General features: G+C 42.1%; 3 protein-coding genes across 3 annotated transcripts in view; 1 reads left to right on the forward strand and 2 right to left on the reverse strand.

Moving 5' to 3' along the window:
* Positions 1-9,500: 9,500 nt before the first annotated feature.
* On the reverse strand, positions 9,501-21,551 carry CUNH10orf82 (chromosome unknown C10orf82 homolog). Its single transcript, XM_044441336.1, has 5 exons — positions 21,494-21,551; positions 18,381-18,602; positions 12,571-12,757; positions 10,217-10,311; positions 9,501-9,661 (listed from the first exon to the last, which is right to left on the reverse strand). Exons 1-5 carry the CDS (start codon positions 21,549-21,551, stop codon positions 9,501-9,503), a joined length of 723 nt encoding a protein of 240 aa, XP_044297271.1.
* Positions 21,552-30,988: 9,437 nt separating this feature from the next.
* Positions 30,989-89,991, reverse strand: HSPA12A (heat shock protein family A (Hsp70) member 12A). The gene is made up of 12 exons (XM_044431499.1): positions 89,763-89,991; positions 78,315-78,400; positions 74,423-74,550; positions 65,932-66,118; positions 64,847-64,951; positions 62,019-62,135; positions 41,844-42,015; positions 38,367-38,453; positions 36,982-37,086; positions 35,023-35,281; positions 34,034-34,137; positions 30,989-31,640 (listed from the first exon to the last, which is right to left on the reverse strand). Exons 1-12 carry the CDS (start codon positions 89,989-89,991, stop codon positions 31,006-31,008), a joined length of 2,214 nt encoding a protein of 737 aa, XP_044287434.1. The 3' UTR covers positions 30,989-31,005.
* Positions 89,992-143,024: 53,033 nt separating this feature from the next.
* ENO4 (enolase 4) overlaps positions 143,025-144,179 on the forward strand; it is a 25,448-nt gene continuing 24,293 nt past the window's right edge. Inside the window, exon 1 of the mRNA XM_044431509.1 lies at positions 143,025-143,198. Coding sequence (XP_044287444.1) covers positions 143,025-143,198 — 174 coding nt within the window. The remainder of the gene's footprint in view (positions 143,199-144,179) is intronic.

The raw sequence follows: 144,179 nt of genomic DNA on the forward strand, positions 1-144,179 counted from the left end.
AGGAGTCAAAGTCATTGAAAACTGTATTGCCTTACATAATTTTTAATTAAAATACTATATTGAAATAATTATTTAAAAAAGCAATAAAGGTTTTCCTTTGCTTATTCAATTAGCCACATTTATGTTTTTGTTTATTGAATTACCTACAGTCTCCTAGAGCAACTAAAACACAAAGGAACAGTTGCAAAAAGAGTCTGATTTGAGTTATAGGCTTTCTTGAGCACGTGTGATGCCATTTTCATGGCAATGGATAATGTCGTTCTCTATGCAAAAAATGTGTTTCACCTGCTTCCAGCAATGCAATGAATAGGGGCCCCTTTTCAAGTAGGGGACCGGTATATGTAGTACTCGCTGTCAGCCCAACATGTCCTGCTTTGCCTTGCTGGAGTGGCAGATTTAATACCCCTCAGCAGTGTGCAGCAGATCACTGGCACTAATTCAGGTCTACGCATGTGTAGCTATGCATGACTAGTTGCACCAGAAGAAGTGCAGTACACATTGGCAACCTCTGTATTCAGATGCACCTCGAGGAATCCATTGGGATGGGATGCCAGTCATCCCCCTGCATCACATTACAGATGCAACATTGACATAGAAGAGGCTGAGAGGTGTGAAGGGTGGCAGATACAAAGAAGAGATTACAAGGAACGAAGGAGGCAAGGAGAAACGTGCGCTCACGAGAGAGAGAGAGCTCAGGAGGAAACTGAGGAATATTAAGTTCACACAGCATAAGTCACGGTTGCTTATAGGACACCATAGCTTGTCATGTAGTCTGAACCCAGCCAGAATGATTAGCAGGCCATATTGCTGGGTTCAAATACCTTGGCAAGCTACTATCATGCTTACTGTGTTGTGTGAGCCCAGTCACTGTAAAAATATACTTACTGTGCAATCCTGTGCATGTTTGGACAAGAATAAGTGCTCCAGCACCCAGCCTTCTCCAGTCAGCCATAGCTGGTTAAGGCATGCTGGGAACAGTGTGTAAATCAGTAGTTCCAACCACTGATCCGGGGACCAGTGCTGGTTCATGGGAGATTTTCTGCCAGTCCGTGTGGCACCACATCCTGCTTGTCACAGACTGACATGGGGGCTGGCTGTGCTCCACAACCTCTTCCTTGGTTGCCATCACAATCAAGTGGGGGAGGGATGCCTTCTGCAAACCACGCCATGCGGATTTTGGTATTTTGTCCTTTTGTTAGCATTTTTGTTAGCTCAGTTTCTGGTTGTTTTGAAAATTTATTTATTTATTTTGGTATTGTGTTTGGAAACTAATACACAGAATTTGTATTATGTGTATGGTGCTTTTTGTTTCTGCCTCAGCTTTTTCTGTTTTCACTGGTCACCAGTTGTTGAAAACCGCTGCTCTAAACAAGCATAGGATTGTGCCCAAAGGCAGCCAATTTCCAGCCACAACCCAAAATTTGCATTAACCTCCCCTTTAAAAACCTGTCCAAAAATAAATGTGGCTAGGAATCTATTTATTGTTGTTTCTGGCCAATTTCTAGGTTTTGTGTCTACTAGGATATTCTGCCTGCCCTTTGAGAGCAATTGCCATTCTCTATTTATGGAATATATGGTTGCAAGTAAATTTGGAGACTGTTTCTACTTGTGTCTGAAAATTTAGTACAGAGTATAGTGGCTCATTTATTAATATGCAAAACAAAAGATGTTCTCTATTAAATGGCTGAGTTTTTGCTCACTTTCTCTCATCTCAGCAAAGACTAGAACATTAGCAAGAACTCCCTTAATAGAAATGTAATTATATGTCTTCACTTGAAAGTGGACTTTTAATATCCCATGATGCATAGATTATTTGCACAAGGGAAAACTGCTTAATTTAGTCAATTTTCCTCAGCAAAGAATGTGATGCAGACAATTTCTTGATGCTTCATAGAAACAGAAGTATCTAAAATGTGTCTGGCAATATATAAAGCGAAAAGGGAAAAGTGGTGACCTCTCTAATCAGAGCAAGGAAAGTTACAAATGCAAACATTTTAAGACTGCAAATTCTACATCCACTTTCCTCAGAGTAAGTCCGATTAAAAATGGATGATGATGATGATATTTTGTGGGACTTACTTTTGAACAGTACATTGTGTTGTTAGTTCATTTAAACAGAAGATTGTGCTTTAGGCAGGTACAGTATGTCCAATTGATATGCTGGTAGTGATGGTCCCAAGCTAAATTGCATGTTTTCCTTTAGTCTCTTGCTTTAGGGTGCATTCTTATGGCTAATAGATGCTGTCTGGCCAGCCATAGGAAAAGGTGGCATCCCATTGAAACCTCAGAGAAGCATTCTGAGGCCACTTTGGGAGGGTCCCCTTTCACTCTCTTGGCCAGTTCTTTCTGTGCCAGCTGAGGCTCTGAAGATGGAAGACCATCCTCAGGTCAGGTGCCAGTGTGGCTTTGTGTGGAGATAGGAGAGGAGGGTTGAGTACAACCAGCTTCTGCCAAATCCAGGCAGTGCCTCAGCCCATCCTCCTCATGAGGAAGGAAAAACATAGTGCAGCTGTCCAAATGTTTTTCTGATTGAGTGGAACAGAGACGCCATCCTTGCCTCTGAGTTCCTCTTGTGCTCAGTTAAATGCCTATAACATTGTGTTTGGAAAGTAGCAGATGCATAGGATTTTGCCCTTAATAGGTTAACCCACCTGATCTGTAGATTTTCTTGGGGAATTTAATAATGCTTTTGAGACTCTCCAGCTAATTACCATCACAGTTATTCATTCATACAAGGAGTTAATCACTTGGAGGACAACCAGCTTAATGCAGAATTGAACCTATTGGCCTACAGAGTGCCAAATGTGGCCTTTAAAATAGGTAGCAAGACAATATGGTGTGGGAATAATTAAATATGCATCCCAATCACTCATTAAATATAACATCAAGAGATGACTTGCTTGTGTGAGTCCACAATCATGGATGATTCACCAGAGATGACTTTTCAGATCATGAAATGTCAATTCTATTTAGTTTCCTTCTTATGAAAATGTGTCTATGAATCAGTCTATAATCAGACCATAACTGGGATTTCCTTAATGTATCTGACACTACACTAAATTCTCAGTGATGGAAATGTATTATTTATCAAGGAAACTGGGGGCAGTGACATCATCTTGCTTTAAATTTACTTATATATCACTAGTCCAGGACACTTGCTATCTGTGATCTATTAAACTTAATTATATTGCTTTGCTAAGAATTAAAGTATGAGTTGATGAAACTGAGAGTAATAAGGAGAAATATACACAGAAATTACTTAATATTGGGAACACACTAGGGCATGTTTAAACCCATGGGGCTTAACCCCATGAGAGAAGTCTGTCATGGTAGCTAAAGAAATAATCCAGGAAACAAAAGAAGAAACCCAGAATACCTGAATGAAATGGCATGGAGAGGAGGGGTTCTGGGGTGCTGTTTGCATACAGAGTCAGCCCCAGCCTCCTCACTCAGCTCCACCAGCACACCCCATGTAAAGGCCCCATGAACTCTGGTGTGTGAGAGACCACAGGAGCATCAAAAATGCTTCGTGAAGAGAAGTGATGAGTTTCTTGCAGATCTAGGTTGGCCTCTTAAATACCCCCCCCACCCACCTCCAAACAAAAGAGGGCAAAAGAGGACATAAGTTGTGTGCATTGGCTGATTAATGTGTAGAGATGCACATTTAGCCATGATTACTATAATTTCAATAGAAATACATCGTGTGAGAGTTGGGACCGGATGACTCCTGGGTCTGTTCTCCAGGTGCTGTTGTTGAGCAACACCGGGGTTGCTGCTTGCCTGTCTTCAGGTTGCAACACTGTAAACTGGACTTAGTCTGGCCAGCCCTTCTAATAAGAGGCTGCCTTCACATAGAGGACTGGTCTTTGTAGAATAGAATACATGCTGTGCTACCTAGACCTCAACCTAGGTGGGCATTGTCTATGTAGACCTTACTAGGCCCACTTAGCAAACTCCATCCACTTTTGGTTCTAGCGTAGTCTACCACTGTCATGTGATTCTGACCTATTAATCCTAAGGTAATGAAGACCTTGATGGGAGAAAAGGTCTTCCCTGCCCTTTGTCTTTAATATACAAGCTGTTCTTATGCATAGGTCCTGGAACCAAAGTGGGGTCAAAAAGCCATGTTCTTCTTTCCTCCCCATATTCAAATTTTCCATAGAAAACAACCATTCCCCACCTCAAATTTCAGCCCTTCAGCTCACAACATCAATGTATTCACATTTAACTATGGGTTACCAAACGACCTCTTTTAATAATGAAGTGGAAAGCAATCACTTGGTTGAGTACTGTTTAAACAAACAACACTTTACAAAGCTATCACATCAAATGCAAAGTTAAATGAACATCAAATTACTGTCCATTTTCCTGGCTTTCAATGCTAATGGAGATATTTTTGTGACCTTTCCAAATGCTTTTCTTTTTTTCAAATAACATAAAAAGAATTGTTTGGAAATGCAAGTGGCTGTAAACCACATATTATTTGTAAATACAGCATGTTCCTGAATCGTTCATTTCAGTGCCTCAGTGAGGCCTAATTGGTACATATTTCAGTTGACATATATTGTTCTCTTGTAAAGGTGTCAAATTCTTCAGCAATGTCAGTGACAAAAGACCACTGCTTGTGATATAGAAATTAGGCTTCTTACTATATAATCAGTCATATCTATTAGAATGCTATTTGCATCAAAACATGCTCAAAATACGTACAAGATTGATTGGCCTTCCCTCCCCCCTCACTTTAATATTGTGCTATTCACAGCAAAGTTTTCCATTTGAACATGAAATGAGGAAATTTCAAGATTTTATCAGCATCATATCAATTAAGAGACATTTCATGTGAAAAGCTGGTATAACCTATTAAATGCACTTCTGGTTTCGAAATGCAGCTTTTGCCACCAACAACACCCTGTCACTGTGGACTATGTAAGGAAAGGTGTGATGGCATGGGAGTTTAAATTGATAATCTGACAGAATTAATTATTATACTGAGCTGCAGTAGCATTCTTGGAAATGTGAATTGTAGAGTCCACCTGGCTTATTCCATTTTCTCCCACGGTATTGCTGTTTACTCCTCAGGCCTTCCTGGGTATCTACAAATTTCATTCTACAAAAGAGACTGCCAAAATATTGTACAATGGGGACACATTTGAATGTAGCTTTCAGTTTGTCAAACTTGGAAGAGGAGTGGGGTACTCATTTCAGTAGCAACTTTCTTTGGCCCAATCTGTATAAAGCCGCAGCTTCTAAAAGTGGACTTAAAAGTACCTTTTGGGACTTTTTGTAAGGGATTGTAAGACCTTTTCCTGTTTAAACACGCGTAGGATTGTGGTTTAAAGCTCTTACTGCCAAAGGGCAGGCATGGCCACAGGTGAATCCCCCAAAAGAAGGCCTGCCTCACCAGAGCATACGAAAGAGGTCACCGACCTGCAAATAACTTGCATGGCTACCTGATATGTTCAGATGCTTTTAAAGATAGTTATGATTTAAGTAGAAATATTGTACATCTCCCCACAGGGTAGAAGATTGTGACCAAGTGCATATTTGACTGCCTGGGTGCTGTTGATGGGCAACTCCTCCTCCTGGTAGTTCTTCAAGCAGAGCCTGCCTTGACTCAGAGGACAGTCCCCTGGTAGGCCATTGAACAAAGGACAGTCTTCTGTATAACAGTCTTTTAGAATAGGGGGAAACTGCACAAAGAATGGAAACTATCAAATGATCAAATTTGGGAGAAGAGGAACCCCAGAGAGCTAGACTGGGACTCAGAAGGGCTAAATGTGGTCCATGGTCTGAAGAGACTCCCCAGCCCTGCTGTACATGGGAGGTTCAGATGGGCCCAGTGGTGTATACCATGTTCCCAGACCAAGTTTCATAAAAGCAGTTCACTTCCAGTAAGAAGCATTTTAAGAGCACATTAATCATGCTAATAATGTTAATAATTATAGTTTGTAATACAGCAGGTGCCATCTAGTCTACCTCCCTCTTCTGATGGCAGACTGTACAAATTATAGGCTGAGGAGAAAAATGAAAGTCTAGAAGTTAGGAGATTACATGAAAGATTTAGAGTGTTAATGTGCCCAACTAGATTCTAAGCAACCAAGTACAATACCCGGTGTTACAAAGGATGCACTCTCATCATTGCCTGCCCTCAATGCACATAAAGCTCCAGATCTGGAGGCTCATGTGCATCCTATGCACTGAACAAGGTACAGCAGGAATCTCTGCACCTGCCACACCTCACATTCTGATTTCTGTCTAGAAGGCTGCTTAGTGCCATCTAGATAAAGTGCTTGGGAAGGAAGGAAGCTAGATGCCATCAGGAAGCAGCAGAAGCCCTTGGGCCCAGCCTCGTCCCCTCCCTACCCTCCAGCATGCCCCCTTTCCTCCTCTCTAAGACATATTTGCAGCCTTGGAGAGGCAGCCAGCACCAGCTCTGTGTGGTGGGGCAGGACAGGGGCTCAGCTTTCCAAGTCCCAACTCTGAAAGTGTAATATGTTGGAACTGAGACTTCAAATAATCCTATGGCCCACCCCAGACAATGCCAGAAGGTCAAAGGATTGTGGCCTAGATTATGCATTTTTTGTTTCAAAAATGTCCCCCAAATGCACACACACCATCACATACATAAACTTTTTAGCATATTGCAGAAATGTATGGAGAGGACTTCAGATTTTGATAAAAGAAATGGTGGCACATTCATCATGTAAACAGAGATATGCACAAGGAGATTCGAGATTATAACGGAAAGACTTGTACCTCAGTTCCCATGGGAAATGTGAAGACTCCCCAAGGTGACATATTTGAGGTAGGCTTGCTTTTTTCTGTTCTATTTTTAAAAACAGAGGCTCAGAACAGCTACGCAGATGCTAAGAAAGCGTTTCATACCTGCTCTAACCACCTGTTCAGATGGTTGCTTCTTGACCCAAAAAGTGGATAGCTGTCTCAGGGCATCCCGATCTTTTCCTTCCAAGCAGCCTTTCTGTTGTGGGAACTCTGCATTTCCAGAACACTCAAACTGCAATAAATGAATTACAGCTGGGAAACTGTCATTTTCCCACAGCTACTCCATCACTGTTCACATATTTGGCATGTTGAAACTGGCTGCCAGAGACATGGGGTAAATTGCAAGGCATGAGATAGCCCTGCACTGCATTGGAAGAGGAACTTGTGAAATTAAACCATTTAGAAGGATTTGAGCTGTTCAAGTGGGCTAGAACTTCCCAACAGGAACTGAAGCACCTTCGATGAAGTCAGAGGTGCTGTTGAAAAGGCAGTGTGGGTGGAGGCAGGCTGCTTCCTTTGGGTCAAAAATGTCTTGAAATTCTTGGGACTTCTAGGAGAATGTCTGGAGACTGGAAACTTCAGCCTTCAAAAAGGAGTTCACTTGTGCAATTAGAGGGTTGATCCATGAAATTTGTTGTGCCCCTTGAGTCTCCTCCTCTTCCTCCTCTCCATCATCATCTTTATATCCCACTTTTCTTCCTCTTGCAAGGGACCCAAGGTAGCTTTAAACTATCTTGTTTCCTGTGAGGTCCTCGGGTGTGCCTCCATCACCATGTGTGACTGGGACAGGATTTCTTACCACGTACTATTCTCTGTGGTCTTGATCTCTGCCCAGCTGATGCCACCCATCAGCCTGGGGAAGAAAGAGTTTTCTGGCAGCATGGAGGCAGGTTCAGAAGGTGGGCACACTTTTGCTAAAGGTCCCTTCTGCTCATGATTGCAACACATTCCTACAGCCCACAGCACCCACATCTACCATTGGACAGCCTGGATGTGATGAAACCCAACTGCATAGGTTCTGGGTTTGAGGGAGGAGGGAAAGGGAGAGGGGGGGAGGGGAGGGGAGGGGAGGCCACTGGCCAGGGAAGAGCATGAGGGCAGTGCTGCAACTTACAGATACCTTGCAGCTGGTTGGTGTGCTTAGACTAGGCTAACTTCAAGCAGAGTTGACTCAAAAGAGCCAGAACCTGGAACTGTTCAGCCCACACTGGTTTATCTAAAATTGTATTATTCAAGCTTTCTAAGGAATTGGTTTCTGAATAAAGGGACTTGTAAGATGGTTCTGATACTGACCACAAATTCCTGGACTAAACATGGGCTCAGAGGCGTCATTTTATTTCATGCTGCATCTATGTGCCTGGGCTGCTATTTTGCTCCTGTTGCCACTTGGTGAACCTCAGTGGTCTAGCTGAAAACAAAGCAGATGCCTGCGGACTGGCACTTGCCCTGTGGACTGGAATTGCCTGGAAAGAAATTCTGAGACAGATTTGTCAGGGTCAGACGTGCAATCATTTATCTTGATTTCTTTAATGTATAACATCATCAGCCACTAAATAGTGAAACCAAACAAGATGTCAGAAATGTATGATATATATAAAACACAGAAGAAATATGTTCAGATATCAGTCAGATATGAACTATGAGAGCTTCAGACTAAATCCTCTGAATATGTAGGGAGAAAAAGGTCCTACAACCTTCAACAACCTCAATTTTGAGGTGCGCATGGGGTGTGGCTGTCTCTACACATGCATAGGATTGTGCCCTTAAACATTTACAGGTTAAGAAGATGTCTAAAAAAAAGCGAAAGTAGTAATTTCACTTGTCAGCAAAAATAGCAATTTTAGTCTTCAGCAAATTTCCTGATCGACAGCAGCTGTACCGCAATGGGTTGCTCTTAATACATTACAGAATGTTTTCCTGAGACCGGAGGAGAAGAATTATGGGGAACCAACACACTTATTCTGAAGTAAGCCCAGATGCAGGTGTGCCTTTGACAAGCCTCTTGCTGAGTCTGTCCTAATGCTTTGTCTTCAGCTCCAGAGTTCCACAGAACCAATTCAGGCTACAACAGGTGGGGCTGTTAAATGCCAGGCAGGCTGGAATGGTTTGACACTTTTAGGTTTTAACTATGCTAGATATTTCCTAGCAATTTTGTTCCTTTCTTACAGCTACTCTGCTGCATATAAAGCATATCAGTATGCTATTGTTTATAACACACCCCTGGCCAGCACCAGGAAATATGCGATGATGTCCTTCTTAAATGGTGAAAATAGCACATTTTTCATAGTATATTTTCATAACATAGTATATTTCACAGCATATATACTGTTTTACTCCAAAGTTTTGACTAATTTCATGGGAAATGAGCAACATCTTCACTTTGAGATTTGTTTGATACATGCAATTTCAGGCAGGCAGTCAACTTTACACACTTATGGGTTGAATTTTCTAAATTTATCCTGTCCCTCTTTCCTTCACTGCAGATGCCCCTGGAATCATTCTTCTCCACCCTTTCATTTGATCCATGAGTTAACAGCTTATAAAGCAAGTTATGGTTCCTGCCACCTTGTATCACACTGCTTTGCAAGTGAAAATGGCAGCATATCTGAAATACTTACAATCTCCCTGCATATGATGATGAACAAATATGGAAGATTTTTAGGCAGGCTAATTTCAGAATTACTGTGTGATTTTAATGGTCTACTGCCATTGAACCATTATGCAGTTAAGTCTTTCTTGTCTTCCTTGATCTGCTCTTGAAGCTTCTCAGCCTTACGTTTCTTGGCAAGATAGGCCCCATAGTTCACATCAGGATGGTTACACACAGAACAGCTTCTGCACACATTGCCAAAGGTCTTTCCAATGCCAGAACGCTCATCTGCAAGACACAAACATTTTTGCTAGTGCTCACATCCATGGGATAAGCACAGTTCATCAAGGAGCCTAAAACTCAGGGACCAGGGATGTAGGGACAGAGACGTCTGCCTGGAACTGCTCCAATCCATATGCACAATAGCTGAAACATTACATCAGGGTGGCTGAATCAGTTGCTATGGGAAGCCATTTTCAGCAACAACCTCCTTGATCAATGTAATGTGTCTTCTGACCTTTAAAAACAGGGGAGACACTGTAATGGCATATTACATAACAGCAAGCAATGGGGAACCCACAACCTGTGGGCAAATATGGCCCACAGAAGTTCCCCACAAAGATTCTTGCCAAGGCTATGGTCCAGCCCAGTGCTAAGAGAGGGGAAATGGCTTATCTTTGCTGCAGAACAGGGACAAGCCCTTTCCTGTGCCCCAACACCAAGAGTCTCTCCCCTCTTATCACTAGGGCCTGGCTTTGCCTTTTTCTGTAGACTGAGACTAGCAAGCATAATCCCGTGAAGTATCCTGCAGTAGTTCCATAGATGAAAATCATGAGCCCTTACGTGGTATATGACCAGTATACTTAGGCAGCATCCCTTCAGGTCTGTAGAATCTCTGGTGTGGGCGTAATTCTTTGGGTTTGGGTACATGCACATCCCTTCAAAAAAGAAAATAAAACAAACGGTATTCAGTGTTTGCGATTTTCCATCATCTATGACTGTCAACAGAAGCCATGTTTGAAAGTCTTGTCATATTCTTCCTGGCCAGTTTTCTTCTCCTGCTAATTGTTGAGCCTTATTTTGGAGGAAGGGCATTTTCACCCAAGAGTGCCATCTTTTCTCCTTGCAAAGCTCTCGTGTCCTTAATTGCTGTGTGACTGACAGAAATGACACTTTCACTCATCCGCAGAGAGGGGCTGGTGGGGAGAGCTGTTGAATATCTCGCTTTCAAAACAGCTAAAAGTCCATAATTTTTGTTAAGAACTTTTGTTGCTTCCTGTTCCAGAGAGGGAAAGCAAGCACACTGCTCTTGGGTCCAGTGACCGGTGAGCTTATTCTCCTGCAGAGAAGCAGCAGACAAGGCACATGTGTGTGTCCGGAGCAACCTCTCCCTTCCAACGTTTGCTGCAAATGTAGCAGCCTGACACATGGCTCAGTGTGGCACCATTTTGACAGAGATGCTCTCTGCTACCCTCCATTGCATTGCCAGTGCTTTGTCTTGCTTTGCTTTTGAACAACCATTAATCTGATGGCGGGTTCTAAATAAAAGCTTTTCCTGCTGTACCACCAAAATAAATTTATGGTTACATCTGGAGAGCTGACATCTGTGTTTGTAGAACCTAGCTATCAATCTCCTCGTGCGGTTTTCTTAGGATAAAGAGCAGCGACCTTACGTTCGCCCTTTTGGTACTGGTATCATCAGCATGATGCGTGACAACAGTCAAACCCAAGCACCCGCTTAAAAACACACAGGAGCTCCTGAGAACTTTGGGAAAGACATTGCAAGGCATCATCGAAACTGGGCTAGGCAACAGGTTGCCTGTGTGCATTATGGTACTCCAGATCACCTTTACTGCACTGAGATGCCGAAGAAGAAGAAGAAGAAGAAGAAGAAGAAGAAGAAGAAGAAGAAGAAACATATTTTCTTTTTGGCAACAGAGTGCTGTAAAACGGATCTCTTTGGTGTTGAAAAGTTTAAGTTGAAAAGTGTTGTGCAGTGTGTTAGGAGTCAGACATCCCCTCTGCCTTGCACTTGAAGGACTTAGGGGGCCGGATCTGGAGCACTTTGCCCAATCAAGCAGCAAGAATGAGAGGCACAAAACTATATTTTATTCTCAAGAACAAAGTCTGATTACAGAGAAATGGTAATTTACCCCAAAAAGTATGATGGAGTCCTCTTTTGCACCTCTGCTGACCAGGTAATGATGGCAGATGCCCAGCTACCTGGAGGCAGGGCTGGAAGGTTTGGTGGGAGAGTGCTCAACCCCTGGCTGTGTGTACTACGCCAATATACATTAACAATGTGTGGGATGTGACCAGCCTGCCCAGGCTTAAGGCAAACCAGGTATGTTCTACATACACTTGGTCTTGTCCTTTGGCACACCTCATGTGGCAGCCATTTTGCAGCAGTGACCAGGAGAGTTTGACAGTAGCTAAATGAACCCACAGCCAAAACAGGTGCCTATCCTCCTCTAAAGTTTGGAAACACAAGACCCTCCCTAGCACTCACGTTCCCTGCAGGATTGGGCTGCCAGTCAAATTCCAGTAGGAAACAGGCTAGGCAAAGAGTGTCTTTCCAGAATGTGCAGCACTACAGCTGGCTCCTTTCGGTCTACTCAAAAGTCAGCTTGGTTGCACAAAGAAAGAGAGTGCACAGGATGCCTCTCCCTGCATGCTCTCCATCCTAGCAGCCATGGCCCCAACAGTGGCATGTGTGAAGGAACAGACGGGGCAGACAATGGGCCACATATAGCCTGAAGTGCCTGATCCTGCCTAATCTTGGAAGCTAAGCAGGGTCAGGCCTGGCTCGAATCTGGATGGGTAAACTGAGTGTATGATTCAATGATTATTGTTGTAAACCACCCAGAGAGTTTCAGCTACAGGTGGTATGGAAATATAGGAGTGTTGGTGGTGGTAATAGTAATGTTTCCAAGGGGTTTCCACCCGTGATCTAAAGCAATGCTTGGAATTTTTAAACAATGATTTTGCATATTTTCTCTCTTTCATTATGTTAACAGTGATAGGACTGTTAAAGGTGATAGTTTTAAAACATACATACTCACACAATGAGAAAAAAGTGTGAAAGCAAGAAAATTGAAAATCTGAATGCCTATGAATGAATGGCACTCTGGAACTTCACATATACACGACCTGTCAAAAGTAGCATACTTCCCTCAAAGATCTTGATAGAAACATACACTGGCTCCTTGGCGGGATGCTCGTGGCTGACTCTGTCCAAACAGTCTTTAAAATCTTTATAACAATTTTCTGCCATCACATGGTAGCGCACTCCATGACCATGTTCTGTGACCTTTGATCGGGGCACAAAGCCCGTCCAACCCGGCATCGGTGGCTCAAGCAGACCTCTTCTTGTTTCCACAGGCCCTGAAAAATGATAAATAGTTATCAGCAGTTGTGCATGGGGGAAGGAAAGTTATATAGATTGGGTCACTGGATTAGCATCGGAAGGGAAATCAGGAAGGGAAATCTGCATCATGCTTGGCTTTGTTTCCTAGAATTTCTGCAAACCTCCCCAAATGTCAAAGTGACCTACTGAAATGTTCACGCTTTTAACGCAGACATCAGTTAGCTGTCAAGATATTGCTCATGGTTTGCTAATTATTTTTAAAAGCTGCAATGTTTTGATAGGGAAAGGGCTGGACACAGGGCAGGGATACTGGCTGTCTGGCCTGTGGGCCAAATCTAGCCTGCCTTGCAGCCTAGTCAAGCTGTTTGGGAGTGTTATAGCAGATACTACACAATCATCCAGATCCTGTTGAACCTTAACTGGAGAAAGAAAGGAATAGTCCCTAAAGTGCTATTTAAAAATAATACAATTTCAAGGGATAGGTAAAGTACAGAACACAATTTAAAATGTTCCATACATCCCATAGGTCTAGTTCAAGAATCCAAATTCCCTGAGAGAAGACAACTTAAGAGGTGAGATGACAGGTCCAAAGCCAGAGGTCTTCTGTGGTCCAATAGTCAATATATTAGCTCTTTGCTTACTGCACTTAAAAGAATTCAAGGGTTGGTTCTGTTCCAGTAAAGTATATTCCACTGCTCTTCAACCTGTATTCACTAAAACTATGAGGATGTTTAGTGCCAACATTAGAGCAAATTTGCTAGATAATCACACACACAGTGATCACAAGTTATGGTCTGTGCCTAACCAAAACCGGTCTACCAACATGCTAGAGGGAAGTAGCAGAAGTCATGGGGAAAACTTAAAGTTTTCAGAAATAGAAAAGATATTTAGAACTGCACCCCCTTCCCATATACAATCATGCAAACACAAGGGGGAACACCCCAAAACAGCCCAATAAAGTCTGGGCATACTAAGTGGCCACTGAAAATGGCCTGACTGTTGAGAGCTGGAATGGAACCTCAGGTGGAAGGAACAATGGGATGGAGTATACTAAGAATAATCACTCTACACAGTATCATTTTGATTCTGGTCCACTTTTTAAAAAAAGTACACATAATAAGTCAGGAGGCTCCCTGTTGGAAAATTTACTCTGAAGATGTATTCCTTTCTGTTCTTCCAGCTGAGTTTTTTGAGGTCATGGAGCAGGTTCATGCAGCTGTAGATAAAATCACAGACAGAAAGCAATTTCTGTTGCTCCTTGTCTGTAAGAGCAAAGCTATTAGAGCCCTTTGTCAAGGCTTAGCACCACTAGTCTCAGAGATGGCTTTTTTTATTTTTTACAAAAGACCTGAGAAAAGCTCCTAGTTCTTCTCCCAAAGAAGGAACTGTCATTACCCCCTTAACCACTGCAATTCATCAAAACAGATGTAATTTCTCTGTGCCTTCTCATGTGGCACCAGGCCACACGCAGGTTGCTGCCATGAATTTCTTCTACAACACAGCAAAAAGGCTTTTGCTACTAGAATTTGGCACTAGTGTGGGAACAAGGGTCAACGTTTTACTTCCTAAGAAAAGCAAAGCTGGCTCAAATTTCTACATTTTCTTACAAGAAAAGAGCAGGAAGCATTTACAGCCATCTTTGCTACATGGCTTACCAAAAATAGGACTTTATGCTGCTATTCAGCCTACTAAAACTACTAATAAAGCAAAACATTGCTCAGCATGAATGAAGACAGGAATGCCTCCTAAACCAGAAAACCAAACACCCAAATGTGTCTCCCTTATGCTCTGCTGGGAAAGAGCCAAGGCCATAGGCTTCCTATGTTCCTAGGACATAGGAAGGAAAGTTCAGCTCTGGAGCAGTAAGAATGAAAGCTTTTACGAGATGGTGATCTGTTCAGTCACAAGAACAAACTGGCATAGCAACCTGGTCTTCTCCTGATATGCTATATGCTACAGGTGGAACATGCACCAATCTAATATAGATTGTTTCAGTTACATGATGCCCAGTTTTGGGTTTGCTTGGCACATCTATGCTAAAGACATCCTAAAGCAGAGGTAGGGAGCTCTTGGTCTTCCAGATGTTTTGTATGGCAACTCCCAAATTTGCTCATCATTGGCCATGTTAGCTGAAGATTCTAGGAATTTAACAAAATATCTCAAGGGCCAAAGGCTCCCCAGCTATGTGCTAAAGCATCTGAAGTTAAGCTTGTACTTGATATTAGGTTAATGGCAGATCCTCACCCCGAGAAGTTTAAGACCTTTCATACAACTGATAGAGAAGGTGTTTGAAGAGGCAAGGGGAAAGGACAGTTTTCAGGTGGACTATATTCCATCTGTCAATCAGTAGTTTTTATATAATATTTTAATGAGTTATCCAAAACCTTAGGTGGAATTATTTCCCTGACAGATCATCTTATTATTTTAGAAATCATTTACTTTTTAAGCCTTTGCCTCAAGTGTTTGGAAATGTTTTACGCCTCAGATTCAGTCCTATATATGTGATTATTCAAATTTTATTAAGCAAATATTGATACTGGCCAAAAGGGTGACCTTCTAATCACTACAGATACCAAACACCTTTGTACCAGTATCTTACAAATAGAGTAGTTAACTAAGGTTATTTGGGAAACATCTAAATGGAAAGGACTGCCACCAGACTCAGAGCTAGGATGCTCCTAGAGCTTACAGCACCATCATTGTGAGGAGAACTGGAAATCTACAAAGTTGGCTTTAGTTTGGAATTCCTTTCTCTTTGGTAGCTAAATATTAACTTTCTCATGACCTTGAACAAATCCCCTATATTTTGAGACTTAAGTCAAAGATTCAGAACTCACTTCATGCCATAATTAACACAATCCAAGCCACTGCAAGATGTTTTCTATATGAACTTTTTCATGTTTCAATGAAAGAAATGCCTTTAAAATTAGTAAAATATGCCATAAAGCTTGTTTAGAAACATACATTCCTGTGTAACTTTTTTACTCCACTAAACTGTAAATCTGATTGTCATGGCTTTCACCTCATCTAGGCACCCATCCTTAGGCAATGTCCCATTTCCTAATATTATACAAGTACTATACTTACCTTGTCACAGTGACACAAGAATGTAAGACTATCATGCTAGCCACTGAGAGCTCAAGAAATGCTCTCCCTGCCCCCACCTTTTTTACTTCTGCATTTCTTTGCTTTTTAGCATTACATTGTCCTAATCTTACCACTTACTGCTTCTCTTAATAGAGGCCTGAAGTGTTCCATTCATAAAATGCAAGTTTAAAGTAGAATACAAAATTCCTATGTAATGTTTTCAGGTGCCATCAGATGATCTCAACACAATTCCATTAAGTGTCTTCTATTTTACACTTTCCTTCCTTTTAGTCTCATTTACTGCCTTTTGGCTTCCTTCCAGCTGCACATTCCAGACTAGCTTGTTCCTATGGCTCCCTTCCCCTTAGACTTCACTCCTCAGGTGCTAATTCCCTCAGAATTATGAGGTCATGGTTCACTTTACTTCCCTAAATAGAATTCTGGCTTGATCCAAAGGCATGTCTGTTCATGAAAGATAAAAACAAACAAACAAAAAAACCCCCCTAGATCCAACACTGTGGCTCTTTAAGGACAACTGTTTTCTGAGTCACTGGGGAGACAGGTATTCACATCAAACTATGAGTTGGGTCCAGTCATAGTCCTTATTAAACAGCTACACAGACTCAATGGGACTTAAAGCAATGGAACCACCTTGAGTCCCACTTCTTTAAATGGTCCTACTGTACAGATAGCAAAAGTCTGGATCTAATCCAATACTTTTATAATTAAAAATGGAATATTCCACCCGAATTGGAATCACTGTAACTAGTCTAGCAAAGTCAACTATTATGTTTGAAACACCCATTCTATCATCTTCTTGTTTATACTATATGTTGTTCTAGAAAGGAACCTATAATCCCCGCTAACACCACCAATAAAACATCGCCTGTGTTTGCACAGAGCCATAACCAAGAATCCTGGCTTATTAAACTACAAAGTGAACAAATGCACAAAGATCGTTTGTTCCTGTTTTGCTTCTCTTTCTGCCACCAGAGTCCCCATTCAGGAAAGTGGTTTGTTTGAAGGGGCCGGAAAGGGAGAGGAAAAAAGCAAGGCAGGGGCTGGCCAAGAAAAAGAAAAAGAAAAAGAAAAAGAAAGAGAGAGAGAGAGAGAGAGAGAGAGAGAGAGAGAGAGAGAGAGAGAGAGAGAGAGAGAGAAAGAAAAGAAAAGAAAAGAAAAGAAAAGAAAAGAAAAGAAAAGAAAAGAAAAGAAAAGAGGGAGTTGAATGAGATAAGACGGAAAGAAGGAACAAGGCTAGGGAGTAGGAGGGAAGGAGAATAATCAAAGAAGGTTAGAAGAAGAGGGAAACAGCAAGGCAAGCAGGTACAGGAAGTGAGAGAGGGGACAAAAGGAAAAGGTCTGTGTGAAAAAGATTAGCAGGAGCAAGAGGCCACTTTTTTCCTCTTTTTGTCTCAACCACTGATCAGCAGTAGGTTTGAGGAGGAGGAGGAGAACTTGGAATCCTAATGTTTTCATGTTTTTTATTTAAAAAAGGAGGAGGAGGGGGAGGAGGAAGAGGAAGAGGAGGAGGAGGCACAGAGTAGAAAGCTTTGCGGGGCACCATCAAGGTCTCCACTGGTGCACTGGCATCTCCAGATGTTGACTTAAGTTGATTTCCAAATGCAAGATTATGGATTTTTGCAGCTTTTCGCAATCTGGGACCTTTCAGATGTTTTGAATTACAATTCCCATCTTTCTTGACCATTGGATTTCTTGGCATGGCTAATAAGAGTTTTAGATTTAAATAACTGGAGGGTACCCAGATGGGAGTGTTAGTTCACCATAACCAAATCAGTCAGCATTAAATCAAGGTTTGTTGGTATCTTATCAATTCTGGTTTGCTTTGGCTGCTGTCCCATGCTGTTCATTTACATGCTGTTCATTTACAATGTGGTTTAATAAAGCAAAATTCCTAGTTTATGGCTATGTGCTGATATGGCTGTTGTCTCTACCCTTAAATAGTCAAGGTCACCAAATATTACTGTGAAGCTGCGGCTTGCCTGTGCAATATGTTTTTATTTTAAATGGAGCAGCTTACTCACAAAGAACCCCATCAGTCTTCGAGGTGATCCACCTCAACTCTGCAACAAGAAAATGGCACAGATCCTGCACACTCCAAAAGCTAAAGCAGATGCTTTGGAATCAAACGGAGCTCTCTTTTAAACATACATACCAGAGCTATACATAATTGGTTTATTAACTTCAGAGAAAACACATGCAGCCCTGGTGCAGATCAAGACTGCAGCACCTTGGGAAGGAGAATTTTAAGCTTCATCCGAACCCAATTCCATCCCAAAGTTCCACTCCCTCATGAGTTTGTGCACTAAAAAACATGGAGTGGGGAGAGCCTCTATTTCAGAGAGCGCTATATTGTTACTGTACTATATACTGTTACTGTACATTCATCTGCCCACCCAAGCTCTGCTGTGTGTAATCAGAACATTTAGTTCTGCCTTTGGAGTCAAGTTGCCTACCTGATAACATTGTCAAAGTGATAATAGTTGCAGTTGACTTTGCTAAATGCAAATTTAGTAGGAATTATGCATACGATACCTAGCACATTGGGATGACGTTTGTAATTATAGTCATCAAGCACATTTATTATATCTTCATTGGAGCAAAGAGGTGGTAGCTGAGGTGCCGTTGCCGCTAGACATCTCAGCTCATTTGCTTGGTCAGTTTTTCTCTGAGTAGCATCACGAAATGCATTCACACACCACACAGAATCATTTCCAAAACTACTTCCAATTCGGTAGAACCTAAAGGGGATATAGCCTAGAAAAAGGAGAAAGTCCCTAAGCGTCACTAAGAAGCCACAGACAGGAGAAGGTCTAGAAGGCCTTCCTCGACAGAGTTCCCCCTGCCCATAGACCCCATCTCACAGGGATAATCCCATTATTTACTCCTGACCTGTATATGTGTATATGGTATATATACGGTGTATATGGTGTATATACCCATAAGGTGTATATGTATAAGGTATAAGGTGTATAAGGTGTATATGGACCTTGCATATGTATAAGGTGTATATGGACCTTGCAGAAGCCACAATGGGAGCCCACTTGATGCCATGTGTGTTCATAGAAAAAAAGATCTGGTGGGTGACGCACATTTTCCCAAATGGTCCTAACCTGGCTATCACCAGCTTTCAATCTGATATGTGTTGCTCAGTGGTTAATTTATATTCACAACATGAAATGCCTTGTTGCAGCCTCTTCCCAACCCACAACCTGTGCTTGGTACCCCCTGCCATCCTAGAGGACACCTTTGGTACAAGCCTCATATTCTATGACCTCTTTGACTGGATTTAACTGAACCCTTCTTGCATGGCATGAAGTTTGTGTCCAGTGATCAGAAGTCTCTGTAGAGGCTCTTTTCATGGAGAGAGAGACAGCTGGGTGCAGGAAACTCCTTAAAATGGAAATGTGGGGGTGAAGGGGACTGAACGGGAAGCTTGATAGGACTTTTCATTTTTGTTCTTTTGTTTAGTCGCAAAGTCGTGCCCGACCCATCACAACCCCATGGACAACATTCCTCCAGGCTCTCCTGTCCTCCACCATCCCCCGGAGTCCACCCAAGCCCACCCCAGTGACTCCATCTAGCCACCTCATCCTCTGCTGTTCCCTTCTCCTTTTGCAATGGACTTTTTATAAGCATACATAAATATGAAACACTTTGGAGAAAAGAGTAAGTTTCTGCTTTAAATTATGTTTAATGGTCCAAGAAAGAAGGCCAAGAGGTAGATTTTATAGAGATGGTCCCCATCTAAGGCCTCTATAACAGAGGTGAGCAGAGGACTCTGGGTCACTTGTGCTCGAGTTAGCTGGCTGAGTGGGTGATGATCTCCTTAGCTACAGAAGGGTACAAGAGAAATATAATTTAGCTAACACTGGGGAAATGAAGAGCTAGAACATGCAGATTCCATAAAGGGCCCCCACAACACTCACCCCACAGTTTGAACAATAATTTAAGCAACTATGGAGGCAGCTTGGAGTGGAAGCACCATCTTAAGTTTCTTGGTATGTAGGCTTATGCATGTTAAACAGAAAAAAATCTAACAACTCCCAGCATTCCCCAAACAGCATGGCTGGCCAGTGTAGGGCTTTTTCTGTCTAAATATTTCACAGGCTCACCCTTAATTCAGCACAGCAAAAATCTGTTCTAATCCAGCCTTACTTGAGCTGGGGCTGGTTTTGAACTACAATTCTCACCAGCCTCAGCTAGCACAGTCAATGATGAAGAATGCGAAGAACTATTCAAAACATCCAGAAGGCACCAGTTTAAAAAAACTGAGAAAAACTGGTCTAGAAAATAATGAGTACAAAAGATACTCATCTATCACCCAATATAGTCCATGACAATTTTCAGGACAATTTTCAAGAAGGTCTGTGTTGGTATCGTATGCCCTCCGGCAATGCAAGGCAAGGCATATCAACTGGATGCTGCTGTAGAAAGAATACATTGATACCCAAGGTTCACATGTTGCTTTGCTTTTGAATATATTCCCTGGAATAAGCACAAGTGTTGTGATATAGATTGCAATTCTAGTGTAGGTAGAATTTAATCTCTTCCCTCTCCTGCTTTCCCACACCTGCAATTTATAATGCCAAACTCTGATCAACTCAAACATTTATTTTCACCATTGGTCAGTATTTTATAGAAATGGGGGTCCTGATCACAACCAGAAGGAAGACTTTAGGATGCAGACTGGGATCCCTGGGCTTACTCCAGAGAAAAGGAGGTATAGGTCCCTCTAAATGAACATCTGATTTGTCTCTTAGAGTGAAAGAATACTACATTCAAAAAATGGTTTTGAGTACCAGAAAAGCACAGAGCTCACAATCCTTCCACACAGTAATCTGTAAGTAGTCACAATAATATTGCTTCATTGCAGCAATGGGAGTGGGGGGGGGGTCCTTTTGCCACTATCGTTAAAGGATGCAGAGAGAGAAATTCTGGCTGATTTAGAGAGCACATGAAATACTAGAAGGGGCAATGTTTGTAACAAGAAACAGAAGTGGATAATAATGGAGGTAAGAGGAGGTTCCAGCCTTGGAAATAGGGATGCTCAGATTGTTCTCTTGACCCTCACTCACAGCCAGCATGGAAAAACTGTGTTGGTTGCTTCTCTGAAAATACACAGGCAAACTCAGAGATGGTGTTTAGGTGTTCCAGGGGCACAGAGAGGAAAGGAGACCAGAAACACCAGGATACAACATATGCTGAAGATGCCTTGGTATCCTTTCCTTTGCTTCTGAAGTTACAGGGTCTTGCAGTGTGAGAGGAGTCACCTTTCTCTCTGTTCTGCACAATATGACCATAATTCTCACTGAACTGCACCCTAAAAAGTTTCTGCAGGCTTATTAAAATTGTAATCTTGTTTACCACTGGGGAAAATCAGTAAGCAGCAATTACAGCAGCTTTCCCAAAGCTGGTGTCCTCTAGATTTTTTGGACCACAACTGCTAGCATTCCTGCGAGTTGGGGCTGATGAAGTCCAAAACATCTGGAGGGCTGAGGAAGACTGAACTGGAATAACAATGTTCTGGCTGAAATTCTGTGTGCTGAAGCCATTCCTTGGCCCATTTTCTAGCACGATATTTTACATTCTGCCATTATCAGCTAAGGAACAGGGTCAAGCCTCAGACTGTGGTGATAGTAATTTACCTGTGTATCCTGGAATCAAAGGGTGGCATTCATCTACTTGTCGCCGAAATGCTTTCATGCTTTTCCAAACTATGATAAAAGAAAGTGAATGTTCACAAAAGAAGTCATACCCTAACATTATTGTGCCTAGTTGAGAAATACACCACTGAAAAAAATATGGCTGTTTCCAAGTGTCACCTTTTTTACTTTTGCATGTGAATACATTACAGAAGTACCATCCCTTTTTTTGGCAGCAAGTTCAATAATGAGTGAGTCTTCCAAGTAGACTTAGAACTCTTTTAAGCCTTTGTTTTTATTGTGCAGGAGAGCGTGTAATTCATACAAGCACACAAAGACCCCCAAGAAGCAAGGGTCTGACATTCCCATCAATAGCCAACCCTTGGGAGGCTCACAAGCCAGCCTTGCCCTCTAGTCTGGCACTCAGAAATATGTGGACATCTTATTTAGCTCTCATGGCAAATACTTATTGATAAGCATATTATCCACAAACTTATCTAAATATTTAAAAACTGATCAGCACTCTTTGCCATCACTGTTGTCACTGCCAGAACTTGTGGCACCAGGTCCAGCAAGTTCTACCACCTTCCACTGTTACTATGAGTTAAAGCACAAATTACTGTAAAGTCATAAGTAGCTGTTGAATCTCCCCTGTCCCTTTTTCATTCTAGAATAGGTACAGGAGTCCCAATGCAAGTTGAAGACTTGTGGGGAGGGGAGGGGCTTTGATCCAGCTTTAATAGATCACTATGTAAGACCAGACCTTGCAGGGGTACCCCCTGGTCCAAATCAGGACTGTAAGAGGCAAAGGTAAAGGCCTCCTACCACCCGAACTAGAGTCCTGTTTGAAATGCAAAGCCCTCAGAATAAAAGAAAAGTGCCTGCTGCTGTTTTGTGAAATCATATGTGCTTTTGGTGTACATATCCTATCTGAATCCTATACAACAGATCTAGCAAATGTGCAGCCCTCCAAATGATGCTGGACTACAAATCCCATTAGCCTTCAACACCATAGCCACTTATGAGGATATATGAGAGCTCCAGTTGAACATCTGGAAAGATGCATGTCATCTAGTCTTGGTGTACAGAATATCAGACTAAAAAAAAAGACCTTGGGTTCAATTCAGATTTAGTATACTTATACTTGATGCCTTCCTGATGTTTTGAAGCACAGAGTCCATATTCCCTGACCAATGCCCATGCTGACTGGGACTTAGGGGAGTTGTAGTCCAGAACATCTGGAGGGCATTGGATCACTCACTCCCACAACAGACCCACTGAATGTAAAGATTTCCATTTCAGTGGGTCCACGCTAAACACGACTGTGCCTTCACTCCCTCAAGAACAGTCATGACAAGTGCAAAAGGAGTGGAGGAAAGGAGCAGAGGAAGAAATACAGGCAACCAGCCACAGCCTGCTGCCACAGAGTGCAGAGTGCAGCAAAGGTGGGACCTCTCCAGGCAAGGCTACGCCACGCCGTGCAGGGCAGCTCCCAAGAGCAGGAGGCGGGAGCGGAGCCGTTCCCACGACAGCCTCTCGGAGCGAGACGATCTCACCCTAAGCAAGCTAGCCCGGCTAGCTTGTTGCCTCCCTGCCCCGCGGCCGGAGAGGTCAGTCGACGCCGCTCCGTCCCGCCCCATCGCTGCATTGTGACCTCAGTGGAGGGGGAGAGGAGGCAGGGTTCCGGAGCAGAGCAGAGCAGAGCAGAGCGGGAAGCCGCTCTAGAGGGCGCCAGCGGGCCGCGCAGGGGCCGCGCGTCCTGCCTTCGCCGCGGACCGTCTTGCCCAGCCCCGATTATTCATGCCAGCAAGAAAATCCCGCCAAGGAGGAAAAGGTAGCATATCCGGATTATTTTCCTCTTTGCACAGATGCTCGTGAGCGAACAGCTGCATTCTGCGTGATTCTTAAGATACGTTTGCCAGCCATGACCTTGGCATCTGTCTTACTTGTATACTCGGATGTTTTCATGCAACTGATGCATTTGACACATGTGTATTCCATCGTACTTCCGGGGCAACGTATGTGGCCCTACTCTCTTAAAACTAAAAGGTTGTGAAGTAAGTAATTCAGGTTTACCCAGTAAAATTCTTGACTAAGCAAGGATTTGAATGCTGGTCTTCCAGGAGCTCGTCTGAAATGCTAGCCACTACATCACACTGCCTCCCAAACTTCTGCACATCTATCCCAAGTCCAGATATCTGGGCTATTCCAAGGTTAGATTTGCTACAGCCCACTATTGGGTTAGGGACATTGGTTTAGGGGACCCAATGATATTTAATCATATTTCTAGTAGATACATTGAAATTAACAGAAAAGTTAGAGCTAAGTTCCGCTGATTTCATTTGGTCTATGGCATAGTCTGTATGCTAAGTATGCATAAATCGGTATCCACCACTTTATTTAATTTTGCATTGCAAGAATAATGTAATTTAACTTTCCTTGTAGATCTCTGCATAATTAAGTTTATCCTAAAACTGGTACTAGGCAGTAGGTCCAACTGAACATAATGGCATTCCTGATTGAACATGGATAGAACTGTGCACAGCAGACCTCAAAAGCTTGTCATGCCTGTGAATTTGGGAGCTCATAGTAAAAAGTGAGAAGCAGGGGAAACAGGGAAACAGGGAAGTTAGCCTGGGGGGCAGTTATCAATGAAAGAACGTGGGCTTTTATTCTGTGATAAGAATTTATTTATGCTAACAGCATTCAGAATTGGAAAAAAAATCATAACTTTTTAATGTACAGAATGAAAATTCTAATATTTACATTCCGTTAGAACAACCAGTTACAACAGAATGCATTATGATTTGCCTCAATGAATATCACCAAATGTGGGGTCAAAGAAGGAAACTGGAGGTTATTTTTGCAAATGACAAGACTAGGAAGGTTCCGCATAAACTCAACTGAAGTAGATTTAAACTGTGCCTAGATTTGGAAATAGCTTTTATACAAGAACCATAAATAATCAGCAAAACACAACTTCCCAAATGATTTACTGTGGTTTATTTGACACTTTTGAAGAACACCATGTATTCAGAAGATGCAAAAATGACAAGCTTGTGATTTTCTCTCCAGCACTTAGTGGGGTCTGGAGACTTGTACAGGAAGGCAACTGAATAGAATCACAATGATGGGTTTGTTTTTTACAATATATTTGAACGGTTACCCAAGCAGAGATGAGTACTGGAGCATATACACAATCTATACACAATGTGCTGTGTATTCTTTTAAAGTGTAAATATGCTGTTTACCGTAGCAATTACTACAGGTTAAGAATTACATTGCTTAATATGTTCAAAAGAAATGCTTGTTTTTTGGAAGTTTTACACAGAGCATTGGTTGAGGTGTCTTTTAACAGCATTGTATCTTGCTGAATTCTGCCATGATTCTTAATTTCCAGACACTGTGAAGTCACTGTGTCTTTCTCATAATTTTGCTCATACAGAAACTTTCATTGAAAGGTAAGAGGATTTTGCTGACAGGATACAAACTTGTGGCTCTTTAATAGGATTTTGAGCTAATTTCCCCCTTGAGTTTCTGTTGATGAAGGTCTGCAAAAAATCTGCAGCTGAACACACTTGAATATCTACTTTATGGAGTCTTTAGCTTCCTACTCATATCTGGATTTCTTCTAGAAATTACAAAATAGGGTAAATACTACTTATAAGGAAACATTCATGTGCCACTTATTTTAAACATAGCATAGAGCTCCATACTAAAGCATGTAGTCACAGCATCACATTCTATTTCTAAGAAGTTCCATTAGACACCTAACCTAGTTCTGGTATTATTTTGGGAGTGAGGATGGATTCTGGAGTGCATGCCCAGCAAAATTATACTCCAGTTAGGACTAAGAAAGCTGAGGTATGGGAACTTTTTTAAAATGTATCTCACAATAATGGCAACAGTGCTACAGCAGCACTTTAAACTGGCTACTGTGGTTTGATTATATTTAAAGGGTTACTACAGGCAGTGAAGCAGTGTTCAGTAGCTATAGTCTACTGACCTATAGCTATAGTTCAGAGAGTACTTCAGCCAACGTATTTGCAATTGCCTTATTTCATGTACTCCATTTTCAGGCTTAGTGGTTTGTCTGTCCGTTGCACAATATACGTCTAAAAAGCTGCAGCCATCCATGAGTCATCTCCTCGCATTGGCTGCAGGCAGACTGAACAAATTGTATCTGGGGAATTAATCGGATCAGACACCTCCATCCAACGGAAGTTTTGTTCATGTAGGCTAATGCACTGCCGGGCAAATGTGGCTTTCACCTCAATTAAGAGGATTGTCACTATCAAAATGGAATAAAACTTCACGCAAAAGTTAAAGAACCATTATCTAAGATAAGATAGAAATCTTAAACTCTTGTATCTTAAACTCATATCTTCATTCCTGCAGAATTAAGAGTGTTTTCAACCTGGAATGATAGCGATTTGGTTAAGTTATTCAAAAGAGCAATGAATGAAGGTAAGTGGACCCATCAAATGTTTTCAAATACTTTTTTGTTCAGATAAGATTATGGGTAATCGGCTTATAGTGTAATTTATCATGTTTTTACATATAGATGGTAGAAACACTTTTAATCAACATTTATGCATTGGAGAAACATCACATCTTTTTTTAAGTAATCGATGAACAAGATGAGGACACTCTCATATGCTAGAAAACAGAAAAATCTATAAATGTATCCACGTGACCAAGCTTTATAGTCCACAACTGGCCTTGATATGTGATCTGAATTGAGGGCTGGTGATTCTGTTCAGACTTTGCCATAAGAAAAAAGGAAAAAGTAAACTAGTAAAGATGGCAACTGGTATCTATTGTAAAGGATCAGAGCTGACTGAGAGTTACAGAAATGCTGGCAAGCACTTCCCCAGTGGAGATATTTCTCCAGTGTCCTTCTGTGGTGGGGTGAGATGAGGTGAGGTAGAGGGAATGAAGAGTCAAGCAGTGGGAACTTTATGGCCCTTGAGGATTATTTAGGTATCTCTTCCTAACAAAGGTGAAACAGATCGGTGGGCAGCCTCACCCAGTCCTTGTGATAACTGATACCTGGGGTCAGTTGTTAAGTCTGCAATCCTGTATGCACTTACCTGGAAATAAGTCCCATTGTAACTTACTTCTGGACACACATATAGGATTGTACTATGCATACTAAAAAAAGCAATCCTCCCCTTTTTCAGCCTTCCCTAACATGGGTGTCTCCAGATGTTTGAACCAGGTCCCATCAGGCAGAACCAGCATGGCCACCAGTTCCAGGAATACTGGGAGTGGCAGTCCAAAACTTCTGGTGACACCAAATTGGAGAAGGTTGCTCTATTCAGTGTATGATGATAGAACAAGTATCGAGGTTAGAAAAGGTCAGAAGCCACACAGTCAAGGAAGCTCTGTCTTATAATACAGTCATGTGGCTAAGCAGCAATTGCATTCCTCAGACTTGGGAAGCAGATTGCACAATATGGTCTGTTGGAAGAGGAGAGGCAGCAGATGAAAATCTGCTGTCGTACTGTACTGGTAGTCAACCTGGCACCAGGGAACATGTCTACCAAATCGCAAAAATAATCTCTCCTTTTTTTTTTTTTAAAGACTTTCGCCTTGGCAGCTAGGATTGCTTCAGTGCTCTTACTGCTACTATTTTATTTCCCCATAGGGTCACAGAACAGTAGAGCTGGAAGGGGCCATAAGGCCATTGGGCCCAACCTCCTGCTCAACAAAGGACTGAGTTAAAGCACCCCTAACAGATGGCTGTCCAGCAGCATCTCAAATTCCTCCAGCGTGGGAGAGACCACAACCTCCCCAGTTAATTGCTTTTATTAATGTATTGCTACATCAGTGGAACCTATGGGCAGGTTACTTGTTCCTTTGTGACTAGCCATGCTCATCCAGGGCTGTGCCCAGGGCAGTTCCTCAAATTTCCAAAGGTGCTCCTGGGCCTAAAAGGTTGCCTACTACAGCTCTGCTGCCAATCCCAGCAGTAAGCCATCCCATATCATGGATTCTATAGCAAGTATGATTCCATACTGAGTTCCAGCTTGTCATGACGTTTGCCTTTCTAGCAAGCCACAAGCCTGCACAGCCTGTGAATCACCAATCACATATTGTGACCTGCCTGATGAGTGGCAGTCCCTCTTTTTATTTTACCAGGCAGGCAGGCAGGCAGGCAGGCAGCCAGCCAGCACACGTTGTTCTGATGCCTGTTGGCCCATGTTCAGCCCGGAGGATTGCAGGATGTGCAGCTCTGGACTACCAAAAAAGAGAGATTGTTGAAATAAATCATACATCCTGAATCCGAAGTACATTTGGTGTAAATGTTTGCTTAGTTTTCATGCAGAAGAAAAGCTGGTCTATTAAAGTACCTATTGGATTACTCCCAGCATGAGTCTCTTCCCCTCCTTCCCACTGCAGCTTTTTGTGTCTCCCATAAATCTACTCTGGAGGATCCCCAGTCCTGTGGAACAGGTCTGGGGGACTCACAGGGGGATATAGGACTGGAGGAAACATTCAGTCCAGCAGCAGTGTCTGTTCCACTAATGGAAGGGCACCATTGCGTACAATCCACTCCTATTCATTCTTTCAACTAGAATTGTGCCTGTTAAAGCAAAAAGAATTAACAGCTCAGCAATGTGTCTGTATGCTATTATTTGTGTAGCAAGAACAACGTGGTATTGTCTGACATTCTGACACCCCTCTCCCCTTATTATAAAATCAGCTTAGTGCATTACATATCTTGCCATCTTTAAAAGCCTATAATTATTGAAGCCGACTGAGAAACTATGTTATTTAAAATTAACCGTTGAATGCAAATCAACAGGGATAAAGACCATTCTGTGCAAGAAAATAGCACTTTAGAAAGAAAGCATCTGTACAATATTTAAATATTGCATATACATCAGATTATTTTGTTCATAGCTCATCCTTAGAAATTGCTTATTTGTAAACCATGGAAGGCATAAATACGCTCACAAATATAGAAAAAGTAATTAAATATTTGCCTTTGGGCAGGATCAAAAAAAAAGAGGGAATGTCAGCATGCACACTTCCTAATTATTCTGGCAGAATAATTATTCAAGGAACAGCAAGTTAGATACTGTAGCTATAGTGGTTCAATCCATCCCTTTGATAGTTAAATCAGCAAAGCTAATTCACATTCTATCAGGGAACTATATAATAGATGAAATGGAAAGGGCTCCTTTTTTCTTAAAATCTTCACAGAACATTTCAGGTGCTTGCCCAGTGATTATCTGGCCCCTAAAACACTGTGTAAATTCCCCTTTAAGAATATGAGATTTTAAAAGTAAAAGGATCCTATGGCTTTTCACTCATGCATAGCTAATAGGTAAAAAGTTCAGCCGAACCATTTGCCTTCCAGTGTCTTGAAAGTAAATAGATTTCACTAGACAATAAAGTGTTTTTCCCAGCCTTATGCAAAATGACTTCTTTTTTTCCTGGCTGACTCTTCTGCTCTTCTACACAGCAGCTATCCTGTACTGGGGCTTTAAACTGCACCACATAAAGTTGGTCTCCATACTGCAGGCGGGTATTCTCACTGCACAGGGAGGTTTATTTTGACCAACCCCCACCCGTCACAATAGATGAATAATTAGGATAACAGGCAGCTGTTATAGACAGCAACTCCTGGCAAACAACACGGGGCAGCTTCATTGCACTACAGCAGGAAGCAGTTTGTGCCGAGCATCACTTGAGCTACTTGGCTGCTCCATTTTACTCTGGGAGACCAAGTTTGTCACCTAAAGCCTTTTATAATTTCGAGGCTGGCAGTGCTCCCAGGTATGTGTCATGTTCCCTTCTTACTGCTTGTCTCTTGGAAGTCATTCACATGATCCCCAGAGACAATGTTTGCGCCCCCTCTTCTGGCCAGATATTACATAGCTTGTCTTTTGTTGGCCTGCTCACAGCCTTTTTCCTAGGAATATTTGTAGGCAAAGCTTCATCCCGGTGAAGTTTGTTGCAGAGGCAAGGAAGGGTAGTGAGGAGAAAAGCTGGTAACAGCACACTTCATAATCAGAACACCAAGCTTATGCAACATTGGATATATAGTTATATCGAGGTGAAAATAAAAGGAAGGCATACATTGTGAATGCGAGTTAATGATGGGCTTTGTATATAATTGTGGATTATTAACTTATGTATTTAGTAACTTATAAATAACTTTAAACTTTTTATAGCTCTTTCATCAACACTTGGATGAAGTTAGTCTAATAAAAAACATATTCCTTTTCCTGTACGGGATCTCGCTCTCTAGGACCAATGCAGGAATAGTTCCCTCTACTTAACATGTATGAGTGATGTAAAGAAATGGTCCTACCTTTCTCTAACCTGAGGACAGAGGTGTTATCTAGTGAACTACTGCTACCGTACCCTCTTGTTTATTCTGCATGGGGGGTTCCCATGAGCCCACTAGATGAATAACCAAGGTCCTACTTACTGCAGGAGCTCTGGAACTAAAATGTGTGTTTTTCATTTGCTGAAAATGTTGCAATGTCTGGAAGCATATCTGACCGATGGTCAAACAAAGAAGAGAAAATGGAAATACTAAGACTGCAGTGTTGAATCAATTAATCGGTGTCCTTGATTAAGTGGGCAGCATGTTTTTTTTTTTTTAACACAAATGCTTATAAAAACTGCAGCAAGCAGGCACCATCTGCAGAGGCATTCCCTCATTTTTCAGATGGTGACTGTACAGAATGTTTTAAGATGATGGCTGCTACGATATTTATATGCATTATCTACAAATTATTCGAACATTCACAAACATGGTGCAAATTGAATTGATGGATGGATTGAAATTTTGCAGCCCTAGCAATTAGGATTTATTAAAGAAAAACAAAACCCACAAAGCAACATACCCCACATCCCTATGACACAATGTATCTTGTTATCATGGAAAGCCAATTTCTAAAACTGGGTTGTAACTGCTACTCATTTTTATTTTACAGCAAAAGGCCAGAGGTTTAAATTCTAGCATTTGTATAAATATATAAATAGAGAAATCTCCTATTTTAAAACTGCTAAATTGCTGTTCATCCCATAATCGCAGCAGCAGCAGCAAATCAGCCTCTTTGGAAGAGCACCTTCATCTGATGCTGCAAACCTGATCTTCTGCCATCCTAAGCAGTCTCACCAATCTCAGGGATCCAACTTGCTGTTTGTTCTATTGGGGTCTAAAATTGAAAATATCAGCTTTGACAGTGTGGACTCAAAATGCAGAACATATTAAATACATCAAGTAAAGTGATTCCTGAACAAGAGGAGGCAGTGATATTCCCATTGTGTCCTTAGCCATTTTTGGGTTATCTAGCTCGATGTTAAGCCCCTGATAACCACGTGTTCAGATTCCTGACAGATAATTTGAGGAACAGCAACTAAAAGACTGATGTTTCCTTGCAATGGCTATCCTTCTGCCTAGCTCTAGCTAAAATTCAGGTCCAACTGATGACACATGAGACATGAGAGAACAGAAGATTGAAATAATAGCAGTGGTGAGGAAAGGAGTATTAGTAGTTTAGGAAATCAATACCAGCTTTGACACTTTTAGAGGTGGCAACATCAATTGCCATGGCTTTAATCTCAGTGTCCCCAAACTGCATTAGCGTTTTGATTTCCCTCCGGCTTGGCACAGATTTATCCGTTCCTGTGAGATCCAGGCGGAGTGTGCCACACTTTTTCACCCCTGGCTCGGTGATGAAACTGACGTTGTCATGTTCTGAGCTGTAGATATTGATCACAATGACCAGCTGCGAGGGCTTGGCCGGCGTGTAACTGCGTGAGACGGTTTCACCGAGAGCCACTGACTGGTCAGCAGAGATAAATTTGTCAAAGACGTCAGTGCACCAGCGGGTGCCATCTTTAACTAGCAGCTTTTCTGCAGGGTGCTTCCCTTCCACGTAACGATTCAGGACCCCTACCCCATAGGTCAGGGGGGAACGGCGCACTTTAATGACTGCAGGATCCAGGCCAAATAAGACTGCTCCCTTGAGGATGGTAAGGCCCACATCCTGTGGGATGATGATGCGGCACTTTGAGCCAAAAGCATTCTGGACTGCCTGTTGTAGCAACGGAGCTTCAGCAAAGCCACCCACCAGGAAGAGGAACTTCACACTGGTCACTTCTGGCTTTTCAAACAGATCACCTGGGAGAGAGAAAGGAAACAGCAATGGCATAAAACCAGTGCATTGACAGACTGGGCATGTAATGCTTTAATAGGAAGGGACCAGTTGTGGCTAGCTTGACTTCAGAATCTTAATGTGGTTTTTTAAATGGCCTTTCCTTCTTAATGCATGAAAACCTTTAACAAGAAAAGCGTTTTGCCCATTTCCTCCAATATTTCCAAAGAATTGTGAAGTTTTTATAATGGGGCATTTATGCAAGTAGAATAGTTTAATCAGCCAACTGATCATTTAAAATGTTTTTTCTAATCAGTTGATGGAGAGATTTTAAAATTAGGCAGGCATCCCCCACTGCTCCCATGCACCGGTTGTCTATGAAATTATGCATGACATCATGCAGATGAATCTGTGCATGGAATTAGCCAGATATTGCCAAATCCAAACACTGTCAGTATCTCAGGTATCTAGATTTTCATGCTGGAGGAAAAATTACTTTATAGCATTATCATGCTGAAACATGACCATAGCAAGTTTAGTGGATCCCTGTGGATCCCTGTAAGAGGGCAGTGCCAACAGTTGATGTCCCTTCAGCCATCAAATGGCTCTTTTATTACACAACCCATTCTGTGATTATTGGAATAAAATCTCAACTGTATCATTTCCTTTGGTAGTTTGGATGTTATATAGGAGCCACTCTTTCGTGAATGGAAGTCACGAAAGAGCAATGTACCATGCAAGCAGGTAGCGTGCATATTTTGGCTATGGGGATTTCATTTTCTGAACTGCATTTTAGAGATCAAGGAAGTCATTGTGGCTGACATATGTGGATAATCATTCTGAATGTGCAAGTAGAAAATCTGATGAAATATTTTCCCCCAAACAATATGTGAACATCAGACAGAAGTAATGAGCCTGATCTGAACAATAAACTCAGCAAAGTGGTTGTATTACTTTGAACCATATTAATAAGCTCAGTACTATGATTATAAGCGTGGTACAAGTGAGTTGAAAAAGTGGCTTGCTTGGTATGATAATAATGGTTTTATCTCTCTGATTTTCATGCATCTTGTTAGAATGGAGGAAAATGAGCTTAGGTGTTTTCCAGTCCAGTCCTTAACCACATTTCCTCACAAGCGGGTCAGTGTGGATTCCATGATTTTTATCTTGAAGGAGGTACGCTCAAGATTGCAGTATGGACCTCTTAAACCCATCAGTAGACTACATGTTTGGCACTAAAGGTGAAAAAGTAAGTGCAATCTAGACAAAAGCCCCATTGATTTCAGCGACAGAGATGCAAATAATAACCATCTGTAGTAAGTAAGTAAATGAGTTTATTGTTGAAACCGTAAGTCATAATGTAACATAAAAGTGCCATAAAATACCATGAAATAATAATGATAAAGCAATGAGAAAGTAAAATTATTAAAATAATAAAAGTTATAAACAAAAGGTTACAACAAAACAGGGCCAATGCTACCACTGAGAGTTTAAAAATTTCTTTCTGAGTTTAAATAAGAGCAGAGCAAAGGTGGCAACTTGATTGCTGACAGTTGGGAACAAGTCTGCAAGGAGGCAGATTAGTTTTTCAAGGTCTGAGCATCTGCAGTCCTCGCCTGAGCATTCTCTGTTAGAGATTCTAGTCACCTAATAAACCACAGTGCTCTAGATTCCATGAAGTTGGGAACTACTGTTCAAGTGTTCAGCCCTTTCTGTGATTAGACTTTTTGTCTAGTCAGAGCCTTCCCACTTCAGACTTTCAGCCCTAACGCAAGGTGAGAGGCAGATTATGGCCACTGGAGATATGATGGGATGGGCAAAGTCAACAGAAGTGGTTCTGCTCCCTGGACCCACACAGTTGTAATTCCTTGTTTTCCTAAGGCTTAAGTTCCCATCAATAACCATTAAATGAGATTGTATGGGTAGTGTCGCTATGCCCTAATTTTAAAAAGTGAGGTGTCCAGAAGACATTGTAGGATTGATATTGATGTTTTTAGAAAGTATTCTATTTAACTTTGAAAAGACCTTTATTGTGGCTAGAACAAGTTTGTTTGCATATTTGGAGTGAGGAATCAAAAACTGACGTGAAAGTTATGTAACCCCTAACAGAATGAGATACAGTGACTTGCTTCTCTTTCACCTCAAGGGAAGTGATAATGTACAAGATCATTGCTGCAGATTCTGGTGTAAAAAATTCACCTCTACAAAGAAACATTTCCATGACTCAAGAAAATCAGTCAGGACACGTATAGACTAAAACACTGGAACTTGTTGTAAACAATAGTTGCCTTTTGAGAAAAAAATCTCAAGGTAAACATCCTGCATTTATCTTTGAGAGAAACATCCTGCATTTCTAATGTTCACAGTTTTACTGAATAATGGAACAAACTCTTAGAAACTAGTAACCATCGATACTTACTGAGATGCTGTATAATTTGGTCAATGGTGGGTTTGAAGAGAGCATTCATTGCATCTGGACTCATCCTGAGCATTCCTTGTGATGACCACTTCACAAAATCCACACTGCAACAAAGCATGAGAAGAAAACTTGCATTCAAAATAGCACTGTCTGGTTTAAGGAGAAGGCACTTCTCTGAGATGTACCGGATACATTATGTGAGCCGTCCTGAGGCGTTAAGCGATGGGACGGCATATAAAAACTCCAAACAAACAAACAAACAACTACCATGTCAAGATAACTCTTAGGAGGATATTCATTTCAAACGTGTAAACCATTTTCCTACTGCTAATGAAACACTTCTGACTTAGCCACTTCAAGTCATTAGCAATCATTATTTCTATGACTTACTGCCAGAAGAGGTGGTTTCAAAAGATTAGGAAGGAAACGGAGATTTTAGCTTCCAGTGTCACATCTTTCCTGCACAACCTAGAGGTTGTGTACACCAGCAAACACTGTGATAAACAGCGCATGAAGTCATGAAAAATGGAAGATGAGATAGTAAGGGAGTAGAAGAGTAGAAGGTAATACCCATGCTGAAGGAGGGGAAATAAGTTGTTCCGTATGTCATGGAGTAGCTAAGGCAGCCTTCCTGCTTTTCTCGGGATGTGCTGGGCAATTCTGGGACCTGTGGTGAGACCTATCAGGGTGGCACCAAGTCAGAGATGGCTGAGCTAAGGATTAGCAGCTGCATTGAGCAATTTCTCAATTTTTATGCAATCCTAAAAGTAAGAAATGATCTTAAGATACTTATCAACAGAATACTATTTCCCTTATGTGTTGAGAGATATTTTGTCCAGCCTTACCTGAATTATTTCATCCTTTTCATGGGACAAAGAACACAGGAATCTCTCTGGATTCTTTTAAACGCAATGCTTTAGAGATCTACTAAAAATTAAGTCCAGTGGGGTTTGCTTCTAGGTAAATGGCTTGGTTAACTTTTTACTTACTTGCTTTTCCTTAAGGCATGTTCCACACTGTGACCTCGGAATTTCTTGTAATAGTCAATGAATGAGAAAGGCAGAGTGATGTTGAGTGGATTTGTCCGGTCTGGAGCTGCTGCTCTCTTGCGAGATTCAAACGCGATCATCAGATCAACCCAGGCAGCAGGCCGTTTGATTTTAAATTGTTCAATAAAATCTTCTCCAAATATTTTACACAGGAGTTTTTCAAATTCATAGTCTACCCCCAAGGAACCATATGGCCCACCTGCATCAGAAATGAATGCTATTGATAAAATGTGTTGTTTTAACAAAATATTAAAATTCCATGGCACTCCAATATACATTCTAAAATGAAATTGTAAGAAAATGTACTGTATAGGACCCACATAATCATACCAAGAGGAAGCCCATTTTAATCAGTGGTCAACTCTCAGTATGACTATGTCTGGATTTAGCCCAGTGTATGCAGAAATGACTAAGACAAAATTACAGCTGCAATCCTAAACACACTTATTAGAGAATAGCTTCTACTGAATTCAGCAAGACTTTGAGCAAATATGCTTAGAAGTAGAATTCATATAACTTATGTTTTGTACTTACATTATACTACTATCCTTCTTCCAAAGTGGATTTGCAGCTGTGTAGTGATGTATGAGGAAGGGCATGATACTACACTATAAGATTTCTGCTCGTACAATCCTGGTGCTTTCTCAGATTGAATGATTCCCATGACAGAAAAGTCCCTTGTTTAGCCTCACTCTCAATTCCTACTATCCCTTGGCACTGGCCTTTCCCCATGAGCCACTAGCCCCCACTGTTTCTCCAAACACATCTCCACCGATTATTCCGGACACACGGCAGCCATTATGTGACTAGTCACATCCTCCACAGGCGCCATTTTGTGGTGGCACTCACAGCAGGTTCTCAAGTTGCAAAATGTGTCCATGAGTCCAAAAAGGTGGCGGACCCCTAGCCTGAGCAGCTTGGAGGAGGTGAGGTGGAGAGGAAAGGATGGCAAAAAGAGTAACAACTGGGGCTGATTGTGCCACCTGGAAAAGTGGCTGAGGAAACAACCCTGTTCACTTCACAGAGGCAGTAGAAGAACTCTGAAGTAATCTCCCCATAAGAAGCAATGGGAAGCCTTAACTAACTAGCTCTGCCTCCACAGACTGTTACCACGAGACACTGGTGTGTGTCTAGTATTCAGGTGCCCTCCGTGCATTCAAGGAACTTACCCCTGCCATCAGTATGCCTGGCAGCCACACAGACAGAGATTTGGGTACGTGTAGGAAAGGGCTGTACACACATATCAGTGTGTGTGCATGAGCTTCCCTGTGCAGGAGGCACCCTGGGCCAATCAAGGTTTCATCTCAAATGGAGGAGCTCCACTTGAGTTCGTGTGCATCATCTACAAGGCATCACCCTCAAGGGAAGAATAACATGAAGGCCACGGCCAAAAATGGCATCCGTGTGCCTAATTTCCTGCTCATAATGCCTAGTAGAACTTACCAGTGTGCTGACATCACGGCTCAGAGTAAGATCTTCCAGATGCCAGGGAGGAATAGGACTGCTGCTACAGTTGGCAGCAGCTATACATTTAAGAGTGTCAGATCTGGCATTGAGGAGACCTGAGTGAGGCTTCCCCAGCTTGTTCATATTATAGGACTTCAGTGCACTGTGCACCCCTTTTTCCCTTTCTGGAAGCACCTATTGTCTCGTTCGGAAATGTCAGGGCCTTGCTTCTCTCTGATTTGCCACTGCCTTTTGCCTTCCTGGAAAATTATTGGGGGAGTAGGTTAAATAAAAAGAAGCAAATGTAACTCAATTTTGTTTCCCTTCTAAGTCCAGAAGCAGAGTTCACAAGGCATGGTGTATACACACTCCTGTGAATGGCATGGCATCTTTTTACAGCAGAGAATCCCAAACATTCTGCAAACAGCAGGAACGAAAAATACAACTTTTTACCTGTTGCCTTATAGAGCTCCTTCAGGTGCCCTTCAGGTAGTCTGATCTGGTGGACAGTCAAATCAACTGTCCCTCCTCCACTGTCCACAACGATATAACGGTCCCCTGCCAATACAAACATAGTAGCGAGGCACAGCTTGTATTAGTGTCGAATTGTAGCTGGCAGTGTGCTGGCTGGCTGCCTAAACAGTGGGCAAAGTCTGAATGGGGGTTTCAGCATGTTAACAGATTTAAGCATGGATATCTAAAGAATGCAACTGGGGAGCAGTTCTGTGCCCCCAACTCAAGCTCCCCTGCTCCCCTGCTGAACTTGGAAGCATTCATGCATCCTATGCCCCAGTAGAGTGCAGTGGCTGGTTCTTTGCAGTCAGAGCCCCAGCTCCAAGACTTCACAACCTCAGAGGTGGACTCTGAATAGTCCTATGGGTCCCCAGACAGGATGGCACCCTAAGCGATAAACAGAATGGGGCATGTTGCCTATATCGTGACTTGTTTGTTTTAAAAATGAACAGAATCACCAGTGTGACTTTGTGCATCTAATATGAATAAAGACAATTATCAAGCATTTAAAATGATCTATTTAGAGTCGTGTCTTAAAGGAGTCCTGCAACTAGTTTTTCCTGGATGAATAGCAGAATGGCAATGGCATCTGACCAGTCACAGGCGTAGAGCCACACTGAGTTCCTGTTACAGCATTAAAAAGCTAACTGGAAGTATGTGGCTTCCACCCTGGTTAGCTTTTTTTCTCTCGCTCTCCTGGCCTTAAACGGAAACCCATTGTCAATTTGGTTTTCTTGGTTTGATGACATTTCTATGCCAACAAATTAAGTGGGATAAATGATTAGTTGCAAAGTCTAAAAGACAATTAAAAGTAAAAAGACATGGGAAACAGGTGTCTTCACTTGATCCTGAACTGATCCTAATTTAGGCACGAGATGCGCCTCTCTCTGAAGAAGGCATTCCATAGCCAGGGCATCATAACTGAAAAAGGCTGGTACCCATGTCTTGCTGTCCCCTTTGGGATCACTGAAGTTTGCACTTCATTTTGAAGGGCAGATGTTTATATAACAATGCAGTAATCCAAAGGAGAGGCAGAAGGGCATGCGGGTGGAAAAAAAGCTCGGGCAAGTAGAGCGAGATTGCATTTAAACACACATCTCCATCACTTCCTTAATTGAAACCAGCATCTGTACTCCTTAGGATTAAATTGCTTAGCGATGTGTATTTTTTTAAACAGCATGCAACTTTCGGGTTCAAGGCCACCAAAGGAACAGGGCAGGCAATTGTCTTTCAGGCACAACTGCCTTGAGGAGCTTAAAAGCACCAAGCCCAGGGCACTTCTGCTAGCAATGCAAAAACAGCGAGAGCAAAGGAAAGGACACTACCTTCCTCCAACTCGGACCAGATCTCCCCTATGACATTTTCAACCAAAAAGGTGCGGCTCTGCCGGTTACGACGAATGTGTTCTTTAGCTAGTGGATGCCAGAGAGAAAATGACCACGTATAAGAAAGCATGAAAAGGCTGAATGAGTATGGAGCAGGAAGCAAATGCAAAGACACTGGAAGCTTGCTAGTCATTGATCTGTTAGGCGCTAGCTAATGCTTTGGCGACAGATAAAAGCCACAATCCCAACGCATAGATATTTCCTTGGGTTTTTGACAGATGAATTCCAAAATAGGGCATGTTAGGGTGCAATCTGCTGGCTAGGAAATGCTGGAACTTGAGGACTCATTTCTGATCATACATGCATAGGACTGCTCTCTTAATGGCTGAAAGTTACTCATTATCCAAAAGAATATGTGATCAAATGCAAACTCTGTTGAGAATGTTTTTTGGTTTTGGATAAATTACATTTCTTGCCAGCAGAGGGCAGAACTGCCTGAAAACCTAAAGCTGGGCTAAAATAATTTGCAGTAAGAATAGATGGCACTAGTTATACTTAAACATATATTTAGGTTGCTAGGTGAGTTACTGTTTTCCCACAATTAGGAAAAAAGGAAACTGCCCTATGCTAAGTCAAACCCTCCATTCATTTCTATCAGCCATTTTCTCAAGTGGCGTAACTGCTTTCCCATCGCATGTGCTCTGAGCCCTTAATTCAAAATTTTATTTAGTTATTACATTTCAATATTGCCTCATAGCCAAAGCTCCTTAGGTGGTTCAGAACAGTTAAAACCATAAAATACAACACACTTTTAATGCACTATAAAAGTGCTATAAAAAGCATAAAACTAGAGTATAAAATAGAAATAAAATCCTAATTAAATCCTAGTATGATGTTAAAAAAAGATGTTAAAAAGCAGCAAGGATTTAAAAGGGTGGAAAGAGTAAAATTTCTGAGAAAATAATAAATTGATATTGGAAAGAGCACACTGTAGGCAGTAGGCAAACTTCTTTAGGAAGCTCATTCTGCAAGTGGAAAAGGCCCTCTTTTACATGGCAACCCACCTGACTTCATTTGACAGGGGCTCTCAAAGAAGAAATGCTACGGACAATCTCAGGTGGGCTGGCAGCTATAACTGGGAGGAGACAGTCTTTCATGCAACCTGGCTTCAAGCCGGTTAGGACTTTGAATGCTTGTATCAGCCCTTTGAGTTGAGCCCAGACATAGGCCTGTAGCCAGCTCAGATGGTGAGGGGCTGGCTTGATATGATCCCTTTGGCCTCCATCCTACTTTGAACCAGCTGGATTTGAACTAGACCAATTTCAACATTGCACTAATCTAATAATTATCTAGAGATGCCATGGAATAAATCTAGAAATTTTTGCATAAAAAGCTTATGTTTTATCAACTGATGGTATCATTACCAAAATCTAATGTTAACAAAGAAAGCATTTAGGCACTTGTTGCAAAATTGTTCAATAAAAAGCACCTCTATGGAAAATCTTTGACTATTCAAATAAGTCTACAGTATTTCAGTTAATTTCACTGAAGTGTTTATATATCAAATTTGTTCTAGGTTTATTTTAGTTTTGCTTAGTATTTTAGGGGGGTTGGTTTAGTTTAGTAGACAAATAAAAATATAAATAAAAATAGGTAGAACAAAAATGTAATTCAATATGAATACTTCTTGCAACACTTAAAACAAATGAGGCTGTTTTCTTAGATGGTCTAGGCTTTGCTAAGACAGTGCTGAGAAATAAACCATTCTGAAGATCCACTCTGAAATCCACTTACCTCACTGAAATGAGTGGGTCTTATTTTGAGGCGATGTGCAAAGAATTGTGCTATAAACAAATCTACATAAGTAAGGAATATGAAATAATTTCTGATGCCTCAAGCTGGCAAGAAAAGCATAGCACAGAGGATAGGAGCAAATGAAGGCACACTGAGTAGATGAAGAAAGCAGGCACAGTCCACCAAGATGTGAAGCTCTGCTGAACGCAAGTGGAGAATTGTAGTTTGTTTAACATGCCAATTACACACTGTTAGATCATAAAGTGTGTAGCTCATTTCTCAGGGTCGAACTACATGCAACATTAAATCTGTAGTGTGCAGCTAACCTTATTTCACTGATAAGGGCATGGATCTATATGAGGACCGTGAAAATGCACCACCATCCCTTCCTCCTTAACCTTCCAGAGGTGAACTTCAGAAAGGAAGCGGTTGGAGGAGATGGGTTAGTCCACCTTTCCCCCCATGGAGTGTCCCAACCTACACTGAGTAAAAAAGGACGAAGGGTCAGCTGCGTGCCATGTGTTTAATGAAAGATGTAGTTTGACCCTTCAAACTCTGCATTTTATTATATCAACATTGTGTAAGGCCAACAGCATTTGCTGTAGATTTCTGTTTTTCATTCACGTATCAGTTTTATTTTGCAAAATACTTTACAAACTTATTAGGATCTCTTATCAGTCCAATAAAGGAAGGCACTGCTATTCTTGCTTTACAGGGAAGGAAACCTGTGGATTAAGAGGTAAGTCATTTGACTAAGACCATGCAACAAGTCAGTGGAAAATACGGGCTCTAATCTGAATTCACAGCTCTATCCATTATATCATGTTATTTTTGCCAAACACTTCTGTTTACCAACAAATAATGGATTTGAAAATTTGCCTTTGCGGTTTTCATCAGGAATTTTTGATCTAACACATGGATGGAATTTACAACTTTCCACAGTAGGTAACAGAAACACCCAGCAGTGTTATGTGGAAACAGGCACAGGTAGCAGCTGTGACATTTGTGCCACAATTTAAAAAAAAATTGCACCTCCACAGCCTGAGTATCTTGTTCACATCAAGTGGTAATAGTGCTGATTAAATCCATTTCAATTCCAGGCTGTAAGATAACAAAATGTGGAACAGTCAAAGTAGGGCAAATACTTCAGTGCGGTACTCTACATCAAGACAGATACTGTGCTACACTTTGGAAACCTTTTAAAGATGGGGAAAGGCTGCCATTTCTTCTCCATTTACCCTGGTTTGGAAAATGTTCTCACAGTTGTATCTCAATTAGCATCACTTCCTACCCCCATCAAGTCTGATCTACTCTGACATTTGAAAATATGGTTTAGCAATGCTGACAGTTCTGTGAATCAGCAGACTTAATCTGTACTTTGATCAGCCGAACTGCATTAATTGGTTTTGCACAGCCAGATGTATCATCCTTGAGTTGTTTTGGCCTATAGTGCCCATCATCCATGACCAGAGACTGTGAAAGCTGGTGCTGATGGGTGCTGTAATCCAAAAGATCTGATATAAAAAACAGGACAGTTATGATGTGCTATGCAGTAACTCATCCTGGTTGCTGAATCAGGTGAATCAGGTCAGTAAAAAATTGAAGGCAACTTGTTAGAGAAGATTCTGACATGAGCAGAATTGAAAGGAGCATTGACTCGAAGTCTGGTTAAATGTGTTGTACCTGGAGTGAAGCCTGTGCCAATGGTTTCACTTGGGTTATATCCATTCACAGGCCCTTTGCTGCTTAAGTCTATCATCTGATGAAGGCGGAGTTTCCTGCAGTAGATGGATGCAGCCTCTGGTTCCAAGGCAATTATCAGTTGCTCGGGCATCTCAGGGGACGCCATTCCTGCCTGTGAATGGAGAATTATAATGCAGCATTGGGTGGAGCAAAGGAACAATCAGTAGCAGAAGTACCTCTCACAGACAGTTGTAAACTAATTTTGCAAATACTCGTTTTGATTATGCTCCTTTCTTGCTAACAAAATTCTTGCTATCATACACTGTATTGTGGTGGATTTAGAAGAGCCGCTGTGTTTCAGATTCATAAATGGGAGAGATAAATGCACTTTCCCTACAGAATATGATGATGAAAGTGCATATGATATACCAAGAAAAGCAAAGGTAAGTTAAAAGTAAGGGTTAATTATCAGCTTGAAGTAGCTAGAAAGTTTCACATAAGATTCCTAAAAAGAGATAGCTTTGACCTTCCTGCCTCACTGGCATTCAGTACAGCTATTCTCCCAGACTGGATCTGCCTCACATTTGTTTGCTATATTTGTATGCTTACTTTCATAAAAAGTCTCGTAAACCAAAACAGTTCTCCTGGTTGACCAATGGAATGGAAAAATTCAGGCTGCTAAGATATTTACTAAATTCCTAAATTTCCAGTTTTTCCTGCCAGCCACAAGTACTCTCAGTCACATGACTTAATCGTGTAATAATGAGGACTAGATACATAAAGCACATACATAAAACCAAAGATAAGCACATTTGACTTGAAATCAATGGGGTTAAATATGTTTAATTTGGCTTAACCATATCCTAATTTAAAACATATAAATCAAATCCTTGGGGTCTCTCAAGTCTAAGACAGCATGTTAATTCACAATTTATATAACTGGTAATATCATGGTAACGTCTCTCCCTATTTTGTTCAAGAGTGTAAACAGGTTGTCATTTTATTGGGAAATGGCTGATTGGCACCAAAACAATCTTTCTGTATTTCTCTTTTTTTTTCTTTACAGGGTATATCCTGTTAATCATACTTGCTTCAGGTAGAAGGATTTTACTCTCAGATGGTCTGAAGGCCAATCTCAACTGTGGCAGAAGAGTTCAAGAACTATGTAACATTGCAGAATGCAAAGCCAAGTTGGGTAGCATATAACATGTCACAGTGGAAGCTGGAGAGGTTGTGGCCCTTTAAATTATGTTGGATTCGAAGTCCCATTAGCACTAGTCAGCACGGCTAATGGTCATGGTTGATGAGAGCTGTAGTCCAACATTGAGAGGGCCACTGATTCCTTCTCTCTGTTTTAAAAACTGGTTCCAACAGTTTAGTCATTGTAGTAAATACCCACTTCCATTAATTTGTTGTCTGCCACTCTCTATGAATGCCTTTAAATGAGGCACAAACATGCCAGTTCAATGTAGGATAGGTTTAAAGATGTTGCAGCTTTTGATTAATAAACATTTAGAGTCTGGATTGTGATCCATTTTAACACCATTACTGCACTGATCTATTAAAAGATGTGAATGAAACACTCGTTTTGATAAGTATTATAGAAAAAACAGCCTAATTTAGACATTTTCTTCATAATACAGTGGTATCTTGGCTCATGAACTTAATCCGTTCCAGGACTCTGGTCATAACCCAAATTGGTTGTGAGCCAAGTTAAATTTCCCCATAAGGTTCAATGTAAATAAGGTTAATCCATTCTGTAACTAATTTTTTTTTAATCAGAAAAATCTGAAGGAAAGTGACAAAGAACAACAAAGATCACGGCCATCTCCCTGCCCCTCCCCAGCACTACCACAACTGCGCCCCTCATCCCTGCACACACCCATCATCCCGGCGTGCTGGGAGGGGGAGAGAGATGGGCGCGAATGCGGCATGCTGGGGGGGGGGGGGGAGGGGGGGACAGGGGGATGTGTGGGGGGGGAATGGTGCAAACATGGGTGCACTTGGGGGCGGGGGAGATGGCCGAGAAGGCAGTTGTGCTCATGCAGGAAAGACGGGTGCAATTATGGGCGCACTCGTGCAGGAAAGACAGGCGTGATCTCGGCCATCTCCCTCCCTCCCCCAGCACGATCGCGGCCATCTCCCCACTTGGGGGGGGGGGCGGGGGGGAGATGGCCACGATCGTGATCGCCACCCAATCCAGAGTTCGCGATCCGAGTCAAATTTTTATGACATTTTTGTTCATGACCTGATGTGGTCGTGAACTGAGGCGTTCCTGAGCCGAGGTACCACTGACCACTGTGAAAGCATAAACAGACACAAAGCTCTGTGTTACTGCATACTGCTGAGTTTGTTGATTTTTTTAAAAATGCTAATACTCTTTGGAACCCCCCCATAAATAAATAAAAAATTCATGGCATGTTGATTTAGTGTCTTACAGTGCGATCTGCTTTGAGTGAATGACATAATATCCTATAAAACATGAAACATGTTTTCCCCTTCATCATATCTGGGGATTTCTCAAGGCTATGGTTAGGCTTTCTCTTACAAGTTGGCACACTGAGCCCCTTTGTAGAAGGATCACTAAAGGCAACAGCAATCAAATCCCGGACACAAAAGGTTGCCCTTGAAAAAGCAAGAATAGTAAAAAGCCGCTCAGCTCTGCTCTGGCTGACACATTTAGATTCAGCCATAGAAAATGATGATACTTGGCTATGATTCACAAGTTCTGGGTATATACTGAGCTATTTAGCCTTCTTCCAACTTATAGCAGGGCTTGGCAGACTTCAGGCTTGCGGGGCCTACTTTTATTTGATTAGATCCCTGAGGTCTACTCAATGGAGCTGTGAGCAAATAGTAGGACAGAGCAGAACCATATGAAGAGTGATGGCTCGGGGCAGAGCAGATGGTCTGCTATATCCAAGCAGCTGTTTGTTGGAGTGACCTGCAGATATATCTAGAGGTCTACATCTGACTTCCTATTAATAAAGTTCCTATACCTAATGCAGAAGTGCCAGGCAAGCCTCTGTTGCAGCCATTGCTAAACAAGTGGGAGCCAGAAGAGCTTGCTTAGTGCAAATTATCTAGTGATGTGGGTATCCTGGAAAATTTTTAAGTCAAACTTTTTCCTATGCAAAATAAGGGTAATTTGCATTAGAAAGCTTTCTGGGGCCCTAGGCAGTGAGGTAATTGGGTAACTTTATTTACTTGGATTTTGTAAACAATGGAGCAAAACAAAAATATTAAGTGTTATTTTTTGTCCCACTACACCAGAAGTGTTGGACTCCAGAAATATTTAAGGAAAAATCAAGGATAGATAATTATATTTCAATGTTATAGTTTGCAGAAATTTTACTGAAATATTCATAAATCATAAAGACAAAAAGCATATGCTTTCCAGACATTGTTTCAACAACAACACACACACACACACACACAAAAGCAAATGCTGAAAATTGTTGATGACATGGCTGTACTTTTCAGCAATTGAACGAACAGTACACGGCAAGTTGACCAACCACCTGCCTATAACTCAGAAACTGCCAAGTTCAGTCCACACAAGCCTGAGATGCTGTTGTTGTTGGTTCTTCTGAATGGAACAGAGAGTATTCAGTGTATTCTAGATGGAGTAGCACATCCCTCAAAGAAGCAGGCTCATCACTCAGAGGTGCTCCCTGAGCCATCGTTGTCACTTGAGGCCCAGGTGGCTTTGGTGGTACCAAGTGCCTTCTACCAGCTTCAGCTGATAGCTCAGCCCCAAGCTGACAGAGATAACCTGGCTTTGGTAATCTGCACTCTGGCAATCTCAACACTACATTACTGAAATGCTCTCTATGTGGGACTGCCCTTTAAGACTGTTCACAGTCTGAACATGTAACAGCCATTATGGCTTGCTTGTATTGGCTTCCTATGTGCTCCCAGCTCCATTCAGGGTGCTGGTTTTAACCTATAAAGCCCTGCAGTGCTTGGGGCCACATTACTAGATGGACTTCTCCCAAAGGCAATCTACCCTGGCACTCTGGTCAAGATCTTGGGCCTGCCTCTAATTGCTACCTCCAAAGGCTGCTCAATTAGTGGCAGCAAGGAGAACAGCCCTTTTAGTGGTGGCCACCACCCCACAACTCCAATTATGGAACAAGCTGCACATTGACCCCTGCCTGCTACTGACTTTAATATGTTTTCAGCACCAGGTTAATATGCATACATCTACTTTGTATGTAAATAGCCAGAGAGCTTCAGCTATGGGGCAGTATAGGAAACCAGTAAACAAATCAGCTCATAAAACTGGAATTTTCATGGAAAAATAACGCACTGGAGAATTTTTTCTGGAAAAATTTCCACGTTACACTAAAATTATCCCAGGGAGCTCTCTGACTTTTCCTCTAAAGGAATTTCCAGTCTTCTTAAAAGTGGCATCTGCCTAATTCAATCTTTCTTTCAGGGCCAAACTATCTGAAATGTGGTATTAGGAAGCCAGTCAGTTTAAAAAATTGAATAGAACAGCAATTTTCACTGGGACCACAACACACAAGCAGACAAGGTCAAGATGTTTCTTTCCTATCATGAGCTCAGCAAAAACCACACACACTCTGATAAGAATTAGTTCCAGGAAGAAAGTTCTATTTCTGAAGCAAGAATCTCTCCCTCCCTCCCTCCTTTTTTGATAATACTTATTATCAGTGCATAAATATGATACATGGGATTTTAAGCCAAAAAGGAATAGGGAACTGGACTGCCTCATTTTGCTGATCTGTAAAGCACACTGGTCATCATATTTTGGGAAATTATCAACCTCTGAGATAAAATATGCTTACATATTTTGATTAGATGAATTAGAAAACAGGTGATAAAGGTGCTGGTTGGCTAAACTTTTCAAGATATTTCACAATCAAAATTTATACACAGGCAAGTATATTTGCCTACAAGGGAGGGAAGTGTCTGATAATCATGATGCCTTGTAACTTCTCGACAAAGTACGGTAGAACAATGAAAATGGAAGTGTATAAATTTATCTTCACTTTTGAGACTAAATTTATCTTCACTTTGAGACCTAACTGTAATTTCTTGTTCTTTTATTGCAAGGTACATTTGTCTGGTCAGATCTACACCTCATACAGTTACATTTGGCGGCTTGTGAAAGTGTCATTGCCTAACATTTCCAAGGAACAGTTGCGTGATATTTTCCCTCAGGAGCCAAGATGCCTCGAAACTGTGTAAACAATTTAGATAACTTCTGCAATATTTGTGGCGAGGTTACATTTGCATCTCAAAAGTGCAGTATGACAGCAGTGGTTAAAAAAGGAATACCACCTATATTTTGGATGCAAAATAGGGGATCAGGACAAGAGTTGGACCCCTCATTATTGTAGCACTACATGTGCAACTCATCTGCATCATTGGCTAAACAAGAAGAAAAAGTCCATGCCTTTCGCAGTCCCAGTGGTGTGGAGGGAACCCATCAATCATAGTAGCAACTGCTGTTTTTGCATGGTTCCCCCAATTAAAGACCAATAAATGAATAGAAAGTTATGTTATTGGTATCAATAAAAAGATAAATTTATAATGATTGGTGTGGCACCATTCTCATTGCTATATCACATTTTGCAGAAAAGTTAAGGAGCATAATTGCATATTCTCTTAGTAATTTTGAATTATTTTGATGCACTTTTGACCTGAAGCTGTATCCTGGAAACTGGAGCCAAGTAATACTCAGGACATAATTTTCCTTTATTAGTGACCCAATTCTGGTAAAATTTAGCTACTTTCATTTCAGAGATTTTTTCCTTGTAGACCAGTGTCACCAATTTAGTGCCTGTAACTGGAGTGTCTCTAAGTCACAGGTTACATCTCTTGCTCCATGTCTATTGGATGCCACAATCTTATTTCAGCTAATTAAACTAATTGCTGGAAGTATAACAACATTACTGCATTTTTATAACACTTGTTTTGGCATGTCCAACAGCCACCTCTCTTGTGGAATTGATTAGTATATGAATAAACTTTTTTGCGGGGGTACTGTTTAATATTTACTGGTGTACATGACCTTTTAAATGATTTTCCTACTTCTGGGAAGTTAATACATGGTAGTTTAAATAATTTCTCTATGCATTTTTGACAGCTAAGTGACTAATTTTACAATTACTGGAAGAAGATGTTCACCACCTATAATGCAATAAAAGGAAATGCTAATGATACTTTCAACATTTGAGCAACTGGGCAGATACATAACAGTTGTGAATGGACACATACATAGATATTTGGTTAAATGTTATATATAATTCTTAGAAAGTTGCATATATGTACAATAAGGTCTCACAAGGGCATGGGGGGGAGCAGCACCATGCTGCAGCCACATGTAAAAAGACATTTTTTTTTGGGGGGAGCACCTTGAGGTCTGTATCATGTATGCTGAGCAATATACTACCAATCAGAAGTGGGGTGTGTGAATATAGCAATGAGAACATAGGCAGACGGTCATGTCCACACAGGAGCTCTCCATGGTGCTAGTTCAGGGTTTTAGTGCTGAACCATAAAGCAAAGACAAAGAACCTTCAGCCCCCGCCCTCATGTTTTTGTGCTGCAGTTCCCATCATCCTTCACTTTCAGCTATGCTGCCTGAGGGGAGCTGCAAACCAATAGCACCTCAGGGGCCCCAGAGTTCCTACAGATGTGCTAAAGCACAAGAAATAATACCCAGTGAAGGAGAAAAGCATCGTGTGCAGTTTAGCACAGCAATCCGCTTTGGGGGATTTTGTTCTTTCCAGTGGTCTGCCCAGTTCCTTCGATGCACATTGAAAGGCATCAGGGTAGCAACAAGTGGAGCTTGCAGGGAGGACATCAAAGCCCTGACAAAAACTTGACATGACCAGGATTCTAAAGTGAACCTGAAGTGAACCTTTTCAAGGGGAACGGTTTTTCAGCCCTTTAGTGCCAGCCCATGTTTGCCCCTCCCTCGTCCTTGCCAAGGCCACCTCTAGTCCTAGCCTTTGCTGATGCCTCTGTGGAAGCCTTATCCCTTTAAAACCTTTGAAGACCAAAAAGCAAATGAAGCCCGGCTCACTCTCGTCTTCTTCTGCAGCAAGGCTTACAGCGGAGATTGTGTCAAATGGCAACAGAGAGATGGGTTTTGATTCATAAAAGCCTGCAGTTGAGTTTTCACATATTGGCCACTAAGTCCAATACTATCCGTGTGTATTTTGCAAGAGATAATAGCTGCAGAAGTGCAGAGGACTTCCAGCAACATGGACCCCATTTAGTCACTCTTCACTCATGCAGTTACAGTCATAGGAGGGACAAGGGAGAACCACACTCTCTGGCTCTGCCCTCACCATCGTACCTCCTGCAGGCTATGACCACACTTGAACTTGAAGGTCCAGAGCGTGACCATGCCTGTGCTCAAGAACCCTGACTGTGCAGGAATCAAAGTCTACCCGTTTTGACATCTATCTATATTCTAGCTCAAAATCCTAAGCCATATCTCAAAGATTCCAATCCTGATTATTGTGGATTCTAAATGATCTAGAACTAACTATGATCTAAAACCTGGATTGTGTGAAAGCTTCCGTCTGCACATGGACAGCGGTGGTGGGGCAAGCAGTGGAGATGGCAGTAGGGAGTTGGACTGCTCTCCTCATGCACTTTAGTCACGAAAGGGGAGGGTGACTCAAGTGTGAGGAGGCTCCTAAAATGTGGATTGCTTGTGGCCATTGTACTTTTGGGGAAAAAACAAAGAATGAAACAATGTTCACTTAATTATGCCTAATATGTGGTGACAGTGACATTAGCTCTTACTGCTTTTCATTACTAATATGAATACTATGCTGACAGCTCAGCAGTACTGAGCTGAAAACAATTTCATCCAGTGAGGGGGAAATCTGTTTTTCTCTAGCATTTCTGTTAATTTGTTTTGAAATTGTGAAAGGACTGTCCTAGTCCATTTAAACTGATGATCTACTTGTCAAGAACTGGAACCATGTTGATCCCCAACCTGGGACACACTTCCTGAGCATGAAGCACACCAGGAAAGGAGTGGATCCTCTGCAACTGGAAGAAAATCAAGAAATAAATGGGTGGAACATACAGATAAATAGTGTCAATGTCTACGGACTTGCATGTGCTTACAAATTTCCAGTTGCCACACAGTGTGTCCACACATTATACTAAGCCAGATTTCCCCAGTCTGGTGCCCTTTACATGTTTTGCATTACGAGAATCCCCATCACTCCTGGCCATAGGCTAATGCTTGTTGGGATTGATGGGAGTCAGAAGTCCAAAACATCCTGTAAACAATTGGTTGGAAAAGTCTATATGACGCCAACACTGATCCCCATACAAAATATAAACTCCAGTTGAGTCACAAATGCAAAGGAAGTTCATAAATCAGTATTTCATCTGCAACTGGCATGTTAAAAGCCAGGGTAAGTCTCAAACTGGGACTGGCAATCAACCTTCCACACATTGGTTCCATTAGTCCCTCAGTCAGCCAGACTTTAAGGTAAAGTCTGGCAAAAGAGGCCCTTCTCACGTGCTCACCAGCAAGGGAAATTAGGTTGACTAGTACGAGGGAGACGGCCTCCTCAGTAGTGGCCACTTGCTTCCGAAATGAGCTTCACCTGGAGTTCTTCAAACCAGGGTGGGCTCAAGTTTTTCGGAAGGCCCTTGAACAAGAGGCCCTCCATGGCCACCTTCCCTCAGGGAGTCACCTCTCATCACCACTGTAGCCAGCCGCTACTGTGCCTCATTCCTGTTATCATTACTACTACTTGTTTGCATGACAGGCCAAGCAGGCAGTGCCCTCTATTGTCCCTCCTCACAACCACCATGACTGTCATCTGGGCCAGAGGCTGTGAACCATGCAGGCTCCAGAGGAGGGGCAAGTCCAAGGGGCTCTTGTCAACAGGACCCTGCTGCAGTGTAGTGCCTTGGCCAGTTCCTGATGATACCTGTACCTGATACCAACCCTGCATGGAGTGCCATCCCTATAGGAAAGTCTGAAGACTAATTTATGTTTGTTGGTTTTCTCCTGAAATGTGGTTCAATATGAAAGCTTTTAGCATTATTTCAGTTTTAGAGGTTGGATTTTGGATAGTATTTTGGAAAGTAAACCTTTTTATTCTCCCAGTGTTTTAAGATTTGATTGTTTAAATTGGAGTTTTATTGCTGGTTGGAAATTTTATTAGGATGCTGTGCTTTATTGCATTTTATATTGTCTTTTTGTTAAACCATCCCAAGACCACAGTAAGGGAGGGTCTATAAAAGTTATAGATAGATAGCATTATCATTTGGGTTTGTTGTTTTTATTGATTTTTGTGGTTTGATTGCATTTATTATAAACTACCTTGAAAGGGTTGCAGACTTAAAGGCAACCTTAACATATTTGAAATAAATTAATAAAATGAAGGAACTACATTTCTTCATTCCATTATATTATAGGGGACAGACTATGGGTGTTACTTTGACTTTTCAGTGAGGGCAAAATTATGCCTCTTGCACTTTCAGCCATGATGAAGCAACTTCTCAGTGAATGGATACATTATGCGCACATGCACGCACGCACACACACAGTTTCTCCAGTGAAAGTCAACCCTCTGCCCCACAATGCTGGTATTTGGAAAACTTGGGAATGCAGACTCCTTTTGGAAACAAAACTATGTTTTACTGTGCATTATCAAAGAAGAATTGGCTTGAAAGTAGTTAAGGATGGCAAGAAAGATATATCTGAGCCTGCAGGGAGACTTCAAAGAAAAGAGAGGGTCAGCATTTTTTTCCTGATGAAATACATGTGAAAATTTATCCTCAGTATTAATAAACGATGGTTCCTTTACTGTGACAACTTTACTAAACCTATGAAGGTCCTTTTATGATGAGCACAGAATCTGACCACTTTTGATGCTGAAGCCTAAAGATTGTCACACCAATGCACTTGTGGATTTTAGGATGCTTCCGAGCAAGGTGTGAGGCCAGGTCGTGCTACATACCAGGCATACCTTTTCTGGGTACCAGCAGCTGCCCAATTTAATGCTGGACCTGTTTGTGGACCAGCATTTGCCATTAACAGCCCTTTGTACTATCATGTTTTGACTCTGAAATGCGACTCTTTTAAGCAGGTCTCTTACTAATGACAACAGGAAATCTAGACAACAGACAGGTTTTCTATGCGGGAAAGAGAAATCGCCCTACGTAGCATAAATCTGAGTCTTCCAGGGCCGCAATGCGGTTTTGATTTCTTCCAAACCAAAGCTACTGTAAAGATAAATGAAACCTACGCATGCACTGATACCATGACTTCATCCATTGCACCAAGGGTGTAATCAAGTGATAAACTGTATTTAATTCAATGAAGTGCTGAGGCGTAATCAAACTCTGCTCTGTTAGAAAGCACTAACATTTGATAGCTCATTTAGCTTGTATAAGCCTTTCACTTTCAGAGGTCCTCTTTTTGCAAGAATGCTCTAAAATGTTTCTGGTCATTTACAGGGAGCAACAGAAGGTCCTTCTTTGCCTGAGTATCTACACTATTAGTAGTTAACTGTGCGACACAGATAAATGCAAGACAAGGGTGTAGTCTGGCAGGTCCATATATTTATGCAACCCTAACTGCAGCAATTAGCAGGTATAAATTGAAATTTGTTAGCACACATTTCTTGTGCCATGAATTTTAACACCATGATCAATTAGCTTTGTTAATTAATTAAACCCTCAAAATGTTGCAATCTCATATCACATTATAACCTCATAACAAACATTAGTGCTTATGTAGAAAAGAGAATTCATAATGAATGTATCATCCGAAGAATCGCATCCTCAGGAACTTGCTGTAATAAAACCAATCCATTTGCTGACAACAATCTTTCCCTCCCACCTAGTGATAATTAAATGGATTTCTCTAATTTCCCCTAATATCTCTAATGTGTCTAATTCCTTTGAGATTCTGCAGGCAGAAACTGAATTATAGCCTAAAGGGATTATAGCTTTAGAATACCACTTGCCTTTGTTTCAGAGAATATTTCTGTTTACCTCAAGCATAAGAATCAGGAATGAACTGATCAAGACATAATATGCCTGTTGCAAATATCAAATATATTAGCCAACCTCTAAAATGTTTTCTAAATAATTTAAAGGACTAAATCAGATACCTTATGAAAACCACTAGAATATCGTGTAAGTGGACTTCATGGTTGCATATTTTCCTCTACTCCCTGGCTGCATGCTAAAACTTCCCAAATAGTTTTTAAAGAATTAATATATTACATTTATACCTCACTTTTATTAGATCAAGTCTGCAATCCAAGGGAAAGAGAAATATAGGAAATATTGTATCCTGCATACAAATAAGTACACTTGACAAACTAGGAAAGCACATTCCAACCTGGTCTATAACTTGCCAGCAATATATAGTTGTATTTTGGCATGTTGTCCCTGAGTTTGTTTAATTCTCTTCCTCAATATAACTTCAGTGTACAGGAAATAACATCTGCCATTCCATCTCCATTGTTTTGTGCTTCCTGACTTGTATGCACTGAAGAGTCCATATTACATGCATGATGAATAAATACATATTTAAGTACTCGGTCCTCTTCACCAGTAATGCTGAAATGGCAGAGCATATATTCAGCTATAAAGGTTAAAAATAATCTGTTTATAAGTAGAAAAAGAGGGTTATCTTTTGTTTTCCTCTTAAGCACATTTTATTTTATTTATTTGTTCATTCAGTTATTAGACTTATAATCTGCCTTTTCCTTTTCTAAAGGACTCAAAGAAGCTCATATCATTCTCCTCCTCCTGCTGTCCATTGTGTCTGCACAACAACAACCCTGTGAGGTAGGTTCGGTGGAGAGTCTGTGACTGGCCCAAGGTCACCCAGCTGACTCCATGGCTTCTTCAGTGAGCAAGTAATTAATCACTGCACAATCCTACACAAGCTTGCTCAGAAGTAAGCCACAAGAAGTAAGGTCAATATTGCTTGTTCCAAGCAACTGTACTTAGAATTAGTGCTTTCCTTATTTAATGTTTGACAGAGCAATCCTATGCCTGCCTACTAGGAAACAATGCAGAGAAAGGGATTCAGCTGAAATCATTAATGTCTAAGCCATATTGCGACCAATATAGCAATATAGCAGGAATTAGGGCATCTTCTCAACATCTGTGCATTTTTATGTCATGCTAATTTAGAATGATCCCTACTATCTTGCATTTACACTCTCAGAAATATTTTGGGGGATCTGAATTGCCACCCTATAGCATACTGCTCCCCCTCCCACCAATCCACTGCTAAAAGTGTGATCTGGTAGCGGGGCCTTGGTTGTAGCATCCTCATTACAGAAGTCCATGCCATTGGAGACACGTTAGGCTCCCTCAGTACATTAGTTCCACTGGCTCTTTAGGCACACTTCTTTATCTGGGCCTTCAAGTCTTTTTGCTTTCTTAAGGAGTCTTCTGTTTGAATCATCTATATTACTATCCAGCTCCTCTTTGGATTTGTAGGAGTTTAAAACTATTGTTTTACTGTTGTTTGGGCTTTGCATTTTTATTTTTAAACTGCTTTGTTATTTTTTTTTGTTATTTTTTTTTAAATGAAGATATAAATTCAAAAATCAACCTTAGGCTTGACTCCAGGCATTACAAGCAGCAACACAAACCTATTTGGGATCGAGAAGATGATCAGCCTCCTGCCTTCCCGAATGTTCCAGAATTCAACTTCCGGCATTCCTGACCATCAGCCGTAGTAGCTAGGGCTGATGGGAGTTAAAATCCAAAACTTCTAGAGCATAACAGGATGAGGAAACCTGATCGACAGCAAGACCTCTTCTGAAGACCAGAGTAGTCTAGTGGGTCTATTTAGGGGAGACACGCTTTCAGGTGACCTTGTCCTGATTATTATTTCCCTGCTTTGACTATATCAGGGCTAGCATTGAGCTCCCTCCATTAAAAACTTTGGAAAATATTATTTCAGCACCCCAGTCCCTTGTGCAATATTATGTGGCATGTGGGAGAAATTCCAGCGAGTTCACATGCTGTGGTTGAAGAATTTGCACTGAAATGTGAGTGGAAAGAATTTATTCATGAAAAAACAAAGGTCAGGCAAAAGAAAACGCTTCCCTGCTGAGTATATTAAGGCTGTAATCCTATATTCACTTACCTGGGGGTAGGTCACACTGAACATACCACTTACACATGAGATTTTTTTTGCCATACTACTATTTTGCCAGCAAACAAGAATATCCTTGGTATCAAACACCTTGCTCTTATGACTACATAAAAGGAAATCCCCATCCCATCTCAGATTAGCAAGTGCAATTGTTCCTCACTGTAAAAATGAAAATGATGAAAATGAAAATAATAAATAAATAATAAAAATGCTTTTACCATGGAGCGCATGGGCCATGTTGAAGATTGACGCTGCACTAGCCAGTGTGATATGATGGTTAAGAGTACGGCACTGGGATTTGGGGCAATCTGGGTTCCAGTCGCTGCTTGGCCATGGAGCCAGCAGGGTGACTTTGGGCCAGACTGTCAGCCAAACGCAGCTTACAGGGTTGCTGTTGTAGGGATAAGATTTAGAGCCACAGGAGGTGACAGAGGTACGTAAGCTGCTCTGAGTTAATTATAAGAAAGAAGCAGGCAAGAAATCCAATTAAATGAATAAATAAGGGCAGGGATGACTACTTGTGCAATGGGAAAGTGGCACTTGCTAGTGCCACTGGAAACAGCCCCAGTTGGCCACTTCTGGAGTGGGACAGGTAAGCAGAGGCCATTCCTGTTACTGCAGAGGTGCAGAACCTCTAGGGCTGAATTCCATTTTGGTGGCGTTCTCATGGGCCATATCCTTGTAATGATTGCAGCAAATGGAGCAGGACCCTGCAGTATCCTGAATATTAGCACATGTTAATTTAAAGCTCCTACTGCCAGTGTTCAAATCTCAGAAAAACAATTTCAGTCTTTTCGGATACAGATAAAACTGCAGAGGAGCTGGGAAACTACCAAGCAATTCATGGTTGGAGGAATGGGGTGCTCTGCCAGCCCTGGATGTTGCCCAACATCTTAAAGCATTGGGGGTTTTTTAAAGCCCATCTGGTTTCAACTTTTGTCACTAGCATCAGCCATTTTTCAATCATAGATGACCCTCCATTTTACTCACTCTAACACATAAGTAAAATTGTGAATAAAATTGTTAGGCTCTTATGTCACTATATATATGTAATGACTGTACTATTAACACACCTGGCTCAGTTTGACTTGTAGTTTACACTTGTCCTTAGGAAACACATCATACTGGAATAGCATTTACTAGTCCACTACATCTACTTCCTTTTACTTGATAGTTGCCCAAGATCAGAATTTCGTATTTTATCCCTCCTCCGCTTCAAGTACATACACGTGCACACACTTAAATAGGTACATAAGGAGGTACACAAATATGTCCTGAAATAGGTACATAAGGAGACTTACAATGATACATAATATCGTAATTCTGAGTGTCATCACTGCATTCATTCCTTGCTATTTCTGTAAGCTGAACCAAAGTTCTCAATCAAAACCTTTCTTTATCCTCACTATTTATCAATTTGGTTGATTCGCACACAGTTATTTATTTATTTATTTAGAACATTTTTATCCCATCCTATACAAACCAATTATCTCAGGATGATTTACAGTATAATATAAATAAACAATAAATATAAACAATCTACAACTATAATAACAAGAATGCGACTGAGGATATTAAGATTAATAAAACCAGATTAAATATATTTAAGCTTTAAAATGCTGGGTAAATAAAAAGGGTTTTACCTGGCGCCGAAAAGCATATAAAGTCAGCACCAGGCAAACCTCTCTGGGGAGCGCACTCCACAGTCAGGGCGCCACCACAGAGAAGGCCCTCCTCTGGGTGTTCACTCTCCTAACCTCCTTCAAGGAGGGTTCCCAGAGCAGGACCTCTGCTGCACATCTTAAGGGCAGGAGGGCATATAAGGAAAAGGTGTTCCTTCAGGTATCCTGGTCCTAAACCATTTACCAGCACCTTAAATTGGGCCTGGACTTCAATCGGGAGCCAATGTAGCTGGTAGAAGACAGGCATTATATGAGAATAACAACTGGCCCCCGTCAGCAGTCTGGCAGCTCTATTTTGAACCAATTAAAGTATTATAGACAACACACACACACAGAGACACAATCCACCACAGATGCAGGCAGTATTCAACAGTGTTCCATGGTGCCACAGATGGAAAATGTCAGGAGAATATCCATCTAATTTTCTCTTTACACAATTAGTTTCCATTCCAGATGTACACATGCATACAAGCAGCAGGCAAACAACAATGGACAAAGATAATACATGAGTCTCTAATGTTTCTGCTTTACCTACAACTGTGTCCTTCCATCAGAAACCTTTAAGTGATGTGCTTCTTGCACTAGCATTAGCAATCCCACAATAAAGACTGTTGAGAAAAATGTTGCTCAACATTAGAGAGGTACCAAACAGTGAAAAATGTCTCAGGTGACTCTAAACATGTTAGGGTATAACTCAAGATACCCAAACACACATTTAGAAAACTTGCACAGCATATTCACTACTAGTGCATCAGCTCATTCTTCCTAGCTCCAAAAAACAAATATGTGGTATTCTAAGTGGGGAGAATAAATATATACCTATCTAAACATGGCAAAGACACAAATGAAGCAAAAATAAAGGACAGAGGGGCGGTATGGACATCTTTATAAATCTTATGTTAGGCAAAACTGAACCCAAGAAGAGATTGTCAGTTTACTTTGTATTTATTAGATGTTGAGGAAGATGGTGATCAGAAAATGGGAAGGTTGGCATTACCTTCTCAAAAAGATAGAAAGTGGGCATCACCCCCCTCCCCATTCCATACAATCCTTTTGGCACATACTTATACATTGAAGAGTGGCTAGGTTGAGACTCTGTGAATCCATGATGTCAACTCACTACTATGCTGTAGCTTAGTGTACATGCTGATCTCCCCATTTTATTCTTTCAGGTAGAAACACTCCACGGGCAGAGGGGAACTTAATGCTGCATGTACCAAAGATCTCCCTATCATACCAAAAAAAAGAAGAAAAAAGAGGGAAACTACAACGCATGAGTGTAGTGTGTATACCCCAGTAGCTATGGATCATTCACGGGTCCTGGAACACTCTGGAATTGTTTTATTTTAAAAGTACATACATGAAAACTCCTACACCATTCCTGATACTAACTATACCTGCATATCTTTTGCTCTGGCTTTTTTATGGTGACTTGGGGCAATCTGGCAACAGGCGCTCTGCTTCAATGCATAGGATGCTTGATAATGGTGCAAAAATCCCAGGGCAGTTTGTCCTCTTGCAGAGAAAAGGGGTATAAGTACTCCCACCCTCAACTGCAGGTGGAAAAGCAGCTTGGCACATAGTCAATACGGAGGAGAAACCCCACCTCTCCCCTACCAACTGCCACTCAAACTGGCAGTTTCCTGCGGCTGCTTTTCATTAAAATAAGCAACCCCAGGAAACTGGCGTATGTCTCTGCTGGGCAATATTTGGCTTGAGCCTATTTAACAGGCAGATTAGGCAGAGCTGCCTGAGTACTGTTCGATCACAGATCACTCAATTACCTCAATGGGTGCTAGTGAATCTGAATCAAGAAATCGGGCACCAGTTCTAGCCAGGGATTCAGCCTATTCGCATGAGACTAAAAGTGCACCCTGTCAGGGGAGAGACAGGCACGTACACTAGCCCCCCTCTCAACTTCCCCCTTGGAGGCCCAGCTTTCCTGTGCTGAGAACCAAGAGGCAAAAATGTTTCAGATACAACTTCCTCCATTCCTGACCACACAGAAACGTCTACGGTGCTTAAGCATCATGGACAGAATCCTGCTTCAGACCATTCTCCTCAACACTGGAAGTTTAGGGACTGATTGTCTGAAGGGACAGCAAGGGGACTTGTGTGCCTGCCCATGTCCCTCCCCTATTTGTACTCCTCCCATGAACAACAGAATGGCTGCATTGGTCTAACTCACAAACACACACACTCCCTTGCATTTCTCCTTCGCCAGTACCAGCATATTCTGTGACTTTACGTATGTGTAAGAAAGCGCTCTATGAATTCACTCGGTTGTGCAGCCTCCACATAGCACAGTCCCTTCTGCCTGGTTCTTATGTACTAGCACATGTGTTGAGTTCTTATTCTTCCTTTTCTTTTTACACATTACCTAACATTGCCTTTTTAAAAAGCAATGGTTAGGAGCCAACAGAAAAGTTTGAAAACAGGGTAGTGCTAAACCTGGGTTCAGAAACCAAAAGGTAGGCTTGTGGACTTTCTAGCTGCCAGTGACTCCAATTCTGCATTTCATCCAGCTTCCAAAGAGCACACAATAATTTATTTTGGTTTCTATAGGACCTTAACACCTCCCATAATGTCCATTATCTCATTTCCTCTCAATCATGCTCCCCACTGGAATAAAGGCAGATAATGAAGCAAATGTAGGCAAACATGACTCATTTAAATGCCTTCATATGCTAGAAAGACAAAGCTTGCAGAAAGAACTGCTATTCTGCCTGAAGCCACCCATGCATATCTTCCCCCACCCTGCACCCATCTGTGTTACCAGGGGCTGTTGAGGCCAGGGAACATCTCGCACAAACCTTTGCACACACAGGATCACACAAGGTTCCAGGGTTCAGCCAACCCTACATGTGTAGGGGCTTATACATGCGCACTTCCTCACTTCCGATACCCACAGAGGATGGGAACAGCAATGCATTCTGCAACACCCTTCTACATACACTTTGCCACGGGTAAAGTAAAATGAAGTAAAAGGGATGACGATAAGAAGAAGGGCCTTCTTAGTGGCTGCCCCTCATGTCTGGAATATGCTTCCTAAAGAGGTCTGCCTGGTGCTGTCACTACTTTTGTCTTGGTGCCAGGTCAAAACTGCCCTTTTTCGAAGCTATTTCAAAACCTGATTTTAACACCTGATTGTAGGAGCTCACTCTGCTCCCAACAGGTTCCCTCCCTTCCTTCCCCCTGTACTTACAATTGTACTGTTGACCTGTTTTTTATGTTGTAAGCTGCTTAGAGAGCCCTCAGAGGGCTAATCAGCAGCCTATACGTTTGATAACAAAAAAAATAAATTTGTTTGAAGAAGGCTTGAGTTTGACTTCAAAATTATGTTTTCTGGTTTCAGAACTTGACAATTCATATAGAAAACGACCTGTCTCACATGATGCACTGTACTCACTATGGGCTATTTAACATAATGAACTGTGGAATGAGACCGATATCATTTTAAATATGCTATCCCTGATGGGGTTTCAGTGTGTCTTCTGAACTTGGCCTTTGGGAATTAAACACTGGGGTTACATAGCCATCACATAATGCTGAGAGCCAGGATCGGGAAAAAACATTTGGAGGTTGTAAACTGAGCATTTCCCATGGCTCATCATGGGTTAAATGGGGTATTGTGCAAACCTGGTTTAGTACATGAAGTGAAACACTTTCTATGTTTGTTTCACCATACCAAATGTTTCACATGATACATGATTATACAAATACTCCTCTCCCAACATGAATGAGAGTTGTGCAAGTCTAGAGATGTGCTTTTACATTCTGTCTTTTTCCACCAAACTTCTTATGAACTGGGTTTATCCTGGAAGTGAGTCACATTGACATGACTCGCTTCCATGATAAAAAAAAGTGCAAAACTCCAATCTGGAGAGCCAGTAAAACTAGCAAACTAAACAGTGGCATGTGACATTGGAAAGGCTTGCGATGCCTTTGACCAGGAAATGCCTTGTGCTTATTGACTGCCTGGAAGCCCCAAGGAATCTTAATTTAAATGCTGATCAGGCTTGTTGCTAAACTGAGGTGCCCTGACAATGGGGTATGGGGCCACTTGTCTAGCCCTACTGCCCACATCCTTGAGGGTATCACTGGTCTCAGTTTGGGGATGACAGCAGGAACTCCTCCCTGGATTCTGCCCCTGGAGAAATCCAGAGGGCTCAAGCACACCTGAAGGGGAACTTCTGAAAAATGGATTATGCCCACAGACTAGAAGTTCTTCATCTGTCTTCTGGCAGTGTTATTTCAATGTCTCAAGGTTTAGGGTGCCAGGTCTTGCACTTGGGACACAGAAACAGGTGTCACAGGTACAAGTGGCTGGAGAGAAGCACTTGTGAAAGGGAACTCGGAGTACTTGCTGACAGCAGGCTGGACATGAACCAGTAGTGTGTCCCGGTGGTTATGAGGGCAAATGCAAAAGACGGCTTCCAGATCTAGGGGGGTATGGATACTCTCTACACAACTCTGGTGCACCCACAACTGGAGTACCACGTCTAGTTCTGGGATCCACATTATATGAGAGATACAGCTAGGTGAATCAGGTTGCAAGAATGGTAGCCAGGTTGGGAGGGATGACATATGACGACAGATTGAGGGAACTGGGTCATTTCAGCTTCGAGAAGAGGAAACTCCAAGGGAATCTTTTAGCAACTTATAGATATGTGAGGGGATGTCATGTGGAGGGCAGGACCCAATCCAATGGAGTAAAGCTCAAGGAACCTGACTTCAGGTTGGATGTCAAGAAGTCCTTCCTGATGGTTAGAAACCCTAGGATATGGAATGGACTTCCAAGGGAGGTGGTTGAGGCCCATCAGTGAGGGTGTTCAAGCAACGCTTGGATGGAGCTGGCTGAAGCCACGGGTCAAACTAGATGGCCCAGGAGCCCCCTTCTCACTCATTCAGTTTCTATGTTTCTATGTTTTTGCTCCAAGGAGAAGAGACAATGCCCTTAAAAGGACCCTAATGCCTAGGAGATTCAGATTGATTTAGCTTCTGGATGGATAAAAAAATATCCTGCTTCATTTGCTTCCAATGGTGGAAAAATGTTAACCTCCAAAACCCTGGATATAGCTTGGAAATTGTACCCTATTTCTCAAGAGTAGAAAACATTTCAGAAATATCTATTTTATGAAGTCTGCACTTATTTTTACTAAGTGCTTGTCATCGATGGACCTGCAGTATCCCAATGGGAGTTTTCATTGGTAGTGGCTGAACATAATTATTTTGTGGTTTGAAAAAACAATAATAATCAGGGAATTAAAGAAGGTTGCAAGACTGGGAGGCTGTGAAATCCTTTCCATCTCTTTGTCTCCAGGCTGCCCACAATATTAATCTTACCTTGTATGCAGCTTGCCTCATAAACTGCTTTGCAGGCTGTTTCCAGATAGCTGGCACTGTGATGACCCACCGGATCTCAGAGTTTTCAAAATCCGAACCTGCCTGATCACTCAACTCCTGGAACAAATGAAGCAAAGTTGTGGTGAGATGCAAAATTGACACCAGCTGTTTCTTAAAGTGATATTGTTTGCAAGTGACTCCTGTGAAAATATTGGAGCATTTCATGTTTTGTAATGTTATGTCTATGGCAGGCTGCTAAAATAACTGATCGACATCTTAAGAATGCCCAGAATGTCAAAACCAAGGTTTCAGTTACACCTTGTCAAGAATGTCTAGAGAAAAATGTGTGATCTGGCAGTGTGATTTTTTTTTCCAACTAAGAGCCCAAAATCTGGCAAACATATGAGCTTATTTTATGTGCATCTTCAAGGCAAGGTGATAGTGGACTGCTTTAAACTGACATTTCTAAGCATTATTCCAGCTGAAAAATATTTGCTGTATAAATACTCTATTTCATTGCACTTCAGTGAATGTAAATGACTCCTGCATATGTTTCCATTATTAAATCACACTTTAAAACTTTAGAGTTAATTGTTAACTCCTTTCCCCACAGGAAACTCTGAAGACATTTGAATCTGTTGTTTGGAAGAAAAGAAAAAAAACCCTTTTCTCGTATAATGAACAGTATTTCAATGTTTTCTTTAGGAACCTGTGTTCAATTTGCAGAGTCAGTGGTATTGGTAATGTAGCTCAGGAACCTTCCACAGCACAATGACCTTATGGATAATTTTCTCTTTGTTCTTCAAGAGGACAAGAATCCAAAAAGGTGTACAATATGCTCATTCAGCATGAATGTGTGTGTATGCATGTATGGCAGGGTAGATTGCCATAGTAAGATTTTAAACTTTTGTCTGAAAATGACTGGCATTTTATCAAGAATTAGCCATTTTGGGGTCAATCAACCTAAAGAGAAAATAATACTTTGATGCCTATAACTTTTGGCTCAAGTCAGTTCTGTTGTGTTTGCAGCCTTGTAACTCCAGTGCAACCGTCAGTGTTCCCTAGTTCTTTTTAATTTTCACCTTTGTTCCTAAATTTTTCAGCACCGCATGTGGTTCTAGATTTTCAAAAGATTGCCATAAAGGTAATTCAGTTTCATCCCCCATAAAGAGTATTTTGAAAATAGAGGAATCAAAGATGTTATATGATTGCAAAACAATTGTTCATCTAACTGACTTCTTCCTATCTACTCTGATTAGCTCTCTGAGGTCTCCGGTTCAAACTGAATGTTACTTTAAAGGGGTGTTTTCATACACGTGCCAACAATTGTCCCTCACTTTCTTTCACAAGAATTATCTGCGTGAACTCCTCATCTTGATCAGTAATATGGTACAGAAGCATCTGGACACAGATGCACCTCTGCATATCATTTTCCCACTGAAAACTGCCCTTTGACACTGCTAGACATGCTACATACCGCAAAGAATACCTTTGGGAGAGCACCAGGATATGCTTTTCAATGAGAAGAGAATATGGGAAATAAAACAATCCCCCTCTTCGTACAGTTCTGGAACTGGATTTGGTGGAGGGGAGTAGATTCTCTGTGAAAGAGAGTGAGCAGCTCCACGCACTGGCCTTAAGACACGTGGTCACTGTGATGCAATTGATCCTCAGGCAATGGCCCTTCCGAGCTTGCCATGTATGATGCTTTATCTATAAGGGGTGGTGGGGAGTGGGGGGAATTAGATCTGGTTGGCATGCTCACAGCTGAGAGAACAGGGCAGTATAAACTTGCAACTGATATTTCCAGAATGGTCTTTGATGCAAACTCATGCTGGAAATGGACCAGATACCACTTTTATGTTAAAGGAGTCACTCACTGTCCTCCTTTTTCAGACAATTTAAACCATGGGTATGGGAAGTTGTTATGCAAGTGGTATTTATGAAGCAAAACTCTGCATTGCTGGAGCCAATAACCCCACACTCCCACCATGACAAACCAGGATTCCAGGGAATAATCCATGATAAACCATGATAAAGTTCACTGTGATTGACCATGGTGCTGATGTGTATTTCCTGATTGTGCCTGCTTGGCTCCCCTGCAAAACCTTCCATATGTGATTTGCTTTTTGTTATGTCTGAACTAATCTGATACTTAGCACTGAGAAAAATATTCCTACACAGGTTAATCCATGTAATAAAAGGTTGAAAAACATAAGCATCAAGTTTCTAGTATATAATGAAAAGACTTAGTGAGACAGAAGTGCAACAATGGAAGAAGTACCTATTAGGATATCAATTTTATCATGGTACTTATAAAATTAAGCAAAAACCAATTGGCCCAGATTCAAGGACCAAGTCAACAACCACTGTTTATTTAATCTGGGAGAAAAGTCCTTTCTGCCTTGAACAAATGTCAGGCACACACTGTCAGAAAATTATCTGGAAGTCTTTGGCTGTTCCTCACTCAAACACAACATCCTGGATATAAAATAATTTGATACTAAGCATTTTGTTAGGCTGAGGAAATATTCTGGCGGTATATTGAAATCATAGCCAAAGCTGCTTCCACAGATTCCAGAAGAATCAGGATGTCACCACCAGCCTGAGCATCATGGAATGCTGCAAAAGCATTTCATAGGCCAGGTAGAAGGTTGTGTACAAGATCTAGGACACATTTTCACAGTGCCTCTACATTTCCTACTGCTGCTCCACTCTGTTTACAGCAAAAACCGCTGCGGGCAAAGTTTGACAACATTCAATCCGGTACAGCAACATTTGTCAAAGTTATAAATGTAAAGTGTTGGAGACAGAAGGGGTTTGTTTACCTTTAATGCTTGTTCCTTAAAGTATTGAAGAGCGTAAGCAAATATTTCAAGTGCCTTGACTTTCTTGCCATTTGCAGCTGTCAGGTCTGTTTCCAGATTGAGATTCTAGAGGAAAACAACCATAATAAAATAATTAAGAAGTGGTAGATACCAAAAGACAATCCTCTTCACTTTAGGGTTTTATATTTCAGAACTGTGTAATCTGCTGCTGTTCTTTTTATGTTAATTGTTTTTTTTACTTTAGTCTAAAACTTTTGAATGCTAATGTTATATAATTTATTGTAGCTGCCTTAAGAAGATATATACCCTACATGTGGGCTAGTAATCTATCAGTTTCTATACATCACTCAAACACACATACACAAAGGTGCATATAAATCATTTTGCAATTGCAGGAAGATCTTTATCCATGTGGCCACCTAGTGATTACAGGGATCAACTTAGAATTACAGAGTACTTTGTGTAAACATCCACTAAACTCTAAATAAGTATCCACTTAGCAGATTAGCTGTATATACAGCACTGTTTGCCAGAGTGACCATTCTAATATATACAGGGAAGACATATGCATAAACAGGATGTTGATCAGCATATGGAATTATGGCTAGCTGTGGGTCTCCATGGCTCAGTGATACAGCACATGCTTGGTTCAATCCCCACTTTCTCCAGGTAAGATAAGGAAAAATACCTGCCTGTAACCCTGGAGAGCTGGATGAACCAATGGCCTGACTGGCAGCTTTTGACAATCTGGAGTATCCACTTAGCTATCCTTGAAATTCACAGATACATTAGCTTTCCTTCATGCTTGCCAGCATTCACTGCCACAAAAAAATTGAATTGGCCATGCCTCTGTAATCTGCCTGTACTAAGGTAAATTCTACCCCAAGAATGATAAGACGTGTTGATGGGCTTGTGAGATGAAACTGCACTTAACTTGATGGTGTCAAGAGTGGTATTTATTTTAAAAGGCTTGAAATAGCCTTTCACAGATAGACAGGAAAATGCTGCCAAAAATATTACATGCTTTTTTGTAAAAACCTAAAAGAACGATTTAACTAGAAGTACAGAATTCATCCATTACTTACACCAGTGGTGTGAAGCTTCATCTTAAATTTTTCAAAATACAACCAGTGTTTTGATTCATTAGGATCTAGGTCATGATAGAAATCTCTGGCTGCATAACCAAAGCTGTGGAATTTTCTCTCTGGTGTTAAGAGGATAGTTGTTGGTGTCTTCTGATTGGACACACCAGGGTCTCCTCCTTCCCATCGCCTAAAACACAGAGAAAGCAATTTAGTATCTTAAAAGCTATAGCATATTTCAACATACTTTAGCATGCATAGCACATGATTTATCCATCCAGTTCAAAGAACACAATCACTCTTTGGAATGTGTGTGTGTGTGCGCGCTTAATGAAGAGCAGCACATACATTTAAAAAAAAAAACCAAAACCTAGGCTCAGGTGGAGATCTGGACTGAATCTAATTCACTGTTCAAAAGTCGGGGACATTCTATTTATTGTGACACCTTCTCCATGAAGTCACACTGTTCACAGGACAAAGAAAGGTTTGCCAAAGTGAGGAATCAGAGCACCATGAAGGATGCAATCCAAGGAAGCTGACCTTGGCCCTCCAGATTTGGAAGGCTAAGTGCATCCTGTGCAGAACAAGAAAAGCAGGGAAGTGAAGGTCACCTCTGCACTATTCCTGCCCTACAAATCAGCTAGACAGTCAATTTGACATCTAGCTACCATACTTCCGAGTAGAATGGAAGAAGACTGAGGTGCCACCAGGGTATGTCATACCTTGGTGACATCAGCATTTCTGTGATAACTCTTAACCACCTCAGAGAAACAGCAGGCATGATCCCAACTTTGCTAGTAATGAGTGGGACAGGACACACAGACCATGGGGTTCCAATTCCAATTTCAGAGTTGTTTTCAAACCTTGGAGTTGGACTCTAAAAATCCTGTGGTCCTGTAGATGCTGCCTAGGTTCCAAAGTGCTGCTCAGGAAATTGCCTGATCTTCTGTTAAAGATGTATAGTTCCAAGATGGACAGACTTCTCTTGGTGTTTTTTTTTTTTTTACTAGAAACTGGAGATCAGCCAACAGGATCCTGATAGACACGTAGAATGAAACAATTCTGAATCGAGTAACATAAAATAAATAAATAAAGTCTAGCATCCAACAGGGCACTTATATTGTTGCAGATTTTCATGTGCCCCATCAATTCCATTGCACAAGCAACCCCACTGCTTGCACATGGTCATGTAGTGCTTCCAAGGAGCAATCCAAAATGAGTGAAAATGCTCCTTTCTGGCAGGTGGAACAGCAGCAGAGCATACATAAGGCAGCAACTTGCCTCCCTTTAGAAATAAGCAGATAGTTATTCCAAGCAAAGCAGAAACTGACCAAATAAGACCATCCTAGTCCAACTTGCTCAATATTTTCCATACTTGGGGCAGACAATCTGGTCTCCTCCAGGTTTTACACTATGTGTCTCATAAGTGATGGTCAAAGATTATGGCCGAAATGTCTGGAGGACACTCCTGAGCTGTATTAGCTGGGAAGGATCCAACAGAGTCCAGCAGCCGGTGTTATTTAGGTTCCACTAGAAGAAACCACTGCCTATGGAATGTCCGTACCTCTCTTGTCATTGACAAGAGCATGTCAATAGTCTTGCGAGACTTCCTGTGCTAGCAGACACTACTGAAATTGTGGAAACAGTGGCTTTTGCTACTACAGCATAATTAGAGCAGAGGCCACACAGCACTGGAGCTTTTGCACTGGCAACCACTGTTTGGGGTCTCAGACAGAAGCCTTCTTTGCCCACCTGCATATACCACAGTATGCTTGGTCCCTTTGGAACCTTTGGAGACCTGCCATACTGTGGCTTTTTCCTTGGAATTTTTTGGTATAGGCTTAGAAAGAGATGAATGTGACAAACAGGTGTTCACAAGCATATGTACAAACAGAATACTAACAGTGCAATCTTACACACATCTGTTCAGAAATAAGTCCTGCTGCTTTCAGTGAAGCTTATTGGCCTTCCGCAAGGGGTGAGTCATATCATTCCTAATGCCTAAAAAGTACCCACCACTTGCTCAAGCAAGGGAGGTTCAGTGCTTCCTAGGGGCGGCCCTGAAATGAGTGGAAATGCTATTTCCAGGATGAAGGTGGAGCAATATAATGGAACTGGTAGGGCAGAAGAGAATAAGCAGGGGCAGAAGCACCCCAAAAGCTCACTCAGACCTTTCTATCTATGGATGGGCTGTGAAAAAGGGTGAGGATAGTCCCTCTACTTGGCTACTGGAAAGAGGTGCCCTCCAATTCTATGAAGTTCTGCTTTAGGGTGCAGATAATATTACATCTTTTTGTACAAATGAAGAAAATCACCTTGTTTATCTAACAGCATTATGTTAGGAGTTAGTTTTGTATGATATTCTTGTTGCTCAACATTCAAAAGTTTTTCTTCTATTATTAGTTTTGACCCTTCTCTTCCCATTTTGATTTATTACTATAAACATGTAAATAAGTTAAATTCTGGGCACTATTCAATGCTCATAGCAATGGAGATTTAGTGCAGCTTTGGAAACTACGGTGGAACTCCCTTCCATGAACTCCACTGACTTTACCATTTCAGAATGGTAAATTTAAGCTAATTTTCAGAGTTGTACAAACAAGTGTTATTTTTTTTCCATTGGTGACATAACAGTATTGAATGTTGCCCAATTCAATTTAGGAGTTCTCTTTTTTAATCTTGATATTAAAGCAAATGAGAGTATCTACTTTGCTAAAGCTTTAAATTTGCATAAGCAGACATCTTGAATTAAATTTTAATGCAAGCATATGACTTACTGGTATTCCTGAAAAAGGTTGGTTAAATGTCATCAGTTCTACACTGAACAGTAAGCCAAAGCTACTGTTTCTTAAAACCTCCGCACCAGCTGCACAGTCAGTGCAAGAAGAAATGTATTGTTTTGAATCAATACTTAATCACTATAATTTTGACTTCTTCATGGACACTTATGTTAATGAAAAGTGCACTTAGGAGTAGAATAATTGTGACAAGCATTCATTCTTTTCCAGATAGAAGTTGCATCAGACTTCTTTCTGGGATAAATGCCCTTGAACTCCAGTTCTGTCAGCAACACAGTTTACTGATATTGTGGCTATTTGCAGGGCAATGCCCGTGGCTGGGTGATCAACTGAAAGAGCCACGAGCCCTTTACTGAATTTCATAAATGTGTTTACTTCCATTGTTGTTAGATTCTTCAAAGTTCAGTTTTGGCAATCCTAGCCCTGAACTCAGACCATTTTTTAAAATGCAGTTTCTGGTTTTGGTTTTCTCTATTGGGAAAGAAAGTTTTAAATGTCTGTGATCACCATCTTAGAGGATACATCCTAAGTGAGCTGAGCATCACAAACTGCAGTGCTTCCCCACTGAGAAAGTGTGAACCATCTACAGATTCTCATTCCCTTGATTAAGCACCAAGCTTAACAATAATAGGAGAGTTTGCTCCATTGTTTGTTTGTTTGTTGTTTATTTATATCCTGCCTTTTTGCTCAAAGGGCTCAAGGCAGCTTACATCATTCTCCTTCTCCATCTTAACCCCACAACAACAACCCTGTGAGGTAGGTTGGGCTGAGAGTCGGTGACTGGACCAAAGTCACCCAGTGGGCTCCATGGCCGAGTGGGGACTAGAACCCAGATCGTCTGAGTCCCAGTCCCCTGCTCTTAACCACTGCACCACACTGGCTCTGTTGTTCTGTTCTGTTAAGGTAACAGTGTCAAGGGAGGGAACACAGCTCAGCATGACAAAAAACATGCTTTGCACGCAGAAGGTTCCCTGCTTGATTCCTAAGCATTTCCAAACAAAGCCAGGAAAGAATCCTGCCAGAAAACCTGGAGAGCTGCTACCAGTCAGTGAGAACAATACTGGACTAGATGGACCCATGGTCTGACTCAGTGTAGCAGCTTCCTATGTGCCTGTGTACATCAGTGGAGATTTGGGGCTTAATTACATTAAGGAAAAGAAATAAACCTGAAAGACAAGAGCACTAATACGGCCATCATTCATGCAGAATGTTCTGTACAACAGAACAGTGTTTCTTTGTCATTCAGCTAGTTTGCCACATGACTGACATCTTTTTGCCGGACCATCCTACGCTCACTATTGTTGAACCTCTATTCATACTTGATTTACCCATATTTCCTCTCCCCATTTAGGATGAATCTAATATAGAACATCAAAGTTCTGAGTAGGGGCTGAGCACTCTGCTGGTAAAAGAAACGTTAAACAATTGGAGTAAGACTCTGCTACTAGGGCAACCTAAATAATATCAATAATGTTATACTTGCAACATACAGCTATCCTTCGGATGACCTGCTTTATCCTGATGCAGCTTGTTAACCAAAATATTTCAGCATGGCCCACTCAACTGCATTTTTAATACCCCTTATTTCAATGAAACTTAAACATGTTCCTAAAGCTCTCACTGAAATGGCTTAACATGGTGCCTACATTTTGGCTGGATGATGCTATACAAGGAAGTATAACACTTAATCCCTTTCCTACTTCTTAGGAGCCTTCTCCACATTTATGCCCCAGAATTGGAAACAATTGGAAATAATTTGCTTAAACAAAGGCACATCCGAAATGAACATCTTCATCCAAGTTTAGCTTCCTTCTTTTTGTGTTTCTAACTCAGGGACTGTTTCTAGTTGAACTGCCTCCCCCCCCCCCCCACCCCAGTGGGCCCACTGACATCAACTAGAAAGCATCAGATGTGGACTCATGCTCAAGCAGAGCTGTCTGTGTTCTCATCTATTATAAGCTATTTTCACGATTCTCCTCAAAAAGTGCAATAGGAATCTGCTAAATAAATAGTTGTACCAATGTCAAATGCCCAAACCAAACATCCTCACCCTGAAGCAAAGAGAGCATGGAGTCCCAATCAGCCAGCAACTGTCAGCAGTTATTGAGGAAGCAGGAAAAGGCTTTTCCTCCTATTTTTGCATACACAGACTCAGAAATTCCACTGCCAGACATCTCCGGATTGCTGACAGGGGCTCAGTGCTCACCACTGAAGTGAGGATGTTGAGTTGTGAATTTCAGTTGCAGGGAAGTTGGTTCCCATTCTCCTGTAGCCCAGCCGATGAACATGAGTCATGACAAGGGATGAGCCTCAGCTATAGGGAATTATATCATCCTTTTTAAATTCCAAGTCCTTACTGTGTGATCTGTGCCCCTTCACTACCAATTACTGCTATGGCAAGATGTCATCATTGGAGGGTATGTTCTGAAACTGAATGTGTATCTGACAGGAATTACTTAGGCCGAAGAAATTGGGCTGGCACTGTAGACTGGATTGTTGACCCTTGAAACTCCTTCCAGCTCTCTGGATCTATGGTTTTGGTTGGCTTCACAATTTCTTGTTGAACACTTGACTGAACACTTTTCGCCAGTGTTCAGGAAGCTTAACAGTCATTGTCTGTCAGCATAACCCACTTGATTGATTTGCTTTGCAGCTGTGTTAACAGTAAAGACAAGGAAGTGGTATTTTTAATGGTACTCAGAAAAGCAAGTATTTGGAAAGGATCAGTACAAACCGGGGAGAAAGAAACCTGTTTGAAGTGAAAAGAAATGACGCATGTATTATAAATATTAATATATTTATCTTGCAAATGATTCTTATTTGGTAAATATTGTCTTTATAATGCCCCCTACATTATCAGTTGCCACACAGCTTGAATATTATACAACAGTATCCAGTGTGACACTTCCACTAATGTAAATTATGTTGTGCTCATGTAAATGATCTCTAGTGTCATTTAAAATGATGGGAAAGCACATCAGCCCAAACAAGTACTATTGGCATTGCACTAAAGATAATTTGTGCTATAGCAACGTAATTTATGTTAATGGTAGTGACACGCTGGATATTGCCCATGGCGCTGAAATATTGAAATGTCACTTCAAATAAACGGATGACAGTTTGAAATTATGAGATTGTCCCCCCTGTATTCTAGCTTCAAGACTGTAAAAAAAAGAAGTAACTGGAACTTCTGGGTGGATCTGTCAGATTACATGTTATGAATGTCTTGATTGTGTAAGTGTTGGTTGGCCAAACGGCATCTAGAAGTTGGGATGCTTAAAGCTGGTCTCTGTGAATTCCAAAACTGAGCTGGATCTGCACTTTCCAGATGAATGTGCAGACTGGTACCTAGTTATCCACTGATGTTGCTGTGTTCAAATGTTTTGATGCACCTGTCAGCCTACATGTACGTATCCATATTTTATTTAAAATTAAGTTTGTGTGTGTGTGTGTAGAAAGTGAGAGAATTTCTGCATGAATTTTTAATCATTCTTTTTTAACAAAGCAACGTAGAAGCTTGTGTTTTTCTACCTAAGAAAATGCTTTGGACTGGGTCCCTGTATCAAGATCCTTTTCCAGGTTAAAAAAAGTGTATTCCTTCAGATAACTGCCCTTTGCTTTTATACTTATTGATTAGAAATCTGAATTCTCGTTTGAGAGGCAATTCTGCCTTTATGGTAAAGGCTTTTATGTCATTCAATTTTTAAATTAAAAAAATCTCTATTTTTTGTTACCTCTTAGTATTTCACATAAAATCATGTGATTAACCTGCTTTAACCAGTTTAAAATCAGTTTAATATTGTCCATTCCATGCTTTGCACTCTAAACGTACAGTACACCGCATGTCACCACAGCTCTGTTTTTGACTGGCCTTGTCCTCTTAAATATAGAGCAAAGAAACTGAAAGGAGGCATGCGCACACCGAAGACTGCTCAGCTAGAAGAGACTCTTGAAGTGTGTCCCATGCCCTGTTGTTGGCTCCCTTTGTAGTCCCCACAATTAAGTTGAATTTCCTGTCAATTATCTTTATTACGCAAACAAGCAAACATTGCTTCAGGCTACAAATGTTTTGGGCAAGCTTTGCATTACACAGAACCTCATTGGCTTCAGTTAGTTCCCTAGATTAGAGCACCATGAAAGAGGGTTGTTATGAAACTGTGCCTACTGCAGCTTCTCCTTCGCAAGCTGAGCCATCCTGCCCTCAAGGTCAGTCAACCACATGGCCTGCTCCCTGGTTGCAAATCTCTTTGAGCACTGAGTGATCCGGTGGCCCTCCCTTTTCATCTGATGCCTAAATCTTGGGTCTTGTACTTTCAGTCCCTCCTCCTCTTGGTGTTCCCCTGCATTCCCAATGGATTCAGACAGCTCAGCATCATTTTCCTCTGAAGGACAACCAGATTTCCTTCTGTCTGTCCTTGTGATTCTCCCCAGTCTGCTGCACCTTCATCCTTGACATCTTGGTAGTGCCATCTATCTCCATATTTTTGCCTGACTCAGAATCAGTCCTTGCATCTTCTTGGGGGGTGTTTGTGTATGTGTGTGTGTGTGTGTGTGTGTGTGTGTGTGAAGGTGTTGAGTCTAATCCCTAAAGACCTAGCTCCAGATCTCTCCCTCTGATCTGTGCTCCAGAACTCCAGGTATCTATTGATGCCAGTGGAAGGTATTCTTTTAATCTTAACTGGATGGACTAGAGGCAATTTTTCTACATGAGAGGGAGCAAGAAGACCTGCAAGAAGACCTGCATCAACTAATGATTTAGGATGAACTTGGGTGTGGTACAAATTTAAGTATGTATTGAATTGAGATTAGTTTTCTGAGAAATTTATTTGCTGGCTTTGCCATTTGTGAAATTTAAATAAATCCTAGTAATGCATTCTAAATTTGCATAGAGATATACACCATGATTAGAAACCTTGCTCATGTGGAACTGTACATGTACAGGTAACCCTTTACTGACCTTTAGTTCAGGGAGGATGGTCAGGATAACAACCTGTCTCCACTGGTTAACTCTTTGCATAGAGAAGGTTTGCAGAAGACTATGTTACGCCATCTGCAATACAACTCATCCATCGCACAGTAATGATTATGCTGATGAAACCAAGCAGTGTGGGAGCAAAGTAAGCACTGATCAGGCAAGAAGCCATAAGAAAGCAGCCTGAACTTCACTCAGGCAAACACTGAAGAGCCTGGGAAGAGCCTTAGGCTTAGAACTTGATGGGATGCTACTGGACCCCTCGTGTCACCTACACGTGTTGCACAGGAAGCCGGAATACTGCCCTCTGGCCAGCTCCATGATTGGGGCCTAAGCACAGTAGGAAGCAAGCCAACAGCTCCCTCTTTTGGCAATTGCCATGATGATGTGAGACAGCAAGGTAGCCATTGCCTAAAGCTACCTAGCTATTTTCAAATCACGTTTCAGATTTCCACATTTTCCACATATTATTACTAATTTCAGACTCCCTAATAGAACTCCACCTTTGCTTGGCATCCACTGTACAACTGCTGAAATGACGCATGAATAAGGAGCTTTGGTCCTTGATAGTACATCTCCCCCAGCTGCCTCTGCTTAGCAATTTGCTGAACTTCCCTTGAGTTGCTTCAGCTACTGTTTAGACATGACTGGAACATCACTAACCATACACTCACAAACACTCCAACCACCTGGCACATAAAGCTGTAATGCTGGCTACTTTTACCTCATTATATGAATACATTCTGGCTCCTTGGCAAAGCTGTAGGCGTAGCCACTGGAAGTTGTGCCAAAGTCTATAGCCACAACAACGAGAAATGATTGCTCCTCTGGGTTATTTGTATCTGAATCCTGCTGTCAAAAGAACAGAAATAGAACAGTTCTTATGTGATTTCAAAGAGGAGCTGTAAGTATTACCAGTTCTGTTTGACACCAAAGTACAGCACTTCTAATCTCCACAGTGATTGAAATTAGTAATCTATGAATGTCAACAGAGATCCACACTCACACTTAAAGGCTTCACACTTTAACAGGGATAATTTTGCACATCATCAAACTGACACTTAATCATTGTTACCCCAGAGGAATCAGAGCTTCACACATCACCTTGGGCAGGTTTGCATGATACAGTGCGCCATGATGGCTTCTGTGCAGGGGGATCTAGTGTGTTGTCTGAACCTTGTCATGGTATTTCAGCATGGGATGTTTGGTTTTTAGAAACCACAATAAGATACAATGGTCTGTTCTATAGTTTCTATGCTTCACCATGGTTTCTCTGATTGCCCAACCCCAGCAGTGTGGTTTTCATGGTCCTGGTACACAACTACCACAGAGGCTCCTGAGAAGAGATGCATCTGCTGCAGGAACTGCTCCAGCCATCCAACATAGGACTAATTTTAGGCATGGTGACTGATGGAATATGTGCCAACTGCAGGAACAAGGAGGATAGAAACCACTTGATCATCTGTCAGAGACATTCAGCAAAAATCCAAGCACCATGGAAACCATGCACTGGTGTTTAGAATCATAGAACAGTTGGGTCAGAAGGGGCCAAGAAGGCCATTGGGTCCAACTCCCTGCTATTGCAGGTTACCAATTTACAACATCTCACCACTTGTTGTGGTATGTGAGCAGACCCCTTCTTTACAACTTCTATGATCTAAATAGACTGCTTTGACTCTAAATAGACTAAATAGACTCTTGACTGCTTTGTCACTCAGAAAAAGAGTAAGTGAAAAATGGATTGTTCTTGAAATATATGCTGTTCACACATCAAATAGGTTGTATTTCAGTGGAAGGTGGGAAGCAGAAGTTAGATCAAGATCTTCTGGTAACTATCAAATTGATTTGGGGTAGATCAGTAAGGGTTTCTAACTCCCAATGATCTAGAATGATCATGACAACAAATTTAATGATTTAATGATCATGATAACAAAAAAGCCTCTTCTCCTTCCTAAATCAGGCTGCTGAGATCAAGAAAGAGGAAAGGCAGGAAAAAGGAGCATATTTTTGTGTGAAAGGATTCATGTGCAGCCTCCAGTGATAGAACAAATTTTGGGATTAAGCACATGTTTAGAAACGCCTTGTTTTCAAATCCTGTGTCCAATTTTCTGAGTTACAATGTTGTATCTGGCTCTAATTGGTAGAGAGAAAACCAGTCCCATAAACCTAAAGGCCACTCACCTTTCCATTACAGAATATATAGTCATTGTTTCAGAATTAGCATGAATTGTAGCTCTGTGGAATTATGAAAAAGTAAGTCTAGTTTGTCAGTAGCACTCAGCTTTGAAATCAGCACACTTTTGAATAATGCTTCTGATGAAAAGTACTTTTAAATTGCAGCAAAATACCAGATAGATCTTTTCTCACTCCAGATAGAAGTTGCTTGGGCACAGGGGAAGGTCTCTTTACTTTCTCCTAAGGGCCTAAAGGCATATTTGGTGAGAAGGACCATATTTGGGGGGGGGGGAATCAGATTCTGGAGTGTGTGGAGAGCAGTAATGTGTCCATATTAGCCAAGAACATCAATTTATTTTGGTTGGTTACAACAGAAAAGGGCAGGGAGAGTTTGCCAGAGCTCAGAGAAGAAGCCAGAAAACAACAGGAGAAGCTAAAAGGGACTCAAGGAGTGGCTGAAGAGAAACCAGAAGAAACTTGAAGAGTAGTTATGTCTGAGGAAGAAGTCTGCAACCAAAGGCTGAGATAGTTCATGGCAGATGTGTGGAAAGGTTTGCAGGGCAAGACAGGGAATCTCCTAAGGCAGCTTCAGAAGGAACTGTGACCAGAGTGTCAGCCGAAGACAGTGAACCCGAGGCAGCAGTAATAGCTGGAGCAGAGAGGAGGCCGAAGAAGAGAGAGTTGCATACATCCCTATTTACAGGAACCTTTCCAGAAATAACTAAATTTTCTAGGGTGGTGTTTTATAGCATAATTAGCTAAACATTCACCAGAGAGCAGAACTCTAGTCTTTTATTATAGATTATTAAGCCTATAGAACATGTTATATTTAATCAAATATTTCTGATCCATAATTGTACTTTTAAATACATGTACTATCTCTTTGTTTACATTTTTTTGAATTGCTGGTTTGTTTGTTAGTTTTCTTCAGACCAGCTATGGTAAAGAACAAAGGTCAACTGGAAAACAAAAGCATTTATATCATATGGTAGCAATGGAATTTTGGAAACTAAAAAGATAATCACATGTGTACCCTTATAATGCATTACTAATATATTATTATGTACTGGTAACAGTTACAGACATGATACAGACAAGAAAGAATGACAGAAAGGCAGGCAGGCAGGCAGACACAGTCGGTCAGTCAGAAGGAAAGATGGATTGATAGATGGACGGACAGGTGGACAGATGGATGGACAGATGAATGACAGACAGGCAGAAAGCTAATAGGCATTTGAGAATGGTTGCTTTGTGCACCAGCATGGAAAAAAGAATATGAGCAAACTTTTCCTTGCCATCACCATAGAAACTTATTAAGTAAACTACACAAAATGTCAAAATGGGTCTCTTTGTGGCAGATTAAGCCTGACTTTGCAAACGTTGCAGGCTCAGAACATTCTCTACCTTGTCATGCAGGGGAATCACTCAGTCTAGCACATTGCCACATTGGTCTGTTATTGCCTTCCAGGCCTTTTCAGACTGAAGGTCAGTGCTGCTGACATTTTTGTTTATTCTCAGCTCCAGGACAATATCAAACCAGATCTCCTTCAGAAGTTCTTCTCTGAAACATTCTCTTCCCTGCTTTGGGACCATTTAGCATAGGAATCTACTGGCAAATGACTGTGTAATTGCTATATGACCATACAGCTGGCTTCCCTCAGGGTCTCATCACATCAACAAGTAGGGAACTATCGGGGTCCTCGCCAAAGCCAACCAATCTCCTTCATTTTTTCTCTATAGTTAGAGAGGAAAAGCAATGAAGGGCATGCAATATACTGCGGTCTCAGCAGTGTTCAAAAGGCTCTGCTGGACACCAGGAAATAAATATCTATGCAAGATAATCTAGCAGAGTCTATAAAATAAACAGAACCCCTGCTAATTAAGATCAGATTGGTTGGTAGGCAATAAAAGGAGAGATTTTGCAGGAAAGACCACTATGTAATGCTTATCCAAGGACATACAGGTGGCCCTGTCAATTCTAGCTTACGGCTGATTGAAGTCTGATCTATTTTGGATGACTTTTCACCAAGATGATTCTACTAAGGATGCTAATTTGGGTCTGCACTATTATTAGTTATTCTTGAGGAAGACTAAATACCCTCTTCAAGGATCTTCAGTGTAGTTATTTCTGTAATCATCCTTTCAGAACTGACACATATTTTTAAAATTGTCATACATTTTGTAAGCTGCCTTGAGAGAACACTATGCTAAGGGCAGTATCCTGTGCATGTTAAGACACAAAAAGTACTACAACTCCCAGCCAATATGGTTGGTCAGGGCATGCTGAGAGTCAAAGGACTTCACTTCTCTCTGAATATGCATATAAATGTACACCTAAAGTCAAGTGCTTAAAGATTGACAAATAGGGATTATCATCCATGGATGATACATAGAATAACAACATTGCCAGAGATAAAATAATACCAGAAATATATTCTTACTGCAATATGGGATGGAGAGAGTGGTGTTATTCCTGGATCTCCCAGGCTTCTTGCTGGAGATGCATAGACAGCAGTTGAAACTGCATCTGAAATAAAAAGGGAGTCTTTTACTTGTGAATATTCTTCCCAGGGGAAAACCACTGGAAAAGGACATAATACCAAGGACATGTTTCATGATACCAAGTTTGCCCAATGTGCCAAAACAGCTTTAGAAATAAGATTACTTGTCAGTTATTCTAATTATTTCATTCTTACAATTAAACATTTAGAAATAAAAAATGTACTGCAGCATATTCCTTTGGGCCGATATTAAAGGCCAGATATATGATGTCAGCCTTCCCCCCACCCCAGTGCTGTCCAGATGTTAGACTTCAACTTCCATCAGCCCCAGCAAACATAATCAAAGGGCAGACATGATAGAAACTGTAGTCCAAAACATTTAAGTAAATCAAGTTGGGGAAAGCTTGTGTATGCCAAAAATTAGCAGCATTCACAGTGTGCCTCGCGACTGGGAATGCCTCCATCCCCTAATTAGTACAAGGCAAGAATTGATACTCCCAGCTTGTTGTCTTGACTAGTACTGCAGAAAATGTGGGGTAAGGAATGCATTCTCTCTCTTTTTCCTTCTTTTTGCAAGATGTCCCCACCCCATTCATGTCCTTCCTAGGAGATGTAAAGTCTCTTCCCACCCCCCACCCCACCCCCTTTTCATTCAGTGCAAGACTGAGATGGAAACACTTCTGTACTAAGACTTTATCACAGTATCCCTATGATTGTGGCATATCACTTTCAGCACACAAGTGGAAAAATGGGAAGCACACAGTGGGCCCCCGTGCATGTGGGTTTCAGAGTGCCCACATTCATCGTGCCATGTATTTGGTTTTCCTCTTTGCACTTCCAAAAAAACAAACTGTTGTTGGCAGAAAGTTCTTTATTGTCCAATGCGTTTCCAGCACACACAATCAATAAAGAATGAGTCTCTGAGCATGAACAGAGCAGTTCACTGAACCCAGTCTAGCACCTACTTCCGAGAACCCTCCTTTTGAGTATGTCAGGGCCCCATCTCTCCAGGAAGCCCCCTCGTAAGTTGGCCAGCCTATTCTCTGTATGCTGACCCTCTAGTTCAGTGGCTTTCAACCTTTCCACAGCTGGGGACCGGCACCCCCAGCAGCACTGGCACGCCCACACAAACACAATGTCAACTGAGGAAGAGGTGGTGGAGCACAGTCAGCCCCCAGGCCAGTCCACAGAGAGAGGGATGTGGCCCCTCCATGGACTGGCAGGAACCCTCTTGCAGACCATGGCCTGGAGGTTCAAAACCACTGCTCCAGCCGGCTAGCCCTTCTCTCACCACACTGTGTCACGAGGTCAGGGCATTCCAGCCTCATCTGGAGCTGCTAGCCCATGCTCCCTCTTGACGGTAGTTAATCTTGGCTATTCTCAAGAGTACGCCTGAACACATAGATGGAGGAGGAGAATGATGTAAGCTGCCTTGAGTCCTTTGTAGGAAAAAGGCAGGCTATAAATTGCAAAATAAATAAATAAATAAATAAATACTTATAGAGGGGGGCCTTGAGATAAGCTCCCCCACTTTTACCATCTCAATGTTTGGAGCCCAGTTTCCCAGCCGACCCCCTTGAGTCTACATCAGCATGACCTGGAAGCATGCACCAAAAACAACTCCCCTTCACATTCCCAACACTTTGGGACTGGGGCACCAAAGCTAACACTATGATTCCCCCCATGCAGGCAACTGACACCAGGCACATCTGTTCAGTTGCTTTCAGAAACAAGATGAACTCACTCAGCTTCTCAGAGCCTTTACAAGCCCAAAGCGCCACCCTAAAACTTCCAAGACAGCAAGTGACAGCAAATGGCATCTCATTACCCTGTGCTACTGGCTGTGAAGCTGAGCTTGAGCAGTAGCTGGCAGAAGGTGAAGACAGGAACTTCTGAACCCTAAAATGTTTGGTTGCTATTCATGAGGCGTGATGCTAGTTGAACCGTGTGCACTGAACACTTAAAACTTCCAGACCCTGACTAAAGTTCCAAGCAGCTGGTGAATATCTAGAGATTTACACTAGTATCTTAAGTAACACCCCAGTCCACCCAAACCATGCTTCTCTCACCCACTGCCCTCCAGGTGTTTTGGACTACAATTGACCTAGGTAGTAAAACTGCCATGAAACCTTGAAACTAAATGACTACCTCCGGAATCTTGTAAAATCTCACAGTTTTCACGGTTTTAATACAGCTCATTAATAATAAAGAGATGGCTTTGCTCCTAACTTTTGCTTCTTTGATTTGAATGATGAAAAGTAGGAAGGAAGGATGGACAGAAGGACCCCCCCCCCCCCGTATTTTAGTGATGTTCAGGCATTTTCGCAATATAGACACACACACAAATGGATTATCTCTTTGCAAAATATCCAGGACTTTTAAACAGTTCAGTAAGATATATGCACTGTTTGTGGTATCTTTGCATACAAACTATTTATTTATTTATTTAAAACTTTTTAGACTGTCCCTTACCAAAGTCTCAGGATGGTTTAACAGTAAAACAAAAACTAGCAAAATGTCTAACAGGTAGAGCAAAGCAAAATTTTCTATTACTGGCAAAGACAAGTTTTCAGATCGATTTTTCTGTAAACACCAATAAACAAGATTAGTTTTGAATGTGTGATCAATGGTTTGGTTCCAGACTTAATCATTCTTAGAGAAGTCCAGTTGAAATCTATGAGATTTAAGTCCATCATCATCATCACCATAATAGTCCTACTAATTCATTAATTAGTCCCATAAAAGTCCCACTGATTCACTGTAGGAAAGAAACAAGACGTTAAAGATGTATCTAGCAGTTACATTTTTTTAGACTACTATAATGTAGATACAGATGAAGATTAATGAGCTAGCTCAAGCATCCTCCCCCTCTGAGTAGAGCCCTGGTAAATACCATGAAAAAGATGGGGAAGTTTTTTCCGGAGATATAGACTGAGGCATCACCATTGTACAATTCATTCTCTCCTTATTATCAAATCCAGGTGAGGCAACAGGTGTTTTGAACAAGTGCTGTGTTGTGGTAGGGACTGCATTCCCCCAGAAGGATCAGGTTTGCTGTTTGTGGTGTTCACAGATTCAGCAGTATCACTGGAAGGACAGGTGACTTTGGAGGCACAGAGCATCTTTTATTAGTTTAGGCCTATATATATATATGAACCATGTTACTATCTGGCCAAACATGATCTAACTACAGTAACTTCTTGTTTGGGTTGCCTCTGAGAATGGTCCAGAAAGTTCAGCTGGTCCAAATTAGGGCAACAAGATTGTTAACGGGAACTGGCCAATATGTTCATAGTGCTTGACGAACTGCATTAGTGTCCAGTCCATTTCCAGGTTCAATTCAAATTGCTTGTAGCAACCTATAAAGCCCTACCAGGTTACCTGAAAGATTTCCTTTCATAGACCTCTACCTGCATCCCAAGAAAATCCAGCACACATCTCTGGATGCATCCCCCAAATGGGTGACTATGAATGTGAGGGCCTTCTCACAGGTAGCATTCTAGTTGTAGAATGACCTCTGTAGACAGTCTTACCTATTACCTACATTGTATTTTCAGTACTAGGAGGGAGGTTTTTTAAAAATTTTCCCAGGTGTTTTGTCTTTAGTTTTAAAAACTGTTAGTGTCTTTTGAGATCCAAGCAGTGCTGCTGGCTTTTATCTTGGTTACTACTTTGGTTTTATTTTGATTTAATATCTCTTAGGGTCCAATGCAAATGTGATTCCCATTACCATCTGGACGTGGAGCAAAACAAAAACAAAATTAAAGCAGGCATGGCTGCTAGGCACAGGTTTAAAGAATGCCTCTTTTGGCTCAAAGTATGACTAAGTTCAGACGCAATACATAGTAGTAACTTGGTAGATAATTTAAGAATTTCAATGGCTTTAGGATTTCTCCCCACCAAATATTCCTTGTTAAACATTGAGAGTATGGCCCAGGATATGTTTGATATCTGACTTTCTGTCCAGGAATACTGCAGCTACTATGACTTCTTCTTCTTTCTAGAGCTAGTAGCCATGGGTTGGGATTGCAGTGCAAATGGGGGAGAGGGCTGATCTCCCCTCCATTTTCACCCATCAAACTGCTATTTGCCCAGAAAAGGCATCAGTTTTTATGGCATCTTTAAGTAAACAGCCCTTTTGGCAGGGATTTTGGAATGGCAGAGGAATTGGGCAATGCTCCCTGACAAACTTCTGATGTAGACTGGGGGATGGGGATGCTGCAGCTGCTTTTTCTAAAAAGACACATCCCACGCCTGGGATAAACGATCTTATGGCAAACATATCCTTTGGTTTGTCTGACTCTCAATACCACATTTTTCAAAGGTGCAAGTTATTGCTCATAGTCTAATTCATGGATTTTTATCTGATTGCTGCTCTCACTAAGACCATTTCACACATTTGCAAAGGCTCCGAGAAACACAAAATGTCCTTCATACACCTATTAACTGTTTTCTTTAACGCCTGTTGAGAAGGAATAGAATGAATTCCACTTTAGCTCAACCTAGCTAATATAGCACCTTTCTCTTGGGTTTCCATGGACACCAGAGCAGCGCACACATCCTATAATCAAAACCGTGGGGGGTACTGCTTAAAGCTTGCAGTGCCATAAGAGACAGTTGCATTTAAAAGAAAAAATGCTTCTGCTGTAGTGATTTTTCCATTTTCCTCTGTTTTAGTTCCATTGGGACCTTGGTGGTCTGTCCAAAAATATATGAAAATGAATTCTTCATGTCCACTTGGAATTTTCAAAATAAGATTCTACCATAAACACAGCAAGAGTTATCTTGACTCCCTAACATAACAGCATTTTCCTGCTTATTTTTAGCAATCTCCATTTTCGGAACTTTACATACCTTTTCCTTTACCCTTTAGTGACTTGGTTTGCAAGGAATATTTGCAAAAAGCTTGTCCCATAAGAGTGTTTTGTAGTAGCCCAACTTTATGCATGTTTATCCAAATGAACACCTCTCTGGCTAGGAAGGTTCTTTGGGCTAAAATCTAATACAAAGTCATTGTCAGAAAGCCGCACTGAACAGACTGGGATATGCATGTGCATAGATTCATACTTCAAGTCCCAAAACAGCTATGGCTTTTCCTGAATCCCGTTTTTACTCTCCAGTAGGTACAGGTGGCCCAATCTAGATTGGGATCCTTTGGGAAGGGGTTCAGGACTTCATCATTTTCCTTCTCCATTGTTGTCCTAATCCAGACACCACCTGCGGACACACACACTCTCTGCATCTATCTCACTTTATACTGCCAAATAGTGACCTAATGAAACAAGGTCTCCCGTTCTTCCCATGGGAAGACTATGGAGCACAGTCCAGTGGACTCAGCAGAGAAGACCTTTTCAGCCTCTGTCTTACAGTCATGAAGAAGGCTCACTCACTTCTTTCGCATCACTCCACCATCTTACAATGAATGTTGGCCTGAAGGCCACAGTTCCTTGCTATCACCACCCTTACAAAGGGGAATTACTTATACTGGGGAGTTAGCACTGAACTGTGGGGAAGAACCTCGGCTCAGGAGCCTGAATGGGGGCTTTGCGTGCAGAACATCTGAAGTCTGATCCCTAGCATCTTCAGATACGGCTGGAAAAGCCTCTGCCTCAGTCTCTGTGGAGTCACTGTGGGCCAACATCAACAGTACTGGCAAGTTATATCAACAGGATGACTCAGTATCTGACAGCTTCCTACAGCCCTGAGCCAGTTTGCTTTTTGGCTTCCTACAGAAACCACTCCCAATGCAGGTTGGCTGATGTGAGGCTGCAATTCTTTCCATCCTCTGCAATTGCCAACACAGAAGGTACCCTTTTATTCAGGAGACTATTCTTTTTAAGCAACTAGTCTACCTGGATTTAGTCGCAGACCTTTCAAATCCCAATTTTCTCATAAACATGATAGCGATGCTTGTATCATCAAAACTGCTGCATCATGCAGCCCTTTGCTTGCAATTACTTCATAATAAGGGGAAAAGCTTTCAAGGTACTGTTAGGGAAAGTAAGTCTATAACCAGATTCTCCACTGTACCTTCTGATGTAAGCAAACACTCACACTTTAAAACAGAATCCCATTAAGGTGCCACCAAGAAAACTAATGTTGAGCTTAAAGCTACAATCTGATGTATTTCTCATGGTGAGTAAGCCTCAGTGAGCACAGAGAAGCTGCTTTCTGAGTAAGCACACATAAAATCACATTGCAAATTTCTACAATGCTGCCTAGTAATATGTAAACAAGTAATATGGGCTGGGCGTTTTCCAATGCTTAATCTTTCTATAGAAAAAAAATCCATTTCAAAAGTAATAATAAATGGATGAAATTTATTGCAAACTCAGAATTATGCAGTCTTGCAAGTTTCAAAGCTGAAATTAAAGTTTTTCAGGTAATTATCCCTAGCAAGTATGTAAGGAAATACATACATGTCATTTAAATACATCTATGTCTCACTATGACATGCAACTAATTGGTAGTGACAGCTGAACAGAAGGGCCAAACCACCTTAGTGGAAGAAAGTTGAATTCTGTTCAAAACAGATGAGTGATTCTCAGCATATCATGCATGGTTCTTCTGGGATCCTAGAATTTATTAGAATGCCAACCACGTTCAATGTAAAAAAAGAAGCACTTGCTATCATGCTTAAACATTCTTATGCAAATCACCACAGTGAGGACTTAAAAGGCAGCCTGAATAGCCCTATGGATTGGCAACTTCAGAAATGTTCCCTCTGATGAAAATGTCAAGGATACAGATGTTGGACTCCAATGTCCATCAGCCTCAGCCAGCATAGCTAGAGATGAAGGAAGCTGCAGCCAGAGAACACCGAGAGGGCCACTGCTTCCCCACCTGTACTACATGCACAGTACACATGCAGTTCCTCTCTTACCGTGGCCACATCTGTGGCTTGCAACACAGAACATCAGGTTTGTTGACTTCGTAAACCTAGTGTAAAACTAATCCATGCTGTTCAGCATATGTTGCAACAGCTGATCTCTGAATAACTTTCCCATTACTTGCAGTATCTGTTGTTTACTCTTCTCACCTCCCACGGAGCCTTAAGCAAAATGATGGCAAGACATGTTGCTTTGGAACAAACAGTGAACAAGAATCTATTGCCATTTGTGATTGAAATACAGCAAGAGTATTAATGACAGGAAAAAGAAGAAATTATATCCACAGCAAAAATATCTGCGTTCAGCCAAAGAATATCAATTGCTTGGAATGAAATTATCAGTCTTGCTCCACTAAAAGCTCAGGTTTTTGAAGTGAGATAAGAGGACCATGGCATTTAAAGAGGAGGAGGATGTATGTGATCATTGAGTGCCAACCACAGGAGAGGGTCTCCATACCCTTTTCAGCAAGTATGACATGGAGTCAGTCGAGGAAGTGCATGACTAACAAGTCCATGGCTAGAAGGACTCAGCACAGGCACATAATGTCCAGCTATCCAGCTTCAAGAGCCACAGGCTGGCACAGTGCTTCTTACAGCTGCCCGTACCCTCACTGCAACCCAGCAAGAGCACAGGCTTTCTTGAACTTGTCTGCTGCTAAGAGGTAGTGACCACGTGCTTCCTTCTCCCCTTCACTGGATAATTATCTAGGATGCACCTGAAAGTAAGGCACATTCAATTATGTGGGCTGCACGCATGAATTAATCTGGACTGGTTTATACAGAAAGCAGGAGACATAGGGAAGAAAGCTATAGTAACACAGTATCGCTCTACTGCATATAAAATGGAAAGGTGTTTGCTCCTGAAGAACCCTTATTTGTAAAAGCATTTAATGAAACATAAATAACAAGCGGCTTTCAGTAGAAGCCTTATCCAATCTAATGTGTTAAAAATGTTTTGGACTACAACTCTCAGCACTCTTGACCACTGGTCATGCTAGTTGTCAATGTCTATCTTTGGTAAAACTGCACTTGGCAGATTGTGGTTGGTTCTGGTGGCTTTACCTGAAAAAGGACATTATTTAGTTCGAAAAAGTACAGAGAGGGCAACAAAAATGATCGGGGAGCTGGAGCAGCTTCCCTAGGTGGAGTGGCTACAATTAACTCCTGAGAGTTCCTAAGCTGGGACTCTTCAGCTTAGGAAAACAGGCAGATAAGAGAAGACATGATGGAGATGTTTACAATTGTGCAATGTGTGAAGAAAGCAGAGATGGAGAGACTTTTCTCCCTCTCCCATAACACTTGAACCAGTGTCATCCCATGAAGCTGACTGGTGGGAGGTTTAGATTGGATAAAAGGAAGTGCTTCTTCACATGGTGTGTACATAAACTATGGAATGTGACTTTTACAAGGATTGGGCAGATTCATAAGAAAGGAGGCTATCAGTGGCTACTACTAGCCACCTTAATAGCGATGTGCTCCCTCCTTTATCAGAGGAGGCATGTATGCATACACGAGCTGCTGAAGAGCTTGGGCAGGAGGAGGTCTTGCACCCATCCTGCCTGCAGGATCTTGTGGGCAGCTGGTGTGCCACCATGTGTATGAAATGCTAAACTAGATGCACCTTTCATCTGATCCAGCATGGGCTTTTCTTACATTCTTATGTTTCTATAGAGAAGGAGGGAGCAACTTGTGCTATCCAAGTTGAGAGACCTTTTGGCCTACAACTCCCATCAACCCTAGCTATTAGCATAGCCAATGGTAAGAAAGGATGGGAGCAGTAGGTAATAACGTCTGCAGGGCTGCAAGTTGCCCACTCCAATCTATAAAACCAGAAGATCCAAACAGGGATTCTGAATTAGCACAAACACTGTTCCTTAGCATAGGAATCCTGTTCTTCTGTTACCATCGTAGGCTAGTCTACCTTAAGTTACTTTCTAGTCCTGACTTCTGCAACCTAGAACTTTCCAGATGTTTTAGATGACCACTCCCACCATCCTTAGTCTTTCACATTTGGGGTAATGCCCATGGTACTAATAGTGTGTTCTGTATCAGCAGTACCACCATTTCTTAAAAGAGTATATTGCTTTGCTCCACCAAGAGTCAGTCCTTCCCTACCCCAGCTGGGTTCCAACAGCTTAAACAATGATGTTTGGCAAGCCCTGGATTGCTTCTTTTTATTTGTTGAATTAGATACTGTTACCCCAGACATTACTGAATCTCACTCCTTTAAAGATCACTATGTAAAGCTGGTGTATTATATAGTGTCAGAGCTGGCACCTCACCTTAGGGTAATTCTGGAGAGGACATGCAGAGGACAGGAGTGGTCTGTGTGTGACCTTAGGTGAGCGGTTGGGGGCTGCATCCCGCTCCCCATAGACATCCCGCTCCAGATGACTGGCAGGAGGGAAAGGCTTCAACCGCACTCTTCTTCCAGCAATCTTCATCCAAACCACTGGGATGGGGACAAGGGTAACGATGCCCCCATCGCAATGCTCCTGCTAAAGTTCACCAGGTCTTGGGGAGGCTTTCAACTAACCTAGCTAGGAGAAACGGAGCTTGGGGATGATAGATACCTTGGACTTCCCCATAAATACCTTGGGCTTCCAAAGCCGTACACACTACAATTTAACCAACAGATTGTCACAGAATGCTCTGTGCAAGTAGGCCCATCTGCTAAATGGACACATTTCAAACCAAATGAGTTGCAGTTTTTTTGTGGGAGACGGGTATCTAAAGCTTTAGTGAATCAGCTTGGCTTGGCTTGTGCTGGAAAGACTGCAATGCTGTACAATCTGGAGCCATAAAATAGCTGATGCCTGCCACAACATTTCATTGCTTTCACGTTCATTTAGGCACGTCTGTCCCTGAAGCACAGCACACTGCAACAGATTTCATCACCATTAGAACTGCCATATAATGATGTCAGAATGCAACACCATTTTCCACATTAACAAAACCCAGCAACTCTGTAATTCAGTGTCAAAGAGCATAAACCAGAGATCAGCATTTCTTAGATGACAAATGTATTCTACTGAAGCACATTCCTGAGTACCATGGAAGCCCTCCTACTCTTTTAGCATCAGTTGATACTAGAATCAAGCATCATATGAAAAAATATGCAACATCCATCATATGACTGGTGAGTATATCAGCACTTCCACTGCACCCATGTCTTCAGCCCATCCCTCTAATTTTTCTGATATTTACAACCCACTCACCATTACCAACCGTTATTAGGAAAACAGAGTTAAAAGATCTCTGGCCATTTGAAAAAAGAGACATTTGCTTGCAATGTCCCCTCAGTATCAGCATATAAAATGCAGCTATCTTAAAGAGTATGTTCCTCACCTTACTTTCACAATTTCTGTCACTTTTTTTCTTGGTACAGGTGACCTGCATTTAAACAACTTGATTATACACCATCCATCTGCAGACTGCATACATATTAAGAGGCACTTAGACGCTTAAATCTTTCTCTCTATATAAGCATTCCACATCCTGGGCCCTCCAGATGTGTTGGAATGACAATTCCCATTATCCACATATATAACTGTGCAGAGGGTGGGATTCAAAGCGATGAGGTTGTATGGCTCACAACCATGCAGCAAATTTCTCTGGCTGTCACTCCTCCACAGTTCTTATGAGGCTGCATTTTCTCTATGCCCAAGTATGAATGCGCATCGTACCCCAGCATGGGCCAACCACACCCAGTAGGCTGCTGTCTGGCGCACCAGGAATCAAGAAGTGACTGGATGCTACCCTGGAAATCTTCGAGGGGGCACAAAGGGGGGACCCCCACACACACCAGAAACTTTGCACATAAGGATCGGGTTGGGGTTGTACCCCATGATTCCCCAGGGCCCCTACTCCTATCTCTTGTCTTTGATCTACTAGTTAATGGAGTACAAGAAAGGGGTGCAAAGGAAATAATCCTTGAGAAGGGAGCATGAGCCCTCCCCATAATCAGTAAACTTCAAGGTGGGTGCAGCAACATTTCTGCTAAGACAGAAAGATACCTGGCCTTTTGCATCAGCCTTGAAAAATGGAACTGAAGCACACTTCTTAAACGCTATGAAAACGGAGGAGACACGGAGGAGACCTGCTGTGGGCGCCCCCTCAGTATAACTCCAGAGATGGAAAGGCATCTAGTTGGCGTGGTCATGACAGGCACAATTTTAATTAAACACAGGCCAAGTTGCAGTTAGATAGAAATAACTGGCCACTGTGCAATTAAGTTTGAGGCTGTCAGCAATTCTGGATTCTGCCCCTCTCCCCATATTTACAGAACTGTACAGAAAAGCCCCTGCGCTGCTCCAAGTCTGATTTCAAGGGGAGTGTAGGAGACTTTTCCCCCAGATCTGAAGCAGCTTCCCAACCCTTTCAGCGCCAGCTGCTGCTACTCTCTCATGATCTCTGGAGCAGTTCCTGCTCCTGGCTACCTCATTTGGCTTCCTGAGAATGCGGAGCCCTTTCCCCTTTCCTGGCCGCTTCTCTGTCACCGATCCTGGGAAAAAGCTGCATTGCCAGCCGAGGCACCGTCCGGCCCAGCGCCCCGCCCAGCCGCAGCGCACTTGCCGCGCCGCGGAGGTCCCCCGCCCCGCCGGAGACGCGCCGCGGGGAAGGGGCGCCTCCGTCCTCCGCATTGTTTTTCCACCTGGATCCTATCGCCCGCCGGCTCCCCACCCGGCGCTCTAGCGCAGCCAGCGGCCCCTCCTCTCCCGAAAGCATGATCGCGGGACAGCTTGGCAGGGCCGAACTTGCGGAGCTCCTCCAGCGGCTTTGGGGCGCAAAGCAAGCCCGCAAAGTAAAGGAGTGGCAGGAAGGCCATCCCTCAAGCCCTACGGTGCCGGCAGCCCAGGAAGCGCTGCACAGACGCAGAGCCTGCCGCGCTGATCGTGGACAGGACACGTTTCGCAAAGCAAGGAAAGCCGCTTTCCGGAGCCCTGCAACAGTCTCGCGTGGAAATAAAAAAACTGCTGGTGAAAACGCGCCACGCCTGCTGGTGAGTGGGTGCGTACTCGGCCTCTGCAGTGGCTCGCTGTGTCCATAACTAGACCCTCGCAGGGATCAGTTCACGCACAGGGAGGGCCCTGTCTTGCAGATGCTTAGGAACCTTAAAAAAGCACCCCCGCACACGGACCAATGGCGGACTCCTATCGCCCTACAGACAGCGCTCCACGTGCACGTGCCTGCCCGAGCGCGGACGCGGCGCGGCTCCGTGCAGGTCGCCTGTGCGTCACGTGGCGCCGTCTTCCCGTGCACAATGCTGCTTGCCCTGTTCCCGTCCGCGTCCAGGGCGCAGCGCAGTCGTGCCTATTAGGGTCCACGGTGCAGGAGCGCCTACAGCGCACATGCTCTCCTGGGTGGGAGGTGCAGCAACTGGACTTCCCTTGCTGCAGTATACACTGTGTGGAGCTTCCTTTCCCCCCTCCCCTTTCTCACGAAAACTGCGGCACAGCAGCGACTGGCTGCTTCTCGCCGGAGGCGGCCGCGGACGAGCGCTGCCCGCCAGACAGGGTCCTGCCCACTCTCGCTTCCCTCCCCCGTCACAGAGGCGAGCCGGAGACCCGCAGCTCGCCGCCTGCCGGGGCTCCTGTTCTGTATCGCCTATGAGTCTTTAAGGGCGGGCTGCGGTGTTCTTGCACGCAAGGTCCCCGCCAACCAAGGCAGCCACCTCCGCGCCCTCCCCGGCTCTTTCAAGCACAGTTACCTGCCGCGACGCCTTCGGTCCCCGCCATGCCTGGGGGCGTTCACTGCACCTTCGGCTCTGCCCGTCGCTGCGCCAGGCGGGATCGGCCGGGGAGGGACCGACGAGGGCGCTTCTCAGGCGGCAGCCTGGGCCATTTGGCGTGCGGAGCTTCTGCTGCAGTCGCTTCGCCCTCCGGTCTGCGGAGCAGAAACCCGGCCAAGGCTCGCCTCCTTCCCTCCGCCTTCCCCACCCGCGACTGGGCTGTGCAGGCAGCCAGGGGAAGGCTTAGCGATGACCCCGGTGTCCACAAGCCTTTCTTCCCTGCTGCAAGGCTCTGGATGCTCAAATTTCTGCAGCGCCCCTCCCCTTTGAAGTGAGCCGCCGGCCTCCTACCCCCACCCCTTTCTACGCACTAGCGCGGGAGGGAGGCGAGGATGCAATTGACAAAGAAGCTTTTACAACGAGACCTCCAAGGAGCAGTCTTGGGATTGCCCAAACCAGAATGCCTTATTTTAAAAAGACTCGTTCCAAAGATTATTCCATAAAGGGTTTGGTCTATGGGTGTGTTGGTTTGAAGGGTGATTATTCGTTTCTTTGCTTTAAGCACAGATACTTTGAATATAAGCCCAGGTCTGCGCTTGATCTAATGAAGACATCAAAGCCTCAAGCCACAAATGAATCAGCTGGTGTTAAGGGCCTTCTCCTGCCATCCTAGAAAACGCTGCCCAGGATACTTACCCACTGCAGACGGCACAGAGCCTGCAGTGACAGACGTGTGGCGTCCCATCTGCAAGCAGGGATGAGAGGGACAGAGGTCTGGGGGTGGGGAGACTCCACGGTTCGCTGCCATTGCATTGAGACAGGCTCCAAGTGCCCTCCTATGCAGTTATAATAAGAACAGAGAAGAGTGCGTAGTGATTAAGAACAAGCAAGCAAAGTACACACGGTGGTGACAGGTGCTGTTCAGAGTGTTCTGCTTTTAATTATGCCACAGAGACTTGGATGCAGAGCCAGCACCATGGACCAGCAATGGACACACACTGAAGTGCGAGGTAAAAACAGGTGACTGAGTGGTCTAAGGACCAATATTCATCCATCCATCCATTAGATTTGTATGCTGCCCAAAAGCCAAAGCTCTGTGGGCAGTTCACAACAATTTAAAACTATTTAAAAACATGAAATACAGCATAAGGAACAGTATCTAAAATTTTAAATGGTTAAAACTATAGTATGGAATAGAAAAATATTTAATTATTTCTATACTGGCCTACAGCTGGAGCTGAGGAAGGGAGTATTGAATAAGTGGTGAGTCTTGGGGAGTAGGAGACCCCCTGTATTATTATTATTTTTTGTTAGAAATAAAAACTGGAGTAGGTCCTAGCAACAATACCACAGTTTCAAACACATTGAAGGATTTCAAACAGAATAAAACTAAAATTCCTGGGAAAATGAGAAGACCTTCACCTGCTCTCAGAAAGATTATGTTGGAGGTGCAGGAGAGCATTCTGGGAAGTTCACCCCATAGTGGGTGCCACAACAGAAAAGTCTTTGTTCTTAGTAGCCCCCTACCTGACCTCTGATGGCAGGGGCTCCTGCAGAAGGACTGCTGACGCAGATTGTAGGGTAGGGGCAGCTAGGTATGGGAGGAGATGCTCCATCAGCTAACCTGGCCCCAAGGACTCTGAATGCCTAATACCTGCATTTTGAATCAGGATTGGACATGGACTGGCAGCCAGTGCAACTGGTAAATTGCTGCCCTAATATGATCATGCTACAACAAAAGAAGTTCTGAGGAAAAAATGTGGATTCTATACACAATGTAGTCCCTGTTCCTGGATGAAGGAGTCTTAGCCCTCCCTTCTTGCTAGCCAACTAGCAGAGCTCCTAGAGTAGCATCCCACCAAGAAACTAAGAAAGTGTGTGCGTGAGGGAAGACTTCCTTCTGAGTTATGATGGTTATGTAGGTAAAATGTGGCTGCTGAGAACAAGGAGGAAGAATCAGTATGATCAGAAGAACCACAAGGTTTGCAAAAATAAAGGGCAGGGGGAACCAATGGGCACATCCCAGAAGAAATCCCCTGAAAGATCAAGCATGGTCAGCAGCTTCATTGACAGCAAAGCAAGGGAAATCAGTGTTCTCTGTTTTGACTATCAAAGTCCCAAACAGAGTATGTGAAGAATGCAGTCTCCCATGGGAACTTGGGCAGCATTTGAGGTGGCTGGTAAAGATCCTCCTTTGAATGTTCTGACCTCTGGTGGTGACACATCATTCCAGATAGAGGAAACTTTTAATGGTTGTGCCCTGACTCTGGAATTTTCTCCTTTGGGTATTCATGAGATGCCAGGCAAAATTTGCTTAGGCTTTTAGCCTTTAATTGTGGAGGCTTAATTACATTTGTTAAATTTTGTTTATTTCCTAATGTTTGCCTAGCTGATTTGAGCTGCAAACGGTGATTGGCTGCAGAATTGCTACACTGTGAGAATACATGTGATATGGTGGTTAGAGTGTTGGACCAGTGAGCTGGAAGATCCATTTCCTTGTCTCTGCTTGGCCATGAAGCTTACTGGGTAATTCGCAGCCTATCCTACCTCACAGTGTTGTTGTGAAGATAAAGTGGGGCTAAGTGAGCTGCCTTAGGTTCCTCACAAGAGGAAAAAGGGGTTGGCTGCGACTGCAATGTAATGATATCGGCTTATCTATTTTTATACAATTTAGTGGTCTTTAATTCAGTTTGCTATTTTTCTGGAAATTGTTTGAATTGCATGCCTTTGAACAGAAAGCAGGGAAAGGGATATAGAAATCAGCAGATTGCATAAAATCTGCTCAATATTTATTTCTAAGATGATGGCTCACATTTTTATTGAATTTGAACAGCACAAAAGATTGTCCATACCAACAGCCTGGTTACCTGGTCATGAACTGGCCTTAGGGCTTTACATTCCCTAATTAATGGAGTCATTAGACTGCCAGCAGTGGTTGAGATTCTTGCCAGTGATACCACAGAGGCTGTGAAACATGTAGCTAATGAGATCTCTCAAAGTAGGAAGGCCATCCTTCAAAATCACTTGGGACTCAATTATGTCTTAGCCTCTGAAGGAGGACTCTGCAGAGTCTTTAACTGGCCAGATTGTCTGAAAATTGATGATAATGGGAAATTAGCCACCCATGCTGAGCATGTAGCTTATGCCATAAATAAAGTTCATTCTTCTCATCACCTGATGCATTTTGAACTGGGGTATAGCACATAAAGTCACAAAAAGTCCAGATTTGGACAACTGATAGATTGATACATAGGCAGATCTGTGTTAGTACTTCTGCTACTCCCTATATGAGGTAAGAATTTTGCTGGAAGGTCCTGTTTGCTCCAGAACTGTAGGGAAACTTATCCTGTACAAAAAGGTAAAACACAGCATGCACAAGATCTATGTTTATATTGTACTCCTGGTTGCATGGCATCATACTTGCATTTCTCTGCCATGCGGATGGCCGAGGGGCCCAAGATGGCTCAGGGCCCTTCTGGAATGCAAGAGATCTGATGTGCTGCATAAGCACTGCATTGGTGAACCCTTATGCTTATTTTGTGATCAGTGCTGTCTACCTGCTTGGCTTAGCATGTGCCTTGGATGTGGTTTTAGGAGAGGAAGGAGTTTCTTCTAGTCAGACTGAACATGCATTGAATGAACCCTATGTCCACTTTTTACACATGTCTGTAAGTATGCAGTAAAGCTTGTCCACAAATAGCAAGTGGCTAGTTGTGGGGAGTAGAAGCCCCCCTGCGTGTTTGCTGAGCTCCAACCATGCTGTGACTGGGGGCCAAAGCCAGTTTTTCAGTGTACAAACAGTCAGAGGGTTGTAAAAAGCTTTAGTAGAACTCTAGTGTTTCATTTTTACACAACAAAAGGAAAATAGTTACATTCAATGTTGTGTGATGTTATGTCCTTTTACTGGCAAGTACGAAAGAACAATCAGTGTTACTAGAGTCTAGAAAGCCAAATTGTTCAGAAACTGGATGCTTTGCCCTTTCACTTCCTTTATATAAAAAGGAGCTGGCTGTGGGTGAGGGATGAACATGCCTGCAAATGTGCAGCGTTCTGTTCTTCTTCTATATTGCTTCACATGTTCCAGCCTCCAGACATAAACCTTGGCCCTGAAACCAGGGCCATGGGTCAGATTAAGCCCTGGGAACAATTCTAGCACAAAAGCTTCGAGAGGCAGATTTATGGGATGGGAGGCAAAGCTGAAAAAAGTTTCTAGGTTTCTGTTTGTTTGCCTGCTTGCCATTTTTAAGCTTCAGAAACATATCTGAGTTATACATCAGTGACCATTGAGGATTTCAGGCTCAGCACTTAAATTAAGCATCAGCTGCTCTGGCTGTGGAGATCGAACTATTCATCATTATGGAAGAAATTCCCAGGCATATAAGGACAGCATGGCATGGAGCTCTGGGTTCCCGTCTCCTCCCCTTCGATACCATGCAGCAGGGAAGAACATCTGGCCTTTGGACTGCTACAATTATATATTTAGAATCTGACAGCAAACTCAGAGAAAACAGGAAACCAGACAACTTTCATTGCATGTTTCAGCTTCCTAACAGCAGAAACTTTCAGAGAGCCCAGGACTTCTATATTATTGACATGGGGGTATGAAATTAAATAATTTAGGAGTGCTAATAATATATGTAATAGGAAATGGAAACATGCATCCATTTTCCTTATCTCTTCTCTCATCTTGAAAGAGTGCAGATATCCACAGAAAAATGGAAATTGCTAGCTAGAACCATTTTTTTTAATGCCAGACATACAATGCTATCAATCTCTTTCAAGTCAGGTTGCCTAAGTTACAGGCCTGATTTTAAATGTTCTGAATAATGCAGGAGGAGCATAGTTGTATGTGCATCACACGCGAGTACAAAAATAAAACCTTTTCTTGAGAATTTTATTAGCAAGTAATTTTTCCCTAATTTTTATGAATCTAACAGTGTGATTCTATCTCGCTGGGCAAGGATGGCATAAGCAACTAGATCAACTGTGTCAAACTAGATAACATTATAGATTTATCATGCTAGTATTTCTGTGCTGGCATAATGCTCTGCTGGTTTTAACCATTACAACAGCTAGACAGACCTAGAATAAGCAGTGAAATTGGCAAAGCTGGAAAAATAGCGGGGAGGATAAAATGGTGCATAATCAGAATTCTGTGCTTGTTAAGGTTTGTCCCATGCATGATGAAGTGACATTACTTCTGCGGAAAATGTGGCTTAAATAAAAGCACTCCCGCTGAAATCACTGGTCCTTGATTCTTCCTCTTCTTTCTCTCCTTGCAGCCTCATTATCAGGGAATAATTCAGTAGCCAATCACTGTAGGGCACCAGAATATATAAGTTGCAGCAAGGAAAGAAGTCCCTCCCCCTTGTATATCAAGCTGAGCCTGTGTTAGGAATGCTTCCAAACATCTTAATTTCCCTCTGGATTGCCTGGCCTTCTGCCTGAAGTGGTACATTAGACATAACCAATTGCTCCATTATCATTTGCATGTTTGGCATAGAGCATTGTACATGTATCATTTGATGCAGTGTTTTCAGTTAGTTTGATCTTCTCCTTATTACTAATGCCAAAACACCCATCAATAAAACACTGCACAAAAGAATTAATATTTGAATGAAATAAGTATTCATTTCTTTGAAAACCTACCTGGAAAAGTGGCCGCCCCATCCTGAGAAGAAGTCTGTCACGGTCAGCAGAATAGGATTACAAATAATTTCTCTTGTTAGCAATAGTACAGCGATTGCTTTAGGATCAGCCAATCTTTTAAGGACTTGCTTGACAGAGAAAGAGAGAATCCTTGGACTTTGTAGAAAACCCTGCTTTGTCTGTATGCATATAGCCACCTACAAACAATTCATAAAAATGCCAACTGAAGTATTATTTTTCTCTACCAGGTTTTTCTTCAAAGGATACATGTTTTGTTTGTTTGAGCTTTTTATTGTACCAGACAATAAAAGAGCAACGAAACAGACAGACAACAATATTTTACATTCTGATTTTCTTGTATCAACAATTTCCTAAGCAAAGGGTTGCTACCTATGAAAATAGGAAGTAGTGCCCACTTGTGTTTCATGTATTCATTCTTCTTATGTCCAAAACTGCTCAAAGCAACACATAACTTCTTCAGAAAAGCAGAACAGTGGTATAGCAAAAGTCATTTAATCCAGTTTATTAAACAGAAGGATTATATGTCATCCTCCCAACTGTTCCCATTTTAGTCCCATTGTAGATTCTTCACTGCCCTGTATCTTGAGGAGTAACGTTGCTCCCTCAAACACTCACAAACAGTCTGTGTTTCAAGAGTGACCCTAAGGGATTCATCTTGGATGGCAAGCGGGCTAGTCATTACACTAGAGGCATTCAGAAAGAAACTTGACAGCCATCTGAGTCAGATGGTGTAACGTGGTGTCCTGCAACAGAAGGAGGTTGGACTCGATGGCCTTCATGGCCCCTTCCAACTCGACTGTGATGATGTCTCCCAAAAGCAGCAACCCAAGAGGTTCTGCCAGGTTCACTTGTTCCACCGCATGAGAATTCATCTATCAGATATTTTGAATGCATGGGCTTTGTGCATGAATTACAGCCAGAGTGTCATAATCTCACCCAGGATTGAGCAAAAGAAGAGGAATTCGCCTAGTCTGATAATCCTGCAACACCATACAGTGACAACAGTCATGAGCCCTGACAAACTTAGTCTGTAGAAGAAGAGTCTCCCTGCTCCAAGCTGGAGACCACCAAACAGAGTCACAGCAACACTACTCTGGGGCCAGATAGACCTGTGTGCTCCCTGCTTCTGCTTCCCATCACAGCCAATGCACCAAGGAACTGTAGAAATGAAGGAACACTAAGCTCTGGACCAGGGATGTTGCAGTTTAAGGCTCTCTGCTTCTCAGGAAGGGGGTGCAACCTGGAAAGTATAGGAAGATCCAGTAAAAGTGCATAAAGGGTCAGCTGAGCTGGAGTCTACACATAACCGGAGCTATCCAAGGTCCTGCAACTCAGACCTGAGGCTCTCTGATGATTAAGTCACATTCCGGTGTCCCTAAGGCCCTGTGGATTCTGCCTGTATTCAAAACAGGACAACATTGTCACTAAGCTTGATCCATACAGTCACTTTTAAGATGGGTATAGTTCTTCCCTACAGCAGTACTCATGCTGGCATGCAAATTAAAGCAGCATGAAGGCATGACCACCATGTGGTGAGCTGCTCCCGTGCATTGGCTTACCATGAGACCAGTGGAGAAAAGAAGCCACTCTCCTTGGCAAGACATGCACACAAAAAGCTAATTTGATGGAGCAAGTTGCTAGAATTTAAACAGAAATTTACTGTAGCTTCTACCTAGTTGTATCACATGCATTAGCTGTCAGAGTCCAATTTATCAGAAAACAAGCAAAGAGACTTTCCTTTTCTAGACATTCAGACCCTCTGAAATAGAAAGTGAAGCATCTTAAACCCTTGGTTTGAAAGTGATTGCATAAAACAGAAAGGTGCATCATACCAGACAGGCCTGAAAGGTGGTTTAAAAAACAAAACAAAATAAGAGAGGTTTTTGTTTGGTAGAACTGAAAGATTTAGATCATAATATTCATAGGAGTTCACCTTTTGTTTTGTTTTTTATTTTATCATCAATTGGATATATATTTTACCTTCCCATTTTTAATGATTTATATATGTATGTATGCATGTCTTGCCTCTTTTCCTGCAAGGAACCCAACCTACATAATCCTCTTCCTTCTTATCACGCTTTTCCCACAACAACCCTGTGTGGAAGGTTAGGATGAGAGTCCGTGATTGGCCCAGCTGTCGCCCAGTGAGTTTCATGGCAGAGTGGAGGCTAGAACTTGAAATTTTACTAGTTCCAGTGCAGTTCTTAACCAGTATAACACACTTATAATATATGAGGGGATCTTCAAAAAGTTTCTGCACTTTTATATTTTTGTAGGAAATGGTGAGGAGTGGTACTTGGTCATGTCTGAGAGTGTCATGTGACTAGTTTGTCTGGCAAGCCGGCTGCCTTTGCAGGTTAGTGTAAGAGTTGTCACATGGTGGTGAGGATGGTTGAGAAACGTGTACATTGCACCAAAGAGGAACAATGTTCTGTCATATGCTATTTATTTATTTATTTATTTATTTACTTAAAACATTTCTATGCCACCCCCATTGCAACAAAGCCTTGGGACAGCTCACAACATAATTAAAAACATATAAATAACTCTAAATACAATGAAGATTAAAAAGCCTGGTAACATCTCAGCTAAAAATTTAAAATCCAATAAATACATAATAAATTAACAATTAAAATAAGTTTTAAATAAAAAGGTCTTAGCCTGGTGCCGAAAAACTAATAACAACAGCACCAGGTGGACCTCTCTGGGGAGCACATTCCATAGGTGGGGCACCACTGCAGAGAAAGCCCTCCTCTGGGTACTCACCCTCCTAATCTCATTTACGGAGGGTTCCCGGAGAAGGGCATCTGTTGCCGATCTCAAGGGGTGGGAGGGCATATATGGACGCAAGCGTTCCTTTAGATAACCAGGTCCCAAGCCGTTGAGGGCTTTATAGGTCATAACCAACACCTTGAATTGGGCCCGGACTTCAATCGGGAGCCAGTGAAGCTGACAGAGAGCTGGGGTTATATGGGAACAACGCCCAGTCCCCGTCAGCAGCCTGGCAGCTCTATTCTGCACCAATTGAAGTATCCGGACCGTCTTCAAGGGTAGCCCCACGTAGAGCGCGTTACAGAAATCTAATTGGGAAGTTACCAATGCTTGTGTCACTGCCACCGGGCAGTCGTTCTTCAGGAAGGGGCGCAGCTGATGGATCAGCCGAAGCTGAAGGAAGGCGCTCCTCGCCACCACCGTCACCTGAGCTTCTAGAGACAGCTCAGGATCAAGGAGAATTCCCAAGCTGCGAACCCTCTCCCTCTGAGGGAGTGCTATCCCATTCAGGACAAGGCCCAAGTCCCCCATCCTGAAGCCCGAACCACCCATCAACAGGACCTCCGTCTTGTCTGGATTGAGCTTCAGTTTATTGGCCCTCATCCAGCCCATTACCTCGGCCAGGCACTGGTTCAGTACAGCCACTGCCTCACCTGGATTGGTGGAAAACAAGAGGTAGAGCTGGGTATCATCAGCGTACTGATGATTCCGCAGCCCACACCTCCTGATGACCTCTCCCAGCAGTTTCATGTAGATGTTAAATAGCAAGGGGGACAAAATGGACCCCTGTGGAACTCCATGGCATAACTGCCATGGCACAGAGCCATAGTCCCCCAGCACCACCTTCTGGAATTGGCCGTTGAGATAGGAGCGGAACCACTGCAACGTGGTGCCTCCAACTTCCAATCCCGCTAGCCTATCCAGAAGGATACCATGGTTGATAGTATCGAAAACCACTGAGAGGTCCAGCAGAACTAACAGGGACGCACTCCCCCATCCCTCTCCCTGCACAGGTCATTGTACAGGACGACCAAGGCAGATTCAGTACCGTACCCGGGTCTGAAGCCAGACTGAAATGGGTCCAGATAATCAGTTTCATCCAAGAGTGCCTGGAGTTGTCCTGCCACCACCCGCCCTAGCACCTTGCCCAAGAACAGGATGTTGGCCACCGGTCTATAATTGGCGGCCACCTCTGGATCCAGGGATGCCTTCTTTAGGACTGGCCGGACTACCGCCTCTTTTAAAGGGGCAGGTACCCGGCCGTCTCTTAAAGGGGCGTTGATCACCTCCAGGATCCAGGTCCCAATCCCGTCCTTGGCTTTCTTGAGTAGCCAAGATGGGCAAGGGTCTAGTAAGCAGGTGGTAGGACATACTTGTCCAAGCACCTTGTCCACATCATCAGGCCGCAGCAATTGAAATTCATCCATTAATTGTGGACTCAACTGTGTTATTGGCACCTCCCCAGTAGAATTTGATTCAATAGTAGAGTCAAGCTCGTGATGAATCTCAGTGATTTTCTCCCTGAAATGCATGGTAAAGTTGTCACAGCGGGCCTTCGAGGGTGGCACGGGATCTCTCTTTGGGCCCAGATGTGCCAGCCCCTGCACCACCTGAAAGAGCTCCGCTGGATGGCATTGTGAGAAGGCAATGGAAGTGGAGAAAAATTTCTTCTTCGCCGCCCTCACCACCACAGCATAGGCCTGATAGTGGGCTCTTAAGTGTGTTCGGTCAGATTCATCCCGTGATCTCCTCCACCTACACTCTAGCCATCTCCCAACCTGCTTCATTGCCCGTAATTCAGATGTATACCAAGGAAATGAACGGGCTCTGCCAGGTGGGAGAGGACGCTTGGGAGTGATCGTGTCAATAGCCCTGGTCATCTCCCCATTCCATAGTTCAACCAAGGCATCGACAGGAGCACCAGCCTTGTCAACCAGAAAATCCCCCAGAGCCTTCAGGGATCTATCAGGATCCATCTGGCTCCAGGGGTGGACCAACACAATCGGGCCCACACCCTTACAGAGGGAAAGGCCGCTCTCAAGCTCAAACCTAAAGAGGGAGTGATCTGACCATGACAAGGGCGTCAAACTTAAGTTCCTCACCCTCAGATCACCCTCTTCCTGCCCCATTGAGAAAACCAGGTCCAGAGTATGTCCACGCTCATGAGTTGGGCCACTGACGTGTTGAGACAGCCCCATGGCTGCCATGGAGGCCATGAAGTCCTGAGCCACCCCGGTCAGAACTGTCTCAGCGTGGAGATTGAAGTCCCCCAGGACCAACATCCTGGGAGTCTTCAACACCAGGTCCGGGACGATCTCCGTCAGCTCAGGCAGGGAGTCTGTTGGGCAGAAGGGTGCACGGTACACCAACAGAATCCCCAGTCTGTCTCGGTCCCCCAACACCAAGTGGAGGCACTCCAGCCCCGGCCTCGAGAGGACAGGAAGCCCCAAAAGGGAAATAGAAGCTTGATAAACCAGAGTGACCCCCCCTCCCCTCCAGGAGTGGTCGGTGCTGGACCAGGTACCCAGGCGGGCACAGTTGTGAGAGGGTGACATCCCCCCTCCCCCACCCAGGTCTCTGTGATACAAGCCAGGTCGGCTCTGTCATCCACGAGTGTTGCTTTGTTTTGGACCGACCTGGCATTAAGCAACAGCACTGACAGGCCCGGCGGGTGGTTGACAAGCCTACCTGGAACCCGCCAGCTGGGGGATTAACCAGAAAGAGGAACAGGAGTTAACCATCTGTCCATCCTTCCTCTATGCAGACCTGTTAAACCCCCAACACCATAATGTCCATTGCCCATGACCACCCCAATGTCGGTGCCCACGCGCTCCCCAGGCGACATCATACTATAAGCACGAGATGCACCATTAAAAACAGCTTAAAACCAACAATTAAAACAGTGGTCCTGGCGGCGGCGGTGAGCCTTGGCGGCAGCAGCAGTCCTTGGCAGCAGCGGCGAGCCTCAGCGGCGCGGGCTTTGGGCGGCGTGGGTGGCGGATGGTGGTGGGCCGCTCGTTGACACTGGGCGCTCCCAGGAGCCGGCCTGGCCGCCGGCGGTGTCTTCTAGGCCGCAGGGCCCCTCCTTCTTGCCCCACCCCGTCCCGGTGCATCTCTCACTCACGCCGGGGTAGGAGGGCCGGAGCAGGGTCCTCGGCGGTGGTCCTGGCAGCGGCAGTGAGCCTCGGCGGCAGCAGCGGGCCTCAGTAGCAGCGGCAAGCCTCGGCAGCATGGGCTTTGGGTGGCGCGGGTGGTGGATGGTGGTGGGGCGCTCATTGACGCTGGGCAGAATGTGTGCCGGGAGCATAAATCCATCTCTGCATGTGTGCTCAGTATGGGGATAAACTTCTTTCTTGTAGAGTCATCTATGAGTGAATCAAAATGTTCAAAAACGGCCGTACTGGTTTGATGGATGCAGAGCTTTAAGGGGAAAAAGATTTTCATGTGATGATGATGTGAAAGCAGCAGTGCATCAGCGGCTACATGCTCAATCAAAACCATTTTTTGCTGATGGCTTTAAAAGTTGGTATGATGCTGGGAAAAATGCATCACAAGGGAAGATAGAAAAGTGATGTAATTTGTTTTTGAAATTCTTAATAGAGTTTTTAAAAGTGCAGAAACTTTTGGAAGAACCCTCATACATCTTTTCATATGTATCCATTGACATAGTTGTTACCTCATTTGTGGAATTGTGTTCATATTATTCATTTTACTGTTCATATGTTAAGTTCTAAAAATACTGTATGCCAGAATTAGGGTTTAGGGTCAGCCCAAAATGCAGATTTCAAAATGGAGTCTGAGAGCAAACATGGAAACTTACTCAAAAAATAAACATGATCCAATTGCAGGAAAGGAGTTTGGCAAGACTACATACTGTCACCCTGCCTATTTAACTTATATGCAGAGCACATCATGAGAAAGGCCAGGCTAGATGAATCACAAGTTGGAATTAAGATTGCTGGGAGAAATATCAACAACCTCAGATATGCAGATGATACCAGTCTAATGGCAGAAAGTGAAGAGGAACTAAAGAGCTTCTTGATGCAGGTAAAGGAGGAGAGCGCAAAAGTTGCTTTGAAACTCAACATTAAGAAAACTAAGATCATGGCATCCGATCCTCTCACTTCCTGGCAAATAGATTTGGAAGAAATGGAGGTACTGACAGATTTTATTTTCCTGGGCTCCAAGATCACTGCAGGTGGGGACTGTAGCCAAGAAATTAAAAGACGCTTGCTCCTGGGGAGGAAAGCTATGGCAAATCTAGACAGCATACTAAAAAGCAGAGACATCACCCTGCCAACAAAAGTGCGTATAGTCAAGGCTATGGTTTTCCCAGTTGCAATGTAAGGCTGTGAAAGCTGGACCATAAGGAAGGCTGAGCACTGAAGAATTGAGGCCTTTGAATTGTGGTGCTGAGGAGACTCCTGCGAGTCCCTTGGACAGCAAGGCGATCAAACCAGTCAGTCCAAGAGGAGATGAACCCTGACTGCTCTTTAGAAGGCCAGATACTGAAGATGAAACCCAAATACTTTGGCCACCTAATGAGAAGGAAGGACTCCCTGGAGAAGAACCTAATGCTGGGAATAACAGATGGCAAAAGAAGAAGGGGACGGCAGAGGATGAAGTGGCTGGATGGAGTCACTGAAGCAGTTGGTGTGAGCTTGAGTGGACTCTGGGGGATGGTGGAGGACAGGAAGGCCTGGAGGAATGTTGTCCATGGGGTCACCGATGGGTCGGACACAACTTTGTGACTAACAAGTCCTGGGACTACAAAGATCAGTGTTATAGATCCCACTAACTTTGGGTCAGTCAGTGGCTTTCACTGTAACCTAACTCACAGGGTTTTTATGAGGATAAAATAGAGATGGGAATGTCATTCAAATTCTGCATAACAGAATAAAATGTGGGATGTAAATATAATAATAATAAAGAAATCAATAGTCCACGCTACTGCCGTAAGCAAAAGAAACCTTTCTTCTCTTCCACATGCCAAGTACCCTTTGCTTTTCTGACACCAAATCACTTACTATCCCATGCTGAATCACTTTTAATTGTCCTAGCTTGGGTTTTTCAAGCTTTCCCACTTACACACAGCATCCCATTGTTGTCCCCATCAGAGGAAAGGAGACTGAAAGGTGGCTGTATTTGAAAATGGAAACTGGTATTTCATAGTGAGCTACACTAACATTTCCTCGTGGAGGTTCTGAACTGAAGCTTTGCCTCACATTTCATCTAAACGTATGACAGGCAACTGAGTTTTCCATGACAACGATGGTCCATGCTTCTTTCTCTCATCTAGGCCCTGAGGAAAGGGGTATTCAATCTGTCCGTGACAGCTGCAGCCACAGTTCTTTGTTAGCCCAGGCTGATTTTTTAGCTTTGTTTCCTCGGGCTGAGCCGGCTTCGTGAAGGCCAAGACCATGTGTCATAAATCAACATAGATTGGGTTTTTGCTGTCAGTTGCATTTTGGGGGATCTACATAACCAGACTCGGAACTACAGCTGATGTAACTGGATGTGTTGTGCAAATGAATAGGTGGTAGGGCTGGCCTAAGACATTTTGCACTATGAGAAGCAACAGTAAATGATGCGCCCTTCTGACAAGTATAGATGCATCATACTCAAGATCAGGCAATCAGGTGCAAGAGTTATACACCCTTCAAGTTTACTTCCCTAACAATTTAAAGAAGACATTTATACATTGAATAACTGACCATTTTCTGACAGTAGAAGCAGTTTCCTGAGGCCAACCCACTCTGTCTTACAGTACACCCAGCTTCAAATAGGACTCTTGCATGTTGGAGAGCCAGTGTGGGTTGTGTACAGGTCTGGGGAAACCCGGGTTTAGCTTGCTGCCAAAATATGATGGCCTGACCTTGTGCCCATGACCAGGTCCAGTCTGCATATAACACTAACCCATGCATTGTCTGAAATAAGGTTTGTGGGGCTACCCAAGCTTTTTCTGGCAAATGGTCAAACACAGCATGGATTATTTTCTCAGTCCTTGGACTGTCTGTTTCCTTCCTCTATTACCTGTCCCTCCTTGTACCCCAACTGCCTTTGTGACATCGCAGTTCTGGTATACAAAGAGGATTTTTTATTTGCTTCACTGCTTCTGCTGCCTGGCAAAACAACCCACAAACAACCATGATTTTGGATTCACATCAAATAGTAATCCATGGTTTAAACAAGCCACTGTTTATAACCCAACAAAGAACCATGGGTTCATTTCCTGGGTTGGTCATGGTTAGCCCATAGTTCTGTGTTTACACATAACAACAATCCAGAATTCAGCAAGTTGTGGTTAATTAAACCATGGGTTATCATTGCACATAAATCAGGTCTATATATTGCCTAACCTACCTTCCATGACTGTCGTGAAGATAGAATGGGGAGACAGGGATGACGTACACCACATTGAACTATTTCATATTTATTCATTATTTAGTTGGTCTTTCCGTTAAAAATATTGCTACACATTAACACAAGGCATTTTATTCAGTGTAACTGTGAGATGGCTTTGGGTTATTGATTTTTAGTTTGCCCCTGTTATTTGAGCTTTGACATAAAATGGAACCTATTCTAGGTCAGGTTTAAAAAGAAAGAGTAAGCTGAAAAGGAGACAAGATTGGCTTCACAGTCCTGCGGTGTAAGCTCATCTCAGCAAGGACACTTGGAAACCCAAACAATTTTAATGCAGAGAGATTTGTATTAGGGCTTCTCAGAGCATCACTGCTGAGACAATGTTCCCTGGATTTTAAAATAAATATTTTTGACATGAACATAAATCTCTGTTTCCTAAAATTGTCTGCAGAAACAGGGGGAGGGAGAGATAATCAATGTGTGGATAGGGTAAAAATATAGAAGACAAATTACTTCCAGGAAGCAAAGGGCTCTGTTTCTACAGCATTAAGTAAATTGAGAGAAAGAGTGCAGAAATTAGTATTTTTACATCATGTAATATCCTAGATTAAACTGGTCATGAGATGTTATTTTAGCCTGCTTCATATCTTAGTAGGAAAACCACTAGTTACTGGCCACTCTATAGACTGTGACCCATAATAATTTTAATATTATTTCAGTTTTAAAGGAGAAAATGGGCAAGAAAGGCAATGAAAGAATGGCTGATGTAATGTTACCACTTTGCTCCCATGAGGCTGGTCTAAACTGATTGAGGTTAATGATGTTTAAGCTCAGTGTTATTGACTTAGAAACTGTGTGACAAATTAGACACCACATACATTTGTAGCAGACATGTTCTCGGATGCAGCAGATGGAAATTGCAAGGTTTTGGCCAAACCTTTCAAGAAATGTTCAAATAGTAAGAGCCGTTCAACACTGGAACAAGCATGTTTGGGTTCTCCTTCACTTGGAGGTATTTAAGCAGAGGGCCTGTGAGCAGCCAGTCCCACTATATTCAGCATGCCCATGACTTGCACCACAGATTTGGCACTGGCAAAGAGCAACCTCAAGCAAGACTCATTTCTAAAACGTGACAGGTCAGTGGATCATCACTCATGGACACGTGATACTGGATGCTGCCAATAGTATAGATGTTAGATGACTTCTAAGTTCTCCTTCTAACTCTCTTAGTATGTGTGTCTAACTTTCCTTCCAAGGCATGCTATAAAAAAAAAAAAAAACCACACACACACATAACAACTCACCCTCACCCTCAACCAACTAAAACTAAAGCAGCTCTAACAGCCTCAGGAAGGTGAACAGATGAATGATGGATTGCAATTAAAGAAGCTTCTTGAGCCAAAAAAAAAAAAAAAAGTTCCTCTGCTTAATTCACAGACACCCAAGTTTTTTGTTTGTTTGTTTTAATTGTCATGAGACTGTTGCACCTAACTGGAGCCACAGATGTTGGCACACAGACTTCCACACATTTCCATAGATTTGCCACCAAATCCACAAAAACTAGAATCTGGATCCAATGTTGCCAGTTGGGCAATTGAGGCTACAATCCCTTACACCTAGGATTAACTCCCTCTAAACTCCACAGGGCTTGCTTCTAAGTATATATCTCTAAGATTTTACTGTCAGCAGTCTACATGAAAATTCTGTTCAAACCTCCCATTCACATCTATTCAAACCTTCCATTCTCCCCAGAATGGGATGCTTCCATTGTTGCCACAAGCATGACAGCTGCTTATCAAAGAGTAGCTTGATCTTCTAGCATAAGCAGGTGATAACACCTATCCCCAAACCATGGAAAAATTCATCAGCTGATTTCTGCAGATTAGGAGATATAAAGGGAGCAGAACTGCCCATTTTCCCTCTCTTTTTTCTCAGATAAGCATACCTGGTGTCTTCTTCATAGTCATTTCAGCATCAAGCAAAGACTTTGTTTATTGCATTTTAAATCCATCTAATAAAGTTCTCTAGATTATGTACAAATTAAAAAACTAAAATGGCAAATAACAATAACACAGTACTGGACTAGGGGACCTGAGTTCAAATTCCGGCCTGTCATTTATTTCAAGGGGCCCTCAGTCATGCTCCTTCTCAATCTAACCCACCTCACACGCTTGTTGTGAAGACAAGACAGGAACAATGTACAGCATCCTTATTTTTTCTGAAACAAGAATAACAACCATAATAGTATTAATAATAATAGTGTAAATTGGGCAAGTGTGTGAATTGTCATATCAGGCTTGGCCTCTAGAAATCCAAGGCAAATTTTCAGCAAATACAAGCTCAAAAAGCCTTCCTAACGAGCTGAACTAGAAATAGTACATATCAAGAAACATACAGTGAGGAGTGACAGCACAGGCATGGATGAGTGCTGGAAGATAAGAATAGAATTTGCTAACACAAGGTCACTGCAAAAACGGTTTCAGATTCCAGCCTAAAGTTATGCCCTTTCATGTCCAATCATTATGCCAAGGGATTGAGTCAAATTTCCTCTGTGGTTTTCTGCCTCCCCAAGGTGCTTCTCTGTCAAAGTGTATACATCTTGTTGTGGATGCTTTTAATTGTGTTGATGAAGGCAGAAGAAAGGTATTGAATGAAAAGGGAAGGTGGGTGCTTGCTGTGGCTACTCAGTATGCGAAGACGTTTGCTGAAGGAAACTGAGTGTAGCTTATGCAGCAGACATCTCTGCCTCCCCATTCCTACCACTGTTCATTGCCCCCAACTCCAGCTGCTTAGGAACATCAGAGGGTCCCCCTGGAATGGCACAGGGATACTTCAGGAAGAAAGAGGAATAGGTGGGACTTGGACCCTGTGCAAATGTGACTTCCACTTTTGCAAGGAACCCTCTGGATTTCAGCCATGGAGACTGTTAAAAACTATCTGGGATCAGCCTTTTGTATCTGTTTTCTGGTGCATGGATACGAGGTGGGCAAGGTGAAGAAATAATTGAATTAAGAAAACCTTCTGGTCAAGGACTAGCAAACATTTTAATGGGGACATTACCCCTCCCCCCACTACACACACACACATTTTCTATGCCAGCTGATTAGCCACATGATTCTAGATGACTTTGACTCAAATATGGTTCTATGTTAGGGAACAGATGGTTTAAACATTTTGCAGAGTTAAATAGTCTAACAAGGGAATAAGATAGTTTTCCTAGGAATTTTGGCAACCTATCTTCACTCATCATTCTTATCACTCCTTTCATCATTCCTTCATTTCTGTTCATTGCTCAGTTTAAATAATCCTGGTAAGGAAAGCAACTCTGAAGCTGAAAAAGTAGCAAGGCCAAACTTGGAAAATGATGAAAAGTTGCCACCAGCATGCACTAGCTAATCCAAAGCAAAATATCATAGAAACATAGAGCGAGTCAGAAGGTGCCTCCCAGGCCATCTAGTCTGACCTCCGGCACCAGCCAGCTCCGCTCGCAACATGCCCACCATGTGCATGTCCAGCTTATCCTTGAACACCCTCACCAATGGGGCTTCAACCACCTCCTGTGGAAGCCGATTCCACACCCTCGGGGTCCTAACTGTCAGGAAGTGCTTCCTGGCATCCAAATGGAACCTTGGTTCCCTGAGCTTTGCTCCGTTGGAGCGCGTCCTGCCTTCCTCTGCAGGGGAAGAGGAAGGTCTTTACCCATCTCCATGTGACATCCCCTCACATACCTGTATGTCGCCTCATACCCCATCCCCTGCAGCAAAGCATCTTATCATCTTATTCACCCAAGTCCAAGTCCAGGCAAATATTTTTCTTACCAATTTTTAAATCTAGGTTTCCTCATAGAATTAATTTTGTGCAGAAAAATGTATCAAAAATGTATCAAACTGTAATTGGTGTAATATTATGCACCATGGTTCTCATACTATTTGTTTTAGTATATCAAGAGTCCAGTGTTATATATATAGGTAAAAGATCCAAATTTGGATTCCAGAACTGACCAGGGAGGAAAATCTAACCTAACAAAAAAAGCAACCTGCACGAAAGCAACTGCGATCCGTGATCAGAGGAGCACAGCTGCACTAAAGACGGGTGCCGCAAAGCAGAGCCGCGGGGCGTCCGCTTGTCATTTTTGCAGCCATGCGCCTCTGATCACGGACGCCTTCCCTGCATGACAGCAACTGCAATCGTGGCCATCTCCCCACCAGGGGAAGGGTGGGGGGAGATGGCTGCAATCTTGGTCACCACCCAAAGCGGTGTTCGTGACCCAAGTAAAAATTTTTCAGTAATTTTTGTTCATGACCTGATTTGTTCGTGAGCCAAGGTACCACTGTATTGGTTTTCTAGACGCAGCATGTTCTCTTGACAAAACTCTGATAGCCTTTGCACTGCTTCATTTTGTACTCCAAGGCCACACTTGCCTGTTATTCTGGTTATCTTTTGACTTCCTACTTTAGCATTCCAATTCCTAGAAGGCGTTGTAGGTCTTCATTGAACTGGACAACTTCAGCCTTTTTGGCATCAGTGGTTGGGACACAGACTTGGACAACTGTAATGTTGAATGGTTTGCCTTGGCTTCAAACTGAGATAATTCTATTCAGTCTTACAATCACTGATTTGATTTAGCAAAGTTGTATAAATCAAAAAATAATCTAACCAAAAGCAGCTGTGATGCATGGAGGAAATAAATGTACAATTTCTCTTATTCAGATGCATGACTCTTTAAGGGCCAACAAAGCTAAAGTCAGTCACATGGACTAAATGATAGATTCACTACTACTTGCCTCTTCACCACCAGAATTTTCCTGTCCAGCACAGGATCTACGTTCTCATTAAAACACACACACAAATAATCATACAAAATACCAACCAATTTGCTAAAATATTCATGAAACTTACTTGGCGAATCATTATTAGACTGCAGAAGCATTAATAATTAATCAATGGGAGAATAAAAGCAATTACATTATCATTGTATTTTCCAATAAAAATCAAAACCTGGCTGTCTGGATCAAAAATAGTCTGTTGAAATAACGTAAAAGCTGTTTATGGATTAGAATTGCTACCCCTTCAAATGATGTTGAAATATCCATTACATACGTCTTTCTAACCCAATCTCTTCTCAACAGGTATGTGTAATTTCTATTAAAAATAATAAAAATATTGGGCTGTATAGAAATAACTATAATTTATTAATAATTTCTATACAGCCCAATAGATGGAACTCTCTGGGATGTTCACAACAATTTCTCAAGGTACAATAAAAGGACAGATACAATAAAACACAGTATAAAATTTCAATACACAAAATTTAAAACACAATGTTGTGCACTGCTTTGAAGACTTCAGATGCAAGCAGTTTCTAAGTGGTCATAATGATACATACAGAGGGAAATCTAGTTCAAAAAACCTTAAACTGAAGGTGCAACTTCACCACCAAGGAAGAAGAACTGCTTAGAGTACTGCACATGCTCTGTGTGAGACTACCTTAGAAAGGAATTCAGAAATCACACCTAGGGCAAAAAGCAGTAGCCAGACTATTTTTTGATATGCACTAGAAACCACTGCATACCAGCACTTGAACCAGCTACATTGGTTTCTGGGCCCAATTCTGGGTGCTGGTTTTTACCAAAAGATTCTGGGTCTGAATAACAGAAAGACCAACTCAGTTTGAGGCTGCCTGTGATGTGTGGTCCTTATCAGAAGCTCTATTGTATGTTCCATCACCAAGGCCAGCTCAGTTTGTGGATACACAAGACAGAACATTTCTATAATAGTAGTCCAACTGCTGAATATAGGCAAGTGGCCACAGTCCCAATGGTTGGACAACACACTGGACCAGGCATGGCTTAAATGTAACAATGGATTGTGACGCTCTGCCTGGATAAACAAGGCAGCAAAGAAGCACAACCAAGAAGAAAGGCCTAGATTTCGTGCCTCACTAGGGTGGTGACTTGTCTATCAGGATGGTATCCACATATATCTAGAGGACTCATGCTGTTCATACTTGCAGAACAGCAACTCTTATTCATTCAGTTAGGGAATAGGATAGAACATGAAGGTGCTAGTAGCTTGCATAATATCAGCAGGTTCCTTTGGCTCTGAGCTATCCTGTGCAGTCTTCCAAAACTATAAACACATTAGACAAGATGCTAGGATTTTCCAATTATACATGTAAAAGACATCATGGCTGGGCTTCTTGTTGACAAATGGGAAAAACAATAACAGAAATGGAAGGGTGGACAAGCACACATAAGTGATACATGTAACTTGAGGCAAATATAGACACCGGAAGCATAAGCTGAAAAATTTCCAATCACTATGTTAAGAGAATAATGAGTGGATGGATCGATGGGCAGTCTCCAACAAGAGTTGTTCCCACTGATGCTTTTGTACCTCATTGATTCCATTGCACAAGTTGGGACCCACTATTTGTGTAACGAAGAATTAAAACATTCCAGAGAAACACTCATTTCTGAATCAGGAACGGTTAGCAGAGTGAGCTCTGCCGACCTGTCCCAGCAATGTGATTTTGCTCATCTCTGCTACTTCCAAAGGTCCTAAATCTCTGTTCCATAAGCAATGGGGAACACTTGCAGACAAGAATCCTTGGGGCACAAGAGAATCAGTAGATGCCTAAATGCCTTGTTGGATACTGCCCCACAACCTTACACAGAAGTTTTGAAATGTCTAAACACACACATTTCTTATTTCTTCCTATATTTCAGTATTTAATCCTAGAAATAATATAGAATTATTTCTTCCTATATTTCAGTATTTATCCTACTGTGGGCCATTTCTTAAGCTGATTAACAACAGTTTAAGAAATACACCCAAAAGATCACCAAAGGTTTCTGACTCAAATGGTTTAACAACAACACAAAAGTGTGTTGTCCTCCCTTCTAAATGAAGCCACAGAGATAGAATAAAGTGCATACTACTCTGCAGAGGAAACTACATTTAAGCCACTTCATTTTTCCATTTTCCCATCAGTTTTGGAGTCCAACTCCCATCAGTCCCAGTTAGCACAGCCAATGATCAAGGATGATGGGACTCTAGGTCATCTGACGGTCACCAGACTGGGGAAGGATGCTGTTAAACATACCACAACAATTGTAGCACACACTTTTGTCATCTGAGGGATAGCTTTACAACAGCTTAGCACAAACTGAAATAAGATGCCCAATCAATTCTTTGTGTAAACAAATACAAAGCAAAGCGCTTAGGAAAAAGAAACTTGAACTCTCTCTATTAGGGCATAGTTCTGCTTAACTTCCATCATTGGAAAGGAACTTCAACATACTACTGTCAATCCAGGTTACTTAGTTGGGTACCCCTTCCAGGAGAACCCAAGAATTAAATATCTTTTGGCTTTTGTAGGTATCCCCTGTATAGTGGTGATGGTGATCAATTTTACAACCGTAGCCATCTCTAACAGAACTTCTTGCTGTTTCAACATCCGCAGAATTTTGCCTTGATGTTTTTGTACATCAGCTTTGATGGGAAAAAGAATGTTGGAAATTTCCAAGCTATTCCCCATATCCCTATATCTTTGTCCCCATAGCTATCTAGGAATCCCATTTGTCACCCTCTTGTCCATCACTGAAGCCAATGCCTCAAGTGAAACAAGTCACTGTCCATAAAATTCAACAGGGCACACAGAGAAACAAGTTCTCCTTTGTCTTCATAGCCCCTGCCCTGGTTCTGTTGGTTAGTCATTTTAAAGTAGGGCAGAATGTTGGGAGAATGAGATTCAGTGTTGGAAACCAATGTGTATTGATGAGCGGACACTCATTCTGCTTGTGTCAATTTGTTAATTCTAGTATAGGGTAAATGCTTTAAAAATGCAGAGGCCTAGTCTTGCATTTGCATTTCACAAGTTATATGTTCCTCTATGTTCTTATCCTTCATCTTAATAATACTGTTCATTTAACCAGTGCAACTTGATACTTTTAGAAATGGGATTGTAAATCTTGGCTTGTGAGTTCTAACTTTGGCAAGAAGCCACAAAGATGCTAACCTTCCACAACCTGAGAGGAAAGATGAAACTGTTTCATATGTCACTGCCTGCCTAAAACAGTAAGTTAAGCACCAAAGGTTTAATGATCAATATAATAAACATTTATACACATTTAGAATTTGAGATAATGGATCAGCAAGAGGGGTAAATCAATCTTTTCTTTCAAAACACTGAAAGCTCATTTGTGACTGCTTCACTGACCCATTCAGGGTGACATCCTATAGACATTTACCAGGGAGTAAGTCCCATTGAAGCTGATGTGGCTTATTTCTGAGTAAACAAGTATAGGGTTGTGCTGTTAAAATATTTATATTGCATCCCCCTGTTTAGTGACCAGAAGGGAATGCACTTCCTGGCAGCTGGTGCTGAGGACAAAAGGTCATCCTCTAGACATTAACTGTCAGGAAATTATTTCTCCCATGCTTATATTATTACTTAATGCTTTTAAGATCCTGAGCACTCATACATTCCTTTTTTAACCCTATTTGGGGTCTCTAAACAGCAATTTATCTTTTCTTGAGTACTAAGTTCACTCAGCACAGCTCTGCATCATTGCCATTTGGAAATACTGTTCCTTAACCCTCAGATCATAATAGCATCTAATAATGAGTAACACTTATTTTTACCAGGACTTCTATTGTTCAGAACTGACAACCATTTTGTACCATATTTTGATTTACAAATTCTACTAGCATCCCTGCTCCAAAATAGTTAAAGCAGACTTAATGAAAAATGTTACCAAGGATACTCTCTCAAGATACCTTTGCAAAGTTCCTCATATTTGTATCATTAAGGTCTCAACTCTAGGGCTTACCTAGGAGTAAGCCTCATTGAAGATAGTGGGATTTATTTTTAAGTAAACATGTTCCTTTTCTGGACCTTTTTTTTTTTAAATACTCCTCTCAGAGTCACTTCCAACAAATAAAGTGAATTTACATCAAGTCTACAGGACTGATATTTGCTTTGCATGTTAGATGCAACCACAGATAACCAAGTTTAAAAGACAAACACAATTCATACGTATGTAAAAGCAGACACACCTCAATTTCCTGAAGGTCACATTACTGGAAAGTTCAGCTAGTTGCTCCCAAGAATTTTGAAGGGACTCACACAAAGCATTAGACATGTGAGAAGCTCATGAATTTTGTAGTCAGGTCCAAATGCAAAACTGGCCAGGAAAGAGGAAGTGTGAAAACAGACACTTGGTTTTATCTCAGATCTTCTATAGGTCACATAAGACATAATTTTAATTCAGCCTTGAACATCTCAATTAAACACCCTTCTGAAGGGATTTTATATACTGATTTACACATCAATGCTCAACTAATTACCTTTCTCTGCTCTTCCTTGGGATTTTCTTAACCTTGCGCAAATGCCAGTGTTCAAAAACTCAGACTCCATTCATCCTTGATGACTAAATCCCTTTTTAAAAATACACATATCCCAAACTTTTATACTTAATGAAAGCCGAATGGATCAATAATATATAAAATCAGCCAGTATATTTATCTTACAGAGCACTGCCATCCTGTGGTTCAGTGGAGGAACTGGCTACATTCATATAGAACAAGAGAAGTCATGCTAGGGTGTCTCCCTTTGTATAGCTGCATTTTTTCCCCTCAGAAGTATTCACCCGAGACTTTTCCTGAGAACACCAATGCCACAATGTACCATTTATAATTATATACAGATATTAAATTACACAAAATTAGAGGCTGTGTAGGCTTAGGCCCAAGTATTTTTTTTCCTGGTCCCAGATCTATCCTATAACGCTTCAAGTGTCCAATGAAGCCAGTGGAAGGGCTTTTTCCTCACCTTAAACGGCATGCAGGAGATAAGTTAAGACAAATTGCAACCGAGCAGGGATGGCTCAGCTTTTCTCATAACCAGCAAAAGCCATCCATCCCAGTCTTTTTCTGAAGCAATTAAGTTTTGGGGTGGGGGAGGGATCCTTTTCCTTTGGATTTATTCCCTTTTATTCAAGATTATTTGGATGAAAAATATATTGGTCTCCTGTGAAATAAATCCTAGTCATTGTTTCTAAAATTGCACTTGTATATATCTACACAAATTAACCTATGAAGAGCTTGCATTTTGTGTTATAGTCCTGAATCTTAAATGCCTTGCACAAAAGTAGTCTCTTCAGTTTTTCAGCATACATCCTGAAGAATACACTTGGTTTAAGACCAGTTTCTAACATCCTAATCCCATCCCCACCGTACACTCTTGCTAAATCTGTGTACAAGCAGTGCTGTCAAGCTCTCAACAATTATAGTGACTGGTACACAAGAACAGGTATCACCAATTTTCTGACACACCCACACAAATATATCCCTGGCTGCTAGACTAGGAAGGATGGGATTCATGTGTATATAAGTTGTCTTATGGGTTTACATCAGTATACTTAAAATATATATTTTTAAAAAATCCATTCAGCATCTGATATTGAGAAACCAGAGGGAGCCATTAATAGTCCCTGTTTCAATTTCCCTGGTGTCTTTCTAGGAGAGACAGAGCTTTGATTTAATCTGAAGGACATCTGAAAACACCATTTACCTGCAAAGAGAGTAATGTAGGCTTTCCTTAATACGACCTTGGATCAAATGGGGTTGCCAATATAGATTGGATTTACAATATGATAAATGGATGTAGGAAAACCTAGTCACATAAGCTTCATTTGGTAGAAATTAGGCACCATCACAAAGTATTGAAGGCTGGATTAGATACCAAAGCTATATATATTGCTTGATAGTAAGTATAGTCACCTAAATACAGGCAGTGAATAATAGGACAGTAATTTAACAAAAACTACATCTATCCTATGCCATTCATCATTGATTGTATGGCTGGATTCTGAAAGATTCTATGAGTTGAACCTTAAACTAACTGGTCAAATAAATCTATTAATCAAGCAACAAACATGTTTGGAGTCACAGTACTGATGACCTCCTTTCTGAGGCAAGCCCAGAAAGCATTCTTGGCACTTCAGGGGAATTGTGTTCACAAGTGAAGACCAAAGCCAAATTATCTGGTTAAGGGCATCATTTTGTACCTTCCGAATTCAGAACAGATTGCTTCCTCACCACCTTTGCCCTCAGAAACATTTAGATAGCCAGCTTTGATGTCTAAATTTTTTCCCACTCCTCACAAGGAAAGGAGGGTGAAACATGTATTGTCTTCTCTTCTAATCTCAGAACATGGGATCACTCCATGAAGCTGATTCATGGGAGATTCGGGATAGATAAGAGGAAACAGTTCTTCACATAGTACACAGTTAGACTATGGGATTTACTTCCATAAGATGTAGTGATGGCTGCCAGTTTGGACTACTTTAAAAGAGGTTTGGAGAAAGTTTTCAATAGCTATGAGTCCTGATGGCTCTTCACTATCTCCAGTATCAAAGGTAGTGTTTCTATGTATGCCAGTTTCTGGAGAATTTGGGCAGGAGGGGACTGCTGCATTCATCTCCTGCTTGTGGGATTCTCTGGTTTGCCATGCTGTGAACAGAACCTCAAATCAAGGACTGTTTTCCCATGGCCTTCAAACAGAGGTCTGTTCTCTGTAAAGTGGGACACACATCCCCTCGGCCTCATCCCAGGGCCTGGGCTGGGCTAAGGCTGCAGCTTCCAGTCCAGTAGGGGGATAGTAGCTACTTCTTACTGAGCTGCCACCTTCAGTGTGGCATCAAGACAACACACCATTCAAGCACATACTGTGGACCCTGAAAAACCAACTGCTTTCCTCCAGATCACGAGCCCAGGCAGGCATCTCATGTACCCCACTGAAGTTAGCTCTTTCACAACTGCACACTAGGCAGGCTATGTTTGGGCTTGACACCTTGCATCCTTAAAGGCAGGACTCAGTCAGCACATTATAGATTTCACCCCTCAGGTCAAGAAGGTAAATCAGAGCTTTTGCTAGTGGTGTGCAATAAATTTCCTGGTTTCTGTCCATTCTTTGCAATTCTCCTGGTTTCTGTCCATTCTTTGCAATTCTCCTGTTTTTTGAATGAGATGGCTCTTTTAAAATTCCCAGCAGCTACAAACACAGTGGCTATTCCTTGACTCCATGACAGTAAAAGAGTTGGCTCATCATGATCGAGGTGGGCAGATGGTAGATCTCCAGATATTCTGGAACAGCTCCCAGAAGCTCCTAGCAGCAGAGCCAATAGTCAGGAATGCTGGGAGCTGAAGACCAAAACATCAGCTTTGAATAAGTAGCAGAATGATCTTGTTGCCTGAACTACTGTGTGCTGGAGAGAGGGCTCTCCTCATTCATTATTGTGAGTGCTTGATGGTGGGAAGGTAGGCAGTTGGAGCCTACAACAAAGACCTCATAGAATCATAGAGTAGTAGAGCTGGAAGGGGCCATGAAGGCCATTGAGTCCAAGGGGCCATGAAGGCCATTGAGTTCTGTTGTTTCAGAACACCAATTTACACCACCCCACTCAGATGGATGTCCAGTTTCTTTTGAATGTCTCTAGTGTGGGCGAGCCCACCACCTGCTAGGCAGCTGGTTCCACTGTCATATTGCTCTGACAGTAAGGAAGCCTTTCCTGATATCAAGTCTGAATCTGGGTTGTCACAGCTTGAACTGATTATTCCCTTTCCTACACTCTGGTATCAGCAAGGAATGATCTTGACCTTCCTCTCTGTGGCGGTTGAGGTACTTATATAACCTGATGAAAGGAGTCAGAGTTTGTTTTTTTTTTAAATGCACCGCATTAATTTTTCCACCTTTTCCCCCATCTTGCAAGGAATCCAAGGTGATGTAAGGTTCTCTTCTACTCCGTTTTTATCTCCAGAAAAACAAGCACACAAGTCAACTGGGCTGGGAGTAAGTAATTGGTCCAAATTCACCCAGTGAGCTTCATGGCCAAGTGAGGACTCGCATTCAGAGCTCTGGAGTCCCACTGGCTGTCAGCAACTTTAATCAAGGGTCAAGTGACAGAATTCTCCCCCTCTGCACCCTCCATCATTCTCTTCTGGGTCTCATTCATTCTGGAAGCCTTGCCCCAGAGGAAAACGCTACTACTCAAGAGCTTCTGCTCAGTGCCTGAGATATTCTGGTCCCCCCCCCCCCCTTGGTAGAATGGCAGGCTGCTGTCTCAGACATTCTAATTGATCTTTTGGCAGTGGTGTGCTGCAATTTGTATGGAAATATGCATGTGTCAGCACAGGCTGCCCTGCTTTGGTTTGAGCACTGTCATATCATTTCAGAACAGCACTTCCTGATCCACAATTTTCTCCATATAATTTGCACCTCTGCTTCACAGGCACATGAAAAACCTTTCCATAGATATGCACACACAGAAGTGACAAGCTGTCAAAACACAATGCTTTTGAGAATCTTCTATATTGATGCAAACTCGGAACACTTAACACCCCTCTTCTGAGCAGAATAATGAGTAGCAGAAAATTTCCCAAACTGTAATGCAGCTGCTTACAGGACCTGTCTCTGTGGTTCAAGCAACAGAATGTATAGAACACGCAACAGAAATGCTGTTGTATGTAGGAATATCAAACTTGTTGTTGTTGCTAGTCACAAAGTCGAGTCCAACCCATTGCAACCCGTGTGGTGTAGTGGTGAAGAGCCTGGGACTGGGACTCAGACGATCTGGGTTCTAGTCCCCGCTCAGCCATGGAGCCCACTGGGTGACTTTGGGCCAGTCACAGACTCTCAGCCCAACCTACCTCACAGGGTTGTTGCTGTGGGGATAAGATGGAGGAGGAGAATGATGTAAGCTGCCTTGAGCCCTTTGTAGGAAAAAGGCAGGATACAAATCAATAAATAAACAAAATAAACAAACAAAAAAAAAACCCCATGGACAACATTCCTCGTATCAGACTACTCCAAAGTATATGGCCAGTAGTATGTAGCCCAATTATGATGCCACAAGCACCTCTCTCATTTCCATAGGGTGTCTGTGATATTCCATGCACATTCCTTCTGTTTTGTGAGGTCTGATCTACGTGATGCAACTTCCATGTACTGAACAGTTCAATAATGACATGCTCTTTCAGTACAGCTAAACATTTTTAGATTTAGCTTAATTTTAATTTATACCTTTATTTAGACTTTAGGCTTGTGGTCATTCTATATATCTACCACATCTTGATGTTAGAAGAGGTTTAAGGGAGTAGATGGGTGATTTTCAGAGCAATTTCACTGCCATTTGCAAGGGACAGGGAAGTTGTGTAAAGGAAAGTGCACAGAATGAAGAAGTGTTGTAATATAATCCACATATAAAACATAACACATATACCTCCTGCTAGTTTTTTGGGGGTGGGGTGGGGAGGGGTGGAAAGGAGTGTGTGCAGGGCTCTGCTCCAGGACAGACGTGGATGGATACTTGCTAAGGACCCACAGCCCAGCGACAAGACCCTGCTAGAACTGCTCCTCCTCCCCCTCACCTTTGCAACCTGCTTGTTTTCCTGCCCCTTGCTCTGATCCAAACAATGGTGGTAAGATGGGAGGGCAGCCAATGCTGTAGTTGCAGCATTCCTTTGCCTCTCCTTTCTTGGAGATTGCAATATATATTGAACATTTCAGTCTGTTGGCCAGTGTTTTGCTTTCCATATTTGTTGGCATATTCTTGGTAGGATTTGGACTGATTCATTTTCTGCAGCTTGGAAAACTTCTACTCCAAGTGCTTTATTCTTTGCAAGTTCTGTCAGAGCAGCTTTTAGTTTCTAATAGTGCAAGCTGTGCCTCACAGAATCATGCTTGGAAAAGCTGACATCCTCTCACCTGTTCTGTATTTTCTTTCCACGTTTTCCTTATTTTCTCCTGGTCAGATACTATGTTTTCTTGTTTGTCTTTTAGCATTCCTAATCTAGATTTGAATTTCCCTTTGATTTCTTGGATCTTCTGGAAGAGGTCTTTCATTTTTCCTATTTATTTACATTGATCATAATGTTGATCAATAATGTTTTTGTAATAATGTTTTTGTTTGTTTCTTTTTTTGGTCTGTATGTGGTAGTAGCTGAAAAGTTGCACTTGGAACTTCTGTCTCCTTTGACTTTTGCTTCTTCTCTGACCTTTGCTACTGTGTTTCTTCTATCATCCATACAGGCATTTTCTCTCTTGCTGCTACAGAATTTTCTTTTGGCATTCTTCCTGAATAATGTCTCTGGTTTCAGTCCACAGTTCTAACTCACTGTCAATTAAGTTGAGCAATGCAAATCTGTTCTTTATGTGGACTTTAAAATTTTCAGGGATGTTACATAAGTTATATTTTGGCACTAGGTTTCTGTTGGTGATCTTTTTTAGTTTGACTCTGATTTTTGAAATTAAGAGCTGATGATCACTACTGCAATCTGCTCCGGCTTGATTTGGCAGCAAGAACAAAGCTTCTTCACCTTTTGTTTCTAATTACATCATCTTTTTGATTTCTTCATTGCATGGACTTCAACAGATGGCCAAGCGGTTGCTTGAAGTATGCATTTGCAATGAACAAATTATTGGTTTCACATAATTCTACATGTTGTTCTCCTGCTTTATCTCCAACTTCTAGGCCAAGTTTTCCTACAGCAACATTTGATTCTGGTTTGGCTCCTTCCTTTGCATTCCAGTCACCTAGGATTAGCCATATGTCCTGTTTTGGTGTGGTATCAATTTCTGCTTGAATACCTGCTTAAAAAATTAAATGTCTTCTTCAGTATCTGTTGTTGGAGCATAGATTTGAATAATGGTCAAGTTGATAGATTTTCCACTAATTCTGATTGATATTATTTGGTCACACTTTGCATTACTGCCTGTGCTTTGTCTTGTCTTAGTATTAGACCCTTTCCATTTCTTCTGAGTTCATCATTTCCAGAGTAAAACCCGGATTGGTTTGTTCCATTCCAGTCCACCGTAGTTTAGTCCACTTTAGACCAAGCACCATGATGTTCATTCTTCCCATTTCTTGCTTTATGATTTCCAGTTTGCCTTGATTCGTACTTGTCACATTCCATGTCCCAATTGTATATGTTGTGCAACATCAGAGTCTCCTTTCACCTCTGTGCATGTTGGTCACTGCACTTCCCTTTGGTTTCAATCTGGAAGCATCATTAGTGACAGAGCTACTTGAATTTGTTCTTCGTCCTTCCTCAGCAGCTCATAAAGTGCCTCCAACCTAGTGGTATCATCTTCTGACGCTATCTCTTGTTTCATTTTGGGCTATTTTATCATAGGATATTTGGGGTAAGAGAATCCAATAGTGGATTACCATACCCTTCTTCTGCACAGTACTAACTGGAGTTAGCTTGTGCGCCACTACCACTCTCCGCAGAAGTTCCTCCACTAGAATTGCCTTCAACTACTGCCATTGCCCAGTAGCTGCCGTTCAGAAGTTTCTTCGCTGTCATCACCAGTGATGAGATCCACTCTCCTTTTGCTGATGTGACTGTTACTCCTGAAGAGGGTGGATGCCTCTTAGCCTGGAGTCTTACCCTTGACCACTGCACCTGGGGTGACCCTGCTAGACTAGCCTCGTGAGACTATTCGGGCCTCCTGACAGCATTGCTCTTGGCTTCTTGGAGAGTGTCAGATCCCCTCACCACAATAAGGTGTGCATCCCAGAGGAGAAAATAATAGTTTACATTAATAGCAACCTGATAAACAATAACACTGTGATACAGCAAGCATCTCTTTTCAAAGCCTTTTGTCTCTGTAAAATATCAATATAGGCAGATCCTACTTTTAACCCAGATCCAAATATTTTCAGTGCAGAAACACCATATCACTTCCTTGCAAGATCTGTTTCAGCTTGTTCCCAACTGCTAAGGCAGGAGTAGGGGACTCCAGGCTTAGGGGCCACATCTGGCCCTCCAACATTCTCCATATTATTGCACCTCCTTCCCTTGGCCCCTCCCCTTTCTTCCAGCCGCCTATCATTTGAGGTTTCTTGGATTTTGTGCCCTTTTAACTCCATTCTAAAAGGCTGAAATTCTTTTCCTCAGGCTTAGTTTCTAACAGTAAGAGCTTTCTGGGGGTTTTGATTCTGCCACTTTTGCCTTTGGTCCTGCCTAGCACTGGAATGTGGGCCTCAGAGACCTTCTCCAAAATGGTATTTGGCCTTCAGATTAAAAGAGGTTCTGTATCCTGCCCTAAGGTAAGCCTGTGGTGTGTAGAAACCCTACAAAAGGCTTGCAAAAACTGTAAATGAAATGGTCGAGTCTGTCTTTAGGCTACAGCTTCCAATGAAGCAAAATATGCTGCTTATCCATCTGTCATTTAGATTTGTTATTTCTATTGTAGCAGGATATTCCACAAGTCCTTCACTTCCTTGCTTTCTCCACCCTCCCCACTGTAATGGCCTAAACTCTAGCGCATTTAGGTCTCCCCGATGCTTTACAGAGATTTCCTTGATACAAAGGAAACAAACAATGGGGAAAAAAGGCTATTTTCTCATCCAAATTTGTTGAAACCTATTTGATGTGTGTTCCTATGCAACAAAAATTAAGGATTTGTGTAGGTCTTTACAACTCTGCTTCTCAGTTGTTACAAGATAAGGGGAGAAAACAACACAATTTTCTCCCTCAGTAAATGCTTCCCTTGAAAAGACCACTGGAAACGCATAATTCATCTGCCCATTTACAGCCTCAATTTTCTTTTGGGCAGTGAAGCACCTTTGATTGTGATTGTTGTTTTTCCTTTAAGGAAGCTGTTGTTAGGACAAGTGACAGATAAGACAATTTCATATCTTAGTGACCATACAGATCAATTGTTCATTTATTTTGAAGTTGGGTTTTTAAAAAAATCTAGCAAGCTGCCAGTGTACTACAGTGATGATTCAGCCTGGCAAATTATCCTTCTATACCCAGAAAATTTAATGGGTGTTCTCATTAAACCGGCAGGGAGCTTAAAGACAGCTTTAGCCCTCACGTACACACGTATATGGTGGTGTGTGTATGTGTGTTTTAAAAAAGCATTCAGTTATTTTTCTCCTTGCTCTGAATCGTTTTATTTTCTGTGCAATCTTTCAAAACTGTTTGGAGATATTGTACATCTTTAGGAGGAAATAATAGAACAGAAAGAAATGCATTACCACAAAATGCTGTAAATCTCACAGGGGGGAAATTCACAGTGGGAGGAAAGTGAACATTGTACAGTTAATAATAATGGAAAAGGGGAACAGGGCACGGAAAAGGGATGCAAGATAGGAATAAAAATGAAATGTTTAAGTGTCTCTGATGCACTTCTTACTCTTGATCCTATACTACATTTCAAGCGAGCCCCATGGCTTTGGCTACATATTGAAACTTGTAGTAGCTACTTTTCTCATCTGGAAGCACAATATTCTTTTGCAAATCAGAAAAAAGCATCGTTGCCCACTATGTACACACAGTTTGTGTCCCATAAGCCTTTTGCTAGATTTTGAAGCACCACGAAAATCTGTGGAGGCTGACATTGGTGTCCTCGAGAAAATGTGCTTGGAACAACAGCCCGTGCTTCAGTGCTTGGGCTTCCTGAATTTACCCAACCTGTATCTCTGATCGGACCCTCAGTGCATTCCCTTGGGAATCTCTCTATTCAACCAGTTCTAACAGCTTTCCAATGGTTCAGTGAATCTGGGTTGAACAGCAAGGGATAGGTGCTCTTGTTGTCATACTTACACAGCTGCTTTGCCATAAACAATGCATTGCACAGATCTAGTCAAACAACCCACATTCTCTACATGCCTTTTTGGTGATGTGAATTGACCTTTTCTTTCCCCTTTGCACTTGTGTACCTAGTTTTATATCAATTCCCTATGCATAGTGCTTTCCATAACACTTTCCTCATTTTCTCTTCTCACAAATTCCAAGATTTGTTTTGCAATTTCTTATTGTTGTTGACATTTGTATATATGTGTGCTGTCTGTTACATAGGTGTATATAAATAATTTTATACCATACATATTATAATATTAGGGTAGCTTTGGATTTTGCATAGAAATGCAATGAAAAATTACTACTTATACAGTACATGCAAAATGCTTCATGTGCTATAGTATATATCGTTAAGCTAGATTTATGCATGAGTCACAGTCAGTCAAGCTCCACAGAATTATTTTCAAATATTTTCTTAGATAAGCAGAGAAAATCATGATACCACTTTCCTATGTGGAACAGAAAAGACCGATCATCTGACATGATTAAGTCTATCCATGCAGCAGGCAGATAGACAGCTAATTTGCATACATAGAGCACCATCTCAGAAATGTGCACCCCCAGGAAACAAAAGCACTATGTTAGTAATAACTACCATCAATAAACATAGTAACAATTCTGGTCCATAGCAATGAAGGAAAAGATGACAAGACAGTTCAGACATCTTAGTCCTGATCAATGTAAAAACAACTTTTATGAAATATGAAATGCAATCATTACCTATGGAAATATGATAATGTATCGGAGTAACCTTTTGGATTAAGAAGGGAAATTACAGTGTATTGATTTTAATCAGTTTTATAAATTGGAATGAAGTTTTGAATGATAGTCTGTTTTCATATGTCCAAAATGTAGGGCACAACCTTCTGCAAGTTTAGGCAGCACCGTTAGCTGGAGCATGCTGGCCTTTTTCTGTCTAAATTTGCACAGGACTATACCTTTAGTTGCAGAATCTGTACAATTATTATTATTATTATTATTATTATTATTATTATTATTATTATTATTATTAGAACATTTCTATGCCAAACAATTAACAGCTATATTTTATATGATATTAATATGCTGTTTATTTTGAAAAACTCATTAAAAGTGTTGTGGATAATGTTTTTAAATATATTTAGGCACATTTAGCCTGACTTACATCGACATGCTACCGAGCATTAGTGTAGCTGACTACTAAGATTCCAATACCTAAGCTTCATGATATCCCATAATCTTTGCTCTACAGAATGCATTAGAAACATTATCTTAGAATTATTTTAATTTTATATATCGGTTGTGTTTTCATTCACAGAAAACAAAGGTGAGAAGATGGATGAGGTGCCAAGGAAGCCAAACAGGTTGCAACCTGGAGGTCTGAGCTATCCCTTTAAATTCCCCAGTGCAAAGGAGGCATGTCCCCAGTGGCTTCTCCTGGTGGGTCACAATGGGCTCAGGTGACTGGAGGAATAGTCAGCAGCAGCTGTGGCTGCCTCATCTCACACCACTCTGTGGAAGAATCGGCAGGTTGCAAATCCGCAGTATGATTTGCGGATTTGCGAGCTGCCCCGAGGCTTTGTTGTGATGGGGGCAGCATAGAAATGTTTTAAATAAATAAATAATGATCAGCATCAGGATGACTGGGGCTGGCCAGACCCAAAAGTGTACCTGAACCTTCCAGTCTATCAAAGGGAAATGCTGTAGGCCAGCCTTCCCCAACCTTATGGCCATCCAGTCAATGACCCTGCTGGATGGGAATTCTGGGAGTTGCAGTCCAAATGGCTCCAAAAGCCACCAGGTCAGGGAAGGTTGCTGTAGGTTAATCAGAGTCCAATAGGATTATCTCTGCATTGGGATGGTAGGTAGAGCTCATGGCACCCTGGCACTACTGAATGTTATATTTCTTCCAACATTGCCAGCCATTTCATTGCCTTTTGTTCTTGGTTGTTTGGCACAAGACAAGTGGATTTCATAGCACAAATAAAGGCTGCCACTATTGGCTTCACAGCAGTCCCTCTTTCCCTATGTGAGATGCAAAACAGAGAATGCCACTTTCCCAAATGCTAAACAATGCTTCATTAAATGCCAGAAACTTGCTCAAGGATTTCTCACCAAAATGTTAGCATTCCTGGATATTATTTCTACATTATGTCTGGACTTCTGTAACGCGCTTTACGTGGGGCTACCCTTGAAGACGGTCCGGATACTTCAGTTGGTTCAAAATAGAACTGCCAGGCTGCTGACGGGGACTGGGAGTTATGTTCACATGACTCCAGTCCTCCGTCAGCTTCACTGGCTTCCCATTGAAGTCCGGGCCCAATTCAAGGTGTTGGTGATGACCTATAAAGCCCTAAACGGCTTGGGTCCTGGTTACCTGAAGGAGCGCTTACATCCATATATGCCTGCCCGCCCCTTGAGATCTGCGGGAGAGGCCCTTCTCCGGGAACCCTCCGTGAAAGAAATTAGGAGGGTAAGTACCCGGAGGAGGGCTTTCTCTGCGGTGGCGCCCAATCTATGGAATGCGTTCCCCAGAGAGGTCCGCCTGGCGCCGTCATTATTTGTTTTTTGGCGCCAGGTGAAGACCTTTTTATTTAAGCATCATTTTAATTGTTAACAGTATTTGCTTATTTATCTGGCCAGGGCGACTTCTTTTACATTGTTATTTATTTTATATTGTTATTCTATATTGTTATTATTGTAATTTTTATTATGTTGTAAGCTGCCCCGAGGCTTCGGCAAATGGGGCGGCATATAAATGTTTTAATAAACAAGTAAATAATAAAATACATGTAGTTATCTAATATCTCTGCAAAGAAGGTATAACATACATGTGCGTATGCTGCCACACAGTCAACTCTCCACATGACATATTAGGGCAAACATGTTTTATTGAAATCAATCCCAAGGTTAGATTCCACAATCAGGCTAAGGTATTAGGCCTCTGCTGAGGTTTCTGTGATATACTTTTTGTTCTCTTTTAGCATCACCGATCTGAACCTTAATGAAAATCCTCTGTACTGGATAGCATCTGTGGTCATGAAAGCTCTGAATGAACGCTCACTGGAGCTTTAGTGCTTAGAGAATATTCTTGCTTTGAGTGTCTATTTTTGTATGTGGCATGCTACAATTAAAAAAAGACAAGAGCAATTGATATTGTCTAGCCAAGTAATTCAGCCAAGGTGCTTATGAAATGTAGTTATGGGGACTGGAGGGAGAGGCTCTAGGAGAACAATTCTGTGGTCCTGAAAGGGTCTCCCAGGAACAATAGGGCATGGCATGGGACAGCCATAGGATTCTCTTCCCCCAGACTGTAGATCAACATGGAAGGAGGACCTGAGTGTGGATTCCCCACTGCCTGCAGTCCTGAGACCTGGGGGAAGGCTGGGCGAGGCGAGGCCAGGCGAGAAATAGAGCTCCTGCATCCATTACAGTGTCCCTAAGTGCCTCCATTGTAGTCCCCACTCACCGCAAGATAGAGAAGGTAGATTTCCTAAGAGGCTCATCTAACTCAAACGGTAAAAAGGCAGAGATGGAGGGGCGGGGAGCGGGGGAGAGAGAGAACGAGAGACTTGCCAGCAGGGCTTTGACTAAAATCCATTTACCCCACCAGATTGTGCTCTCTGCTACGACTTCCTCTGTAATGAAGCATGGCTGGTGTGGTAGCGGGCATTTGAAAAGTGCAGGCCTGGTTAAGACTATTAGTGTTAGCTTCTAGCAGCTCACAGGGTGGCTGGCCTCTGCCACCTTCCCGGCTTACTCATCTCCCCTGACGTGAGAGTCACAAAGTAAGGTGGGTGGCTTTCTGGAGCCCCGGCCTGTTTCTGCACCAGCGCCTCTCTGCTTATTGGTGAAGGTGGAGCATTGCCACTAATGACCTCCCAGAAATAAGTGAAGCTGCTGATTTAGTGAAGGCCATTCTTGACCTTGACACCAGATGGGACGGGTGAAGGGAAAGACTCAAAATAGAGCCAATCAAGGAAAGAGAGATCAAACGAGAGCTCGAGACTAGCCACATCCCCCCCTCCCTCCTCATTCAGCTCACACCTGGCTGAGTTAGAAAACACGGCAAGCCCAACCTTCCGCTTGCACCCAGCCAAAGCTGTCAGCTCCCAACTTGTCACTGGCTGGCTCAGGAGGCCCCCGGGCGAGCCCAAGAGTTCTAATTAGGCCAAAATTGTGCTTCTGCAACTGACCTGGTAGGACCTTTGGCAAAGCATTTAACATCATTAGTTAACTTCTTCTTTCCCTTTGAAAGGAAAATGTGTGGATGTAAATGAACAGCCAAAGTATTTCAGTTGGATATGTCAGTGGCATCATTTCCCCTTCACCACCACCACAACCACATACTTCTCACCCAGACAAATCTCTCTCTCTCTCTCTCTCTCTCTCTCTCTCTCTCTCCCTCTCTCCCTCTCTCCCTCTCTCCACAAATGGTTTATTTGTACTCCCAGAAGGGGGATGAGATGTGTGTGTCTGCAACAGAAAAGGGGGAGGACTCTTCTAGCAGATCTAGACACATTAAAAGCATAAATGACTCCAGAAATGTAAAAGACATTACAACCTGCTTGCCATTTTGAGGTGAAAGGGGAGGGATCAGACAGAGAAAGAACCAAACAGATCACCTCCTGTTACTTTGGCAGGTCAAAAACTCCCCATGTCTTCCTGGAAGTTAAGCCTGCTCCACACAGAAAGCAAGAAAACAGACTCCGTGTTGTAATTCTTAGGCCAGCATCTGCTGTAGAGTATGCAACGGCTAGGAAAATGAAATATGACCATCAAAGGGAAAAAGAAACTCTTAGCTCTTATCTTAGTGTTTGATCCTGTACTAATTTCCTGTACTGAGCAAGAGTCATTCTATAAAACCTACTCTACATGACAAGTAGAAACATGCACTTTTGTGTTGTTTATTTTATGTGTTGTTTGCTTGTTCATTTAGTTTCTACCTAATGCTGCTCTTATTCCCTAGTTGGCTAGAGATGCCAGTGGTGAAATAGGCAGCACATACATATTTTATAAATAAATAAATACATAAATTCAAGTATTAAAAACAATTATCTCAGGCAAAATAGTGATCACAAATCAAAGCTCTACAAATTTAGGATGGAAATCTATTTACTGTCACAGCACTGATTGAAGGCTTCTTTTGCTGAAAAGGGGAGGGAGTAGTTCTCCCTATCCTTTTAGCCCTCTCGGCCCTTAGACCTGTTCTGGAGTTGTGAAATGCTCTGGATCAAATCTGGAAAGGAACTGGGGCTACCATGGGGAGCTGAATAAAGAAAGTATGTTGTGTAAAGTGAATTCTACACTTTACACCTTTAAATGCACGTCTAAAGAAATATGATTTCCTTGGTGTGTCATCACCACCACCACCACCATTATAATCATCAGTATTATTATTTAGATTGTATTTATATCCTGCTTTTTCCCTTTTGAAAGGTCCCTCTCCTATGTTTATTTCACATCAACAACTGTGGAGAAGATGAAGCTGAGAGGCAGTGACTGGTCACCCACTGAGTTTCCCAGCCACATGGAAATTAGAACCTGGACCTTCCAAGTCCCAGTCCAGCACTCCTAACCATTAAACCACATTGGGTAGACCTCATTGTAGAAGCTATATTCTACAATGAGGGAGGGAGGGAGGATCAATACATCTATGGTTTCCTATGTACTGTTGCTATTGATGATAAAAGAACCTTCTGTCGTGTTAATTGGGGGCATCTTTTCAGTTGCCTTATAGGTTTTGAATCCATCTGATTAATTGGCTAAATATTTCAGCCTTACATAAAATACTTTCAAAGATGTCTTAGCATGTCATACATTAGCATCCTAGCTTTCAGCTGTCACCCAAACCTTCAAAGCATTCTTTGAACCTGAAGGACACATATGTACAAATGGCTCTTAAAAAGTGAATGTCTGCAAATCCCCCTTTTCAATGTAATCCAAAAGAGGCTTGTTGTGTCTGCGTTTTGTAAAACGGATAAATCAAAGGGATCACTTATTTTGACTAATCACAACAATGCATGTAAGTGACAGGCTGGAGGAGACAAAATCCTCCTCGGCCTTCTGAGGGTGGAATTGTGAAAAGAGCAGAAATTCTGCAAGACACGGTTACTGGCGGCGAGGGTGGGAGGGGGAGGAGGGAGGTGCAGGTGCTCTGTCATAAAGGAGCATTTAGGGCTTTTAAAGCTAAGTACTTCCACATTTTAGGCAAAGAAGAAGAAAAGCTAGTTAAGAGATGTCAGAAGCCTTAAGCATAGGATAGTCAGAAAGTCGATGGTGCTCAGGTGCTTGAATGTGACCTCTTCCCCATCACATGCCAAGACCTGGACCAACCCAGCTATTGGCGGGCGGGCAGGCGGGCGAATCTCTCAGCTGGGAAGCTCATTGAAAAGCTCTTGCTCCCTGTCTTGCTTTGGCACATTTTCCACAGGAGCCTCCCACTGTGACCACAATGGGCTCTGGGAGAGAGAAATCAAACCTGTCAACAGCCGCAGGAGGTAAGCCCACCACATTGTCTTAAAGGGCTAGCCTTGTTAAACACAACCCTTCGCCCTGCAGCTCAAGCACCTGCTAACAAGATGAGACCCCATTTCTCCCCTACTGTGTGCATATCTTGTCTTGGTGTAATGATTTAACTTGATCGCTTTGGTTCCTTTCATTGGTGGAGACAAAGGGAAAAGGGGGTGGGAATGGCCAGATAAAGTAATTGCCTGTAAAACATTGCTCTACAACTATTCCCTCCTTGGTTGAAAATGTCATAGCAATTGAAAAGCTCTTAGGACAGCTCAAGAACAAGTTTGCAACAGCTAAGAAAATTCTGCATATGGGTGAGCTCTCCGTGTGCATTCACTTGGAATAAAAGTAAGATTGCTTCCAGCTTTCTCGAGGCATCCTCTCCATTGAGAAGTAATTTCCATTGGCCATAATATTAATTAAGCACACAGATTAAGAAAGGGGAAATGATCTGCTGTTTCAGGTCCAATGCAAACTGGCTTGGGAGCTCCACTAAAGGCACACAGACAAGCCCAAAATGCCTACAACTCCCAGCATGCCCCAAGATCACAGAGTTAATATACATTAAGGTGAGCGTTAGACTGATGACCTGCGAGATTGGTTTCCTATCTCCACTAGGGCATGAAGCTCACTTTGGGCCAGTGACTCAGCCTCAGCACTGTCTACCTCACAGGGTCGATTCCTTACAAGAGGAAAAAAGCCAGGATATAAATGCAAAGTAATAAGAATAAAAATTATCTCAGTGGACAGGAATCATGGAAGGTAACTACATTAGCAGATTCACGGGTGGGAACAAAGAGAATAATAACCTTATCTCTGCTAGCATCTTAACCAGGATTCTGTGTACAGATCTTCAGTCATTATCCTTGATTCCATGAATAAAAACCCAGCCCTTCATTAACAGCATGAGAGTTACTTTGTACTAAAAAGTTCCTTCAGCCCAACTGATTTTTCAAAGCCTCACGGTATGTCCTGGGGTCCTGTCAACAGTGCCATGATTCCCTGGACAACTCACACCGAGGTGTAGATCACCAGGGACCGGTTGCATGCTTGCTTCTGTCCAGCATAACATACATTCAGCATAAGATTGTTCACATCTATCATGCTCAAGTGATATGAAATATATAATTTGGTTACAATGCCACATGGAGGGGAGAGGGGGAACAAGAGCAATGGGAAAGTTAAGGCTGGACAAGGTTAGAAAAAAATCATAATGCAAGGGAACGAAGCAAAAGATAGTTCACAAGGACAAAACAGCATGACTTTCAACCCATCTGCTGCGCTTCCAGGTTCCCTTTCATATTACCTATTATCTTTTTTTTTTGCGGGGGGGGGGGGTGTCCTTATTGTGTAGGACTTTGATTTGAGTGTCCCAGTATGGGATATATTTTTATCATAGTTTTGTGTGTGTTTAATTAAAAACTAAAATAAATAAGATACCCTACAAACATGTTTTAAAAGTAGGGATTTTAGCAGCTCTGTTACATTATGGCATCATATTTCCTGTTCTGTTCTGTTCTGTGATAGATTAAGGGAAATGAAAGTAAAAGTAAAAGAAGGGCATAAAAGAAAGAACAGGATCCAATAATACTCACTTTTGAGAATCTGTAAATTTTAGTTAGATGCCTTCACTGATTTACAAATACAGGGCCCTCTAACTTAATTGAAAAAACCCTAACATTATTACTGCATTAAAATGGAATTAATCTGCACAATAGTATTGTATATTGTGTTGACTAATATAATAATAATGATCATAATAACAGCAACGATAATACTTTTAAAAATGGCTGCCCAAAAAAAACAAAACAAACAAATAGAAAATGTCCTGCATACTGTGGTAGTTGCAGCTCAGTGGTGAGGCTGACTCACTTCATTTTATACCGATCTCAGAAAATTTATATCATCTGACATTTGTCTTATGTGAGTTGACTATAGTATAAAGGTATTTTCCAGGTGAAGATAGTGTTAGGATTCTTATATCCAGTTATTTAAGCCTGGGTCCTTTGGAGTTTTCCTTATTTGCAATACTGGGTGTTTATGTGTATTGCATATCATCCTCTTTGTTGCTCTCTGCCATATCCCAGAAACTGACCCAGCAAGGTATGTGCATCTATTACAATGTGTAAAGCTTCTAGGGTCATATTGATCCCACCCTGCACCAAGCCTTTTAACCCCAAATGGGGCCATAACAGAACAGCCTCATAGCAATGGGTTTAAGCCTTGTGGTTGTGGTTCTCTGCTTCCCTCCACTGTCATTTTGGAAGTCACTCAACAACAAACCAGTGTCCACTATCTTCTGTAGAACATATTGTTTGGCCATCCATTTAGAAAATGAGAGACCGGGCGGCAGCAGAGTCCACCCACAGTGTCCCTTGCCCTGGGCCCTTCACATCAGGCAGCGGGGTCTGTAAGTCTCTGTTTTACTTTCCCCAGAGTCCTGGAGTGAAACTACATCCAGCGCTTTGTATCAGGGTGGGAAATTCCAGCCATCTCGGAAAGCTCCTGTGCTTGCCATGCAAACCAGACAGGGTCAGACAACTAAGAGGAATCTGCCGGAGGACATTTTGCTCAGGGCTCCTCAAGTCTGCAGTTATGATGCAAAAGACTTGGAAAGGACTAGGCAGACAAAAGGTTTTGAGCACGGCTGCCCCGATCGGCAAGATGCTGTGAAGTTCTCGCGCCTGTCACTTGGCGGCAGCAGTGGCACACAAGATGTTCAAATCCCATGGGAAACCTCTAATTTACAGAGATTTGCATGGTGGCTATAGCCAAGAACCATTTCTTGAAGAATATTATGTGAGCCAACCGATTAGCTAATTATTACACAAGACACAGAAAAAAACCCCATAGAAATGGCTAGAGCTAAGCTACATTCATGTTTAACCTTTCTTTAGCCTGAATAAATTAGCTGCTGAAATTTTAAACAGGATCCCCATGTTAAATATCTATAGATATATCATCTAGATCTATCTATATTCTGTATGTGCATGCATGTGTATGTATGTGCAGAATGTAATATGCTAATAGTATATTTGTGCAACAAGAGTTTTTAATGGAGTTGCTGGGAAATAGAATATCCCTTCTGCGAAATGTCTGAAATCATACATGCTTGGAGTTGTAGGATCCCTTTCTATCTAAACGTGCATAGGATTGAACCTTTAAAATATCAGCAGATTTCCCAAATGATCTTGCCCTCTGCCTACTATGGCTGAGATGGGTGGGATCTGTAATCCAATATATAGGAAGTGCACCAGATCAGGAAAGCTATTCTAACCACTAATGTATTTAAATCCTACCTTTCCTTTAAAAATGTTCAAAGTACCATCATCAGTAATTTATAACAAAAACAAAATTACTACAATAGCCACACAGAAAAACAAACATAGCTCCATACTTGTGATACCAGCCTAAACTGGCCATCACTGACACCTGGCCAGGATCATGGCTGAAATTCAAAAGAACCCAAAGAATCCTATTTTCAACATATGCAGCTGGGACCCCCCCACCCCCACCCCCAATCTGCTTCCACTGATAAATCTGTGTTTTGCCTGGTTTGAACTTCCATTTTGTTTGACCACATCTAGTCCACTACCGCTTCCAGTCACCAGCTCAGGACCTCAGTAGCCTCTCTAGAACAAGGACTGATACAATTGTCATGCTCACATTGCTGATACTGAATTTTATTCTTGGACAATCTTTTTTGTTTTGCTTTTGGGGGATAAGATGGAGCCCTATCGGACCTCACAAGTCAGCCTCCCTCATATGGTGTATTCCAGGCAACCATGGTGGCTAAGAGATGCTGGAGATGGCAGTCCAGTGCATCTGGAGGGCACCAGGTTGAAGAAAGCAGCCACAGGCCAATGGACAAGGTAGCAAGCAGGATGCCCATTGCCAGACTGAACTTGAGCCAGATTTCACATACTCTAGAAAACTTGGAGCTAAGAAACCACCATGTACTCAAGTAAGTTGTTTAAAAATGAAGTATCACAAAATATCCAGAAACTGTCCAATACAGCGAGTTTCAGAGAGAAGTGACGTTTCTCTAAGAATCCCGTTCACATTATTGGTCTTCACGAAGTGAAACATATCCTGAACATCTGGACAAAAAGGTTGCCAAAGGTATTGGCGCTGCTATAGATGCACTTTCTCAGTCAGAATAGATACTGATGACTTTGTTTGGAGCATGTTAACCAGATTACTTAGCAATCCGCTTTTCTTGTGTTTTTCTCCTTAGTCAGACCATCTTAATGGGTTCTGTGGATGTCCCTGTGCAGAACTAAAACCACAGATCTTTAAGATGCAGTTACAGAGAGGCTAGTCTAATAAACTTTTTAGAGCTTTCTCTGTATGTTCAGGAAGAAAGTACACACGGACTTAGTTCATTTTTTTAAATTACATAGTGGAAGGTTTGCTGAGGTGTGATTTCATCCTATAAACTGTAAAAAAACTGGTTAACCATTTCAAACCCAAACACTGCTTTATTTATGCTGAAACAGAGCTAGGAAACTGCCAGCCTGAAGATACAATACTAACAGATCATACTTACTGAATTATTTGTTTTGGGACTAGAGCCAACCTGGATGCTGAACACTTATCCAATCTTCAGTGAGTCAACTATTTTCAGTCAGGTAATATACCAACTTTCCTCAGCCTGGTACCCTCCATATGTTGGACTGAACATATCCCTACCATCCCGTCAGCACAGTTATAGTATAAACTATACCATACAGTACAGAAACTGCACAGTATGACATGCCTACCACTAGTCTCAGAAAGTGATTCTTACTCCTAGAGCATAATGGCTAAGAAACTGTCCATCCAGTCCTATGTTTACTGCAATCAAGGGGGCTTATATTTAAATAAGTAAGCATAATAGTTCACCCATAGTAACTAAAATGGAGCAAGTTATAAACAAATAAAACTATATCTTAATGCAAGTTTTGGGGGAAGATATTATTTGAATAATATGAATCTCTCATAAACAGGCTGGAAAGGTACAAGGAAAGCATGCTTTCTTATATTTAGTAATTAATTTGTAGAAGAGAGGTGATATTTGCTGTAGCAATGTAATAACATTGTACGTATGCCTACTCAGTAGAGTGCTGCAGATTTTCATGGAACTTTCTTCCAGGTAAGTGTATATAAGGGTCTATAATTGCATTTGCACACACAGATGATTATAGTAGCCTATCTTTTATATAAAGATAAGTTCTGTTTGTTTCTTAGTTTCTGTCATTCTTTGTTTTCAGTTACCATACAAACCAAGAAGGGAAAAGGGGCATTCTAAAGTTTAAAATCTCTGCATGTTTGAGTTGGGATTTCATTTGTTTGTACTATGTAACAAGCAAGCCTCTTTTCATGTTTGCCTTTCCTTGCAGGATACAGTTTTCCAGAATTGCATAAAATATTGTTTAAACCTTTCACCCGGTTTGTCAGTCTGTATTGGGAGTTCATGCAAAGGCCATTTTATTCCAAGACAGAAACCAGTGGCAGTTATTACCATGCACTCCTTCTCTCCAAAGATTAGATTTGGAAGCCCTTTCATGTAAAACTTCTCTTCTGAGCCTTGCTTTTTTCCATCCCAGTCACTATACTAAATTGATGTGGATACCTTCTTTGAAAGTACAGGTATCTACTGTGGAACTTAAGCTATGTTCAAGAAGATTTACTACAACAGTCTCAAGGTGTAGGGGTGTATTTCTGTGGTGGATCAACGATCAGTTCCTAAATCCCACAGACTTTCTGTAGCCAAGGGTAGAAAGGGGTCCGCGGGGTGGGTGGGTATTCCTCTTCTCAGTCTTAAAAATTCCCTGTCATTGACTACAATGGATAGGAAAATAACTACTCTTAGCTCCAGAGTGGCATACTTCAGGGGTCTAATCCATAAGCACTTGATTGGAGCAGATGGAGCTTTGGAACTTCTGGATCCAAGATTGTTCCGGACATCCCCAGAAAGTTCTGTTTGGGTCTTTACTGCTAGCAGGAACATTTCTGCAAAATTTCTACACCACTACAGCTTTCTGCAGACATAATGGGTGGGAAAGAGGGCATCCAAGCTGGATCCAATGACTTCTCAGCTAGCCTTTAGCAGGGTTCTGGATTGTGCTTATAGGCTGTGATCCTATACATTTACCTGGGAGGAAGTCTCATTGAACTTTTGAACTCATTGAACTCATTACTTACTTTTGAATAGAATATATATAGGATTGTGAACGAAAGTAACATATGCTGTACAACTTTGGGGTATGTTAAAGTTAACTAACTGCACTGACTTCACTTTTTTCTTAAAATATAAAGCATGTAAATGAACTGTATGCCATTTAACTGTCATGTCTAAAAATACTGCAAGTATCCCAACCCTTGAATTTATTTAAACACAACACTAAAACCACATTCACTTCTTAAGGGCACAATCCTGGAAGAATCCTAAGCAAGTCTACAGAAGTGTTGAGCTGAAGGTTCTCTCTGTGACATTCTGACCATGCAAAACAGCTGGACAGTTGATTTCAGAAAGGAGGCGGAGATGCCACCAGAAGCCCTGGTATCTTGAGTCTGCTCCCTTTCCCCCAGAATGACCACGAAATCCTTCTTCCAAGGCTGCTTTTATGACCTCTGAGAAGTGACCAGCATGGTTCTTTGCACACCAGCTTCAGGGAGGGGAAAGACTACTTTAACCGTATAGTTCCCACTCCAACAACAGCACTGGGACTCCAAAAAACCTGATAGCCCTCCAGATGCTTCTGAAGGGCCATCAACTTGCCCTACTTGTGAATTTTCTTCCTATTCAAACATTCCAGTTTAATTACTTGAAGGATAAGAAGAGCCTTTTGATATTTGGATATAGCACACACAATTAACACAGTATGTTTAAGGTTTTACTTATTGTATATTAGCGAAACATACTAAATCATGTTCAGCTACACTAGAGAACATGAGATTCTTCTGATTCAAAATTTTCTTGAGGAACTACAGAACTCTACAGAACTCATTGTGCATCTGAAATGTTAAAATATGTGTTCATTTTAATAACAGGGTTTCTTTAATATTATTTAGTTGGGTGAGAATAATCACAATAAATTTATTTTAAGTGGATATTCAAATCCCTTTGAATAGGTATATTGGGGCCAACTCTCTCAAAAATGAAAGGATATTAAAGAGTATTAAATGAAAAGAAAGAGTATTAAGTGTTTAAGATATAAAAAGTGTTATTATCTATTTCTGAATGCTCTTGAGATAGTATGGCAAGAACCATTCTGGATCTCCTTAACCAACTCAACTGGTTACCATTTGGCTCTTTCTTAGTATTTCATGGTAACATTACTTTAAAAAATCATTATCCTATTAAGATTATCTTGTGGTTCTATTCTGAAATAGAAAACAATGCATGCTTTGCATAGGCATAGCATTAATTAATGTAGACATGTATAGGCATGCAGCAAATGTAGGCTTTGAGCCCATAGTATGCAAGCATGATAACACAAAAAATTGCAAAGAGAGTCAATTAGTTGATTGTGTCAATGATCCTTGAACTTTAAGTAAGCCTTGACATGATAGTTTATAATAGCTCCTTCATAACATTTTTCATAATGGTAAGCCTTGAACTAATTCTCTTTACTATGTAAATAACTGATGTGTGGCACATAAGAATTACAGGAGTTGGAAGACAAATACTATTTTGCGCTAATTAATAGAAGAAAGAATTCTGAAAACACATCTCATTCCTAATCATTTTGGAAAACCCTATGAAAAACCAAAGTATCTGAAAGTCAAATACACTCTTATTTCATGTGTTTTGCACACTTATCTTTCCTAAGTGGACTTGTATAGGATTGCACCTGTGCCATTTTAGCATAAGTACATATGGGAACTCATCTCTTTTTTAAAAAAGCTATTATTTTGACTAGGACAAGCCACCAATCACTGATAAGACAACAAATTGAAAAAAATGCCAAAACCTTAATGTAGGATGTTAAACAAATTTGAATCTGCATTTAGCCACAAAAACAATGAAGCTATAGACCTTACATACACCTCCTCAATCCAGCAAAGAAGATCTACATACAGGAATGATCTTCTTCACATATAGATATGCATTTGTATTTGTGTGGCTGTCTATATTATTTTGTTCTTTCAAAACCTTCAACAGATCAGCTGACTTCATCAATTGATATGAATGTACATTTCCATCTGTGCTCAGCAATTAAGTATCTCTAGATGCCTGTAACTTTTATTGGACAGAAAGGGATGGATCCATTCAGTTAAAATTTCAGTAACTTTACTGAAATCAAGTCATGGATAATGTAAATCTCATAAATAGCAATGGTTCTACTATAAATATGATTAAGTCTGGATCCAATTCAATAACTGTTTACCTTGCAAAATATACTATTTCTTTTTTTAAAGGAATCTGCATGAACATAATAGAAGGCAGGATCACCTAACTGCATCTAGACAATTTCATAATCATCATATGTTTGGAATGAAATATTCTGCTAGATCATTGGAAAATGTAACAATACTTTGCAAACTGGAATTCAATGTAAATTCAATGATATCTTGCAAACTGGGGCATCACTAACAATAAACTTAAATTTGTTACAAACACTTATCAGGAACAGACTCAGTCCAAGTTTATGACAATAACTTCATTGGAACACATATAAAATTGAAAGAGAGTTTGCTGGGTATTTTTCTCATTTTAATCAAAACTTGTGTGATGCAGCAAAGCACATCATGTAATCATGATCACATGTCCTTTAAGGTATGTCTCCTCAATTTAGAAACTTATCTGGTGAATACAGAGACATGAGGAGGGATTAACTCCCTGGAGAGATACTGTGATATTTCAGAAAGGATGTGAAAGGAAAAGAAAATGATTCAGTGAAGATTTTTCTTCATTACTTCCCAGCCCACTGAAGTGAACACACAATGAGGGAGGTCCATGCACATTGATTTTAGATCTGAGTAAGTACACTGCTAACAGCATTTTAAGTGTATCCATTTTCAGTTAGTTCAACAAAATTACGAATGAAGAAAGTAACAAAGTGAAAGTTTTTTTGTGGGGAAATTGCAGGCTAAAAGTGATCACTTAGATTGTGAAATGTTTCTTTTCATCAAAAGTAGAGGGTTTTTAAATACAGAAGTAAAGTCAGGAGGGGTTTTTGGTTGCTTTATCCTTGCTAGACATTTTGCAAGCTGTAATCTGTGGCCCTTTCAGGATGGTAATCTTCGGCAATTTTGGTCTTCAAAGCATCTTTTTTGATCCTAAAAGATACTTGCTGGAAAATTTGTGGCAATAAAGATCATAACCAACCTCTAAGAAGTCTTGAGAAATAGCAAATATTCTGTATTCAAAAATAAAAAGGCCTTATACATTTCTAACCAAATTATGCCCAAGGCTCCTTTGTAATGTGCAATTTATACACACACACACACACAGACACACATACTTGCTTATTAGTATTTTGTAAATATTGAATAAATATTTATAAATAAATACTATTACCACTGAATTACCCCTTACCCTAACCCTTACCCTACCCTGGCCTTTCTTAAGTGGCAATAAATGGTTCTTAAGTTAGTCCCATTTTATAGACACCTATGTTTAAGGAAGCCAAAGTTCAAGTTCATGGTTCAAGAAAGATAACACAAAAACACTTAACAATCCAACCATTTTCATATGAAAACATTACATTTTGTACTTTACCGTGATGTGTATAAACAGTTATGCATTTTCAAACCTTGACCTAGGATGCCTCTTTCCCACAACTGAGCCTAAAACTAACTGCATGAATAAGATACTAAAATGAATGAAATAAACTATGGGTTTATCTTGATTGTAGTAAGTGGCATCAAACCTTCAGCTCACACACTCTCCCTCCCCTCTCCACAATTTGTGATTGTGATGTTACCCTGTTGATACAGGATGCTTTCCTTCCACATTTGCATCTGTCTCATCAGTTCTTTTGAAAACTCAAGTGGGCTTCTTTCCTAATGTTGTTGTTGTCATTGTTTTTCTGTAACTGAAGTTCTTCAGAACAAGTAATTGTGCCTAATTCTGAAGTTCCAAGACGAGTGCTAGTCCTTCATAGCCCAAAGAGCACCATCCTTGTACAAGGATGTAGCAAAAACTTCAGGAAACCCTAAGCTTTGCAGAAGTACAAGCTTTTAAAAGGAAATGAAATCTGGGTGGGGGAAACCTCAAAATAATTCAATAGAGGCTGAGCATGCTCGGGACTACTTAATTCTGTCTTTTGAAGAAGACACCAAAACATTTGGTGTGGGGGAGGGTAAGTGGAATGGAGTGTCGTGATTGAGAAAATGGAACACTGAGCCGATGCAATCCATCCTACAATGATTTAATGTAGTACCTTTATTTTTATGTCAGTATATGCATTTAATTCAGCTGAAAGCAATGAAAAGTGAGTTATCTATAAGTACATCTTCATTATATTGCTACGTTTTTGAATGATCTGATACTGCTTCTGAGTTCTTGGAATATGCAAAAGGTTTCCAATCCAGGACCTAAATCAAGGGCAGCATGATCTACCAGTGCCTCTTTTACTTCCTTCCTCATCCTCAGTGCCTTTTCTCAGGTTCAGGAAGTGGCCAGCTGCTCCAGAAAGTGGATAAATGCACTGCAACTGCCAGGAGCAATTGCTGCTTCCTTCAATCATTTGTGTGTGCCCTCCTGCTAGGAGTGGCAATTGACCCACCATGCCACCCAGAGAAAGTACAGTGAGTAAGAAAGTAGTGACTGCTCCTCTTTCTTTCTGCTGACCCTCTCTGGACAGCAGACTGAGAAGGACAGGACTCAATGGAGCTGCCCAGACTGAACGCGTGAGCCAGCAGTAGCTGCCTACTCTTGCTCACTTGGCTTTCTTGCTTTTAGCAGCATGGCTGAGAGCACTGATCCTTGCTACCTAGAGAATGAGCTGCTGCCTCTGCCTGTCCAATTATTTATATCCTGGCAGCACAGGCGAAGCCTTACTAGAGTACAGAGGATGAATGCAAGTAGGAGGGTGCATCTGTCCTTTTACGAGCTGGCCTAGCAGAGCGTATGGGGACAAGCAAAAGCATGGCCTCCATTATCTTCCTCTGTGAGCAAGCCTGTACCCAGTGGTGCTGCTCAGAGAAAGAGAGTGCAAGCTGCCTTTGCTTGCTTGATTTTTCTTCCAGTGGCTTGAAGCATTAAGCCCACTGACCCTAATCTACACTGCTGCAGCATCCAAATGGAAAGCATAGGAGAGGGAGGGGATGCAGTGGCTGCTCCTTTTGCTGCTTGCTTGCTCATCCTTTCTCTCTAGACACTTTCTGAACTTAATCTCCACTGCTTTGCCACTCAGGCAAAGAATGCAAGTGGGCAGCTACCCAGTCTGTTTGCTCACCCTCTGTCTCTAGGCAGTGTGGCAGGCCGCGTGCACTTTACACATTAGCAGTAACTTGCATGTCCGCTTTCCCCAGACACCATGGTAGGAAGGTCTGGTCCAACCTGTGAAGCCCTTCGAGCTGGGTCGAGCTGGGGAGCACCAAAAGCCTATTTCTGAAAGACCTTCCCCAGTAAAAGAGTCACCCAAGAGAAAATGAGCTGAGACATTCAGAGTAATTCCTATGTCTCTTTGGACAGCTCCCAACGCCCTCCTGCCAGCCAGAGTTGGCACTGCAGGACAACGCTAGGATCGTGCATTAATCGTGCACTTTTTTTCTTAATGGTAAATGCGATATGTGTACTTCTTAAAAAGCCTAGTCCTTGTACTGTCCTTTCTGTGTCTGCTTGCTTCACACCTCGGATATTACTTGTGGAATGAGCGGTATCCCAAGCAAGCCCTCAAATCCCCACGTATACCTCCTCTCGTAAACTGCATCCTTGCAAAGTGTTGCAAAGACAGAATAAAAGTACTCCCCAGAGAGTGGAAGGAAAGCACAGGTTCCCAAGAAGAGGGCAGCGAGCGCTCCGCTGCCCCTTTGCAGGCGCTCCCTTCCCCGGACCCAGATCCCGCGAGAACCGGAGAGCTCCGGCGGAGGCGGTGCGCGTCCCCGTTTCCCCGCAACGGACGCCGCGCTCCTCGCCATGGCGCGCAGGGAGAGCTGCGCCGGGGATCAGCGCGAGCGGCGCCAGTGCGCCCACGTCGACCTCAAGCACCAGGCTGCAGAGTACTACCGGCTCAACGAGGTCCCGCAGCGCCTGGAGGAGGTGCTCAACGCCATGTTCTACCAGCGCCCCGCCGACTTCTACGGCTACCTGGTACGGGGCAGCCCTGCGTGCCTCCCCGCAGTGCACGCATGCGCCTTTGGGCCCACCCCTGGCGCGCCGGTGGGAGGAGCAGGCTGGGAATAAGGTGGGAGGGGCGAACCGGGTGCGCTTGCGGGAGAGAAAGAAATCCTGCTTTAGGCACGAGTATAGCTGATCGCGTGCACGATTCTTTGAACTAAGTTCCGCTGAGCTTAATGAGTGCCACAAAACCCAATCCTATACGCATCTATGCAGAAGTAAGTCGCATTGGCTGCACTTACTCCGTGGAAAGTCATATCAGCCTTGTGGCACCTCAGAGTACCGTCCTATGCTGTTTACGTAGGAAAAAAGACCTACGATTCCTAGCATGCTCCCGTTAGCACACCGGGGAGCCGTAAAATCCCGTGCATGTTTAACCAGTTTTTTTTTTTTTCCTGGCTAAATATGCACGGGATCGTTTCCTTAATGATTTACACTTTCATTATGGCAAATGCTTGGAAATATATGCCATAATAACCAGGTAACAGTCTTTAAGATGCCGAGAGCCTCACTGTTTGGTGGGAAACAGAACATTACACTGATCCCAACTGAAATTGAGCCGAGAGAGCGAGCGAGAGCGAGCGCGCTATGTAGGATAAACTTAAGGATGGAATGTAGCACCACGCTCTTTTGCAGCCAGTGGCCTTCTCAGTTGACAGGCAGTTAAGCTATAGGTGTATGAATAAGGACCTAGTAGAGAATAAACTAAGTGAATGAGATGCAAATGAAAGCTCTGGAGATACACTGTTCTGAGCATGTGGATGACACACAGCCTGAATTATGAAGAGCAAATTAAAAGAAGGTATAATTAAATAATCAGTTATTGGTGTGGGTGTGGAGCTTGGGAACTCCTTCCCAGAATGTTCTGCTTTTGTTATATCTCCAGGGCTCTAATATTCAGAAATGCTAGAATAAACATGCAGTAATATTCTACCCATTTAATTAAAAGAAGTA

Source organism: Varanus komodoensis, unplaced genomic scaffold (assembly GCF_004798865.1).
Source record: "Varanus komodoensis strain SLA01 unplaced genomic scaffold, ASM479886v1 scaffold1, whole genome shotgun sequence".
NCBI lineage: Eukaryota > Metazoa > Chordata > Lepidosauria > Squamata > Varanidae > Varanus > Varanus komodoensis.

What these genes read in the sequence shown, in the direction of transcription:
- CUNH10orf82 (XM_044441336.1), bottom strand. Translation starts at nt 21,551, where the DNA reads ATGAAAGCATTTCGGCGACAAGTAGATGAATGCCACCCTTTGATTCCA. An exon ending in TTTGATTCCAGGATACACAG is followed by an intron (nt 18,603 to 21,493) that starts GTAAATTACTAT and finishes TCCTTTTTCTAG; the next exon opens with GCTATATCCCCTTTAGGTTC. An exon ending in GTATACTGGTCATATACCAC is followed by an intron (nt 9,662 to 10,216) that starts GTAAGGGCTCAT and finishes TGTGTCTTGCAG; the next exon opens with ATGAGCGTTCTGGCATTGGA.
- HSPA12A (XM_044431499.1), bottom strand. Translation starts at nt 89,991, where the DNA reads ATGCTTTCGGGAGAGGAGGGGCCGCTGGCTGCGCTAGAGCGCCGGGTG. An exon ending in TCTCTCCATCCCATATTGCA is followed by an intron (nt 74,551 to 78,314) that starts GTAAGAATATAT and finishes TTCTTTTGACAG; the next exon opens with CAGGATTCAGATACAAATAA. An exon ending in TGGCACAGGCTTCACTCCAG is followed by an intron (nt 38,454 to 41,843) that starts GTACAACACATT and finishes GGCATCCACTAG; the next exon opens with CTAAAGAACACATTCGTCGT.